We start from the raw sequence: 112,571 nt of genomic DNA, 5'->3' as shown, positions 1-112,571 counted from the left end.
TTCCCTTCTAACTGGGTATGGTGGCTTGTATCCTTTTCCAGATGGGAACTCCAGCCCTGGCAGTTCAGAGTCTAGGTGCGGGGCCCTCTGATTGCAAAGGTGCTGGTTGCCTCTTCTGCTAACCTTACAGTGAGAACCTCTACCACTGGCCTCGGCAAACTGTGGTTCCAGTTGCTATCTGGACTGGAATTGGTTGGGCCAGGAACCAGGCTGTCTTCCACTTTACCCACTGTACCATGGGATTCTGAGCTAATTCAGGATGTGAACACAATCTGCTCCTCCATCTGCCAGTTCTCTCTCCTAGCCCAACTTCCAAATTGCTCACCAGCATCTTGGGTAACTAGAGACAGTTGGGAAGGTTGGAGGACACAAACTGAAGCTAAAAGTTACCAGTGAGCCCAGCTTGGAGTGTGCAGAGGCAGGAGGATCAGGAGTCTAGCACCATCCTTGGCTACAGAGTTGGAGGCCATCTTGGGCTACATGAGACCCTGTCTAAAACAAAGCATGAGCTGCCATGTCTGTTGACCAAGTGTTACTAGAGTAGCGGCAAAATTGGGGTACTACATAGTGGCTTCCTTCTGGGGGTCCAGTTGTAACATCTTATTATATATATGGAAAAGGAGGCCCATGCTTGAACTCTGCTCTCTATGAAAGCAGCTTAGGAGGTGGGAAGCCAAAGTAAGGAATTCAGAATGATGAGGAGAGGTACCCAGCCTATCGAAGCAAGAGGTGCTTGGCCCAGATCAGTGTGCCATTATTGGGCTGCCATGGGGGTACAGAGAGCAGAGCCAGAAGTGGGGAACTCCAGTAGATATACTCCACAGTCCCTTGTAGCAACACCATTAACAGTGCCAAAGAGAGGCAAGAAGCTAGGTTGGAACAGGGTTTTTTTGGTGGAGGTAGGTCCATCCGAGAGAATGTGTGGCACGAGCACACCTGGCTGAAGGGAACCTGCTGGGTCGACGATGTCAGAGTCAGGAAGGATTCTCCTAGCAGTAAAGGAAAGATGAGTGCTCTGGAACTCCAGAAAGACCAGTCAAGTCAACAAATGCCCTGAGTGTGGCTACTGCTGCGGGTCACTGTGTTACCTGTTTCTGTTCAGACATCTGTGAATGGGCTAACTGTACCCTTTGTCACCTAGGGTGACCTGTGTAGTGACAGTACATCACATGTATGTCTGGGAATGATCACAGCTTAGTATAAGCTTAACTGGCTACTTGCATAAGTCTGCGAAGTTGGGTTCAATAATATGCAAATGGTTGGAATTGGAAGGGGGGGGGGATCTGTCTTGCTGAGGATCAAGAAGCCTTGTGCTTCCTGGGCCCTGGGTACTGCAGGTCAGCTGCCTCCTTAGGTCCCACCCAGCATAGTCCTGGTGGACTTCTCCAGACCCTCCTGGGCCAGATGCTGTCTACAGGGCACACACCAAGAATGCAGCAGCCCCAGTCGGCTTTGGCCAGATTGTTTCTTTACTGGATTATAGGACACTGGGGAACCAAACCTTCCCTTCTACCAGCAATGGTCTCAAAAGGAACCATTCTGTGTTCTTTCACCCTCACAATGGAAAAAGCTTCCTCACAGGAAAACTGTCCCCTGGCCTCTACAGCCCCCACCTCCCCACCCTGCCTCTTGCTGGCTACTTGCTGCTGCTTAGGCACTTAGGGAAGCTGTCCTGATTGGCTCAGGTGGGGTACTCACAGCCCTCTTGGGATGCAGGAATCAGCAGAGATTTTTCTTTAGTGACACTGCCACTGTGGCCCTGGCCTGACCTCCAAGGAGGATACTTGGCACACATTGTATTGCTCTACACCACTCTTTATTGCTGCTGGGCCAGCCACCAGGTGCAGCCTGGCCGGGCTCCGAGGCAAGGTCCTGCTGTGCTCCCCATACTGACCACGGAGCGAAATGGAGCCCAAGCCCCCTCTGTTCAGGGCTGGGCACAGTCCAGGGCGCAGAGCCCTTGGGGAGGGCGGTGTGCAGCTCTACTCTTTCGAGTCGCTGGCCGTGGGCTCCTGGCAGAACTCGTCCATGAACTCGAGGAAGCGGCCCAACTTGGGCTGGCCGGCGCTCAGCGCACGGCGGGTAGGCGGCCTTGGCGGCGGGCTGGCAGCGAACACAGTCCGCAGCGAGCTGCGTACCAGCTGCCGGTAGCGTGCGCGGAACTCCTTGAGCAGCCTCTTGGCCTCTCGGTATTGCTTCTGGTTCACTAGGCGCTGCTGTGCGCGCCGCTGCAACACAGTGCCTACAGGAATGAGAAAGGACAGCGCCAGGATCGCCCGGTTTCCCTGGCCCAGAGATGCAGAAAGTATTTCGGTGTGTAGAAGCAGTCCAGCCCCGACAGTAGGAAGTCATGTCTTACAAGATCCGAAGGTGCTGATGACGTGGAAACCTCTGCCTGCATGCTACAGCCCACTGCAGGTAGACGCTCAGAAATTCCCATTTCCCACAGCCCTCCCTGCTCACCATGCTCCCTTCTAGCTTTGCACCCGCCCTCCTTGCTAAACTTGCGCCGGATGGGACAGCTGGCACCATACCCAGTGGAGCCTCAGTAACATTCCGAGGGTCCCGCATGCGAATGAGGATATCATCCAGCAGCTGCGCTCGGGTCTTCCGTGGGGGTAGAATCGGTATCCTCCCGGCCTGGCACAAGGCAAGGAAGAGGTCTGTCACTTCATACAGTCATAGTGACAGGCAGGGGGCAGTAGGGAGCGCTGGGAAACTGGCCTCAGGGTCCCAAAGTAACCACTGGGTCTGTACTACCTGCGGAGTCCTCGGAGCTCAGGAACAGTCAGTGGTTGAAGTGCTTACCCTCTTCTCCTTGGGAACGTAGGGTTTCTGGAAAGTGTCCAGCCTGGGCTTGGAGGAGCGGCAGATGAGCGGCTGCTTCAGCATTCGATGCAGGGCCTGTGCGTTCTTCTGGATGCCTAGAGGATGCAGCAACAGGTGTCATCCCTGACCCAGATCAGCACTTGGACAAGGACTTTAACGCCCAAGAAAGCAGTTCCCAGGGCTCCCTCGTTTGCTCCCTTGCCTAGACCTCCACCATTCGTTGAGTGAAATGTCCCCATGAGCTCAGAGTCTAATGTGAAGAGACTTTTGGCCTCACAGTGATCCCTTAAAGGCAGTCACATGGAAAGGGGCTGACTCTCAGGAAAGCCGCTCCTTGGCAGGCTAATTTGGAGGCACAGATACTGGGGCACATCAGAGGAAATTGAATCAAAGCTGAGATGGCACTGTCTCTGCTGCCCCAAACCAGGTGGGATGGGTTTGCGATGGTCTACCGGTCCTTAACGGGCTGTGAGAGCTCAGGAGCCTGCTTGCTTTGCTTGGTTATTAGCCCTTTTCTGCAAGTAAATTTTACACCCAGGCTAATCCAGCTAGTCTTTGAAAAAGCCACGACCTCCAATGCCATGACAGTTCAGCAAAGGACATCGATGCTGCCATGCCCTAAGAATCCCCTGACAGAGAGCAGGGCCTGGTGGCACATGCCTTTAATGCCAGCATTTAATCCCATACCCTTTGGCTCCAAAAACGCAGGGTCAGGCTTGACTGTGAGCAGCTCTTCATAGCCGTCATACTTGTTGTGCAGAGAGGTAGCCGTCTGCTTCCTCCGAGTCCTCTTTGTCTCTCTGGGTGCTGTTGATGGTCTCCTTTGGTCATTCACTGCCTCCAAATTTTCCCTGTGGGCGGTGGAGGATGGCAGCTCATTCACCTGTGCCAGGAAGAAAATACACTCTTTTGTTCCCTGCCATATCCCAGCCAGCAGTGCTGAGCCCTGACACAGATAAAGCTGAGGCACGAAGGACGCAGACAGGAGACTAGATAATGAGTGGGAATAGGAAGGAGTGTGGCCAATCTGGGCACTCTCAGAGGAGGCCCAAAACCAGCCAGAAAACTCCATAGGAAGTGATGACTTAGTCTGGACCAAGTCCCAGGGACACAGGAGAGCTGTCCCCAAACAAGGCAGAGAGAGAGGGCTGGACTGCAAGCAATCAAGGAAGGATTACAACAGCAGGAGCCAGGGAGTGACATTAGGGCACACTTAAAGAGACAAGTGGGTGGCCAGAGGAAGGACCTTCCAGTGCCACACTGAGGGTATTTGCTTGGCATTCTTTACTCTTGCTCTGAGGTACACCAGAGACATTTTAGCCTGCCCAAATGGCTTTATTCATTATGGGAAACCCTGTTTCATGTAGGGACATTCTGGGGCCCTACCAACTCTTCCCAGCCTTACAGAGGTTAAGCAATCCCCATGTGAAAGACCTGGAGTTAGAGCTGTTTGCTTTTTAGAACATTTACCTGACAAGATGAGATACCTTGGCACTGGACCCAAGTCTATACATAAAATTTGCATATGCTTCATGTATATCGAATACACATACCCCTAAGGTAATTTCATACATCTTAAATGGTTTTAGGTATGAAACAAAGTTTCATCAAAATTTCCTCCTGTGGATATGTTAGCACATAAAAGTCAGCATTCGAGCACTAGGGATCTGAGCCGTTCAGGTCGGGCGGGGGTGTTCAGTCTTGATTTCCTCTCTCCACACTGCTGCACGGACAGTGAATACTCACGGTTCTAAACATCCCGCTTGAGTTTTTCCCTGGCCCGTATTCCTTGCTCTCTCTGCCCGTATTCCACCGTGTCCCTCTTCTAGCCTGAGAAGTGCAGCTCACTCCACCCTCCCATACCCTCCTGGAAGGCGGAGGCAGCCTTCCTCAGGTTCTTGTCCCTGGGTTCTCCCATTCTCAGCACTGATGGCAGGCTCTGCTCCTACCAGATTCCCCATCGGAGCATAAGCACCTCGAAGGCGGCACCTGCATCTGAGCCACCTGTGTTCCCAGGACCCAGGGAAGCATGACAAGTGGGGTACCTTTTAGCAGAGAGGGACAGGTAGTGACAAGCCTCTGCAGACTGGTCAGCACCAGGTCCCAGTGAGATCTGAGATGCTGCCTATGTATGCCACAGGACATTGTGTCCTGAGTAGCCTCTCAGGAGGCTGCCCGAGAGCTGCACTTCCTCTGGGCTTTCCTGCCTGCCCTGGGCAATCCACAGCAGTGCAGGTTGCTCAGGGGCTGCAGGAACCTGTGGGCACAGCAGCTGGGGGTGGAGGCAGCTGGGGGCTGTCACCTGGGTCAGGAAGATGGACTCCGTACTCTTGGCGTCATCATCTGATGGGTGCTCTGAGCTCACGAGGCCGGCTGTATGGCTCTGGTGGGACACTGCCTCGCTGTGAACGGTGGAGTCGGAACAGATGGGAGGCATCGGCACAAAGGCCCGGTGAGTTAGGGAAGGGCCTTCTGGGCCCTCATTGGCAAACAGTGCCTCGTGAGAAGTGTCTTCAGTGGAGTGCTCGGGCTCCGGCATAAGACTTGATGGAGGACTGTCTGTGATCATGTTGAGGTGATGGGGGACCAGAGAATGCTTCGGCACCTTGGGGATGTAGGTCTTCACCTGGATGAGAGAAAAGCTGTGTTGGATTTGCTCTCTAGCCCTACCAGCCTCAGATGGGTTGTATAGTGGGAGCAGTTTGGGGAGGCAGAGAGCAATCACACATGCTCACGGAGAACACAGCGTCGCTCCACACCACCACAGAGGTTCAGTGTGGAAGGGTTCTTGCTGCCACCTGACAAGCTGAGTTTGACCCCTGTGTTTCACACCTTGGAAGGAGAGAACTGGCTCCCACAGGTTATCTCCTGACCTCCACATGGGCTCTGTCATGCAGTGTAAATTTGGTAAATTACCAAAGGAACATGAACCCTGTCTCCCGGGCACTGACTCCCAGTCAGTGACATAGTCCGCCCCTTCTGCCTGGAGGCCTGGACTCTAGGCCTCACTCTGTTCTTGGCAGCATCTCTTCAGGGTTCACCAGGATGCCGCTTGCTTTCCTCAGGGAGCCCTAGAGTGGGTGGGAGTGGCCCTTCTTTTCCTGAGCCAAATTTCTCAGAAGCTGTGGAATTACTTCCTCAACTGGCAGGGCCTCTCACCATCCCTCCTGTGCTGACTCCCTGGGGGAGTGGGGGCTGTGTGTGTGTGTGTGCAAGCAGACTGACTAGCAGAATAGAAAGCCATGGGCACTGTACTTAGGAACATGCAGGCTGAGACCCAGTTGGATCCCTGGTAGCTGCTTACTCCTACCACCAGGGCAGGACCCCCCCCCCCCAAACACACACACCTACCCAGATCCAACACCCGAGGAACAAAATCAATCTCATTTTAAGAGAATGTTTTCCTTTTGATATGTGTAGAGTCCATGTTTTAGATGGAAGCCTGAAGGGTGTGGACGTTCATCAAAACCTGTCACAGGGGGAAGTCCTTGCCAGGAGGGAGATGGGGGGCTGCATCTTAATCCTACCTTACTTCCTTATTCCTTCTCACAGGGTGAATTGACACTCTCCATCCCTGGCTCACTGGTGGCCTGAGCCCCTGCCCTCAGGACTAGTCTGGTCCATCTGCCTCTTGTGTCCTCACAGGGAGAAGCCCACCAAGTGTGTTCTCCATTCTCTCTACCTGCCCATGACTGCGTACAAGGGCACGCATGGCCTGGAACCTTTGTCTCTTCTGCACTAAGGCTATCCCCAGCTAGTGTCAGGCCTAAGCCATGTTCTGGGGTCAAGTGGTGGGTCAACTGTAGATGTGCCCACTACTGTTTTGTTTCCTGCAAGCTGGTGCTTGTGTTTACTAATATTAATATCTCAGCTACTCAGGACCCTGAACAGGATGACAGGGTTAGGGTAGGGGCCACCCTAAGTCCAGCACACGTATCTAGTGAGCTGGTGCACTATTCTGAGCCTGTTTTCTCAGGAGGTAAGCAAGGGCAGAGGTGTGTGAGCTCCGCAGAGTGCTGGCCACAGAGTGCCTTAAGAGGCCTGTACTGAGCACCTAGCTCATGAGCATCGCCTCCCCAGATGGCAGACAGGCAGGGATGTGGCAGATCCTCAGAGCAGGCAAGGGAAACCCTAGGACTTTCTATTTCTGGCTTTAAACCCTTGCTGTGCTCCTCTGAGGGCTTAAGAGCCTGGTTGGACAGAGCTGCAGCAGAGCGGATGGAGCAAGGGACAGATGTGTCTACCTTTGGGGTCCATCAGTGTCTGAGCTAGAAGACAGGAGCTTCTCAAAGATTTTTTTAATTTCTTCAGATCAAGAGGATGGTAATTACTAATTGACGGCCTGCGAGGCCAGCCTAGGAGATGCAGGCGTGAGAGGAATCAGGCCGCCTGTGCTTCTGGTCCTGCTGTCTGAGCTGTAACTTGTGTCAGGAACTCGTGTGGCTAAGGACTTGGGCTCTGTAATCCAGCTTCATGTCTCCTTCCATCCATCCCTTTCAGGAGCTCTGGGAGGCTCCAGAGGAGCTAAAATAACAGCGGCTCAAAAATCTAAACTCTTGCCTAGTCCAGACAACTATGGACAGTGATGGGTCTTCCAACTTCAAGGTTGGTTCCTCCCTACTTCTCGAGCCCTTAGTTTCTCTGTGAGAATTAGGAGGTCACTGACTTAGTGACCGCCAAGGCTCTCTGTCTACCCTCCTCTTGCTGGGGCTCTTCGTCTTATCACCCCTGCTCCAATGTTTAACAAGAAAAGGAGAAGGCACTGGAGCCGATGGAGAGGGTCCAGGTTTGGCTGGGGAGCAGGGCTCTCATGCCCAGTTGAGTGCATGTTAAACCAGGCTCCCATTTCTCCGAGGCCAAGGTCCTGTTGGAAGGCTTACCTTCCGTGACTCCTTCCGAGGCATCAACATATGGTGTTTAGGTTTTACCAGTTTCTTTCGAACTAAGCGGATGCCCAGGCGATCCTGGAGGAAGCTTTTCAGCAGTGGTGGGATCCCTGGTATGAAGGAAAATAAGATGACAATTAACTAGTGTCTCCTGGGGCTTACTGTGTGTCTGGCATTGTTCAGATTGCTTTGCCTGTGTTAATGTAATTGTATTCTCCTTTCAACTCTAGGAAGTAGGTGCCATATCGTTCTCCTTCTATAAGCAAGGAAAGTTGATAGACAGGCTAAGGTAACAAAGTTAGCCAGACTTAGCACTTCCACTGTTGTCACAGCAAGCCCAGGACTCCAATGTACCTCCAGCTGTTAGGTCTTGGCCAGGAGACGGTGGGCACCACAACAAAACTGCATTCAGGCTGCTTGGCAGAGCTAGTCCAGCAGCTGGGCCAACCCCAGATGAGAAATGGAGATGAGACCACACAGACCTGCTCTACAACCAGGGTGCAGCCTAAAGAGCTGGAGTAAGGGCTCGAGGATTCAAAAGTCCCAGCTTTTTTCTGGAGTGACCATGAGCAGATCATGACTGCTGTGAGCTTTGGTTTCCACCAAGGTTCTTGAGGTTAATGCCTGCTCACCACAGTTGCTGTCAGGGCAAGCAGGTGCAGAGCAGGTGCCCAGCAATGCCAGCTGTGTCCTACATTCTCCAGGGTCGCTGAGCCTTCCTCTTCTTCCCACCCCACCTCTCACTCCCCACCAGCGTGTCCCCACTTTCACCTAAGAGTCGAGAATCAAAGTTCTAGGGCTAACACTGAACACTGGGTTGGGGGACAGACATGTGGCCACCATACCTCGTGTGTGTGCTACCAAAGGGTTGTTATGGAAGACAAGCTCACAGAGGGAGGGGAAGAGAGCTGCTGGCAGGACGGCATCCTCCTTTGCGATCTGGAAAAGCACAGGAGACATGTTACTGGATGCTCCCCACCCAGGTGGGAGAGGCTGGCTAGCAAGGATGGGCTGCAGAGCAGATGGGGAGGGAGTGATAGACAGTAGGCAACACCCGATCCCCACACCATTGCCTGCGCAGGCCCAGAACACTTTGCCCTCCTGTTCACAAATCCTGCCACAACTGCTTCACGCTTTAAAAATAATTGTTATTATTTTATGTGTATGGGTGTTTTGCCTGCACATGTCTGCACCACATGTGTACAGTGACCTCAGAGGCCAGAAGAGGGCAGTGGATCTCTCTGGAATTGGTGTTAGATTACACTTGGTTGTGAGTTACCACAAGGGTGCTAGGAACTGAACCTGGGTCCTCGGGAAGAGTAGCCAGTGCTCTTAACAGCTGAGCCACCTTTCCAGCCCCCATTGCTGCATTTTTAATAGTTAAAAATCACTTATCTACACTGGATATGAAAGCATCAAGGCCACTGATGACCAATTAATCAAAAGCATTTCTCTGAAAGAGCCTCAAGGGCTGGCACAGCACTGACTTTGTATGTAACTAGTCCTCCTTACAGCAAGCCTGCACACTCCAGCATTCCATCAGCAACACTTCTGGCCTCTCCTTCCCATCAGTCCCAGGCATCAATATACCCAATGAAGACGGTCAATGGGATAAAGTTGAGCACAAGGGACATGCCATGGATGGCGGGAAGGCAGGAGCTACTGTGCCCCTGTGTACTTAGCCTGTAGGTTGTCAGGCCAGACTCTACATGACAAAAATCACACACTCATTGTTGAGTAGAGTAACAAGAACATGGGGATAACAGTAGAGGGGAATCAGGGCTATTGGCATCAGAGGAGCCCAGAGTGGGATTGGATTCAGGCACAAGGGTGAGAGGGTGTGGTGGTCTAAACATGCTTGGCCAATGGGAAGTGGCACTATTAAGAGGTATGGCCTTGTTGGAGGAAGTGTGTCTCTGGGTAGGTGGGCTTTGTGTCTCTTAGTGCTCAGGCTCTGCCAAGTGTAAAAAAAGACCCTCCTCCTAGCTGCCTACAGAAGGGAATCTCCTTGTGGGTGCCTTCAGATCAAGATGTAGAACTCTCAGCTCCTTCTAGGAAACTCTCTAGAAGTGTGCCTGGGTGCTGCCATGCTTCCTGCCATGACAATAATAGACTAAATCTCTGAAACTGTAAGCCAGCCCCAATTATATGGTGTCTCTTCACAGTAATGGAAACCCAAAGACAGAAGGTAAGGACAGACACAAAAGTTTGGCTCCTGAAGCAAATGGCATCTCTCATGGGTCTCCCTCTGCCAGCCCAGCACTTGATCCTCTAGAGCTCCGAGTGTAGAGCATGGGCCACCAAGCCTTCCTGTCAAGAGCCTGGTGGTAAGGACTGGGACACAGAGTCTCTGCTCTTGACTCAGGCCTGCTCGTATAACCTCAAAGCAGCCCTGGGCGGTTCATAAGCAAAGAGCCCAAGTGTTTCTTTTCCATGAAAACTTTATTTATGTCTCTGAAATTTGATTCCTCATATTGTAAATATTTCATGAAATGCTATCCTTGTTGAATGCACATGAAAATGTAAAAGTCATTCAGTCCAGAGGCTGTGCCAAGACCAGAGGTGGCAAACTCAGTTCACCCACATTTCAATAGATCACCATCTTCCCCTTTGTGTTCATATTGCCTTTGCAGAGCTATGTAGACAATATAAGTGTGTATACATATATGGTCTGGCCCTTAAAACAAAATGACTGGGTTTGGGAATGTGACTTGGTGGATGTGAGAGGTTCAAGGTTTAATCGTCAACGCTGAAAACACATTACAAAAAGCTGTGGTTCAGAGGAGGCCTAATCTACCTATGGTGTGTGTGTCAGGGTGGCCCAGGGTGGCACAAAGCCTCTGTGGGCAAACCAGGCAGGGAGAGGTAAGTTCTACAAACGCAGGAGTAGAAATATAAATGAATTCAGTCAAGACCCTGTTTATAACTAAAATAAGGAGTGGCATCTTGAGTGACAGGCAGGGTGTGTCTTATGTTCTGTTCTGTGATACCAAGCCCTAGCTCAAAGGCATGATGCAGGGTTCTTTCTGATTTACTGGCAAGCAGAATCTGGCTCAGACTAGCCTGCTCCCTATGAGGTGAGTCAAATGATGTCAGGGACACGGTCCGGTTCTAGGGATAACCTTTGGTTTCTGCCCAACCTCACTGGGTTAAAGTGATTTCCACCCAGCCTCACTGGATTAAAGACACTATAACTGCCAAACCTATGAGCTAAATAAATAGTGGTTAAAAGTAAAATTTGAGTTTTGCACTTGACACAACATTTCTTAGTAAACATCTTAGGGGAGAAGTTCTGTTTGGAGGTAGAATTGGCTTTGAAAACTTGCACCTCTGATAAACCAAACCCTAATTTCAACGCACGCAGCAGTGTCTGTGATGGGACACAAACAGCACCCACAAACAGCACCCACCAACAGCACCCACAAACACTTGCTGTGTGCTTGCCATGCATCATGTTATTTTGAAAGCTAAGGATACAAGAGTGGGTAAAAGAAAGCCTAGCACTAAACAAAATGTGTCCTGGTGGTCTATAACAGATCACTGGTGCAGAGATAACCACGATGGTGGGAGTCAGCTGTCACACAGAAGATCAGCAGCCATGGCAAGGGCACAGAAGATGGAAGGAGTGTCACCACAACCCCAGAAAGGACATGTGGGCCTTCCACGGTCCCAGCTGTCCTGAAGCAGGCAGAGAACACTGGTCTCAGAGCAGTCCCAAGGAGCTCTCAGTAAAGTGGAGCATCTCCAGACAGTGGGACACTGTCTCAGCCGTGCTCCCTGCCAGGGCTGCACATGCTTTAAAGACCCACAAGCTAAGGGTTGTAAGGAATCACTGAAGTCCAAAGGGACAGAGCTGAAGGTAGAAAGGAACAAATCCACAGCCATGAGTGGATCTTTCTTTTTGTGTGTGGTGTGCACCTATGTGGGTGTGCTTGCCTGCACATGTGCGTGTCGAGGCCAGATGTCAGCTTCTGCATCTTCCTTTCTCATCTACTTTACTTTTGAGATAGGGTCTCTCCATGAGCCTGAATCTGTTCCAGCCGGCCTGGCTGACCAGCAAGGCCCTAGGACCCACTTGTAGTGGCTCTTCTCCAGCACCCCGGGGTTACAAGTGTCTGCTGCCTCAGCTGGCTTTTCTGTGGGTGCTGGGTATATGAACTCAGGTCCTCATGCTTGTGTGGCAAGCGACTTACTGAGTCATCTCCCCAGATCCATGAGGAGATATCTGAATACACTGCTGTCAGTAGCTGATAAGCAAGACTAGTAGTGACCCTGCCAATATTTTATCTTGCCTGACATTCATCACACTGTCTCCACAGCTGCAACTACATGTTGCTTTACGAGCTTATGGGACAATCATCAATTTTGCAGGGAACCTCAAAGCAAGTTTAAATAGATTTAAAAAGAAAGAAGTCTCACAAATCATGTTTACCTGGCAAGAGATATAATTAGGAATCAGCACATCTAAGATGCCTAGAAGAGCCCTATAAACTTGGAAATTAACCAACGGACTCCCAAGGATCCCTCAGGTCAAAGACAAAGCCACAGGAAAAATTAAAAATACTTAAGTTGAATGAAAAAACACAGGGGTTGGAGATGTAGCTCAGTAGGTGAACACATTCTTAGCATGCATAACAACTTGGGTTTGTTCTCTAGCAGCAAAAAAATAAACAAACAAATAACAGAGAGTCTATAGAAAGCCAAACAAGACATGGATACTAGCTAGAGGGAAACAGCTAAAGGGAGACACATGGACTTTTCAGTCTACTGTGTCTTCCAACCCTCCTTTGCTTGCCTAAAGTCAATGATTCAGATCTAATCTTAGACGCTACATCATTTCCTTGGCCAAACATGAGGTCAGAATGAGCATCACCCTCTACTTCACAATGCTGTGTATCTCTTTCATAACACCAAGCGTGCATATGGTGTGGTTGCCTATCCAGTGTCAGTCTCCATAGCTGACAATCTCTGAAAGACCAACTCTTTTCCTTTCTTTTACACAGTGCTTCCAGCCCAGGCTAACCTCAAATTCATCACTGATCTTCTTGCCACTGCCTCCCCAGGGATGGGATCATAGGGCCATGCCACCAACCCTGGGTTTCAGTAGCTAAGCAAGTATGATACAGCACCAGACTCGAGGTCTTTCTTTGTGTACCTGTGCACCCAGTGTCTAGCATGGAGACTAGTGTGTGACAAGTGACAACCTTGGCCACCTTGAGAACCAGGGCCACACACGTGCATTAGGGGGAAGAAAAGGCTGGGTTTCAGGTCAGAATGGTTCACAGCCCCTTCCTCCCATCTGTGCCCCACAGAAACAGCAAAGCAGTTACCTTGTTGTAGGCCAGGCTAAGATATCTCAGCTCTGGGAAAGGCGGGGCCAGTGTCTGGTTCCTTGCTTTCAGTGACTTCACAGGAAGAATCTCAAACATGGGAGGAAGTGAGCATACCTTGGCTGTCTTCAGAGGAAAAAAAGCCAGAGTCAGTGTCACAATGATTTAAAAAAAAAAAAAAAAAGTTAAGGCTGGCAGCAGCCAGCGCCCTTCCTATTGGGTATGGTGAAAGGCCTCTGTAGAGAATGTGGCCAAAGAGACCTCTAAGGTCATAAAGGCCATAATTCTGACTCCATGTTCTCTGAGGTCATGTGAGCTAATACTCCAGCATCCAAAGTTCCAATCTCAAGTTCTCTGGGGACACAGAATACTATAGGAGTGCTGCAGACAGAGGCTCTACCCTTCCTCCAGCTCCAGCCCTCCACACCTTAGCTCTGGCTGCCCCTTCTGTGCATCAGCTGAAATCTCCTCCAGGAGGTAGAGGAGGTCTTACACTGATGAAGACCAGAAGTGGGAGGGCAGGATCGGGCTGAGAGAGGAACCCAAGTTGTCATTCAGGGTGGAACAGCTAAGTCCTGACCGACCTGAGGCAGGCTCAGCCTGATAATTGGATGGTTCATCTGGATCCCCTGTAGTACCTGGCTCCCCTACAGCCTGGAGTGCCTCGGGCCAACATGAGATCAAGCAGGAAAAGGGAACTGACGGATTAACCATGCCAAACTCAGATCACTTGTGTTCCATGAATTACAAGGAGCCAAAGGACATGATGAGGGTAGATAATGGGCTAAGATGAACCAAATGTCCCTAGTGGCACTAACTGCTGTATGATCTTGACCCCATCGTTCTACTATCCCTTGTGTGACAGATGAGCATGTGATGAGCAACTACTTGGAGCCAAACATTTTATGTCTTCCTGAGTCAGCTTGTGAAGCCAGGACATGACATGAGACAGGTCAGTGTCAGGTAGGTGAGTGATACTGTATGGAAATGTAGATGGTCACCCACTGCCCCCTGACAAAGCTGGGTAGGTAGAATGACAGCACACAGCAGCCTCCCCCAATTTTCAACTCCCTGTGACAATGATCCCTGAGGGGGCCTATAGCTCTCTCCTGTGCAACCTTGAACTTAGGGTCATATCCCTACTCAACTCCACACACAAGAGAATCATCTAAAAGCCAGTCACAGAAGATTATCCCTAAACTCACCTCCCATCTCCCATCATCCTTCAGGGCAGAAGGCACAAAGATAAAAGTAACTAAGGTGTTTTTATGATTCTAGAGACATATCTGAGGGCAGATCACCCCCACTATGGGAACAGAGGTAGGAACAATTATTCCATAATTGTAGTGGAGGCCACCCAGGTGGGAGCAATCCTCTCATGACTGAAGCAAACGTCCTCATCAAGCAATACTTTCCTGAGAGTCCACAGAACCTCTACAACCAGATCTGAAACAATGAGCTGCAGAGATGGAGCAAGAGTAATCGACTATGTGTGTTTGTGGCCCTGCCACAATTTTAGTACTTCCCCTACATAGCCCTGGGCTCTTATCTGCAGCCCAAGGACAAAGCTAGCTTCCAGTCCCCCTGTTTCTTCTCAGTGTGATTTCGCTGCATAATTATGTTCTTCCTTAACTACCACTTATCTCCTGGGTTGATTGGAGGAAACGATTGGCAAGAGCCTGGCCTGTTTGAACCCTCCAGGGTGAGAACTGGAGCAAGACTAGGCAAACAGAAATGGGCAAGCCAGAGCAGAGCACAGACCAGGAAAATCAAGACAGTCTGGCTCAGAGTACACCAGCTGGGAGCATGACTGGTCCCCCAGCAGAAGGACATGCATCTGACTGTTACATTCACCTTCCAGATTCTCAGATACTGATCTATAAGCACCAACGTTCCTGTCAACTGCCATTGATTTCCAAGGTACAGCACTGGCCACAGGCCCCTCCACCCACTATGAATATCCTTTTGCAATGTGACACTGGCACTGGCCAACTCAAAGGAGCAGCTGCAATCTCTACACTTCTAAAACTAGACTGGCTGCCTTACAGTGAAGGCATATGGTACCTTATCTGCCCCAGATCTTCATGTTGAGCTTCTAAAGCCCTGGGATTAAGTGATGAGCTGTCTGTTAGCCAGGATTCCTTGGGCTGCCTGTTAGCCAGGGTTACTTAAACCACATTTCCATTCTGCTAACAGAATCGGGATGGGAGCTGTCAGACACAGTTTGAGGGTGGGGGCTCTGAGCTCAAACATGCATCTAAGAAGACTAACAAAAGTTGCTTTGAGGATCAGGCAAACTCCCTGGTTGGTGAGTTCTAATGTGTGAGGAAGGTGGATGCCAGGTTCCATGGGAGTACGAGGGGAGGGGGTATGGGGGTATGGGGGAATGGGGGTAGGGGGCATGGGGGAATGGGGGCAGGGTGCACACAAGCTTTGCCAGTGGGACCTAGCTGATCTCACCTTACAAGCCATCTCATTTTTCTGACCTCATTTTTTGGTCTGTTATAATGTGACTGTAGTTGTCTGAGCAGGGCCCTTTCTTGAGATCCCTTGAGTTCTAGTAAATTATCGAACAAGGTAGGGGGCTTGTGGGGACTCCCAAATTTATAGCTAGTTGGCCATAGTATGAATAGCTTACCGTTTTCTTCTCCTCCTTCATGACTAGCACCTATGGTGTGGCCAATTTTCTTAGGACACCATATGTGTGTGTGTATGTGTGTATGTATCTAATACATATATACACATATACATGTTTACATATACGTAAACTCAACCTCACACTGGGTGGTTAGTGTCAGCACAGTGCTGCAATCATCCTGCCCCTTCTGCTCCTTTGACAAGAGAATGTGGCCGAGGTACCACATCTGTATTTCTCTCTTCTGCTTCTTTATTGCTCTCTTGAGACCTGACTCTGTTCTGTTGTTAAGACCAGAATGAAGATGACAAGGGAGAGGCCAGGGTCTGCCATATCCTTTGAGGCTCAGCTCCCAGCTGGCTTGCCATGGTGGCAAACCTAGCAGACCTACCTTGCTAGCTCAAAGAATTCTGGAAAGTGACCAGCTGAACTCGAGTCAGAGTTTGTTGCTCTGCAGCAGAGGTTAACCGGCTCGGTTTCTCACACGGTTATATCTGTGAGGAGGCGGCTTACTGTGCTGTGCTATATGCCTCAAGGCTCCGGTTTGGCTAGCTGTAGAAATGCACATCTTGGTGCAAGTGGATGCGTCTATATTTAGTTTACATGTATCCGTCCCCATGAACTTGGCTAGTGAGCTCTGCCCTAGACAAAAACCAGTCTTCTATGCTGCCAAAATCAAACAGTACAGCTTTGACACTGAGGCTCTGATCTGTACGGCACTGCGCCCAGCAGGAACTTGTCTGCTTTTTGAGGCCTTTGTGAGAGAGCTCTGTGAGTCTGTCCCAGTGGCAGTCCCTGTTATATCACCTGAGGTAGCTGCAGCCATTACACTAAGCTGAGCAGTGTCTGGAGGCATGGGGGCAAGGCTGTGGGCTGATGAGGTCAGAAGCTGTTCAGTTCCCCCACCCCACCCACATCAGCATACGACTGACTCACAGTGGGTGCTCAGCAAAAACTTGTTCACTTAGAGTGACCTAAAAAAATGTCTCCTGTGGCTTATTCAGTTTTGTTTGTTACCATCTAGGGCTCTTGTCATTATTCTCTAACTAGCACAGTACAGTTCTTTACAAGAATTAACACTATATCCGGTATTATAAGTAATCCAGATGTGGCCGGGAATGTCGCTCAGGGGTTACAGCGCTTGTCCTAGTAGCATAACAGACAAACACAGATGTGAAGTAGCAGGTCCTCCTACCTCTGAGGTTGAAAATCCAGGGTAAGAGGAGAACACAACCTCTGAAACAGAAAAAGAGACGGAAGGAAGGTGGTGAGGACCTTGTGACCCCCACTGTGTCTTCTGGGTGCCTCCACAACAGGTCCAGTACTAACCCAGAAAAGGATTAGACTGGGAGGAAACCCAAGTCCTTAGCCAGGCTGCTGGGTGCCTGCATGGTTGGTCCCCTCCCTCCTCCTCCCCTCTTCTCCCACCTCAGCTCACTCTGCTCTTCTGCTCACTCAGTGTTTCTGTCACGTGGGCCTTCATCTTAACTTTGCAATGTGTGAGCTCTTTCTAGCCCCAGTGCTACTGGGGAGCCTGCATGGAGAAGAAAGCTAACCAGCTGTCTCATAAGAGAGCGATGAACAGGAAAGACACCCGTCTGAGGAGGAGGTGAAGACATGTTGAATGTCTGGAAACACAATGTGTTAGTTGGTGAAGTCGGTGAGAACAGTTGGGCTAGGGAGGAGGCTGCAGAAGAGCTCATCCTGAGGTGATGGGACTGAGATGAGCCAATTGACTGCTGCGTGTCACCTAAGGACCAAGGCAGGCCATCTGTGGGGATACACCCTGTGCAGGCAGCACTCTGCCTTACCTGACATTCCTGACAGGGTGAGAAAGGTCACATGACAATAAACAGTAGAGGACAGTAGGTGAGACAACACTTGCCCTGAACAGCTCTCCTAGCTGGCAATCTAGCAGGGACCAGGGAAGGGTCATGCAGCACACTACCAGTCTGCCAGGGAATGAGCCACCTTAGGCTCCGGCAAGGAGGTGCCTGGTGGGAGGAGGTCTTTGACAGCAGGGAGGGAGGGGCTCCCTTGCTCTGGTCTGTGTCCCAGAGCTTCTGCAGCTGCTGTGATTCCTAGGAATGGCAGAATGGAAGCTTCACCTTGCTTAGCATGTAAATTCAGTTGGCATTATTTTCCACATTCACAAAGCAGCCTAATTCTGACCCGCTTGGTGGGTCCTCCCTTCAAAGATCTGGGTCAGCTCCACAAGGCCAGCTGAGCACAGACAGCAGCAGCTCTTCCTCATGTCTAAGTCTCAGATCTAGAGTCCACGAGGCCCTTCCTGCAAGATTCTAATTTTCCTGGATTCCAACCTCTTGGTGTGTGTGTGTGTGTGTGTGTGTGTGTCCAGGCCCCAACGGCTTCACAACATTGTCTCACAACACTTAAAAACTGAAAACAGTATCCAGCTTTCCTAGGAAACAGAAGAGAGGTACACACTGCACACTCTGAACTCACTGTATGAGGCAAGCACAGCCTTTATCACCAGTCCTCACAGGAGCATCTTAACAGAGGACATTACACCAGTCACCTGCTGGACACTGCAAAAACCCTCCTCAGAATGTCAGTAAATTCAATTGCATGGCCAAGGGTCAGGGTCTTGTCCTGGTAATGCAAGCCTGACTCGGCACTGAGATGTCTATCCGAGGCTCTCTCATTTCACCAACCCCTTCAAATAAAGGATGTGTGGGTTGGTGGGGCATGGCTTTAATCCCAGTACTGGGGGGTCAGAGGCGGAGGCAGGCAGATCTCTAAGTTCCAGGCCACCCAGAGTTACATGGTAAGACCCTATCTCAAGAAAAAAAAATCACTTTCCCACCTCCAAAAAAAATCAATCTGTAACTATCAGCCCAATTTCAAAAGCATCCAATAAAAGGCAACACCAATTCCCAGAAGGAAAAACTCAGAAAACTAGGAATGCCTGTGAACTTCTTCACATTTAAGGCATCTACAAAAATATATACAGCTAATATACTTTTGGATATTGAACACTTCTTTCAAGGTTTCACAGGAAATTTCCCACCGTCACTGCTTTCAACACCATTCTGGCAGTGGTGGCACACGCCTTCAATCCCAGCACCTGGGAGGCAGAGACAGGTAGGTTTCTGAGTTGGAGGCCAGCTTGGCCTACAGAGTGAGTTTCAGAGAAAGCCTGTCTTGAAACAAACAAACCACCATACTGTTGTGGTCATACAATACAGCAATAAAAAGGTGCTAAGAGCTCTTACAGCTGGAAAAGAGGAGCTAAAACATCATCATATATAGATGCTGCCACCATGAACACAGATGAATTCAAAAGAGCCTGAAAGTGACCGGAGGCAAGAAATGAACTTGGGACTGCTATGGATATGAGTTCAACATGTCAGTGTACCAGCAACAAATGAACGGGACTGGAGTATCAAAATCGGCACCACTGATGACTGCTCGCATAAAGAGATCAAAGCCTGGGGACACATCTGATGACATGTGCATGCTCTCAGCCTTGGAAGCAACAGAGCCTCCTGCGAGGAGCTAAAGGACTTGACCATCAGGCTGGAGAGGTGGCTCAGTGGCTAAGAGGACCAGCTACTCTTCCAAAGGACCTGATTTCAATTTCCAGCACACACTTGGCAGCTCACAATCTTCTTTAACTCCACTCCCAGGAGAGCCTATCCCCTCTTCTGGCCTCTTCAAGCATGGCATACACTTGGTGCACAGACATACATATGGACAGAACACACACATAAAATGTTAAAAGACCTGAAAACTGATAGGGTGTGTTCTTTGACTATTCTGGAAAACATATCATAAGGACATTATTTCCACCTTGACCTAGATATTCAGTACACTTCCAATCAAATGCAGGCCTTTAGTGGTGCAGAAGTTGTCGGGCACTGCAGCTCTCTCTCCTGAAGAGGCTCACTAGCAAGCAGCAAGGCTAGGATAAGTGGCTAGGCCTAGTTACTGTGGCACTCACTCCTGCTGTCACTTCAGCTTGGGAGCACAGCAGGGTATGGGCTAGTATGCTAAAAAAATACATTTGCATGAAAACAGCCTTATGTAATGGTATAATTAAAAAAAGGAAAAGAGAATTTCTATAAAAGTCTTTATAGAGGACCATTGAAGTGGGCAGGCCAATGGCAGACCAAGCTCACATCTAGCCAGATACCCCTGCTACAGAAACAAGTCAGGGGAAAAACAAACTACACAGATTTTTTTGTAACATTTATAAAGGATTTGTGTCCAGGATTATTAAAAAACCAATAAATCAAGAAAAAAGTACACATTCCAATATGAGTATTTCCCAAAGGAACATCAAACTGACCAACACACATACAGAACTTGACATCACTGGCCACTTGAGAGTTGGAAGATGAAACCACGATGCCCTGCCCCTACATATCCAACTCAAGCAGCTGTGAGGCTATGGAGTCCCTGGGACTCACATGTCAGAGTAGGAGCCATGCTGGGAAACATTTGCAGTGTCACGGATGCGTAACAACATGTGTAACAAGCAAGTCTTCTCCTAGGCACACTCCCCAAGGAAACAAGGGCATGTTCCCGCTGAGTGGTAAGAGGATGCTCACAGCAGCTCACAGCCCCAAACGAGATATAACCAGGTCTCTCAGCAAAAAGGAAATAAATTGTGATTATATATATATATATATATATGGCATAAATAAGAGCAGGGGAAAAGCTCTATGGGGTAATATTGACATAACACTGGGTGAAAAAAACTGGGCACGAAGTCCATGCACAGTCCTGTGCACGTGGGTCAAGTTGGGCAAAGGTGGTTATTCTTAGAGGTATTTGCTGGGAGGGTCCCACTGGGAATGTTCTGGATTGTAATGTAAGGCGTGTATATAAAGAGTGTAGATAAAACCTCAAGCTCTGCACATGATGTCTGTACTTCACCTGCCATACGTCATTTTCCCCAATTTAAACTGTAGACAAATAGCTGGCAGATACACTAACATAACCACCTTAATGGGACCTGAACAGAATATGTCCAACCCAGAGATGTGATCCTCTGTTACCGGCTTGGGTTTAAGATGTGTTCATGTCTTTCCTTTCTGCCTCGGGGGTCTGCCATGTGGATGTGACTCTTGGAACTGTGGGGCCATCCTGAGAACCTGACAGGAAGCAGACTAATAGTGCCCAGGAAGATGGAAAGACCGGAAGCCCTTGAGGACATGGATACACCACAGACTCTCCTGACTTCTTTCTTAGTATATGGAATTAAAACAAGTTATTCACTTTTACTTGGAGTGTGCAAGCCTCTTACCTGACAGGCTGTTTCGGAAGAATCACTCTCATGATCAACCCCCAGCAGCTTACTCCACAGTGGAGCAAGGGCCATAGCTCACCTGTGCGGTCAACGTCCTTCTTCATGGGCAGTACGGTATAATTTGGTTGCTCATCAGGTGTCTCAAATATCCACATCTGGGGCTGCAGCTCTTTCTGGGGATTTGGTCCCTCTGTGACCCAGTCCCCCGACCCATCACGGAGCTGAATCTGTTGTAAGTACGGGATCCGGACAATCTTGTTTTGGTCCAGGCTCAACTTCTTCAGTCTTCAATTAAGGAAAGTAAATTTAGAATCACAGCAGTGGTGTTACCCTGGGCTATTGCTGAGCAAGCTGGGAGACACACATGGATTTGGGCTTGGCCATGGACACCTGTTGTGTGACCTTGAGTTGGGGGAACTTTCTTTCTCTGGGGGTCAATGCTCCTACCTCATAAAGGGGGTAATGATTATTAATTCTGGTGAAGACTCTGGTGAAGACGACATGAGACAATATAAACAGTAGGCACAAAGCAGTAGCCATTAAGTAGTAGCCAAATTCAAAGAAAATATTCTAGGGATTTTTGTCACATATGCACAACTTGAAAGCTAAAGTTATCTGTGAGGTTGTGGGGGCAGTTGTATGTGAGGGGGTTGTGTGGGGTGTATGTGGATTGTATGTGGTGGGGTTGTGTGAAGGGGTTGTGTGTGGGGTGGTTGTATTGTGTGGGGTATGTGTGGGTTATATGGTGGGGTTATGTGGGGGGTGTTGTGTATGGGCAGTTGTTTCTGTGTAGTTGTTGGGGGTTGTGTGTGTGTGGGTGTCTTGGTTTCAGAATCAGGAATCTATCCTGGACAAGAGCTAATCCTACTCCTGACAGATCTAGCCTTACTGATGTTGCCCAGAGAGAGAACTGACTTGCCCAAGGCTACAAAGCAGAGTTACATGGTGGAGCTGGGACTTCACCCCGTGCCATGTAGCCTGAATGCAGCCCTCGGGTGTGAGCCCCACTGGGGTTGGGGACAGTGATGAGGAAGGCTGTGACAATACCTCCTGAGCCCAGCCAGACTGGCAAAGCAGCTGGGATTGGACAGTTTGTTGTCATCCAGCATCAGGGTCTCCAGCGCTGGGAACCTCAGGATGTACTTCTTGCTTGTCAGTGATGTCATGGATGCCTCCCTGTGGGCACAGAGATCTTGGGTACTGAGCGGGGGGAAGAGAATGAGAGCCACTATCCCCAGGAAGAAGGGAAGATAGGAAGCTGACCAGGAGGATTAACTGGCTTCGAAACTTCCCTAGTGCCCACCAGAGGTCCACATAGAGATGAGGAGCAGGCATAATTCCTGCCCACTGACCCCTTCTCCAAGCCCTGCTTGTGCACACAGGCTGCCGCATGGAGAAAGCTTCACTGACACAGGGCAGGGATGGGATTGTAGGGCCATTGGCTGTGCTGATGGTCGCCTCCAGGGTGGATGAAGCAAGACCAAATTGTAGAATTGTGCAACAAAATGGTACACTGTACAACTCTGGCCAAAGGCAGATTGCTGGGTACCTGTTGTTACTTAGCCTGAGGATTGGTAACCATGGGAACGATATACTCTTGGCTTGGACCATGGCTGTGCTTTCGAGGTTTCCTTGGGGAATTGCAAAAACACCTGAGAGAGGGATTCAAGAGGCTGGGACATCAGGGAGTGGTAGCAGTTTAGGTGTGACAGTTAATCTGACCTCCTGTCTCCAGGGGGATGAGGCCTAGCTTGTCCTAAAGATCTGTGGGCAGATGGCTCAGATCACAGTCTCACCTCTCCCTGCATATCCCACTCCATCCACACAGAATAGAGACACCTGTGACACACACAAACATGGAGCCCATGAGTGAGCTACAAGCACACAGGCAAGAGGTAAGACAACCAACATTTCTCCTAAGCCTACATCATTCCTGCTGTGATAAGGGACTTCACACATGTCCTTGGAGGATGTCAGTGGGAGAGGTACTGTCTACCTGGTTTCCAATCAGGAAGCTCAGCAACTCGTTGAAAGTCTCATAGCTACCACGAGGCAGAGAATAAACTAGAGCTTAGCCTCTGTCCGATCCACAAGCCCAGACCCTTCCCACCACTGGCCTCCTCTTCCCACCACTGGCCTTCTCTTCCCATCACCGGCCTCCTCTTCTGGTCACATCTTTAAGTCCCTTGTGGATTACAGGGTGAGGAGATAGAGAAACCTGGTCTAGAGAGAGCTTGGCAAAGGTTCAAAAGCAAGTGCAAAATTGGGGTGGATCAGAAGGAGGAGGAAGAGGAAGAAGAGGAGAGGGAGGAGAAAGAGGAAGAGGAGGGAAAGGAGGAGAAAGAGGAGGAGGGAGTGAATACAGCCAAATGTCCTGTACAAAATTCTTAGAACTAATGAAAAATGAAGGCACTGGGATCCTTAAGTCATGACCATTTCACAGGTGGCTCTTGGGAGGGGTCCAGCCGTTCATTCCCTCCAGAATTTCCTTAGCAGGTGTTTATGTTGCCAGGTACTGGGAGAAAGGGGGGCACTGCCCTCCTCTCCAGGCATTTCCAGTCTCATGGAGGAGGCAAGAAATGCTGCCATGATAAGGCAACTGCTATACCTGAAGCAGGGGTGGGGGTGGGGCTCAGGAAAGGCAATGCTTCAGTGAATTAATAAAGAATGACGAGAGGGATTCTGCCATGCTCTTAACTCTGCAAAAAAGGAAAGCAGTAGAAGAAATAACTCCTGGCTCTGTAGCTCTGGGCAGCCATGCCTCCTATAGTGGGGGGCGCGCGCATGCGCATGTGCACACACACACACACACACACACACACACACACACACACACACACACACATGCATGTGGCCCAGCTGTGAAGATACTCCGGTAGAGTTACAGAGACAGGTGGGTATAAAGTTGAGAGAGAATTTTGGGCTGCTATCCAGTCCTTGGACCTACAGTCTTAACATAGATCCTGTTTAAGATACAGTTGTGAGATTCCTGGGGTTCTTATAATGAATTCTCCCCTTTTGGGCTTACTGTAAAACTGACAGCCTTCTATGGATATTACCATGTTCTGACTGAACAAGGGCAGGCAGGGCTTATGTGGTTTCATAAGGGGCACTGGCAGCAGAGGGGACAGGGGCCTTTAGTAACAGGGGCCTTTCCTTTCCCTAGAGAGACAACTTCTGCTCAATGAATTTTGAATCTCTACTTGACAGAATAAGTGGGAAGGCACACAGCAGCTCTTTGTTCTACTCCACGACAGGAGCCAAGCCTTCAGAGACCCCCATTAAGCATCACCATGGTGAAGGGGCTCCGTTTGTTTCTGTGACAGTAATCCTACCTCACATTCTTAAAGTCTGCCCTAGTGAAAACATAGCAAAAGGTTGTTTTTGTTTTTGTTTTGTTTTTTCCTGTCCATAAAATAGGTGTTGAAAGGGGGACAGGGACTAGCAAGATGGCTCAGCAGGCAAAGGCTCCTGTTGCCAATCCTGACAACCTGTTTTTCAATCCTGGAACCCACAAATATGAGGAGAGAACCAACTTGCACAAGTTGGACCGCCACACATGCCAGGGCGGGCACACTCCCATAATAAAGCAATCTAAAGAACCCATAGTTATAAAGAAAGCAGGGTACGTGAATGTGTGTGTGTGCATGTGTGTGTGCGTGTGTGGCATGGGACCTAGCAGAAGCCCACTGCAGCTATGTCTCTACTGTAGAGCTTTCTCCACAGTCTCAGCAGATGAACTCTTTAAAGTGGCAGTTTACCAGAGGCGGAGAAGCTGAGGTTTCCAGCTCTTCATGCGAGAAATGTCATGTGCATTGCCCCCTGCCTGGAAATGGATTACTATTTTTAAGAATAGGGTAGGTAAATGTCTTAGAAGCTGAGCACGCACACACACTAGTGGCTGGATTCAGCCACAGAAACGCATGCTTCTTCTTAGCAGAAGCCAGGGCTGAGCATAAGCAGCCTGGAGCTCTAGCTCATGAAGCCTGATGCCTGCGCCTGCTGGGCTTGGCCCTGACTTCTGGTGCGGAGCATCTCTGTCATACAGTAAAAGGCCATTTCTTATACTTTATGCCAAGAGCCTTGCAGTTCTCAGAGCACAATGATTTCAGCTGTCATCCTGGTGCAGACAGGAGCGAGTGGACTCTGCAGTTCTTATATACAGGGCAACAAGTTTCTACTTGGGCCTAAAATGCCCACCAAGGATCATGTGCTAAATGCTTGGTGCCAGCCGATGGCTTTATGGTGTAGTCACAGAAACTCCAGGACATGAAACCTTGTTGCAAAAACATTAGGTCACTGCTAAGAACAGGGTCTCCTTTGTCCCTAGTTCCCATTCCATGTTCTGTCTGTGTGTTCTAACCACTACATGTGCCCTAAGGCACCCTCCGTCAGATAGTCTGCCTGGCCACAGCCAGGAACTAGGGAGACAGTGACCATGGGTCAAGCCTTGAAAAGCGTGAGCCAAAATGAATTCTTCTTTCTCGTACTTGTCTCTTTGAGGTATTCTGTCCCAGAGACACAGAGCTGACTCACACAGAAGGAAGCAATGGCAGGGACTTGCTTTCCTCTAGGCAGCAAGGCTTCCCACTGAAAAGACCCAGACTGCTGAATAATGAGCAAAAAGAAAAAAAGATGCATCATTCAAAAACCAGCAAGAGATGTGAAGGCCATGAGGAAGCAGTATACAGACTGTAAATCCCGAAGAGGGGTCTGAATGGAGGGAGCTGGGCAGCCTCAAGGGCATTTGCTGATCCTGATGGAATTGAATTATGGCTGAACAGTCTGGAGAATCAAAGCATAGAGCACGCCATCGAGAAGCGGAGATGCTAAAGGGATGGCCACCCTCAGGAGAGTGTGAGCCAGACAGAGCCCCCTCTCATCTCACAACCAGGAAAGCTGTCTCGGAGTGAACAGGGATGGAGCATTCTCAAAGCTGTATCTCAAATCCATGTCATTAGAATAATCAGAAAATAGCCATAGGGAGTGCTCCTGGGAGCCACAGTGAGTGCTCCTGGGAGCCACAGTGAGTGCTCCTGGGCACCTGGCCAGATAATTGGAAGGGTTTATTGGGTTGAAGACAAGTAACATGGGCCAACTTCCTTTGGCATAGAAAAGAGAATCCATGCAATATACATACTTTAAAACAATCTACTTTAAGGTGCCTGAAATAAGCTGTGAAGAGTTACGGGGGCTGAGTTCAATGAGGAGACCCTAGAGCTGTCTGCCCACTGTAGAGGTGACAGGCAGGCTGAGAAACTGACCAGACAGTTTGTTAGTAGTGCCAGTGGAGGGTCCCAAACCCTAGGCCCACAGCATGCCACAGAATGGAAGCCCAATAAAATGCCCATGGTTCTAGGTTAGGACATTGAGGGACTAAACTGTAAAAGGCAGTGTGTACTAGAAATAATTTCTAATAATTTTAGTTACTATAATTGAATTAGGAAGGTTTAGAATTATTCATGTAGAGACTCTGGTTATCTACATGAATCTGACAAGAAAAAAGTAATTTAAGTTGTTCAAAGAGAGAATTGGAACATCTCATTTGGGTTCCATATTTGCATTTCAACTAGAATTGGGCTTCAATATAATAGAAAAGCACGTTCTTGCCTCATATTAGCTAATTTTGAGTACTTACTATGACTCTGTAGCTACCATGCTGAGCAACACCCATACAAAACATTTCCCACACTGTAGTAAGCAGCACCACACAGTGTTAAACCAGACTTATACAAACCATCAGACAATACCTGCAGACTCGTGTAAGTCTTTGAGCCTGTGGAAGGTATGGGGGCTACCATTCAGTGTGGGGGTCACGGAGGCCAGAGAAGACTAGAAATTCAGCCCACTTGTAGTTCCCCCCCCCCCCACAGTGTGAATGAGACACACTGACTGACTAACAGAACACCCACAATGTTTACTCAATAACAACCTGGTGGACTGTTACTATGGAAAAATGCCACCTTGAAGCTCTAAGAAATTTCCTTCCCTAACAGTAAACTGAAAATACCACTGGCATCTTGAGGTCACCACAGAGCGAGCACTGCCAGCTGGGAAGAGGAGGATCATGGAGCACATGGCCTGCCTGCAAAGTGTCCTTGTGCAGATGTCAGGTCTTGAAGAATGACTGTAGATTGTTCCATCTTTAACATCCCGATGACTCCACCTCCAGCTGCTGTTGCAGATGTGAAATCTTCCTGTGTTGAATCAGCAGAGCTCTAGGCACTGGGAATCTATCTGAGGCCCTGAAAAAGGTTCCTTCTCCTTATCAGCTAACAGGAACTTCCAGAAATGGTTTGTCTTAGTGTGATGGGGACAACAGTGTACCTGTGTCCTCTTCCTCCAGGGCCATATTAACGTCAAGCCCTGTCACCATTGATCCGTCAGGATGAATTGTTTTGATGTCCCACAGAAAACAACATGCTGACTGGAGTTGGTGACAAGAAAAGTTACCACTCCCACCCCTCCCCCACTCCCACCACTGCTATGGATTAGTAAGGTTCGAATGGGTCACAGGTAGGAGGTAAAACACAGAAGAATTCTGGGGACTGTCACCTTGTGTTCAGGTACCTGGAGCATTTGAGCTATATCTCTTGTACTTTGTACCACCTGTTGCTAAGAAAATTATAAGTTAAGCGTTCGTGCCGTTCAAACCATTGACTGACTATTCCCTGAGACCGCCAGTGGTCAAGACAAGGCTCTGCAGCAGGCTGAGAATGTAGTGAGAACTGCTCTTCTGTATGACCCACTCAGCAAGCACACTGGGTGCAAAAGGTCCATAGCATCAGACGTGTCACACGGACAGAGTTACCGCACTTCCTGTTTTTAAGGGAAGCCTGAGATTCTCCATTTTCTCAAACAATTGTTCTTTTGTTCTCTCTTAAATATGTTCTGTTTTGGATGATGTATGACTGACAAGGTTATGCTATAAATAGAGCCCTTTGTAGACAGAAATAGTGGAGATCATTAAGAACAAAGTAATGCCCTTATTCTGATCAGTATTCTCTTTTTGAAGTTCAGTTTTGGCTCACTACTGTGTGCTGGCAGAGACTGGCACACGGGACACAAAATGGCCATGTGATGTGAGTCACTTATGAACCAGATGTCTGACAGAATGGCCCCATCAAGTGGCAGGAATATGCTTTTGAAAATAATCTCTCTCTCTCTCTCTCTCTCTCTCTCTCTCTCTCTCTCTCTCTCTCTCTCTCTCTCTCTCTCTCTCTCCCTCTCTCCCTCTCTCCCTCTCTCCCTCTCTCTCCCCCTCCAGGGTTTCTCTGTGTAGCCTTAGCTATGCTGGAACTTGTAGACCAGGCTGGCCTCAAACTCATAGAGATCTGCCTGACTTTACCTCTGCCTCCTCCTCCTGAGTGCTGGGATTAAAGGGGTGCACTACCACACATTTAAAATGTATACATGATGGAGTGTGGTGTGATGCTTTGGTAAGATATACATTGCATCATATTCATACCTGCACCAGCACATCCATTTTCTCAAATATATACCATTTCATGATAAAATAGTCCAAATATTTCCTTCTAATTATTTTCTTCTTTTAAAAACATAGCATATACTTGTTATCTGTACAATATAACTTACCCTAGTGGACAGCAGAATTTGAGAACTCATTCTCTATATACTGGTAGCTTAGTGCTTATTGATTCCCCTCTCCTCATGCTCCATTCCCAACTTTCTCCAGCTTCATTTTATTCTACTCTCAGCATTTATGAGATAAACTTTAAAAAATTCTGCATATGGAGGTAGCTATGGTGTATGCGTGATCATGTCTGTGTGGGGGGGTGGCTATGGTGTATGTGTATGTGTGATCATACCTGTGTATGGGGGTGGCTATGGTATATGTGTATGTGTGGCCATGTCAGTGCAACTGTGTGCATCAGTGTATGGGGGAAGAGAGGTCAATGCCAGGGTCTTCCTCTATCATTCTCTACTATTTTTGTGAGATAGGGTCTCTCACTGAACCCAGAGGTTTGAGCAGGCAGGCTGGCCCTGGACTCTGTCTGACTCTATCCCTACCCTAGGATTTAAGAGTCACAGGTGGGTGGACAAGCACACCCCAGTGTTTACCCACGGAGCCACTCCCTGCCCTACTTTTGGAAATAGGATCCTATGTACCCCAGCTGGCCTCAGATGCACAACACATCTTTGAACACCCAATCCTCTTGCCTCCACTTCCTGGAGGCTAGGACTGCAGCTGTGTGCCACCACACCGAGTTTATGCTGGGTAGGGGTGGGTGGGTTGAGGCCAGGGCTCTGTGCACACTAGGCATGGACTTTACCAACTGAGCTAAATGCTCAGCTGAGTCATCTGTTCTAGATTTCATGTATAAGTGAGATCTTGCAGGATTTGTTCTGGGGAAAGCATCTTAAATTTAAGGTCAGTTCCCAGGAAGTCTGGAACGCATGGCTTAGATTCCTGTGGGGCCTATTCCAGCTGTGCCACTGTCTCTCCATCAGCCCACAGCTAAAGCCTCAGGACCAGGAGCCCAGGGACGCCTCTACTGTACTTGCAAATTATTTTGTATATGGTATGGCTCTACACAGCAGTAAAGCTTGGAACAACTCACTTGACTATCTGTTTGCTTGCTTGGAGAGTCAGAAGTACAGATCTTTCCTGACCAGTGGGTGAATAATAAAAGACTTGTAAGAAAGAAAGAGGAAAGGAGGGAGAGGGAGAGGGAGAGGGAGAGGGAGAGGGAGGAGGGGGAGGGAGAGGGAACTGCTAGCAGGGTGGTTTGGAGTGATCTTTGAATGAACTTCCAGAATAGGTGGGGTGTGAAGGCTCGTCCTGTCCTCTGTTGATATGTCCTCTGTGGATATATATATACACTGCAGCAATCTCAGTGACCAGATGGACAAGGAGACCTAATTCCATGAATGTCAGGTGGCCAACTGGTCTCACAGCAGGGAGGAAGACTCTGCACTTCCCCCTCATCAAAGCACAGCTGTGCATCATCTGCCAACAGCAGAGGTCACTGCTGTGCCTGCTGCAAAGGGCACTGTTTCCTGGAGCGAGGGACTGGCTGCGATGCATCTCTTCCTTTCAAAAGGAGCACTGTGTCTATTAAAGTGATCCTACACGGTTTGGGACACAGATTCACCTTCTCTGCCACAGTGTTCTACAGCTGGATCTGCAATAGTATTACAATGATACCGTGGCGACTGTGTATTGACCTAAATATACAAAGATTGTATCATCATTTTTTCTGCGCAGTCTAGTATAGTCTAGTACAGTCTGGGCACATACTGTATAGTCTTTGTTTCTAGGTTACCGTCTAGGGTTCTTTCATACCAGTCTCTGGCCACATCCTGCCCTAACACTTCCTACAGAGCACGTCTAGAGGTAATGAGTTCATTTTGCTTCTGCTTATCTTGGAATGGCTTAATTTCTCCCTTACCATAGAAAGACAGTTTTATTTTTAATAGTGTGAGTGAGCGTGTGTGTGTGTGTGTGTGTGTGTGTGTGTGTGTGTGTGTGTGTACATGTGAATGCAGGTACACTCCGGGTCCTTGGAGCTGGAATCACAGGCCATTGTAAGCTTCCAGACGTGCGTACTAGGAATCCAGGCTGGGTTCTCTGGAAGAATAATATGCACTCAGCAATGTCTCCAGGCCCTGAACCACAGCTCTGCTGGACACAGGACTCTTGGTTGACAGGTTTTTGTTTTTGTTTTTTTTCTTTAGCACTCTGAATATGTAGACTTCTGCCTTCTGGCTGCCATCTTACTGAAGGCTGATAATCTTACTGGGACTCCCTCTTGTACTGGTTTCAAATTCCTCTCTATCTTCGACACTGACTGTGGTGTGTCTGTGTCCACTGAGCTTTGTGGGTGTTTAGATTCACATAAACTTGGGAAGTTTGGAGTCACTATTTCTTCAAATAATCTCTCCCTCCCTCCTCCCTTCCCTCCCATCCCCTTGTCCCCTTTCCACCTCCTCTTGCCTCTCCCTTCCTTCCTCTCCTTCCCCCTCTCCAGCTTGCCTCTCTTCTTCCAGGGCGTCCGTAGTACGGAGACAGATGTGCTGGCAGTAGATCTTCAGATTCCTCATGCTTTATAGATGTCGATACTTTTATTTCTCAGACTTGGTAAATTTACTGTCTTACCTCTAAGACCACCAATCCTTTCTTCAGCCTGCTCTAACCTGTCTTTGAATTTCTCCAATGACCTCTTCACCTCAGTAACTTTTAGTTGTAGAATTTTTGTTTTCTTTTCAGTTTCCCTCTCTTTGCTATTAATATTGTGCGGGTGTGTCATTCTCTGGACTCGCCCCTTGTCTTCCGTTAGCTGTCTTGGCCTCTTCACCACTGCAGAGGTTTTTTTCCTCTCTAGAAGATCTTCCTTCAGATTGTTCTACAGCTTGGAATTTTTAGTGGAAAACTGAATGTTGGGATCTGTTAGGGTGGTAGGTCTTTATCACGTTAGCAGCCTCCTTTGTCATCAAGGTTTCCTGAGGTTGGGTTATTTTATAATTTTTATAGGCTATCTTCATGACAAGGATTGTTCTGAGGCATCATCATCAGGTCTTCTCAGATCATTTTGGACCATGTGCCTTTCTCTGGACATTCATGGTGAGTTCCTAATTTCTTCCACATACACTACTGCTCTTGAATGTCCTATACTTTGTCTGGCTCCTAAAGAGGGGGGAGAACTCTTGAGGGAGATGAAGAAACACTATCAGTCTTGAGGTTTCTCCAACAGAAGTGGGAGTGGCTTAAGCAGTGTGTGGGGCAACAATGGATGATTGACTACCTCTCTGAGCTTCATAATCAGAAGTTGCAGTCAGTAGTCACAGGACAGATCCTTGACACTTGGAGAACAGGGACATTTCTGCCCACTCTGGGGACTGCAAGCTGTTCATAGTTATATGTGTGATTATTACCATGAGACTGGGAATGGCAGGAGGGGTCTAGCTACTGAGAAAAGAGCTGAAATTATCAGCAGTTTGATGACTGAGCCATCTTCCTTTGGAAGATATGTCTTCAGCAGGTTCCAAAGTCCCCCTATGGTCTCCTAAGACAGATTCTGCCAATGCACTTGTTGCTAGGTGAGGACACAGATTTGAAGTGCTTCCTATCCTACCATCTGCCCAGAATCCTCTGATGAAATAGCTTTTATGACTCATACCAGATATGTAGAATTGGGGAAATGGGGACCCTGACTTACAGTGGGGATATCACATAAATCAGCAGTCAATATGAGGCTGGCTTTCTCATTAGCATTCTCATTAAGGACCTAGGGATTAGCAGAGGGAAGTGGAAGTGCCTTCTCACAGTGATGTCTGATAGTGGAATAATAATGACATTTCTGCTTCTCATTTCTGGGCCTGTGTGTGTGTGTGTGTGTGTGTGTGTGTGTGTGTGTGTGTGTGTGTGTGTACTTGTACTCCTGACCCACGTGGAGGGGCCAGATGTACCGGCCATCTACCCACCTTCTATAGAGATACACGTTTAGGTGGCCTAGGTCTCAACAAACCAGGGAAACATGCAGTTCACCTGACAGAGACAAGAGTTAGTGGACTAGGAGCTGGGCCTTGGAAATGATCAACCTGTGTGAGAAGCCACCATGATGACTGTAAGTTCTGCCTAGAGTCAAAAAACACTTGATCCAAATCTGGCTCTGTAAGAAGCCAGTTTTCTAAATTTGGGGAAGTTATTTAACTTGTCTCTACCTCAGTTCCCTCATCTGGAAAACAGAATGATAATCACCTAGCTCATAAAATTGTCAGGAGAATTAGAGTGTGAAGAACAGTACCTAGCACACAGTAAACACATGTGTGTTATTATTCAGAAAAGAAAGTCAGTACACTCTGGCAGAAGAAATGGCCTCAACAAAGATGCAGAGCAGAAATGTACAAAGGTTATTTAGAGACCAGCAAGTAAACTTAAGGAGCTGGCACAGAAGGAGCAGCTAGCAAAAGCAATACCCATTTCCTACAAAAGATCAGAGGCAGGGAAAATGGCTTTGCAAATGTGTGTGTGTATGTGTATATGCATGCACATGTATGTACATGTATATGTTTGTGTATGGGTACATGTGTCCATGTGTATGGGGGCATATGTTTTGAGACAGGTATTACTATGTAGCCTTGGCTAGCTAGAAGTTGCTAGGTAGACCAGACTGGCTACAACTCACAGAGACTGACCTGCTTCAGTCTCCTGAGGACTGGGATGAAAAGCCTGCCCCATCATGCCCAGCTCCAATCTCCCTTAAACCGAGATTTGGATCAAGTGTTTTTGACTCTAGAGGCAGGGCTTCTCACACAGGTCGCTCATTTTCCAAGGCCCAGCTCCTAGGCCACTTCCTCTCTTCTCTGACCATCAGGTGAACACACAGGAAAGCATCCATTGGAGAGATTTCCTGGGAGGATAAGTAGGCAACATTCTCGCACTGGGCAATCAAAGCCCGTCTTTCCAGAACTCCCCAGAAGAGCTGCTCTGAGCTATTCCTCTGATGTCAGGACCCAGACATGTCCTGGGGGGACACACGGGACAAACTCAAAGATGTAGAACTTACTGTTCTTTGACAGCCATGTTAGGTGGCAGAGAGGTGAGCCCATTGCCTGTGAGGAGCAGCACACGGAGATGTGGCAGAATCCCCAGATCACAGATGGCCTCCTCAGTCAGGCTGTTGAAGGAAAGGTCCAAGAACTACCATGCAAAACAAAAGATGGGATAACAGAAACAATGTATGACAATGATGCCCAAACTGGAGGGGGGAGTTGGCTCTGCCCCCTTCCCTCCTCACTTCCAGGTCCCCCTCACCCACAGGATAGCTTCTTGGGTTTGGCATTCACAGCCTGTTGGAGTCAGGCTCACTTCTCTTTGTCCTAGCTGCCACTGTGCATCTTTTCCCAGACTCCTCCCTCCTCCCTGCCTGTCCCGCCAGTCACTCTCTGCATGTTTCCACTAGAACAATGCCCCTCTCTGAGCACTGGAATCCCAGCCCCAAAAGGCCATCTCAAAGCTGCCTTAGAAAATATTCCCCAAATCTTGGCCAGGTGGACTATCCCCCTCCCCTGGCTTTATCTGCTTTATTTAAACTATCCTAGGATATTTGTCTAAGTCTGCAGGATCTTGAGATATCTGGAGATGTATAAGAAACAAGTGTGCCGTGTACTTTGTCTGGCACACAGTGGAGGGTTGGATTGTAAGCCCTTTGATGTCAGGAATCATATCACTGCAGCACAGCAGCTGTATAACTGAGCACAGGCCCTGGCACAAACAGACACGCATGAAAGTGAACTGAAATGAATTAGCTTAAGGAAACAGTGACTCCAAATGGTCACCCCACCATCATTTGCTGCTGCCCCCTTCTTCTGCTGCCCCCTTCTGCTGTGTAGTCATTGTCATCATCTCTCCTCCTCATCCTCTTCCTCGTCCTCTTCTTCCTCTTCCTCCTCCTTTTCCTCTTCCTCCTCCTCTTTCTTTCTTCACCACCACCACCACCATCATCATCACCACTACCATTTCTTCATCCATTGCCTCCATACTAAAGGCTTATTTTGTTCTTGCCCTCTGGGAAGTCCCAGTTTTCTTTGGCCACAAACTATGTCCGTCCGCTAAGAAGGGATGCTGCTGGACTCTCTGCCTTTATCAGAGAAGCACCTTTTAAAGTGGACAGAGGTTAATACTGAGACTCACAACTGATCCAAGTGCAGAGAATAAGTGACTGTGTAGTGCTCGGCCCTAAATGGGACAGCCACGTCCCCTCCTGCAAGGCTCAGGAGCCATCACAGAAGAGGGGTGGAAAGATTTTTAAGAAACAAAGGTTGTGGAGGAATGCAGGTGAAACTGTCTTCTGGAGAGCCATGGATGGTGCATTCCTGACATCACGGTAGTCATGGTTACTGGAACAGGACTGGGCTCATCAACATCTAATCAGAGAAGAAGGAAAGGCTCATGGGGCCCCCGCCTGTCTCTGAAAGACCACTGGTAGCTATAGTGGCAGGGGCAGGGTGTCACTTTCTTCAGTGGTGATACATTGTCCATGTTCTGGTGAATAACTTCCCACCTATGCTCATGCAGGCAACCCAGAGGGTCTCCCACACAAAGGTCAGAAAAGCAGGAGGGGGTCTTGGGAAGAAGGGTTTTGGCAGGAAAGGAAAGAGGTGGAAACAGGGTACTAGGAGTGGAGAGGATTAAAGTTCATTATATACATACATGAAACAGTCAAGAGATGAGTAAAATGTAAAAGACAGAAGTGATACTGCCTAGATAGATGTCTACACACACACAAGCCACAAATAACAATCAGGTCTGCCAGAGCGTCTCCGCAGGCTTCACAGAGAGGCAGCATGTGAGCCATCCCCAGACCAAACTGTTAAAGAGGCAGGAGTCAGGAGGTAGCTGGCTTGTTCTGAGGACAGCAAAGGGTCTGGGTATCAGGGACGCTTGTGACACAGGAGAGGTTTGATGAGACTGGCCAGGACGTGAAAGGTTCCAAGCACTGGGAGGAAAGACAGGGCTTGAGGTGCACAGAGCAGAGCCATCTCTCTCACTTGGCTGGAACAAGAAGAGGGGCAAGGCCTGGAAAAAACACAGGCAAACATGGGGAAATCCCTGTGTCTCATACTTGTATGTGGACGGCCAAGATCTATGATTTTACCTCCCCCCTTTGTGTCTGTCACATTCCTGCCAACCTATTCCTCAGACAGCAGCTGGACACATGGCCCTGACCACAGTATGCTCCAACTTAAAACTTGGTGGTTCCTATTCCATAAGATAGTTTTAGCTCCTTTGCAAGGTGTCCTAAGCCACCTCTTCAGGCTCACACAGCACTACCGAGTCTTAGCCCTCACTCTCCACCTATCCACACTGAGCTGATTCAATGGTATTCAAGCTCAAGAGTTGGTGAACCAAGGCCAGCAAGCAAATCTAGCCTGATGCTCCTTCGTGGCTAATGAGCTACCAATGATTCTTACACTTAAAAAATATGAGACCAGGATATTAGTGTGTGTGTTTAATCCCAGATCTCAGTGAGTTGAAGCCAGCCTAGTCTATGGAGTGAGTTTCAGGACAGCCAGGACTACACAGAGAAACCCTGTCTCAAAATAAATTAGTTAAAAAAGGAATAGTGTACCCCAATTGACAATGAGAAGTTCACATTTCAACATCTTGTTTGTTTGCTTCCTGTCTGAAGCCATCTAGGAGAGGCCAAGGCTAGTAGGTGACTTTCCTGGAAGTGGCCCACATTTTCTTTTTTCTTTTCTTTTCTCTTCTTTTCTTCCTCCTTTCCTCCTCCTCCCCTCCCCTGCCTTTCCTCCCCCTCCCCTCCCCCTTCCTCCCCCTCCCCTCCCTCTCCCCTCCTCCTTTCCTCTCCCTGCCCTCCCTCTCCCCTCCCCTCCCTCTCCCCTCTTCCTTTCCTCTCCCTTCCCCCTCTCTTCCCCCTCCCCTCCCCCTCCTTCTCCTTTTCCTTCTTCTTCTGGCATGTGATGGGCAAGGTCTGAGAGGCAAGGTCCCAAAAGACTTCATCTCAGGATTGCCTCTTGCAACCAATATGCCTTTCTTGCCACTATTATACAGCCTAAGGATTCCTGGGCATTGTCATACCCTATTGAGCAAATTTCCTGCAGATCTACATAAAGATGAACTTTCATGAATTAATGTTGTTTGGATGAATTAATGATTTTATAGAACTCCTCATTTGATTCAAGTAATTTTAGGAAGAAAGATTTTAAAGACAATTTTAGTTGTTTCACCAGAAAGATATAATAAAGTTAGACTCAAGAATAGAATGTGTACATTCCTCATAGAATAGTAAGGAAAGGCTGCATAATAAGAAATACAATGGGCATTCATAATTACATTACAAAGAGAAATACACTTGGAACAAATCTGTGATCAAGAAAAATTCTAGGGGCTGGTGAGATGGCTCAGCAGGTAAGAGCACCCGACTGCTTTTCTGAAGGTCCAGAGTTCAAATCCCAGCAACCACATGGTGGCTCACAACCATCGTAACGAGATCTGACTCCCTCTTCTGGAGTGTCTGAAGACAGCTACAGTGTACTTACATATAATAAATAATAAATCTTTTAAAAAAAAATTCTAGGTCAGATCCAAGGATGACACCACAGGTGTGAGCCATGATAAAGCAAGGCCATGTGAAACTGTTGCTTTGGACTTATAATGAGCTTAAAGAATGAAACACTATTTTGAATTTACTATGAACATCCTTCTGTAATTCCCCTTTTGTGCAACATTTATCTGTGAGGTACTTTTCTAAGAACTTCTGTCTATAAAAAGGTCAGAGAAAAGAAATAAAGTGTGGCTTGATGGGCCTCTGCCCCATCCATTCCACCAAATATATATGCCTATTTGTCTATACGTACATGTGTAGGTCTGTGTGTATGTATATAAGCATGAATAAGCACTGTACAGTTGATTGAGACAGGTGGTCAGGCCTGTCCAGTGTGTGTGTGTGTGTGTGTGTGTGTGTGTGTGTGTGTGCACGTGTGTGTGTGTGTGCATATGTGCATGTGTATGAGTTATTTGTGTATCTGTGCATATTTGCCAGTGTAAAGGATTATAATTCTTTTCTTTTCTTTTCTCTCTGGTTCATGAAGAGTTCTAAACCTCTCACCTGGCTATGGAGAGGTCCTTGAGCCAGAGAGGAAAGAAACCAGCACTTATCAGCACAAATAGTAAGAAAGTTACAGAGTAAGAGACATATTGTGTTATTAAAGCACAAATAATAAAATTATAATGCCAGAGGTTATCAGTCTTTAGCCTTCATCAGGTCCTGCTTAGTGCCATTTCCCTAAAGGCTGGGGCAGGCCTCAGCAGTCTCTGTACTTTTACTGTCTGCAGTTCTTTCCTCTCACAGAAGGACGACTACTTGTGACAGCCACAACTAATAATGAGCATATGGACCCAAAGTTTTACATACTTAGTTTCTTGTTTTTTACACACACACACACACACACAAATCTTATTCTGGCTGCTTTGACTATTTAATGTTGGATCCAAATTTGCTTTCCATGAGGAGTAGCTCAAAGAAATAAACAATTGTAGGATCGTAGGTTGCAGAATGTTAGAGCCAGCCCAGATTTTACAGTGGGAGAAACTTTATCCTCAGGGCAAGGTATTTGGATGAGGCCTAGAGCCAGCAGAAGGCAAGCAGAACACAGGCAAGAAAGCATGCCTTCTGGCTGCTGGGGCTGGGGTCCTGCTCAACGGTTTTCAGGTTTGTAAACACAAAATCAAATCACAGCAAAGCTAAGTTTTCCAAAACTGACTCTGGAAGAATTCCACTCTGGGCTGCTCCCCTTGGGGCAGGCTCTCTGACAGACAAGGACAGAAGATTCCTAGCCTGGCTGCTGTATCTGGTTGAGCCACATTGAGTTTTATTACACATCAAAGTATTCATTACTGTGAGATGCAAATTCAGGATATTTGACATGTTTATCTTTTCCCCTAAGGAGCCCTTGCAAATCACAGAGAGACGAGAACAAATGACTAGTCCAGAGATTTCCTCTTCTCATTTATATGCTGCATCCTAAAATGAGTCTGGTTTCTTTGTAGACAAATTCCTTTGGACAAGGCTGGGTTTGTAGGATAAATAATCTTCATCAGATGTAATCAGAGTATAAAGTGGGTCATGCACAAAATCAATCATGATTAACATTAGATGCCAAGCTAGTTACTCGTAGGGTCAAAGTGTGTGATCATATCCCTCTGGTTGGCCACTGGTACCTGTGTTGTGTTTTGGGTATTTGGAAGGAGGAAGACAAGGTTCAAGGCACAATTTGCAACTCTTGTGTGCTCAGACTGTTCTCTGAAAAAGTCAAAGAACAACGGAGTCCCTAGGTGGCACCTGGACCCAGAGGGTGGGGAAATGGCTCTCTGGATCTCTCATGTCTAGGATCTACTTCCCACTGTCAACACCAAAATACAAGATGGAAAGATGCTTTAACATAGCTCCAAGCTGCATCAGTCATTTCCACTGGGTTTTACTGGACTTTGAGAGTTTGTATACTGAATAATATGTCTGAGGACCAATTTATGACCCAAGTCAGAGCAAACTGTTGTCATCTTCAGTGTGACTTGAAAAGTCACATGGAGAGAAGTCAGTATTGCATTCAACACAGAATGCTTTCAGAGTGTGAAGACATACCTACCATCTTGAGCTGATGCCCATTTCAGTATGTTAAAAGTGTTTCCAAACTCTGGCATATAAAGGCCATCGACTCTTTGAAAAGGTCAGTCTCCCGAAACAAGTAAAGGGAGGCCCATAGAAGCATGGCTGACCTTTGATGCTTGCAGATTTAAGCTACTAAAGCTAAGCACACGTAGACATGTTGCTAAGGTGTGAATGAAAGTACTTTACTATAAGGCCAGCACACAGGGAAGGACACACTACTCAGGGAGAGAGTGAGCCTGGCCAGGGGCTGAGCCCCACTTCCAGCACTATTCCCCAATTCTTGTGTGCAGTGACTCTCAGGTAGTGACAAAGCCTTCATTCCCTTGTTAAAAAAAAAGTGGCCCTTGAGCCTTTATCAAAGTCAAAAGAGGTAAGAAAGTATGAGGCTATGCAAGGCAGACTTTCTGTATTTTCTATCCCAAGGTTCTGAGAACTAGAGATGTGCATGGGGTGTGCCCGCGCCTCTAGTGTGCTGTTGAATCCACGGGGGCCTTGTGTGCCCATCCTCATCTTCAGGTCAAGGGACTACCCCAGTCCGCTGGGACCAACCTCGCTTACTGAGGTCAGGGTATGCTTTGGTATTGGTCCACATAGTCTCTAGCTCACTGCACCCTGCTTTAAAGCTGGATTCAAGCTCTCTAAACACCTAAGGAGATATATCTCCCATGAAACTCTTCCTCCTATGATACTCCGTTTAAACTCACTTTTCTATAGATTCCTCTGAATATGAATGACCCTTGGCACTTACATTCCAGGGTCATACACCTTGGCCATAATTACCTGTCTGCCATCAGTACCACTAACACTATTACCTTCACCACCATCACCACCACCATCCTCCTCCTCATCATCATTATCATTGTCATCATCATCATCACCACCACCACCATCACCACCATCTTCTCCAGAGGCCAGAAGCAAGAAGCAAGAGCCTAGCAGTGAAGGCCCAGAGAACCTTTGTCCAAAGTCATAATCTGTCGAGATGCCTATACTCATTCTTACAGGGGAACAGGTAGGATCAAAAACTTCCTACCTCCAACTTACTTCCAATGTCTTGAAGTCTCCATATTTCACGTAGACCATCTTGATGCCATTGAACGCAAGCTCCAGTTCCTTTAGAACTGGAAATGTGTGAAAGACATCTACATGGAAACGGGGGGGGGGGGAGAGAAAGAGAATAAGAGAGGATCTTGAGCTTGGAAAGGCTTACAGAGGAAGATGCTAATGATCATTCACTGAGCTTCCAGCTGTGGGCGATGCTTTATGTTGCAGACCTCAGATCTCTAACCATAAGGTTGGAGAGATGGTTTGGAGGTTAAGAGAATTCCCTGCTCTTGCAGAGTATAGTTCAGTTCCCAGCGTCCACCCTGGGTGGCTTCCAACTGCCTGTTACTTCATCTCTAGGGGATTCCAAGAAAAATTTAAACCTCTAGCTACTTCACTAACAAGAATCCATTCATCCTATCACTGAGGAAATGACATCTCTGGAAGGCTAAGTGACTTATTTGAAATAAGGTGGCTGGTAACTGGGAAAACTAAGGCTCGAATGTTAAGTCTGTTCAAATGGAAGGCCTGTCCATTTAAAACTGATATATATTATTTTCTCTTCCCAATCCAGGGGCCAACCTAAGGGTCTTGTGCATGCTAGGCAAACTCTCTACCACTGAGCCACACTCCTAGATAACCTCTGATTAGAGATGCTAACATGCTTACCCCAAATAGTCAAACATCACGGGGAAAAATGTTCCTTTAATCCCAACATTTAGTGTCAACTGTTCAAAATTTTATGTATATACCTAATATTTTTCTCATGTATGTATTGAAATACAGTTTTCTTCTTATAAAAACAGAATACATGCTGTACAGTGGCTTTTCTCCTTTCACAGTTTGATGTGAAGATTATTCCAGGTTAAACTTGTCCAGCATCTTAGTTATCTTTCTAGTATAGACATGCACTCGCTTTTCCTGTTGGTAGTGTGTAACCTATGTGGGAGGGAGGTAATCAAGGACTCCTTCTTGCATGACAACTGGATCTTAGATTCACTTTCTAGGCCTGTTTCCCTGGTAACCTAAAGCACATGCTATGGTAACTGTGTTACTAGGCAACTATTGCTTGTGGTAAAAATGACTGCAGAGTGGAAAATTATGTCTGGACCAGGAGAAGGTATAAATTATAAATGCCCGAAGGGGGTGCTTCTCTTTAAGTGGTGACTCCTAGAATCAGACATGTCCTTCATGGGTATTCTGTAATATAGACCTATGGAATGGCACATTGGTTCCTGTGTTGATGAGATTTCCAAACAAGGGTGATCCCTGCATTTACCCAATGAGAGTTTCTGTCCAGCACCCAGGGTGACTCTTGGCTAGTGGACAACCCTGCAAGAGAGTCAACCATGGGAACTCCACTGTAGGACTCCTGAAATCCTACAGGAACACAATGTAGAATCACTTAGAAGCTTCTAAGTGAACCTGGTGTACTATGTAGCCTACAAGAGCTTGAGAGTCAGGAGGCTCAGTAAGGTCAAATAAGACACTGACTGGGGGAATTCCCTTGGGTAAGTCTCTTTCTGTGGAATATATTCCTAGAAACAGAACTACTAAAGGCAGTGACTATCTCAACTTTTAAAAGATTTATTTATTTACTTATTTATTATATGTATATGTTCCTGTGTGACACTGTGTGCAGTAAGTATGTGCAGAAGCCAATGAAAGTGAGAAGAGGTCACTGGATCCTCTGGAACTGGAGTTACAGGTGGCTGTGAGTGGCCCCCATGGGTGCTAGAAATTGAACCCAGGTCCTCTGCAAGAGCAGCAAATACTCTTAACAGCTGAGCCAGATCTCCAGCCTCATCTTAAATTTTAAGAGACATTGCCAAATTTCCTTTAAGGACTCACACAACTTTCTTATATTTGACTTTCACCGAGAGTCTCCCTTGACTACGCAGGGCTGGCTGTGGTTAGCATCTTTCATACTTGCCAATATTTGATGGACATAAAACTGTGTACTGGTGTTATAGGTGGCTGTGAGTGACCCCCATGTTTTTGTCCTTAATGAAGCTGGGCATTTATCAGGCCTTTTGGCCTGTTTATACCAAGGCATTCCTAGCAGAATACACTTTCTTCTAAGGCAAGGATCTTATTAGATGCTTTGATGGACGCTATCCTCCAACTCATTGAAACAAACTCATTGACACACCCCTTCTAGAACTGTCTCTGGGTATCCCCAGCCTCATCCCTGCCCCTGTGATTCCCATCTCTTCCCAGATCACTCTCTCAATCCCCTTCACTCCCCATCTCAAGCTTCATTCCCCTCCCATGGAAAACCCCTCCTCTCTGAGATTCCCTGGTTAAAAGCCTTCCACGCCTCTTCTGTCTAGAGGACTAAGCTCAACTCTCAAAGCCCTTGATAATCAAGCCCTTGCCAGTGCATCTAGCCTCAGTTTTTCTCCCCATGTATGCCTTGTATACAATCTTCCCAACAAGGCAGTATCATTCCACAGCTGCCCTTCAATCCAAAGCACCGATTCCTGAGTCAATTTCTTGTGTGTGTGTGTGTGTGTGTGTGCGCGCGCGCGCACGCGCACATGCAGGTGTCAGAGGACAGTTTTTCAGGAGATGGTTCCCTTCTTCTATCATGTGAGTCTCAGGGATCAAATTCAAGTCACCAAGCTTGGCAGCAGGTGCTTGCAGCCACTCGACCATCTTGCTGGCCCAGTGTATTTATCTTTTGATCCAGTCTCAGGCACTCTTTCCTAGGTTTCCTGACTCACTGGACTGGGTTAAAGTCCCTCTGGGATGCACACCTGGTGTCTCCTGATTTCCCTGTACCAGTACTTATATGTACCCTGCTTTTGATCTGAGTCTGAAACCATCTCTCCTACTAACCATAAGCTCTCCAAAGCAGCAACTGGGCGCCTTTCTCGATAAAGGCCACACAGTCCTGGCACCAGCAGGGGGCACTGTAGATCTGCTGAATTAAGGCTTTCTCTCTCACTGGAGTTTGCAAGGTGGCCTGCCAGGCTGCAGGAGAGGATTATCTGTGTTTGTGGAGAGGAGCTTCAGCTGACAGGGAAACCTTGGTGAGTGACACTTCAGCACCAGAGTCGAGATCTGTGCTCTCTCCAGAGCCATGAGAGTCCAACCTCAGATGGACAGACAGACAGACAGACAGACATATCCTTTGTGGGCCAGGAGGACAGTTTCTAAGAAGAGAAAGCTCACCTAGAGGTAGCAGGTTTTCAGAGGCATTGATATAAATCACAGACGTAAAATGTTTGAAGTCCTTTTCCTTTGCCTGTCAGAAAGCATGCCAGAGAAACACAGGATTAGTTCCCTGCCCGGGAGCCTGCAGAAAAACCAGAGCAGCTGCTAAGAGGACAGATGCCTAAAAGGGACTGAGAGACATTCTTAGTGCAAGAGCAGCCACGTGGGGAGGGCTATGGGGACTTCTCTGTTTTCTTCTACCCTGAAATACTTCAAACATATTGAAACACACGCTGAGTGATACTTTGAAGATGTAGCCACCGTGACCCAGTTTTAAAGACCTGAGTCTGAACTGTCTAAACTTGAAAGAAACTATTAGAAGACATATGGCCTCTATTACCACACCCTCCACAGGTCTCCTCAAACCCTACGCCTTATCCCTGCTCTTAGTTTTTGTGTATATAACATATACACCAATGTTTATGCCCACCAATTATACATAGGGTTATTTACATGCTTTAAGACTTTATATTCATACTATGGTACGAATGTGTCTTTATGCTTGAGAGTATGGCTTTGAGATTTGCATGAGATGTGTATAGCTCTTTGGAGATTAAACTGTGTTGATACACATAGGTCTAATTTGTCCATTTGAATTCCTTGCTTGAGTAAATGACAAGTTATCCTCTTCTGCTGTGTACACATTTAGACTGGCTCAAAACTTCCATCGTTGTAAACAAGGTGCTACACACCTTCGGGCACATCCTTCCTCCGCGTAAGAGTTTCTGTATCCCTACCGTACGGTGAGCTCATGTGATGGGAACTCCACACAAGGAGTTAGTCTCAACCCGTGCCCTCGTCTCAAGAACAGATTCTTCAGGTGAATTTTTCTCATTCACAGAATACCAAATTCATAGCAAGGTTTGTGTATGAATAGTTTCCGCCTGTGTCTGCCCATCTCTTCTCCCTCTTTCTATAAGACTAACTTCTAGTTCCCAGGAACTGTGGAGGTGCCATACACAAAGCAAATCGTCCAGGTCCCCTGACATCTGGCTCAGTCACGTCTTTGATGCTGGCCTCACCTTGGAGAACTTCATGCCGCTCACGTTGATAGTGCAAAGATCTGATGGCTTCCTGGCAGAGTGGTGCTTCAGCTGGAACACAGGACACAAGAGTTGGTCCCCGCGGTCCCAACAGAATGGAGTAAGTGGAGTTATTTCTGTTGAGTGTTTTCTCCCTGGGCACTCTCATGGACTTGCTGTTTGTTTGCGTGTGCATTCATTCAGCCATTCATTCATTCATTCATTCATTCACCAAATACTATCTGAGCACTACTTTGGGCACAGACTGTACTGACTATATTAACAAACTTTTCTTTAACCCAAATTGAACCCCCTTTAATGTAAATAGTGTTTTTTTAAATACTTATTAGTTGTGTTAAAGAGTTTAGCTCTTACTTCCAGTATTACTTTAGTTAAAGAGTTTAGTTCCCCCTTTTAATGAGGTTAAGAGATGAACGGTGCCTTGTCTGAGGCCCTGTAGCTAGAAAATGGTGGATCTATGATTCGGATTCAATCTGTACTTATTAAGCTATGCATCTTTTGCCTGCCCTGTGTCACTGTATACAATGGAAAAGTTAGGGTCAGATATCAGCCTCAGAATATCTCCTAGTTCAGTGCTGCAGAATTCCTTGTCCCAGCTATGATGGCCTGCCCCATATGGTGCCTACTATGAAAAAACTCTACACAGGCTCAGAGAAGACAGTGGGGAAGCAGCAGGTGCCTTCCATACTTTCTCAGAGTGACCATTTAGTGGAAAGGCAAATAGCAAATACTTAGGAATATAATGATTATTTTAAAGGAGAAATTCAAAATCCAGTGGGATGTGGAAACAGGAGGCCTCAACCTCAGTCTTAAAAGGAGGAAAGATTTCTTTGAGGGTGTGATTTTCTAGCTGAGAGCTAAGCTATAGATGATCCTATGCAGTGGGCAGGGAGTACGAAGGCCTCCCAGGCAGGAGAAGGCAAGATATTTTTAGAGAGGGAGCTCTGAGACCATGCGGATCCACACTGGCTCTGAACAAGGGAGTGGATTAAGTAGGGGCTGACAGCAGTTTCATAAAGATCAGCTTGTCTGACCTACTAAGAAACGATAAGAAGACAGAAGAGACCAATGTGCCAGATGTTGTTAACGACATTTCTAGCAAGATCTTTTACCCACTGAGCTATCTCGATGTCCCTAAAGAAAAGCATTCTAATTGGTCTGAACTCGTTAAGAGTTATGTGATTAGAAGGGGTGATAGTAGCTTGGTTCAGAATTGTAGCAGAGGACATGAAAGGAAGTAGGTGTGATGGCTGTTTAATACAAGTTCCAGGACTTGGTAATGTGGGAGTGTCTACAGAGGGCGAGAGGCAAGTGTAAACTATAACTCCTGGTTACTAGCTCAGTGACTGGCTAGTTAGTGCCAATGGAGAGGTAACATTACCCAAAATGATGCATTGGGGATGTGGGGTTAATGGCATAGGTGCAGTAGTACAATCTGAGGTGCCAGTGAACTGACAGGCAACATAGAGATCCCATTGCCCTGAAAAGCATTCTCATTGTTTCCTCTACCCAAAGCAGCAGTGCAGGTAACAAACCATGCCGGTTAATATGGGAACTCACACGGGGACGGTCATTCCCCTCCCCCCCACCCCACCCCCCACACACACATACACACTCAACTGCTGGAAATGCTAGGATGCAAACCCAGGGACATCCAAACACTTCATGATCATCTTAAAAATTAACTTTATTTTATTAACTTTATACCTGGGTGATTGCCTACATATATGTCTGTGCATCACATGTGTGCCTAATATCTGTTGTGATTTGAATATGCTTGGCCCATAGGGAGTGGCACTATTAGGTATAGCCTTGTTGGAGTTGGTGTGGCCTTGTTGGAGAAGGTATGTCATTATTGTGGTGGGCTTTTGAGACCTTCCTCCTAGCTGCCTAGAATAGTCAGTTTTCTGTTTGCCTTCAGAACAACATGTAGAACTCTCAGCTCCTCCAGCACCATGACTGCCTGGATGCTGCCATACTTCCCGCCATGATGATAATGGCCTGAACCTCAGAAGCAGTAAGCCAGCCCCAATTAAATGTTGTCATTTATAAGAGTTGACGTTCCCATGGTGTCTCTTTATGGCAATGGAAACTAAGACACCTGCAGATGTTAGCAGAGGGTTTCAGATTCCCCTGGAGCTGGAGTTACAGATGTTCTAAACTTTCATGTGGGTGCTGGGAGTTGAACCTGAGCACTCTGGAAGAACAGCTATTGTTCTCAACCCCTGAGACATCTCTCCAGCCCTCAAGTCCCTCGTTTAAAATGGTGCAGTGTTTTGTTTGTTTTTAAAAATCCCATGTATACCCTCCTTTATACTTCCAATTATCTCTGAGTTATTGATAATACCAAATACATGTAATATGTATATAGTGGAATAATATGTAAACAGTTGTTATGCCATATGGTTTAGGGACTAGGAATATAGTGGATATGCAGGGTCAGTTGTATTTGAGAATGAGGGGAGAAAGAGTACCATGGAGTGACATGGTCTGCCCTACCTCAGTACTGCTGTTTCCAACCTCTGTACTCCCAGTGAGTGAGGAGCCATCCTAACAGATAAACAAACCCCACAGGCTCCAAAGCTTGTGCTGCTCAGGGAGGTGAGGTGGACCAGGCACTTTCTCTTTCGATCTCTGACACATGAGTCTTAGGACTTACCAGCAGAGTGTGGGAACAAGCAAAGCTGCCAGACTTTATCTCAGGGAGCAATAAGAGCCCATGCTGCCCACTAGTATATATTCACAAAACCCATCTTTCTCTGCAAAGCTACTGAAGCACTGCATAGAACAGATGTGAATCTGCCTGGCTGGTCTCTAACCTACCATCCCAGGTCTCTTCAGAGAGCCTGTCTCAAGCTTGGGGTCCTCCTGCTTCCAGACAAATGCTAAAACCAAAGGACAAAGGCTGTGGAAAAGCGGGACCTCCCTGGTCTCACTGGCTCCTGGAGAAGTCACCACAGAGCAGAGCACAGCACAGCATGGTGCACAGGGCATCTCTCGTTCCTCCACAGTGCTGGCATAGAATCCTCAGTTTACCTTTTATTTCTGAAACACTCTTGCCTTTCCAACTGACATAAGACTTTTCACTTTGTTTGTTTTGTTTTTGTTTTTGTTTTTTCGAGACAGGGTTTCTCTGTGTCGCCCTGGCTGGACTTTTCACTTTGTAAAGTGTCTTTTTTCTCTCTCTCTCTTAGAGCCAGGATCTCACTAAGTAGGTTCACAGAGATTTACTGCCTCTGCCTCCCAGAGTACAGAAATTAAGGGCATGTGCCATCCTGTGTAGCCATTTTACATAATATAAAGGTACAGGTTTTTGAGTCAGTAGATCAGGGTTTTTTATCCCAGTCTGGCCACTCACTCACTGGCTGTATGTGGGGCCTCTTTCCCTGTCTACCAGTGGCAGCAATACAGTAAGGACGGCAATCCTGGGCCTGCCTTGGGCGCAGGATGTATGTAAAGGTTTCACGTGTTAAATGACATCTCCAGGGTGAGTTCATCATGCTGCCATCACTCTCATAGCTTGAAGTCAGGTGAGAGCAGTGGTACCTGGGCAAGACCAGTCCTTGCCCCTGGTCAGACAAAGTAGAGGAGTCCTCATCCCTCTCCCCTCCATCCCCCTCCCCCTTCCCCTTTCCCCCTCCCCCTTCCCCTTTCCCCCTCCCCCTTCCCCCTTCCCCCTCCCCCTCCCCCTCCCCTCCCCTCCCCTTAGATAATGCTGTCAGCTACTTAGGAGTGCCTTTTCTCTCACCAGAAAAGACCGGTCCAAAATGTGTCCAAGAACGTCTGCCTGGCTATCCCTCCGAGATATTTTCTTCAACCCAGTATCGAAAGAAACCTTCTTCTGGCTTTCCTGACCTTCGGTGGATGCCTTAGCTGCACCTTTCTTCATGCTGCCTTTCCGGACCACTATCCAGTGTCCCCGGCCTGTGGGGAAGATTGGAACAGTGAGTAAGGCCAAACGCCTCTGAAAACAAGGATATGAATACAGAATATTTGTCTCTAATGCGTAATTTATCTCTAATTTATCTCCTGAGTACTACACTACCAAGCACTCACTACTGCTGAAGTGTCTGTGCACATGTCTCATTCGAGAGCCTCTAAACTCAGTGAGGCGTATACTATGGATGAACTGGCTTATGATAAAAGAGGGGGATGGCTGCACAATTCCTTCCTCATCTCCCAAGGCTACTGTTCGGTTAAGAGACAGGATCAGATTCTTCCTGTTATGTGATGTCTTCCCTGATCCCTGTCAGCACGAAGGATTAATCTCTCAATGCTAGGCTCGGTGACCTCAATTTTATACATCAGCAAAAAGACTAATATGACTCCTAGGGATGTAACTCTGTTGGCCAAGCGTTTGCCTAGCATACACGGAAACCTCAGTTTCCCCCGCCCCCTCACTACATAAAACTTGTTATAGTGGAGCACACCTGTAATCTCAGTATTCAGAAAGTGGAACTAGGAGGACCCAAGGTCACCCTTGGCTACACAGCAAGTTTAAGGCCAGCCTGGGTTACATGGAACCCTATCTTAAAAATTGAAAAAAACAAAACAAAAAAACAAAATAAGAATATGACGTTCATAGTAAGCCCATTTAAATATCATGATGATGTTCTATAATCTGTTATCTTCCACATTAGCAATTAATCTAACCTTGGAATTAACTATAATCTTTATATTATTTATTTACTCATTTGTTGTCCACATTCCCCTCCCTCCAGAATAGACACTCTTTAACAGCAGGGGCCTTGTCTGACTAACTCATCTTTGAGTCCACACAGCCTGCACAGAGCTCACCACTGTGACCGCTGCTAAACGAATGATGTAGTGAAGCCACATCATCGCCTGCCTAGATGTTTGAGGACATCTACTTTGTGCTGAGAGCTGGGGTCATAGCAATGAACATGACAGAAGCCCTGACCCCTAACAGTTCAATAATATCTGAGGTAGTGTGGAAGCCCAGAGAACCTACCAGCATGAGATAGCTCTACTAGGCTGAAGGAATTCCAGCTTAGTAGATGGATGAGGATTGAAACTAAGGCAGTGTAGGCATAGGGAAGAACAACAAATACCCAGACGTATGAAGGCCAGGATGACACACAACAGAATAGCTGTGGGACCTAGGATGGGGCCACGGGCTCTGGTAGGCAGCAGCTCCTAGCCCTGCCTCCAGGCCTTGGCTCCACATTCAACCACTGTTGCCAGTCCTCCTGCTCTGGTCTCGTGAGGCATCTCCCCTCCTGCTCTGGGCTAGGCAGTCTGCTACCCCGCCAGCAAAGGCTGCCCCACCTGGGCATGGATGTTGGTACTCCCTGACACTCAGCATATCCCTGACTCCTAAGGTAAGTCTGAGTTGGTGTGAAAATGCAAAGCGGCCAAGAGGAAAGGCCCAGATGTGCCAGGAGATCAGTGAGAAGAAGCTAGAAAGGTCAGGAGAGGCAGCCATAGGAAGTGCTGGAGCCTGACGAAGCACGCGAATGGTATAGCTTTTAGCAGAAAGGAGGATTGAGGAAGGATTCTTTTGTTTTGTTTTACTTTATAATTTTTCATTTTGAGATAACTTTACACTTTCAGAAAAGTTGCAAAAACAGTCAGATTGCCACATAGCCTTCACCTGGGTCCCCTGATGAAGTTCTTGCCTTTATAACAGCCACGAAGTTACTGGACTGGAGCAATTCGCACTGATGCAACATCAGCGACTGATGTCAGTCCTTCTTAGAAATCTGCCAGTTTCCTGACTAACGTCCTCCCTTTGCCCTGCTTCAAGACTACAGTGGGGGAGGGGATGCATGGGATGTACATATTTAATCCCAGCACTCTATATAGTCAGTGAATACCTGTGAGTTCAAGGTCAGCTTGTCTACATAAGTTCTAGAATAGTCAGGGATACCTAGAGATACTCAATTAAAAAACAAAACAAAACAAAACAAAACAAAAAAACCACATTGGGCAGCTTGTAGCTCAGTGGTAGAACTTACCCAAATTATGAAAAGCATGGGGTTTCATCATTCTTACCATCAGGAAACAAAATACACAAACAAATATCTACCTCATATTAGCTCTCCACAGGGGTCTCCTAAGCCTCTACAATCACATAAGTCAATTCCTGTTCTATCTACCCACTTGTTCTATCTATCTATCTATCTATCTATCTATCTATCTATCTATCATCTAACTATCCATTCATCCATCTACCCATCTTCTACTAGCTTTACTGCTTTAAAGAATCCTGACTGACATATTACCCAAAAGTGAGTTTTACCTGTAAAAAATATTACTGTGATATTTGAATAGTGATTTTATATTTCCCTCATGTCTTCTGTATTCATTAATGAGAGTTTTACCACAAGAAAAAGATGTTTCTTCTCTCCCACTTATTTATTGACTTAAATGTTTATTTATATCATTATGGGCTCATGAATATTTATCCTACCATTATTCATTTCCCTATCTAGGCTATTTATTTCCCAGATTTGGCTCTGTTGTCTGACTCCTGTGTCCTTTCAACCTGCCCTCAATGCTTTTGTGAGCACTTCTTTACTTTCTGGTACCACAAGATGTTTAAAGCCCAACCTGAATTCTTTTCTCCTTGCCTCAGACCTGTGAAGATCTATTTTTCTTGGGAGCTCTTATTCCTTTCATTGGAGAATTGTATTTAGAAACCAAGATCCAGGCAGCGAGTATATTCTTCACTATGTCCACACCTCCTTGCTCTCAGTCAGTATGTATAGCAACACATGCAGATAAACACCTCGCTCCCCTCTCTGTCTCTCTGTCTGTCTCTGTCTCTTTCTTCTGTGTGTAGAGAGAGTTTGAGGGAGGGAGGGAGAGGAAAAAAAAAACATGAGTCCACATTGATTGTTTCCTCACAGAATTCAAACAAGCAGGTGGCCAGGAGTGATGCCTAAGTGGAGAAGCAAGGAGAACAGGGCTGGGATGTAGCTCAGTAGTAGAACCCTGGCCTGCCACATGTGAGGCCCTGTGGTTGATCCCTAGTTACTAAACCCCTCAACAAATTGGAGAATAGGCTAGAGAAGAGTCAATCCATATCCTACATATTCTAAGGTCCCCCTTTCCAAGGTTTTTCTCTGTTTTCAGTTGCTAGTACTCAACTATGGCCTATAATTATTAAGTGGGAAATCCCAGAAAGAAAGAAGAATTTAAAACAACTTTGTAGAGATAATCTCTTTTGCACTGTGTAAAAGCATTCACTGTCAATAAAGGGCTGATTGGCCAATGAGCTGAGGCAGGATTAGAAGGTGGGACATCCAGCAAAAACAAAGAAAATCTGGGATTGAATGAGGTGCAGAAAGAGTGGAACAGAGCCTGATTGCTCATCTAATAAGAGAAATGGGAAGAAAGGTGCACAGCAGACTCAGAGGTCATAAAATGGTCTTTGAAAACCGTAGGGGAAGGGAAGGACTTCAGAAGACTCCGGCTAACTAGAACACTCAGGACAAAGCCAAAAGCTATGTGAGAAGAGCATCCTGGGAAGGAGGCGTAAATAAAGGAGAGGGTCATGGCAGAGAGTAAGGGTGGGTTAGGCTGCCATTGACATGGAGGGCCTCTACAGTGTCAGCAATGAGAGGCCGCTGAGCAGAAGGCACTGTGGTTAAACACACACCATAGAAGGCCGACTGAGGGTGCTACAAAAAGAGGGATGGGAGGGGTGGCCTGAGTGGCAAGGAGAAATTAAGCAAAAATGGCACCAGGCAGGAAGCTGGGCGTAGAGAAGAGGCAGCAACGGAGAAGTCACCTCACCTTCTTCCGGCAACCGAAGGAGACTTTTGGCTGGAAAGCAGTTGTTGAGGCAAGGCTTGCCATTGTCCATTTTGTACATTCCAGAAGACACCATCTCCCTGAAGGACACAGGCAGGGCAGCGGGGAGTCAGAAGAGTCAAAAGGGCAGGGGACCCCTTCACCCAGTGCCTAACACTCACGAGCCTAACAAGACCACTGTGTCCTGAGCATCCTACATCTAAGGACCAAGAGGCTTTGCTTCAGAAATGGGGCTGCTGAGAACAGATCAGGGAGGTGGGACCTGGGTTTTCCAATTCAAACCAGTCTTCATTCAGCAGAATACTAGATTAGGCTTGGACGGACCTGGCTTGAATCCTTGCCTTGCTGTGTGATAAGCAAGTTCCTCTCTTCCACTGAGAAACTCAAAGTAAAGTGGGGAGTGACAATCCTACCTTCTCAGAGGAGTGGGCAGATCTCATGTGAAGGGCCGAGTTGTCGTTGTTTTAACCCAGTTCAGAGAAATGGGGCTCACTTTTTAGGAAAAGTGATGCACAAACCAAGTTTAGACTGGATAAATCCGGCTTGAGGGGTAAACTCAATTTACTGACGGAGAGAAGAATAAATGGTCCAAAAAGGAAGAAGCGTAGAACTGAGGGCATTGCGGTGCTCAAGAAGAAGCTGTCAGTCTCAGGAAGGGGGGTGTGTCAAGGACTCTTCCAGAGAGGCAGAACAGGAAAGATAGTGCCTGCCCCTGAAGGGCACTTGCTATGAGGAGTGGGGTTCGGGGAATTGGCTGTGCTTTCAAACTGTAGGTGACTGGAAGATATAGTCAACTTCTGAGTTTTGCACAAGAGCTATGCTTGAGAAAGGAGGCCTGACAAAATTGGTGCCAATGAATGAGGCTGGCAATGGGTACTGCAAGTAGGGAGTGTGCTGTACCAGGCCAGTGCGAGGTTCCCACGTAACACAGGAACTAAACCAGGAGAAAGAGAAAGCACCCCGAGAGAAGGGGCTGGGAAGCCAGGTAAGGTTAACCCCTAACACAGGCCATGAGGAATAACAGTAGGCTTCCAGGGAAAGGGACAACTAAATACCAAGGAGTTGGGAGAGGGAGGAAGGCAGAGTAATTCGAGCAAGGTAACCACAAGCAAAGTTTCCAAAGACCTGTGCTGGGAAAGGGAAGGCTGAGATAAGCAGGAAGGCATGGTGAAGAGGAAGCAGGTGACAGGGTAGGATTTGGGGATGTGGGGTGTGGGGAATATCTGGGGATACGCTCCTGGCTCACAAAGGGAGCAAAAGCAGCCAATGCTTTCACGCTGGTCCCAGCCTTGGAGGGCAGGCACTACATGCAGAGCATAGGCCAAATACTGGCAAGATACTTACTGGGTGGCCTTGGACACTTAAATTACTTAACATTGCACCACACTGCCTCAGTTTCTCCCTTTATGAAATGCAGAGAGTAAGTGGACGTCTTCCATGGAACTGTTGTGATGATATAACGAGAGAGGCTTGGGAGTGGGTTTGGGAGAGCAAACAGCACCTGACTAGCACACAATGAGAGTCTTCTGGGATGACCATTGTTAACGGGATGAGAAAGGCTCGCCTATATATCTGTCACCAAGAGGAGGGAGCAGATCTGAGGAGGAGAGAATGAGAAAGATGGGCGGCCTTAACCCCATCTGGAGGAAGGGTAGTTGGAACCTAGGGGAGGGGCTCCTCCACTGAGGAGAAGGAGGGACAGCTACAATAGGGAAGACATTTTGTACATCCTGACTGGCCCATTTCTCTACCACCTAAGAAATAAAAATAATACAAAGGAAATAACCTTTCACTTCCTGCTGGTTGTACATGTATGTACATACATGTATGCAGAAAGAAATGTGTGTACGTGCATGTATACAGACAGAAATTGGGAAGAGGTTCTGCCTCCAGGGTTTGAGTTGGGCTTTTATTTTTAAAGCTCATGTTGTTACTGTCCTCAGAATAATTCCTCAGAAGAGTTGCTCCCCCTAATCACAGTGGAATGTAGCACTTGTCACTCAGGAAACAGGAAGTTAAAGAGCTTGCCGAGTTTAGGAATAATGACTAAGAGCTGAGGGCAGTAGGGGCCTTGCCTGGCGTGTGCAAGAGCTTGAGCTTAATCCCACCACCACCACCACAACAACAACAATAGAACAACAACAACAACAACAACAACCAACAACAACAAAACCCAAACCAACCAAACACAAAAACCCCCTGGGATTTATCTAATCATCTGTATGTATTTATTGGTCCTTGTTTGTCTGGTGTCAGACCTTGTAAAAACTTACGTAAGTAGCTAACTGTGGCAAATACAGGCTTTTGTAGGAGTTGGGTAAGCTGTGGGAGAGAGAAAAGAAATCTGGGTGCCAGCAACAGGAGGGAAGCAGAGGGTGTGTGTGTGTGTGTGTGTGTGTGTGTGTGTGTGTGTGTGTGTATGTGTGTGCATGTGTGTGTATGTGTGTGTGTGTATGTGTGTGCATGTGTGCGTGTGCACGCGCGCACGTGTGTGTGTGTGTGTGTGTGTGTGTGTGTGTGTACATGCCTGCAGGAGCAGCTCCTATTCAGTCCTTCCCAGTTGCTGCCAAGCAGAAATCTGAGTCAACATTGCCACATTCCCCCACCCCCCCAGCCCCTCCTTTTTTCCCCAAGAGAAGTCTGGTTGTCTTTTTTTGGAGGGGGAGGGTATGGAACCCGATTATTTAAGCATGAGCAACTCATCTATCGTTTTTGAAACAATGTGCAGGCCAAACCAAACATATCTGGGAAGATAGTCAACTCTAAGGCTCCTGTTGGTTTTCTATGATGAAAATCCTTTGACTTTCACGGGTTAAAGTAAGAAATTCTATTCAAAAACAAACAAGCAAACAAACAAACAAACAAAACCCACCAGAATACTATTATTACTTAGCTTTACAAATCTAACAACAAGCATTTGCTGTTGCCTGGCAATGCACAGCAGGGGACTGCCCAATGTGGCCTGACCCTGTTCTGGGGCTGGAGCCTTTCTTTTTATCCTCTGCTTCTATTGGTCATTTGCTGTGGCAAAATTTCCATTCACAATGGTCTAGCAGACTACCCTTCTCCACCGCCTTCGTTCATCCTCAGATTGTACCCCACCTAGACTGCCACCATACTCTTCTGACTGGATTCTCACGGGAAAGCCATAGGCCCTAGTCATTTTTGTTTGTTAAGCTAAACAAACATTTTGCTTTTGCTTTGCTGGAGATGGAACCCAGGGCCTCAGACACAATGGGCAAGTGCTCTGCTACTGAACCCAAGGCCCCCCATCTTGTTCTTGAAACCTGTTCTCCAAGGTCCTTGGCATCTCTACCCTACCTTGCCAGCCTAGCCACTCCTGTCCATTTAGCCTGGAGGGTATGTGGTGAACAGTGTTCCCAGCTTTGTCCGTGTGCTTAGTGCTTAGTGTTGTTTCCGCAAAGCATATCCCTTCTCACTCTGTCCACCTTGGTTGATCTCACCCCTTAAAATTCAGTTGCGGGGCCTGTCTCTCAGAGATCTGAGTCTCTTAAATTGTGAAACTTAGAGATTTTTCCTTGACAGACTTTAGTTATCAAAAAACCTGCTTTGGGGCAGCTTCAGATAATGTGAGACCATCTGAGGCCCCCTGGCTGAAGGAAGGGAGTTAAGTGAAGGCTGTGAGACTTCAGTCTTAGAGTATATAGGAAGAATCCATAAATGACAGGGGCAGTGAGGAAGCAGGGAGCGAGGTGTCCTGGGAAAAGGTTTCCTTGGAGTGACAAACCTGAGGTGAGGCAGAAGGAAGTGGGCAGTTCCTGAACAAGGAACTCAAGTGCGGCTCTAGTTTCTGCTACAAAGCCGTGGTGAGGATGACCTGAAGCCATGGATAAGGTCCGTGGAGGAAAGCCATCTTTCCCCACCCCAGCACATGCCACCCCTCTGAGAGCCTTTACTGATCTCTCTAGGGGGGTGGGGGGAACGATCGTCCTTTTGCTAGACTCTGAGCTAATTCATTCACTTTGTAATTTTCTCCTTTATGACTCAAGCACTTCCGACCTCACAAGATAACCAGCAACCCTGCAAAGCTCCCCCCAGGGGACTGGGAACCTCTGGGTTTGAACATGTCAGTCTATTGCCTCTGATCTCCCCGTGGGATCTAGCGCATCAGAAGTACCTAAGAGACATGAGAGTCTGATGAAGGATGTGGTGGTACTCCTGGGACCAAAAGGATGCAGGTAAATCTCATCTCTCTAATTTCCCTCGAGGGAAAGAGCAGTGTTACATAGTTAATTGTTTGTTTATCCTAACACAAATCCAGCACATAACAGATTCCTTTGGAACCTGTTGTTGGATGAGGAAGTAAAGGCTGGGCTCTCTGGTTTAGTGAGGAGCCTGTGTGCATTCTGATCCCCTCCGATTACCTCATCTATATCAACTCACGTCCTGATTTGTTTGTTTTTGTCAACAGACCCTAACTAGAATTAGTGCCATCTCGGAAGTATGAACATAAACTGAGAAAATGCCTCTATGAGGCTGGCCTATGGACAAGCCTGTGCCACATGGTTTTTGATTAATGACTGATGTGGGGAGGGCCCAGGTCTCAGTTGGAAAGCATCCTGGGTTGTGGGAGAAAGCAAGCTAAGTAAGTAGGCGTTCCTCTGTGGTCTCTGCTTCAGTTCCTGCCCTGTTTAGTTCCTGCCGTGGCTTCCCTGGTTGACAACTGTGATCAGGATCTGTAAAACACGTAAACCCCTCTTCTCCCTAAGTTGCTTTTTTTTTTTTTTTTTTTTTTTTTTGCCAGTGTTTTTATCACAGCAACAGAGAGCCAGACTAGAACACCCTAACACCTGACACAGAGCCTAGAATTCTCTTTTTTAAAAAAAAAAAAAAAAGAGCAGGTGACCAGGTACAAACCAGTTGATTTGTTTTTCAGGATACCTCTCTGGAGATCAACCAATCTATCAGCTAGCCAGGAGACAGACAGCTAGCCAGGGAGCGCCTGCGTAAATCACTGTCAGGAAAATGCTAGAGATGGCAGCCACTAGGAAGGCTCCCACAATTCACCAGGATACTAGGGCGTAGGTACAAGCCTATTTGGTACTTACTTGATCTTTGACCTCGGGAATGATTCTTTGCCTTCCTTTTGCTTTTGTTTCTTTACCTGTCTCTTTACCTGTAAAAGAGATCATGTAATTCCTTTTAGCCCATTGTTAAGCACTCTTGAACCTTAGCAATTGTATCCGACATTTTGGATCATTGGAGCCTTATGCTCCAAACTGTGTATGAAGAAGGGTCAGGGCATGTGTAGTGGGGATAAGAGAATGAAAGCAATTCCATGAAAAAGATGGGGTAGCTATGAAGAGACAGGGAGCAGGGAATGCAGTCAGTCTGTTCAAGGCCCTGGTCTTGATCCTGAATATCACACCTGTGCACACCCAAAAGATACAGAGACAGACATGGGCATAACTTTACAAGAGCTACACTGTTGCACAGTAGAGTGCAGCTGCATTGTTTAAGCGGGCTACAGAAAGGGCCAATGGTAAAGGAAGGGGCCATCTAGAATGTCATTTCAGTGAAATACATCTCTGCAGAGCCCAAGCAGAAAAGTCAAAGCTGAAAGGGAAGACCCAGTCTGGGAAAAAATAAACTCTATACATTTAACACAAAGGATAAATCCATCTCAGGCATGACCCAGGACGTAAATAATTACAGGAATCCCAACTCAGCATGAGGAATAATAACAGATGGGAAGGTATGGGTACGCAACTAAAGGGCCCAGAAGGGGACATAGCTCCTAGTTACATTTTTCTAGAATGTCGCCCAGCAGGAGAATGAACTTATCTTCAGGGTAGAAAATGAAAGTTCAAGGTCCAGATTTAAGGGTTAACTTCAGCTACCGCTGGACCCTTTCTCAAACTTGAAAGCTAACGTCAAGCTGACTTTGGTACCTCCTAGCTCCAACACACAGCATCTTTGGTCTATTTGTCTCTTTCCTACAACTGTGTGCCTGCATCACCCCCACATGGGACCCCCACACAGGCACTGATGCTCCTGATTGGCAGCCATCAGCACACTCCCTTCCTGTGCCTTTATCGTGATTCAGGCAGTTTCTTTTCCTGTACCTCCCTGTTCCCAGATTGACCCTCTGCTACCGTCTCAGGCCCACTTCATTTCTTGATAGCTTCTTCATTTTTTTAAAAAATTTATTTAATGTGTTTTGCCTACATGTGTGCATGTGCACCCAATGCCCACAGGCGATAACAGAGGGCACTGGATCACTTGGAACTGGAATTATAGATGGTTGTGAGCCTTCAAATGCATGCTAGGAACTGAACTGGAATCCTGTGCAGAAATACCAAGTGCTCCTTCTTAACTGCTGAGCCATCTCTCTAGCCTTCAGGCCTATTTCTTAATGGAGGTACTCGATTACAATGTATCAGAGTGATCTGCTTTTCTGACGGTTCCCCACTACACCCACCCCGGGCTGAGGCCTTCCAAGGGCAAGCCTAGGTTCCAGTAACCTCTTCATCTCCAGCATCTCAAACAGGACATGGCCTACAGAAGGATGACACTTGATAAATGCTACCTCAACTAAACAGATGCATAAGCAAAATGCTGCAGGCGTACTTTGCTTTGTCTGCAAGGAAGGCAGAAGCAAGGACCAAGGGAGGTTCACAGAGCGGGTACCAGTAGACCTGGGTGCTAAAAAAACAGAGAAGTGACAAGAGGGATGAGTGGTAACAACCAAAAGTTATGAGACACACAACTGTGAAAGGACAATAGAAACCCCATGTGTCCCCATTTAAGGACTTCCCACCCATTTGTCTCCATTTTGAGGACCAGGCTTGATTTCCAAAAAGCCATAAGACACCAGCTTCAGGAATAGACCATAAGTCCCAGAAAGTAGGTCATAAGGCACCAGCTCTAGGAACAGACCATAAAATCCAGAACAAGATCAGAAAACCCTCTCCCAAAGAACAGCCTGGAGATAACCACAAAAATAGGAAAATATCTGATCTCAGAATGGGCCATTTGCACTGGTCAGCCCTATTTCATCACACGATTGAATGCTCATGACATGGGAATGTAGACTTCTGATCACCTATGACCCCCCCCACCCCCACCCCCAGCACCTACCAATGAAATTTTAGATCACCTAATCCTTCTAGAGAGTTCCCTCAGTTCTCTATAAGAAGGCCTGCATGCGTTTATCTGGGGTCACCATTTCAAAGAATGGTTGGCCCCTGCATGCTGGTGTTTCTGCAGAATAAATGCTCTTTGTTTTTGTATACTCTCTGAGCCTGGGGTCTTCTTTCAGTGATTTTTGGACCCTTACAACTGGAGTGGCCAGGAATTGCTTAATCGAGGATGAAATCTAATCTGCTATTCTTTAGTGATCATGTGAACATAGCCTTGCCAAGAACATTTTGTCTCTTTCATTCAGAGGTATATTCTAAGTGTGTAGAACAGGACTGAGTACATGCTAAGCGATTCAGAGGCTGGGCATGGTATTATACACCTTTGGTTCCAGCACTAAGGAGTCAGAGGTAGGTGGATCTCTGGGAGTTTGAAGCCAATTTGTCTACACAGTGAGTTTCAGGACAGCTAGACCTAATGGTGAGACCCTGTCTCAGAAAAACAAAACAAAATGTCTAGCGAATTCAGTATCTGGCGGATCATCTGTACACATATGGAAAATATGTAGGTATAAAAACTAAATAATGCAATGTAATATGGCATAAAGTGATATTACTATGAGATATCCCAGGTCTATTTTCCTTATATGCCTTAGTTTCAGTGTCAAGTTTTTTTGGTGCTCAATATTTTTTTCTCTCAATATTTATAAAAATCACATTGTCAAACTGGAAACATGCTTTTAAGTTTAAAAAACTAAAAAGTTGGTTTTAAGTGTGTTCTGACTTATGCTCTCTGGCTTCTGAAAAATTCCTTTTCTTGTCTATACAGCATTATCCTGAGACAGACACAGAATGGGTGGATGTAAGTGCATGTAGGGCACTGCCTAGCACACAGTAGGCACTCAATAAATGATAGTTCTACAGGAAACATTACTAACAGCTGAGATTATGGTTACTTCGGAGAGAATAATCGAGCTGATATTCTACCTTCAGGGACAGAAAGGGGTGAAGAGCAGGCTCTACCTCCCTTCTTAGGACACAACATCTGGGGCTGGAAAGACTCATAATTCAAGCAAAATTAAGTTTCCAGCCACACCTGCCTTCGGCGTCGTTTCCGCCTCCGAAGAGCCCGCGGAGGCGATGTCCCTGTCAGGCGGAGTGCACGCCTGCAAGCCTCACGGGAATCTCGGAGTCGCTCCACGGTGGCGCTTGCCACAGCCTTCCCCACCCACTCCTTAGTAACCGCGAGGATGTGGCTAGCAACGGAGGCGGCAACCGGCGACGGCAGATTCTAACTACAAGTCCCGTCAAGCCCCGCGGCCTCTTTCAGCCCTCATCAGCACACCAGACTACGGATCCCGATGGGCTCTGCGCTGCCTATCACATGAGCAGCTTCAGCCAATCGGCTTCGGACAAGTCGTATGGGAGGGAGACACGGAGGGAGACAAGATGGCAGCGTCGGCGTCGCAGGGTGGGAGAAGCGGCGGTGGCGGAGGCAGTAGTGGGGCTGGCGGCGGCCCCAGCTGCGGGACAAGCAGCAGCCGCAGTGGTTTGTTGGATAAGGTGAGGAGCTTAGTCCTGGGGACAATCTAGAGCCCGGGGAATGCCCAGGAGCTGGTGAGCCCAGCTTCCCATCCCCACCCCCTTATTTTCTGTGGCTCCTTGAGCGCTCCTCCGTAGCACACGAACGCACACTTGTAACTTGCCCTCTCTACACGTTGGAAAACAATCCTTCCCTTTAGTCGTCTCTTTAAGCAAGTGCTGCTGGTCCCTAACCGCCACCGCAGCTTCTCGTAATTATGGCAATATTTCACCATAATGATCACGTTTCTATTGTGCTAGGAGGGCCACTCTTGAAAATGCCCATAACATCAACGTGGAAAATGGAACTTCTAAAGAAATTGAAAGAATCTCCTCGAAGTCAGTATTCCCCAAACCCTTCCACCATCATCCTCGCGTGTTGCTACAGAGCCCAAAGAGTTCCTTGGCCTTTAAAGTTTTTAAGGGTTTTTTTTTTTTTTTTGGTTTCTTTTAATTTTTTCATGATATGTCAAATAATGAAATATTCGTATGTTGACTTCCCTTGCTGGTCTGATAGGAAGCCTTAAGATTCTTTGTCCCTCTTGGGTTCCCTGCCTTTCTCTTCCCCTGCGTGGCCTTTTCTGTCTGTACCAGCTGACTGCTTTCCACTCTGCCTACACAATTTCTAAAGAATTTCACGTCCTTGTCCATAAGGGCTTAAAGGAAAGAGTCAGGGGAGGAACGCTGCTCCTGGATTGACCATCTTGCCCCTTGCACAGCAACTTGCAAGAGACAGTTGCCTGAAAAACGGGCCTGGCATTAGTTTTGCCTCTAGCTCTGTGTCCTAAAATGTGCCTGTTCTCCTTATTGCCTTCCTTATTCTGTAGAATGAGGGGTTTAGTCCAGCATACCTTCTGGCCCCCTTCCAGGGTTGTCCTTCCCAGCTGATGTGATGAGGGTGAAGCATGGTGCTTTCATATAGTAAACCACTTTTCTTGAAACATTTTAATCGAAATGCTCTATTACTCCTCTGTGTGGAACAGATGGCTAGGGCTTAAGAGATGGATGCCTGATCATCCCGCATTTGTGTAGCTTCCTACATGGTAGGCAGCACTCCACCACTGACCCACGTCCCCAGTTCCCCTTGTCTTTTGGAGGGTCCTTAGAGTCAAGTTTGAGACAGGGTCTTGCTGTGTAGCTAAGCTGGCCTGGACTGGAACTGGCTTTGTGCAGGATCCAGGGACCAAACTCGGCTTGTAAGCCTTGAGCCATCTGTCTGGTCCTCAAGTCTTTCTTGAGGAAAGAATATGATAGTGCTTAAGATTTCTTAGTAGGCTTACTAGAAGGGTTTAAGTAAACTTAGTGAAAGGTAGGGTTAGACTGGAGAAAGTTACTTAGGAGTGGAATGTAAAGAGACTATATAAAGTGACTTGAGGAAGGTTATTTACATAGCTCAATGAACTAGACCCAATAATAGTGTATAGTATATACTATACACTAATATATAGGATTTCTTAGAAGGGTAAGTTTGAATTCTAGTGTAGCATAAAAAGCCCTGGATGACTGCTCATTACTGAACTTGTATTTCTTTACCACAATAAGCATTGTAGGTATTCTCATTATAGGCTCATTATAAAGATCAAATTATATAATACTGGTAATGTTAAGATCTGTATAAAAACAGAATGACAAGATTCTCCAACTGGGATATCAGAAAGGTAGAGTGTTCTCACAGAGGGACATTTGGAAGAGTCTTCATTTTGTTTTGTTGATACAGGGCCTTACTGTGTAATCCAGGTTGGTCTTTCTGCCTCTGCCTGCCTAATGTGCAATCATAGGCATTTCCACCATACCTCCCCACCTCATATTCAACCATGAAATGAAAGACAGAAGAGTGAAAATGGTCCAGAGCTGTTTAAGGTCCTTTTTCCTGGAAAAACCTCCTTTCTGCTAACTTTGAATTGTTCCCTCTCTGAGTTCCTCCCGCGTCTGGTGCACCTGTTGGTCTCTGTGTCCTGCCCATTTGGGTGTTTCCGGTTTCCTGTGAGGGTTTCTCTATACTGATCTGTGTAGTCGTAGAGTGAGTGCTTATAGCCCTGAATTTCGCTGAGACAAATGCCAGCCCAGTCTTAGGAAGAGCTGTAGAGGATGCTGCTTTGAAGTGTCTCGCACTGACTGACTGCTGAGGTGGAGAGCTTGGGGACTGGTCCTGAGTGACAGCGCGTCCGGAATCACATGAGGATGCCGCCTTTACAGCCTTGTGACTTTTATTTCTCTCTTTTTACTTCCAGCCTTTGGGCCTGGAGGAGGGTGTCAGTTCTGCGCCTGTAGTTTCCCTTGCTGTGAGGATGTGCAGTCTGGGTGTGCGAATGTGCTCGCTGCTCTACACTGGTGTGAGTGTCTGCTCCTCTGAAACCAACCTTCAAAACCAAGCAGCACATACTTCCTGTCTTTTAAAAATAAGTTTGCAGATCTAATCTTCCATCTTGAAGTGACTTCGTTCACTGCACTAAGTTATTTTTGCCCCAAATCTTTCAGAGCATTTTGTTCTGTGTGGCAGCTATAAAGAGTAGCTGTTTCTCAGTTTGTTCGGGCTATTGAAATTTGGTATGGTACGGCATGGTAGGTATGTATGTATTTATTTATTTATGGTAAATTATTATCCAATCCTTTTTAACCTCATTACCTGGATTCTGTCTCTTGGTTGGATTCTCAACCTTACTTTAGAACAAATTCTGTAGCTTAGTTGAGAATATAGATCTGGGGCCAGCCTTGTTTTGAATTCTGGCTCTCTCCACGCCAGCTGTATATTCTTGGACCAGTTACCACATGTCTTTGTAACTCAGTTTCTGCCCTTGTAAAGTGGGGCTGATAGCTGTGTGTGCTCCTCTTATCCTCCTCCTTTCTGGATTTTGACTGCCTTAAATAAATATTTTTAGTACATGTGTGAAAACTGTCCATATCAGATTCCCTCTGTTTTTAGTTAAAAACGATAAATTTCCATATCTCCCAGATCAGAATAAGATTTTGTAGTATTGAGGCCTGGCTGTCCATATGTTTCATATATTTTTTGTTACCCATTCATTTTAATAGTGTATTTTTAAAAATTGAAAATAATTTTCAAGTTTTACTGTCCAATGGTTTTTTTTTATCATTGGTGTACGATTTCAGGAAGGTTTTATAAATCCCTCCAACCCAATACCCATTAGCAGTCTACCCTGGGCTTTATTCTTAGCTCCAGGCCACCATAAAGCTTTTTTTCAGTGAGGAGGCTCAAATGGAGACTCTCATGCTTGTAAGCTAGCAAGAAGTCTAGCTTCCGTCTGAGTGTGTCTGTTGTGGACATTTTATATAAATGAAATGTAAATGAACTATTGTTACTAGCTTCTTTCATGTAACATGTTTTCAAAGTTCACATGTGTTCTTGTGGTTTGGTGTAGTTGTTTTGAGACAGGGTTTCTCTGTGTAGCCCTGGCATTCCTGGAACTTACTCTGTAGATCAGGCTGGCCTCAAATTCGGAGATCCTCCTGCCTCTGCCTCCTAAGTGTTAGGATTAAAGGTGTGCATCACCATAGCCTAACTAGTTCACATGTTTTATAGCATGTATCAAACTTTATTTTATATACCGTATACTGGAGTTTTATGTCAACTTGACACAGCTGGAGTTATCACAGAGAAAGGAGCTTCAGTTGGGGAAATGCCTCCATGAGATCCAGCTGTAAGGCGTTTTCTAAATTAGTGATCAAGAGGGAAGGGCCCATTGTGGGTGGTGCCATCTCTGGGCTGGTAGTCTTGGGTTCTATAAGAGAGCAGGCTGAGGAAGCCAGGGGAAGCAAGCCAGTAATGAACATCCCTCCATGGCCTCTGCATCAGCTCCTGCTTCCTGACCTGCTTGAGTTCCAGTCCTGACTTCCTTGGTGATGAACAGCAGTATGGAAGTGTAACCTGAATAAACCCTTTCCTCCCCAGCTTGCTTCTTGGTCATGATGTTTGTGCAGGAATAGAAACCCTGACTAAGACATACTGATAACCCATTTTAAAGTTTCTGTATGTCTGAGTGTGATGTGAGTGCCGTGGCACTTGGTGGATATAGAGGACACACTCCGATGTCCTCACTCTTTGCCTGGGAGAGATCATCCTGTTTCCACCCCGTCCTCACAGGAGCATGGGCGTTGCAGATGTTACACAGATGTTCACAACTAAGTCCAGTTGTACATGTGGCTTCTGGGACTCCAAACTCAGGGCTTCACACTCCTGTGACCAGTGCTTTACCTACTGAAGCCCTCCCTCTGCTGGATGCTGCTGATACATCACATTTTATTTTTTCATTTATCGGTTAATATTTGTATCATGCACCTTTTGGCTGTGTGACACCTACTCTAAACACAGTTGTTCACTGGGTGGACATCTTCAGTTCTTTGGGCTATGTACCTAGGAGTGGAATTGCTGGGTCATGTGGTAACTTGATATTTTAATTGATTAATTTTTGAAATGTGGTCTCTGTAGCCCAGGCTGACCTGGACCTGGTGTGGTCTTGCCTCACTCTTCTGAGTGCTAGGATTACAGGCTCCCTTGGTGTGTACTGCTGTAGTTGGCAGTGTGAACCTGGGCGAGTCTGATGCAGTGGTCAACTTTATTCAGCGATCAGACAAGACAGTTTATTCTCTGAGGGTTCAGAAGAGTCACCTGAGTGCGTGTACAATCTCAAGAGCAAGCCTCGTGCGGTTAAAAACAGCGGACGTGAACTCATCCCTTCCCACTATACCTTCGAGGACCACAAAATTCATTCCAGGAACGAGTCTGTGTTCTGAAGAAACTCATGTCACAAGGCTCATGTCTTGTCTTATAAGCCCTCAGAAATCTCACACTGGACTGTGTTCTGACACCTTGGTCCTGTGCTCGCTTTCTGAGGAGCTGTCAAAACTGCTTTGCACATCAGGGGTGCCACTTGACATTGCCACAGAGAACCCAGAAAGCCACTTACAGTGTAGTTGCAGTTTCTAAGCTGGTTGCTGTAGTGTTTAAGTGCATGATCTGCCATATCCATCGACTACGGGCTCATCTCACGTCTTGTTTTTCAGGGCTTTTGTTATTTGTGTTTTTTGAGAGTCTTGGCCTGGAATTCTAGAACTCACTGTGTGACCAGCCTGGCCTTGAACTCAAGTTGATTTGTGTGCCTGTGCCTTCCAGAGTGCTAAGACTAAAGACGAGTACCTGACTTTGTTGTTCTTAGGCGGGGTCTCCTGTGTTGTAGGTTGGCCTCTAGCCTCCCAAGTGCTGGGATTAGCATTGATTTATGTGATGCTGGGGGTTGAACCTAGGGCTTCCTGCGCGCCAGGCAAGCCCTCTACTGGCTGAACTATGTCCTGCCTCCTCATCGTTTCCAGCCTTATCGCTCAGATGGACTGGCATCATTTGAGGGATATTTAAGCTGTAGTGTCCATGAACTGAGGCTGTCCCCACAGAACTGCAGCAGTGTAGGCTTCCTGAGTCAAGGGGCCAGACTGGGACCACAGAGAAAGCAGTGGGGGGAATTTTTTCCCTCAGTTTCTCTGGAGTTGCCACTAATGTGCATGTTCATAATTTAATTGACACATGGTAATTTCTAACCTCCAAGTAACTCATAAATGCAACCACTAATAAGCACTCGTATACCAGCAATTTCCATTACAGTATTTCTTGGCCCTTAAAAAAAACCCTTGAAATTGAAGGTTCAAAGTGCTAACAGCTGGAATCTCGGCTTGGTGATATCATGGGATTTCAAAGTGTATCTAAATTAAGCAACTGTATTTTCAAGATACACATCATTTTCTTCCCAAATTAACATTTCCCCCTTTATTTTTGCGCTTGTTACTCTTGATCTTGCTAAATGTGTGTTTATGGAAGGTGGGGGTAGATGTATTAAGATGTACTTAAACCCAAGCAGTCTCACAGCCTCTGAGTGAGTATTAGTTTCTTTATCTGCTTATTACTGGTTAGAAAATTCTGGAGTCAAAGGTAAAATACAGTTACAGAGCTTGAACACCTCAAACCTAGTGTACACAGGAGGCTTCATCCTTTTCCTCCTGTGCCCCTTCTCTTGGAAATGGCATGATGGTGCAGATCAGTCATCTAAGAGCTCTAGTTGTGGTAGATGGAACCCTATCACATCTCTTTGAGTTTCTCTGTGTATCCTTGGCTGTCCTGGAACTCATTCTGTAGACCAGGCTGGCTTCGAACTCAGAAATCCTCCTGCCTCTGCCTCCTGAGTGCTGGGATTAAAGGCGTGCGCCACTGTGCCCGGGCCCATCACATCTCTTTGTCCTGTCATGTTACTTCTCTAGTTTGTTACTAAGTCCATCCAGTTCCACACCATCTGTGCTCACTTCCCATTCCCATCAAAATGCGATTTTGAACATTCATGTTCTGCACTGTAAGGCCCTGTCTCACTTATTTGTTATTAGTAGTACTGTATAATTATATATTATACATGTCCTGGTATTACCTTTGAGATCATCTGCAGATTTGACTGAGGTGTTCAAAACAAAACCAGCAGACTCCCTTCCAACACATAAAGGTGGTTGACTTAACCCACTTAAAATCTTACCTATTTCCTGCTCAGAACCAAGTTTACCTTTAGCCTTGTAAGCAGCCCTAGGTTGTGGTTCCTTAGCCATGCGCCTTGTTCCTACTACGAACTATCCTGCTTTGGCAGCGTTTATCCATCTCAGAGTCATGGTCTGATCGAATTAAGCTATCAAATAATATCAAGTCCCTACTGTGACTGTGTTTTAAAAAATGGCAGAAGGAGCAGGAAAAGTAAATGTGTGTGTCAGCAGAGTTCCCAAGATTGGTGACCTGCTAGATAAACCGTGAGACCCAGCATCTGATGCTGCTTTCGAGATGGAGTGCAGAAGAAACCACGAGGTCGGCTAGAGTTGCTCTGCCACTAGAGCCCCACAAGACATGCCCTGAGTAGGAAGAGTTGGACAGCACATAGACAGTGGTGTGGTCTGCCAGGGAGCCTCATTAGACACACAGTGGTTTTCCCTAGGGCTGCTTAAATGGGCACCTTACGCCTGGTCTGTGTCAGACTCCTAGAAGGAAAGGTGTTTGGCATGGGTCACAGCTTAGACACAGGGAACTACTTTTAGCATGTAGGGGATTTTTATATCAATGTAGAAAACTGTGTAAGAACCACGTTGCCAGATAGCAGGCAAAGACCAACCTGGAAAGTGTGCCCTCCTAATTAAGGGTGGCAATCCTTAGGAAGTCCTACTTTAATTCCTCTCCACATGTTACCCTTCATTATAATTTATCCTGTGAGGTCCCATGTGAAACAAACTTGCTTTTGTGTTTCCTCCTTACCCCCAACTGTGTTGTGTGTGTGTGTGTGTGTGTGTGTGTGTGTGTGTGTGTGTGTGTAGGCCATAAGCTGATGTTGGGAATCTTTTCAGTTGATCTCCACCTTGCTTGTTGTTGAGGCAGTCTTTGTAACCTTGGCTGGCCTGGAACTATGGAAACCAGACTGGCTTCCTCAGACTTAGAGAGAGCTATCTACCTCTGCTCCTGAGCACTGATTAAAGGCATGGCTGCCATCCTTAGCTCTGCCTTACATCTGAGAGAGGATCTCTTACTGAGTTCCGAGCTCACTGATCTCAGCCTCTGCTTTGTCTTTTTATTCCTCATTATTGCCCTTTGTTGTTTAGTTTGGGAAGACCAGGAGGAGAGGGAAAAAGATGCCTGCATAACAGCAGAGGGGATGTGATTTACATACGTTTTAGATGAGCAGTTTTTGAGAATGATGATCACAAAAAATAAATACCTAATGTCAGTCCCTACTTGTCCAGATATTTCTCTGCTGTGCAGAGAGGGCTCAGGCTATTCATGCATACAAAGTAGGATGATGTTCCTTCTCTTCAGAAACCAAATTCAAACCTTCCTTACGGTTTTTGTCATTCACTGGAAGCGTTCCGTTCTCTCTGCTGAAGACTCTGGGCACTGGGCCGTAGAGTTAGAGCTGAAGCTTGCTCAGCATGCTCAATGCTGCAGTTTATCCCTGAAAATACCTAGGAGGTTGCAGAGACAAGTTTCATTTCTGGACTGTGCTGTGCTCAGTGATGTGTATCTGGGGTAGGGGGTCTATGAGAATATGTTTTTTTCTTCTTCCTCTTTTGGAATGACAAAGTTTTCAAAATGACTTAATCTTTCACAGATAATCCAGACCTTGTTGTAGAGTTCGCTCTACAAATTATTTAAGGTTATTTAAGTAGAATATATTTGCCTGAATGCGTATGAGCCAGGTGTTTGGATTAAAAAAAAAAGGCTGTCCTTTTCTTCTTAGTTCAGTACATAATTTTCTAAATTAGGTGTCATGTTTGATTAGTAGGTTGGCAGGTTGAGAGAATCAGTATTACAAAATGCTTCCATGAATAATTAAAATTTTTGTTTTTCTAAGATACTGATGGGAAAATATTTGATTTATAATGGTTTTAAATATAACTAATTTAGGGGCTGGAGAGATGGCTGAGTGGTTAGGAATATTTGCTGTTCTGACAGAAGATCCAAGTTGTGTTCCAGCACTGTATCAACTGACTCCCAACTACCTGTGACTCCAGTTCTAGGGGACCTGGGGGGGATATGTGTGCAAATACACACACACACACACACACACACACACACACACACACACACACACATGCTCGGTTACATGCATGCAAGCACATAAATACACACAATTTTTACACATACATACCTAGCATTTCATTAATACTATTTTCCTCTGATCACACTTCATGTTTTCTTATTTGTATATTAGTGTAAAGAATCACAGCTTTTTAAAAAGGTTTATAAGATAGAAATATTTTTCTGTCTTTTTTTTAATTCTTGTTGTCTTTTTTTTTTTAAAGATTCATTTATTATTATATGTAAGTACACTGTGGCTGTCTTTAGACACACTAGAAGAGGCTGTCAGATCACATTAGGGATGGTTGTGAACTACCATGTGGTTGCTGGGATTTGAACTCAGGACCTTTGAAAGAGCAGTGCTCTTACCCACTGAGCCATCTCACCAGTTTTCTGTCTTTTAATAGAAGAATCCATTCTTCAAGCCAAATGAATTTGAATTGAATTACCTGTTAGTGATCTAACCCAGGGCCTCATGCATACCAGGCAAGTACTGCCTCTGAGCTACATGCTACCCTTGGTTTCCAACCAGAGTTGTTGGATATTATATTCTGTCACAGCAACAGAAGGCAAATTGGGATAGTTGTTTTATAATAGAAAAATTGATATTTTTAACAGGTTGTACCGAGTTTGCTGCCTTAAAGTTATAATATGCTAATAAAGTATACAAATTGTTCACAGACAATGTTTTAAAGAAGACCTTTCCTCTTTGTTAGCGTCCATAAATTCCTTTATAGTTTATGAAATTTGTGCTTGTAAAATGTTAGGATGAACAAAGGCAGTTGGTTTTTTTTTGTTTTTTGTTTTGTTTTTTTTTTCTGTATTCATCTGTGGGTAAAGGGGGGGCAGAATATATGAGCTCACATAGCACACGCATGTCTGCTGTAGGATTTGAGTTTTCTGCATGGAGACTTGCACTGTCCATGTGAGAGTCCATACACGCGTCTGAGTGTAGTGCTTAACCTTCCTATCAGAGGACAAAGGGTGAGTGGTCATGTACTTAGCAGCCTGAAGAAATAGCTCGTTCTGCCTTGTTAGGTGCCATGGTTTTTGTTGTACAACTTTTCTGTTTGTTTTGCAGTGGAAGATTGATGATAAGCCTGTAAAAATTGATAAGTGGGATGGATCAGCTGTGAAGAACTCTCTGGATGACTCTGCCAAAAAGGTACTTCTTGTGAGAACACGAGAGCACGCTTTCAGCCTGTGGATAGGTCTCCCCTTTCTTCTCTTACTTGGAATGACCATAGTTTTCAAAGTTAGGAAATGAGCCAACAGGGGCTTCTAAAATTACCACAGAATAAGTAGGAGGAAATGGGTTTTAACACGAATGTTGGGATATCAAGAAAATTGGTAACTCATTGTTCTGAGATTAATTAGCTTAGAGCACAGAACCTTGGGAAGACAGTTCATCTATGGTGAGCCCATTTGCAAAGAGAAAAACTGTCAGCTGTGTCCTATGGGAAAAGTTGAGAAATTTAAAACTAAGGACTTGATAAGTGTTCCCCCCACCCAGAGGAGTATTCTTTAAAGAGGGTTTGAGTCTTGTGTAGAGTGGTAAGATGCTAGTTGAAGAGAACTGTGTTCATCCCTGCATTTCATGACATGACTTTAGATGGGAACCAGTAAACGTAAGCCATAGTTAGAAAGCATCCATCTGACCTTATATCCTGCTTCTCACTAGGTACTTCTGGAAAAGTACAAGTATGTGGAGAACTTTGGTCTCATTGACGGTCGCCTCACCATCTGTACCATCTCCTGCTTTTTTGCCATCGTGGCTTTGATTTGGGATTACATGCACCCCTTTCCTGAGTCCAAGCCAGTTTTGGCTTTGTGCGTCATATCATATCCTTTTCAATGCTATGGTTTGCTTTTTAGTGACAATTCAGAAATATCTGCCATTAAGTTATCTTTGCTTTCGAAATATAAAAGCTTTGATTTTAGAGCTTGCTAATGTTAGAATTAACATAAAATTATGCCTATAGACTCATGTTATATCATTGATAGTCTGTATTTAATAAGGTTACTTTATCTGTATGCACTTAGTTATTAACCAATAGGAACACGAAAACTCCCGTCACACAGTGGTAGTGAGATCCCTGCTCTTTTAACCCCTTAGACTTTAGTTTTAGACTGGGTTGCTTTAATCCATTTATTCTAGACTGCTAGTAGAGAAGCTTTGGATTATAGAAATTGGAATCTGCTTCCTCTTTTTCTTTGAAGCCGAAGAGCTGGCCAGGGAGGCCCCGAGTATGAGCCTAGGGTTTGGCCCTGTGTTTCAGTGAAATTGAGACTCCTTCTGGGGCTATACAGCATGACTTTGAAATCCAAGGTGTTTCGTGATCTTGTGCTAGAGGGAAAAATGTAAGTAATACCCGTTCAGAATCGCAAAAGTGAATGGGACTCTGGGCTCGGTTGCATACACTTGTGATTCCAGCTCTCAGAAGGCTGAGTCAGCATGATCAATGAGTTTCAGGCCAGCTAGGGCTACCTGGCAAAACCTTGTGTCATTTAAAAACTGGAAAGAAAAAAGGAGGACAGGGAGATGATCCAGTTTTTAAGATGTTTGCTACACAGCACAGAGACCTGGGTTTAGAACCCTAGCACCCACATAAAAAGTTGGACATAGTAGCACAGGTTTGTAGTCTCGATGCTGAGGAGATGAAGGCAAGGATCCCAGGGCCGTCCATCCAGCCAGGCTTCCTGAATCAGTGAGCTCCAGGGTGGTTCAGTGAGTGGTATAGAAAGACAGTGTCAACTCCTGGCTTCCATACACACATACATGTCTCTGTGTACCCGTACATACATGTACATACAGGTGAACATATATACATGCATATACCCCACACAATTGTAAAAGAAAAAAAATTAGGTAGGAGATTATAGTATATTTGATATATAATATAGACAGTCCCCAAATTCAAGAGTTTGGCTTAAGATTTCTCTGCTTTATAGTGGTATGAAAGAATATTCATACAACCATTGTGGTTTTCAATATAAAACTCAATAAATTGCATCAGATAGCATGCTATTATGTATTAGGCTTTTATTAGATGGATTTGCCCAATTGCTAGCTGATGCAAATGTTCTGAGCACATTCAAGGTAAGCTAGGCTAATTGATCTATAATGTTTGGAAGTTTAATGTATTACATGCATTTTTAATTCATAGTTACAAAATCCTACTGTAAGTTGAATTTTGCCTCTCCTTTTTATGATAAACATATTATTTCTTAACATACAATGTAAAGAACTTTTATTATAATCTTATTTATAAAATTTGTATGCATTTGTAATAATGATTTTCTTGTAGTCCCCCAATCCTATTTCCTGTCTCTTAGTTTATCTCTTTATAACTGTTTTATACTATAACTTAAAAAGTATAATGCATTTTTGGGGATCCGTCAAGATGGCTCTGAAGGTGACGGCATTTGCTGGTACCCAGGGTGAGGGGGGAGAACCGACTCCTGCGCACACCTTGATGTACTTTCCTGCATGTGTTGCACCAAATAAATAAATGCAAAACCCAAAAAAGTGCAGCTATAAGTTCACACTGCTCTGTAGAAGTCTACCACGTTATATATAAAGGCGTTCCCTTCCTGAGGTCGGAAAGAGTGCAGGAGTTAAGGATTCTTGGTGTACTTGCAGTGGACTGGAGTTTTATTCCAGAACCCATCAGGTGGCGTCCGGCCATCTGTAATACAGCTCCCAGGGACCTGACACACACTTTGGGCTTCCACAGTACTCACACTAAGGTACACATACCTTGCATGGACACACACACACACACACACTCTCAGAGCCATCTTAAAGCAGCTGATTAAAAACACTTTTATACAGCTAGATGCTTCCTGGCTCGTCAGCACGTACTCTGTGACTCTTCAGTCAGATTACTTAGTCTCAAGTTGTCACTGTTGAAGCAATCTAAGAGAAGAGACCATAAGTTCTAGAGAACTCATTCTCCAAACAGTGACAGCAACCTTAGACACACAGTCTCCAAAAGAACTACTTTGATAGTATTTCAGTTATATTTGTATAAAGTTCTAAGTTCATGTTCTATATTTAGTGCTAGTGACTACTGTTATAAATAGCTACTGTGCGCTACATGGTTATATATAGAAACCCCATGGCAATTCTTGTTTGTTTGAGGCAGAATCTCAGTACACTAGTCTTAAACTTGCAGTAGTCCTGACTTAGCCTCCCAAGTGTTGACATTATAGGTGTGTACCACTGTACCTGGCTTCATGACAATTCTAAAAGTTCAGTATTCTCCTCGCTGTAAACGTGAGGATAGCTGGGGAAGAAATTTATTAAATGCTAAAATGCAAATCTAAGACTGTCTTAACTCCAAGGTCCATGTCCTTTGCACTGTACTTCTGCCTCTTTAGCTGATAAAATTTGAATTAACACTCCACACAACATGATAGCAGTTGAACTTAGAGTTAACAACCAGTGTAACGTGTCTGTGTGCACATACGTTGTACGTCAGGCATAATTGCTCTCACGAAGACTAATCTGAAGTCGCTCTGACAGTGGCTCAATACAGTCAAATCCACTGTGGTAGATATTTTGGGGATGGGGTTGTTTGTTTTGTTTTGTTGTTTTTTGTTTGTTTTGTTTTTTGAGACAGGGTTTCTCTGTATAGCTCTGACTATCCTGGATCTTATTTTGTAGACCAGGCTGGCCTCAAAATTAGAGATCCACCTGCCTCTGCCTTTGAAGTGCTGGGATTAAAGTTACGTGACACCATGCCCAGCTTTTCTTTCTTTCCTTTTTTTAAAATATATTTTTAATATTTTAAAACAATTTTTAGGTGTATGAGTATTTTGCCTGCATGTATTCCTGTGTGCCACATTCAAGTCTGGTGCCCAAGGAAATCAGAAGAGGGTATAAGACCTCTTGGAACTGTAGCTGTAGATTGTACTTAGCTGCTGTATGGGTGGTGGGACTCAAAACCAGACTCCTGCAAGAGCAGGCTATCACTCCAGCCTCTGGTCCTTTGGGGTTTTTTTTGTCTCAAAAAACTAGACAACGGACTATTCTTAGACCTGTTGTCCGTTAGTATGAAAGATGAGAAAGCCCGTTTGTCCTGTACCGTTTTGTCTCCTTTTTGAGGTGTCTAGAGAGCTAACCAGAGAGAGCCTTGCTTTTTTTAGGTATAAATACAAGGGTAAAAGGGTAAAGAGTAAATAACTAAGTTCTCAGTGCTTTAGTGGTAAGATAAAATTATTTTTGTGGCTCTTGTGTGTCATTTGTTGTTACTTGTGTTGTGTTTGCATATTTGTGTATTTTTCCTTAACGTTATTCGAACCTATTTTGTGATGATGGGGATTCTGACCATTTATACCTCATATAAAGAGAAGAGCATCTTCCTTGTGGCCCACAGAAAAGACCCCACAGGAATGGATCCTGATGATATTTGGCAGCTGTCCTCCAGCCTCAAAAGGTAACTTAACGCCCATCCTTAGTTCTTAGAGATGCTTAAGGACTGGTGTGGTGCTTGCTCTGGCATTGTCATGATTCCTGGGTACTGTGTCTGCTCTCTGCAGAGCATAATGCTAGTCACATACCATGAAAGGAGACGAATGAGCTAGGAGGTTTTCCTAGCATAGCAGTTCTGAATTTCTTTTTTTTTTTTTTAAAGATTTATTTATTTATTATTATATGTAAGTACACTCTAGCTGTCTTCAGACACACCAGAAGAGGGAGTCAGATCTTGTTACGGATGGTTGTGAGCCACCATGTGGTTGCTGGGATTTGAACTCTGGACCTTCGGAAGAGCAGTCGGGTGCTCTTACCCACTGAGCCATCTCACCAGCCCCTGGATTTCTTTATAGTTTATACTGTGCAAGACTGAGGAATGATGGTCTTCTTCCTTGTGGCCAGTTAGCAAAGGCCAAAGGTCGGGGTGGAAGGATGACTTCGAGGTTAAGAGTGCTTCCATTCTTATAGAGGACCTGGGTTTGGGTTCTAGCATCCACAGTAGCTCACAACTATCTGTAACTTGAGTTCCAGGGGCTCCAACATCCTCTTCTGTTTTTTTTTCTTTTTGGTTTTTGGTTTTTTTGGGGTGTGTGTGTGAAGGGGCGGTGTTTTGTCTTTTACATGTATGTTATGCACAAGCTCATGCAGGTAAAAACAGACACACAAAATAAATCTTTTTAAAGTAGATCTGAGTTGTGAGGTTAGTTATCTTTAAGGATCTGTATTTAGCATCTGTGTCTTCTGACTTCATTCTGAATGTGTTCAAGCATCTCTGGAGTGCTGCTCTGTACAACTCAACCACAATCTAGTCTTTCTGAACTTTGGTAGTACACACATGTGTTCATTGGTACCCAGACCTGAGTCCATGTTCCAGTGTGTTTGTTTCTAATTCATGGCTTCTGGTAAAGTATGTAAAGTGAAGCTTATTGAGTTCAAAAAACAAAAAACAAAACAAAAAAATCCTCCATAGAATTTTAGGAGCCGGGCATGGTGGCGCACGCCTTTGATCCCAGCACTCGGGAGTCAGAGGCAGGCGGATTTCTGAGTTCTAAGCCAGCCTGGTCTACAGAGTGAGTTCCAGGACAGCCAGGACTACACAGAGAAACCCTGTCTCGAAAAACCAAAAAAAAAAAAAAAAAAAAGAATTGTTAGGAACGTCAAATGTCAATTACTATAGCAAACACAGATGCAGCGTTTCTTGTATCTTAGGCATTCGTCTCTTTCTACTGCTTTGATAAAACACCAAGACCAAGGCAACTTAAACTTACAGAAGGAAGGGTTTATTTGGGCTTAAGTTTCCATTGCCATCAGAGGAGGGAGGCGTGGCAGAAGGCATAATGGTGGCTGGAGGAGCAAGCTGAGAGTTCACTGAGCTACAAACACAAAACAGAAAAACTGAAAACAGTGCAAGTTCTAAACTCTAAGACCCCATCCTTAGTGACGTGTTTTATCCAACAAGACCATGTCTCCTAAACCACCTCAAATAGCGTCACGAGCTGGAGCCGTGAGTGTTGAGATGCACGTGCTGTGAAGCACGTCCTTACTCAGACCACCACAGGCAGTGTGCTGAGCTCATCGCCTCATGCAGCCGTAGAACACATTTACACATCGGGACATGCTCCTAAAGGGTGGATGACTGAGCTCAGGGCTAGTAGAGTAAGAATTCTAGGCTAAATTGTGCTCAGATTTCAGGCTTCTAGTCATTAACTAAAAACACGTGATACAGGTTCTGGCATATGCAGGCCATCACATTCTCGTTACTCTCATTGACGGTAAGTAGCATCAATACCTGCCCCTTTCTGGCAGTTGGTGGGGTAGGAAGAAGAAGAGACTTTGACAGCTGAGCTCTGCTCTCTCCTGTCAGACCCTTACTGTTCTTCGGCCTCAACCGTTATAGAAGTCTACCTCTTACCAGGCCATTAAAACAGAGTTGCATAATTCTAGAATCCAACAACATTGACTTCATTATTTTCATCCAGCTTGTTTTATTATTATTGTGTATGTTAATGAGTCTGTGTGTGTGCGTGTGAGAGAGAGAGAGAGGGAGGGAGGGAGAGGGGCAGGCTGTATGCATATGTGTCACAGTCTATACAAGTGTGGAGGTCAGAGGCTGCTTTTGGGAGTCAGTCTCTTCTCCTGCGGATCCAAGCATTGACTGGCAGCACTGTCGTCTCCTCTGCCTTGTGTTTAAAGCTTTGTTGGGAAAAGCTCCCCTACCATCCCATTCACCTGTGTAAAGTTGAACTGACTCCTAATGTATTTACAGTTGTGCCTATGACCACAGTCATAAAACATTTTCTTCACCCCAAAATGAAACCCGAATCCCCAGTGCTTATCTCCTGTTTGCTCATTTATTGTGACCCAACTAATCACCCTTCTGCTCTCCATGGAAAATGTCTTTTATGGACACTCATGTGAATAGGAGATAGTGGCTTCTTTTACTTTGCATAATGTTTTTCTGTTTCTACTTTTAAATCCTTTAACCGTTTATCTGGGGTTTGAGACTCTCATGTAAGTGTATATAATATTTGTTGCTGCTCTCCACCCCTGCTCCTTCCCCAGCATCTCCCAGACACCTCTGCATAGTCCCCTCTCAACTTCATATTCTCTGCATAGCCCACTGAGTCCAGCCAGTGCTGCCTGCTGCCTGGGCTACCCACTAGAGCTTGGGCAGCCAAGGAGGCCACAGCCCTGAACACAGCAAACTCTGCACCAGCAGCCATCACTCTCAGCTAGCAGTGGGCTTCATGAGTGCTCCATGTGCTGCCATATTGACTGGCTTGATCATGCACGGGCTGTGTAGAGGCAGCTGCAGATGCTGTAAGTCCGTGAGTCCAGAAGATACTATTTCCCAACAAAGTCTATAAGGTTTTCAGCGTTCACTCTGTTGTAGCATATGTCAGTACTTTGATGCTTACTGTGACTGAGAGATATAGTCCATTGCACAGATCTACTGTATTCTCTTAACCTCTTTTCAGTTGGCGGACCTTTGGATTATTTCTACTTTTTGGATTTTATGAATAATAGGGCCTACATATTCATATGGATCTGTTTTCATTTCTCTTGGTAAGGTACCTAGAAGACGAATTCCTGGGTCCTGTGGTTACTTTAATTGGTTGAATTGACAGTCTGTTTTCCATTCCACTGGAAGTGTGTGAAAGTCTGCTTTTCCACACTCCTTGCCAGTGTTTACCAGCTGCCATACTGTTGGTGGAGAGGCATGAGTTGCTTGCTCTCTCCCCTCTCCGTGGTGTCCCACAGTTGCCAGGCCATGTGCTGTGAAGTGGCAGTGGACATTTCCGACTGTCGGCTGCCACGCTCAGACTGTGCCCAGGCTCTCACTCAGGCGAGGAGCCTGAGTTGCTCTTCTGCAGTCTAAACCTGCCCAGCTGAGTGTGTCAGAAAGCTTTTGTATTGGAGCTGAAGAGGTGGCTCATGGTTAAGAGAACTGGCTCTTCTTCCAGAGGACCTACCTGTGTTTGGTTCTCAGCATTCACACGGCGGCTCACAGTCCAGCCCCAGGGATGCTAGTGCCATCATTGGCTCCACAGGCAGCTGGCACACAAACAGTACATAACATACATGCGGATGGAACAACCACACATGAGAGATTAAAAATAAATGAAAAAAGTTGTGTGAATGATTGAAATGAACCAAGCCTTAGCTATAGCTGTGGCCTCCAAGGTATTTTTGGCCACCTACATAATCTCCCCTAGCCTACTCTTTATCTGAACACTTCTGGTTTTTCTTTCATTGTGAGAGAATTCTTTCATTCTGCCTATAACCAGAAGACACAGTTCCTATAGAAAGATCTCCATATCTACATTTTTATCCTAGACCTTTTCTCGGGACTGTTGCTATCCTGCTTCCTGTCTGACTGGACCTAATGGGCATCTCAGGGTTAACATGTCCAAAGGTCACCTCTGTTCCCCATTGTTCTGCCTGCTCTTCCCCTAGTTTTCCTCTCTGGGTAAGTGGCAGTTTCATTCCTAACAACTCCAGCGTTCTTCTAATCTGCCAGCTCTAATGGCACTAACACTCACTTGTGTGGACCCTGGGAGTTTCTCTCCCTGCTTGAAGTCATGGCCAGCAGAGCGGGAGAAGCAAATGATCTGTAAACTGTTCAGAAGAAAGGCTAAGTTCTGAGGACAGATTAGCAGTCCTCATGTGTGTGACATGTACTCTACATGCGTGTGCAGATACACCCTCCTCTGCTGGTCTCACCTCAGGGCCTCTGTACTTTCTGGTCCCTCCACATGTAGTACTTTTCTTGGATAGCCTGGTGTTCTCATCTTCATTAGGGTTCAGCAGTTAAACCAGGGAAGGTAAATCAGTATTTGTAAGGAGATATCAGAATTCGTGTCTTCAGGGCAGTTAGGAGACCTGTGAGTGGGGTCAGTTGGTCAGTCTATCTGTGTCTCTGTGTCTTTCTGTCTCTGTCTCTCTCATTCTCGGTGAGAGTGTGTGGTGGGGTAGCCCCTATGTCAGCATTGCCTAGCTTATCTCTACCTTTCAGAAACACTTGGGGAGGAATTGTTACTGCTTGAGTCCGTTTGTTAAAGTTAGTACTCAAAATGGTGCATGTATTGGGCATTTCATATGTGTGCTCTCATTGGCCCTTCACCCTCAGCTCCCTGCGTCCCTGCTGCTGCTTCCCTCCCTCTCCTCAGTACCCCTGTCCTACTATCATGTGTTCCATTATTGTCTCCAACCCTAAGAGCGCCTCAGTTTCCCAGTCGGTTTGGTTTTTGATTTGTTCTCTTTGTCCTGATGCTTAGGTTTGATGACAAATACACCCTGAAGTTGACCTTCATCAGTGGGAGGACAAAGCAGCAGCGGGAAGCCGAGTTCACCAAGTCCATTGCTAAGTTCTTTGACCACAGCGGGACATTGGTCATGGATGCATATGAACCTGAAATATCCAGGCTCCATGACAGTCTCGCCACAGAAAGAAAAATAAAATAGCCACTTGTAAAAGCTCTCCTTCTGCTGGATCATACGACTCACTGGTGGGTAGGGGAGGAGACAGAAAGCTTAAGCTTGGTCAAGTAAGAAATGTTAAAGATGCCCCTGTCTAATCCACCCTGGATGAATAGAGTTTTCTAGTTCAGATATGCAGTTGTCCCTTTGATGGCTGTAGCCTCCCTGGTCTGCTGAGTGGTTTTCTGTTGCTTTCCTTAAGCGTTTTTGTAAGAGCTAAGCATATTTTTCCTTTGTGCTTAATAGTACTTTATGCAGTCTAGCTTTGTGCCATGCAGCGTTTGAATGCTCAGTTCTTAAGAACTACTAACCTTGCTGGGGCACAGTAGTGTTCACCCAGAATCCCAGCACTTCCCAGGCTGAGGAAGGGGGAATGATGTGAGGCCATCCTGGGCTGTAGAGCCAGGCCCTGGCTTGGGGAGTGGGCATTGTTAACTTGTTGCTGACTTTGTGTTGACCCCTGCATCAGCAACTATTTCCTTAAATCCAGGATACAACTTGTTAAGTGTGACAGCTTTCCTTTACACACCATTTTTGTGGGTGTATATATATATTTGACTTGGGGAGAATTATTTTTTACAAAAATACAAAATAGCTTTTTAATTTGTTTAAAATAGACCTGCCTGTTACTTTTTGTGCTCTTAACCAATTAAAGAAGCCGGTGGCATTTTTTAGTTTTATATTCTCTGTTTTCCACTCGTATGTTCCTGTTGATTTGTGCCCTTTATTAACTGCCATTTTCTAAAATTTTTTTCAATAAATGAAAGAAGATGTGAAAATGTGGAGTCTTGAAAGAAGGAACAGCACACACAGCACGTGCTCTACTTGGGTGGAGTCCCCTCTAGGCTGGCTCACTGTTTGTGGGCCCTTGAGAATTCGGAGCCAGGGGCTTAGTTCTAGTGATAGCAGTGACACTGGGCACATCACATGCATTGGCTCGCTGAAGCTCACCCACAACAGTCCTAAGGCAGGCACTGTTGTCCTCACACAGGAGGAAGCTTAGGCATGAAAGTTGACAGGCCACCAGATGTTATGTTCCTTCAGAGACAAATTTCTCAACTTGGTCAGAGAACTGGGCAGTTTGAGGAGTCTAATTCTAAGTCTAGTACCCCAAATTATATTCCCTATATGAAAGCATCCAGAGAGCATCCAGAATGTTGTCCTGTCTAGCACTACACAGTGAGACCACACTGCCAGATGTTGAAGGCTTGGATTCTGTAAGCCTATAAGCCTGCCTATAATCCTTCGCTAAGTCAGTTCCTTGAGCTTCTAATGCTGCCCCCACCCTTTCTTGTAAAAGCAACAGTGCAGCGCTGAGAAGGTGGCTCACTTAATACAGTGCTGGTGTGCAAGCATGGGATCCCTAGTTTGGCCTTGAGAATGCATGTGAAGCGAAGCCAGCTGCTAGAGTTGTAATCCCTCTGCTGGTGACATGGGTACAGGGTGCTCTCTAGCATCCTAGCCAGCCAGCCTCAAAGCCAGAGCTGGGGAGATGACTGGGAGGGTGAAATGCTTGCTGTGTAAGCAGCGGCGTCTGAGTTTGGATCCCCAGAACCCACATAGAAGCCATGCATGGTGAAGCACATCTAACCCTTGTGCTAGGGAACAAATCAAGGCAGAGGCTAGGGTCTTGCTGGCAGCCAGTCTGGCTGAATTAGCAAGCTCTGGTGCAGTAAAAGCCCTGGTCTCAGAAGTCAGGCTGCATAGAAATGGAAGACCTGTACTGTCAGCCGCTGGCCTCCACAGGTGCATAGACTGATAATCTAGGTCAGCCTCTGACCTCTGTGCGTGGGCACACAGGCACGTACACACAGGGTAAAGGTTCAAGTTCAGTGACCCACTTAAAGGTTTTGAAAGTGTTTGATTAGATAATGACACTGGCACAGGGACAGTCACTATTGTTAGGGAGGTTCCAGTGCTAGGAGAGGAGGCCGTGGTTACCGCACAGCTGCTCTACCCTTTGCTTCCCTTTGCTTTATGTCTATACAAATATATCCTTGGCTTTGGGTTTGTACTTGTTAGGCAAATGTTCTAACACTGACCTACTCCTCCAGCTCTCCAAACACAGATTTATATATGCGCCCCCTTAAATAAACACTCCAACTATGCTGGCACATTCTTTTCCTTTCAGTATGTTGCCAAGACTGGTCTTAAACTCATGCACACAAGTGATTCTCCTGCCTCTTGGCATTGTAGCAGCTAGTACCATATGCACATGCCATTGTGGCTTTTAAATTTGTTTTTATAGTGTAGTATTTTATAGCTACTCCCCATAGGCAAAGTTTTAATAACTATAATATCACTTAATGGTTTTAATTTAACTTTCCTTATCAATAGATAATAGAATAATAGGTGATGTTTTTCTCTCTAGTTTTTCAGTATCTCAGAAGGAGAAAAAAATAGATTCTTTGGTTGTTAGAGTCAAGAGACTTGATTTTCCATAGCTTTATTTTAATATGGAAGCTTGAGCAAACTGCATTCCTTCTCTAGGTTAAGTCACTTCATTAAGAGGGTTAGAAAATATCCCCCTTGAAATTAAACATAAAACATCTCTCGTTATAAAGTGTGTGCATACTTTAGTAACCTTTAAAAACGTAGGTCCCAGTAAATCCACTTAAGGACTTGGACTGCAGCCAGTTTAAGCAGTTTAGATGTGTTGAAGAATCAGTTAACACCCCCCACCCCCACCCCCCCAGACCAGTCGTAGACACACAGATCAGGAACACTCCTCAGGCTCTGGTTCAGGCTCCACCTCCACTGGCACTCACTGTGAGGCTACAGAGCCCCTCCCAAGGACTGGCTGTTGACCCACTCATGTGGGATGCTTGTTCACTGCATCTGTTGTGGATGCTGCGTAGCTGCTTCTGAAAGGTGCAGTGCCCTTTCAACAGAGTTTGTAAACCTGATAAAAAAAGCTGCATGTGGCAGTGTACATTTGAAATCCCAGCACCAGGGAGACAGGAAGATGCCTATGGCTGCGGCCAGCCCCGTCTATGTGGCATGTTATAGGTCAGCCAGGGCTACGTGCTGAGACTCTGTCTCAAAACTCCTGGACCTGGCATTCTGGTGGTGCCTGCGACCACCTTATCCGAATGTTTTGAATTCTTGTGTAATTGCCTGGTAGGAAGGGAGGGTCTGAGTTGTGAGAAGTAAGTTCAAGGTGAGGTCTTGGAGAAAACAAGAACAACCTAAGCCCTAAATCAGTAGTTGGAAAGAAATAAGAACAGGCTAGGGGAAAAAATTACATAGAAATGTAAAAAAGGAAAAAAATCAGTGAAAAGGTAGACAGCACCATAGTCAGCAATGAAATTGAGAAAATCCATAGCATATGCCTTAAAAGCTTATGTGACCTATGTAGACATAGGTGACCTATCAAAATTAAGCCAAGATGAGATGAACATTTAAAGAGATCTATAACAAGCAATGAGATTGAAACAATAACAATATCTCCCAGCTAAAACAGTCCAGTCTCGCAATGCATTCACTACCGAAAGCTTCCCGATACTTAAAAACAAAAAACAAAAACAAAAAAAACCTAACACCAGCACTTCCCAGACTGGTCCATAAATAGGAAAGGAAGGGAAAGCATGTACCAAACTCCTCACATGAAACCAGTATTGTTCCGGTGACCCAGGTACAGTCACAACAAAAATTGAAAACCAATCTCACTGATGGGCATATATGCAAAAGTTATTAAAATACTTGCAAACCAAATTCAAGAACACATCAAAAGGCCATTTACCATCTGAAGTCACCTTCAATCCAAAGATGCAGTAATGATTCAACATGCAAACCAGTATAAGGATCCAAAGACGGCAATCACAGTGTCATCTAAGTAGATGATCAAAAGGCTTTTGAGAAAATCCAGCGTTCTCTCATGGTAAAAATTCCCAAAGAGCCGAGGAGTAGAGGGAACATATGTAAATATATTGTCTGCATGTGACAAAGCTGTATGCACTATTACACTAAGTGGGAAACACTGCATTTCTACTAAAAATCAGCAATAGACACGTATGGTCTCTTTCCCTACACGTATGGAGTAGAGACTGCTTGAAATCTTAGCTGGAGCAACATGACAAAACAAAAGGGGTATAAATAGGAAAAGGGAAAAGTAGATTAAGATTTCATATACAGAAGAACCAGAAGAAAATTTAGCTCTCCTATAAACACTTCCTGAAAAGTGGCATACAAAATTACCATATGAAAAATTAAAAGCATTATGTGCCTATCAACAAGCACGATAAGAGAGGAAACAGGAAACGACCTCATTCACACTTGTTCTTTCTGCCTCTGCCCACACACCTGGGAAAGCCCTGGGATAAACCTAACCAAAAAAGTGAAAGACCTTTACGTTGAAAACACCAAAACATCGAAGAAAGAAATTGAAGACTTAGATGGCCTAGTGGGCCATCACTGGAAAGAGAGGCCCATTGGACACACAAACTTTGTATGCCCCAGTACAGGGGAACGCCAGGGCCAAAAAGGGGGAGTGGGTGGGTAGGGGAGTGGGGGTGGGTGGGTATGGGGGACTTTTGGTATAGCATTGGAAATGTAAATGAGCTAAATACCTAATAAAAAATGGAAAAAAAAAAAGAAATTGAAGACTTATGCTTACAGATTATAACAGTGAATATTGTGAAATCATTATATTAACAAGAAATTCAAAGATTGGATGCAGTCCCCATCAAAATTTCATGTCATTTTCACAGAAAAAAATATCTTAAAATGTATTCAGAAACATGGGACACTTTGGATAATCAAAGCAGTGCTGAGCAAAAAAGAAAAAGAAAAAAACAAAACAAAACGCCAATGTCAAGTTATACCATAGAGCCATAGTAACAAAGAACATATCCCTGGCACAGAACCAACCACACAGACAAATGGAACATTACGAGCCACGTGTTAACTTGTGCTACTACAGCTACCTTATTTATAAGAAAAATGCCCCCCAAAAAACAAACAAACAAAAAAAAAACAAACCATGTTGGAGGAACGTGCATTTTCAACAAAAGGTGCTGCCAATACTGCATGCCCACATGTAAAAATGAAACCAGACCCCATCTCTAGCCCTGTATAAGACTGACTCCAGGTAGACCAAAGACCTTAATGTAAGATCTAGAACTGAAACAGAGAGAGAAGGGTAGAGACACCAGTCAAGATGCAGGCACAGGAAAGGCTGTTCTGAATAGAACCCAGTCAGGAAGTACTACCAACTATTGGCAAATGAGAGAGAGCGCATCAAACTGTCATCTCAAAGCTGCATAAGAAGATCAGAATGTGAAGAGAGCGCCCAAGAGTGGAACAGGATCTCTGCTAGCTATATTCCTAACAAAATTCATATCTAGGAAGAAATTTTAAAAATGGGGAGATGTTCTGGTTTCCTTACTGTTGCTGTGGAAAAACAAAGATTACAGGGAAGTCTGGGCAGGGGCTTGAAGCAGAAATCATGAAGGAGTGCGGCTGGCTGGCTGGCTGGCTGGCTGGCTGGCTGGCTGGCTGGCTTATGCTTAGCTAGCTTTCTTGGACAGCCCAGGATCACCTGTCTAGTGATGTTATTGCCCTGCCCCCAGTGGGCAGGGGCTGCCTACATCAATTAACAATCAAAACAGTCCTCCACAGACAAGCCCACAGTCTAATTTGACCTATGCGGTTCTTCCAGTGAGACTTTCTTGAGATGACTGTAGGCTATGTTGTATTGAGAAAGCTAACCAGGGCAAGAAACCAACCAGCCAGTCAATACAGGAATTATGACTCATTCTCAGAAGATGAAACACAAAATGACCAATAGACACAAAAACATGTTCACTCTCGGTAGATATCAGAGAAACTGAAATTGAAAATATCTTGCAATTCCATCTTCTGGTGTCTGTGGGCATGGTCACACAGGGCATACATATACACACATATACAAGTATAATGTGTGGAATTCTATACCTATACACACATCATATAATGGTTGCAAAAGAAACCCTTATCTACTTATTGTTAGTGAGAAACTAATCCAACCATTACGTAAGCCATTGCAGAGGTTACTTAAAACTCGGAGAGCTATATGACATAGTTGTGCCTGCTCTAGATATTTATCAAAGGGACTCCTATTTAACATGTCACAGTCATACAATGTTTATATTAGCTTAGTGACAAAGCCAACCCAAATGTCCAACAGCAGAGGAATAGGTAAGAGAATGTGGTCTATATACCTAATGGGCTTCCACCCCCCACCCCAGCTATATAGAAGAATGAAATTACACCATTTGCAGAAAGGTGATGCAGGTGATGATAATCACGTTTACTCAGCCTTAGACAAATGTGAGAGAAACTATTGTATGTATTTATGACATGAAGGTAGAAGTGAAACTGTCTTGAGGAACAAAGAGGACTAAAGGCGGGAAATTAGAAGTGGGGGAGAGCATGTTCTTGAGTGGCATGTATTTGCATGAAAATGTCCTTATGTAACACCACAGCATGCATAACGAATACACTAGATGAAGAAATGCTTAATACACAGGGAACTGGCTGGTTTTGTGTGTCAACTTGACACAAGCTGGAGTTATCACAGAGAAAGGAGCCTCCTTTGAGGAAAAGCCTCCATGAGATCCAGCTGTAAGGCATTTTCTCAATTAGTGATCAAGGGGGGAGGGCCCATTGTGGGTGATGCCATCACTGAGCTGGTAGTCTTGGGTTCTATAAGAAAGCAAGCTGAGCATGGCAGAGGAAGCAAGCCAGTAAGGAACATCCCTCCATGGCCTCTGCATCAGCTCCTGCTTCCTAATCTGCTTGAGTTCCAGTCCTGACTTCCTTTAGTGATAAACAGCAATGTGGATATGTAAGCTGAATAAACCCTTTCCTTCCCAACTTGCTTCTTGGTCATGTTGTTTGTGCAGAAATAGAAACCCTAAGACACATAGAAAAAAAAAATGGAATCAGCCCATGAACAACTCAGTCAACCATTCTAGGATTTTAGGTTAGGTGCTGCCCAAGAAGCAGGCTGTGGGCCAGAGTCTGGCAAGGTGCTTCTTATTCACTGCCCCTGGCATAATCACCTTAGAGGACCAGGGAATCCAATCTAAAGATACAGAGGGAGATGAGATGTGGTGCAAGCTTATATTAAGCTTGGGTAACCTCTCCTGACTGATGACTTCTAGAAATAAGTCTATGTTGACTCGGAATGGCCAGAACGTTATGCCCTCTTATCAGTTACTTATTTGATGTTGAATGTGGGTCAACCTGGGTAAAGGACTCAACTTGAAGGGAAGGGCCTTCTCCTGCTGAGGAAAACCCAGAATCACCTGATGTAACGACAGATGACTGATAGCTGGTCCTGCAGCTGTGGCTGTGGGCCTTCCTGGAAAGAGGACCTGCAAAGTGTGTCCCAGCGTCTATGACAGGAGAAAACCAGTTGATTCACCCTTCTGCAGAGTTCTCAACTGATAACCAAAAGCCTTGGAAATGGCTCTGAATTGTTTTCGTATTTTAGAAATAAACTTATATTTTCTATAACATCTTCTTGCGACAAATGGAGCCCCTTTGCCAACCTTTAAAGGGAAGACAGTGGTATTTTTCATTTCTTCCTTCAGTGTTTATTAGCTGGAGTTCTACTGTCAGGAAGAGCTCCCCTTCCCCTTGGTTAGTACAACTATTCACATCGGTATGGGCTTGGTTTTACTTTATTCTATGGGTTATATTCTCGCTACCAATATCTTCTAGCCCTAGGGATTTCATCTTTGGCCATTAAGGAGCTCCTGGGAAGGAACTCCTGGTCACTTTGTGACGTTTTGTACTTTATGTGCCACAAGGTGTTGCACACTCAGCTTGCTTTTTTCCCAGCTCCACCTCTGGAATCAGCTATTAGAAACCAAGATCTGGGGCCTTGGTGCTGACTGCTGGGAAGACTGAAAAAAACAGCTACAATGCTGTTAGTAAACAAAACCAAACTGTCACCTAATGTCTGCTCACTGGTAAAATCACCTCCATGTGTTTTCAGAATTCATTTATTCAATCTGGGACCCAAACAAGGTCTAGAAATTCAGTTTTGTTTGGTTTTGTAGTAGATTGAAAAGTTTTAATGTTTTGTCTGTCCCCTCCTCTCCCCTAGCCCTTTGACATTTGTGAATTTGGCCAGTTGTATCTTAATGATGCCATTTAACAGATTTTTCTACTCCCATCTTGTGTGTGCATGTGGTGGTGGTGGGGGTGACTGGGGACTGAACCAGAGCTAGGCAAGCACTCTACCACTGAACTACACCTTCAACTGTCAGATTGGTTGTTTAGCAGTAAGACGTTATACAGGAGCCCTCATAATAAACTGCTTGTGTCTATTTGTCATGCTATGCATAGTGTGCTCAAATGATTTTGGCTTGATTCATGCAGTACAGTGGGTCTCAGCCTTCCTAGTGCTCAGACCCTTTAATACAGTTCCTCATGCTATAGTGACTCCCACCCATAAAATTATTTCACTGCTACTTCATAACTAATTTTGCCACTGGCATGAATCATAATGTAAATATCTGATAGGCAGGATATCTGTCTGATATGCGACCTCTAAAGGTGTTGAAAGGCATATGTTGAGAACCACTGATCCAACACAAAGACTTACACTGGGCCATTATATGGTTCTAGCAGCCACCAAGCTATTGCAAACTAAGAACATTATATCAATTGTTTATTATTATTATTTAGTAGTAGTATTAGTAGTATTTAGGAGAACAGTGAGTCACCTTGGAATACAGCTTGTATAACAAAGCTTTATTCTACCTTCTACTTTTACTCTAGCTTTATTTTTCCATAGCACTCTCTTGAAATGACTGAGAGACTTTTTTCCATATGTCTATATGATGTTATGATATTTTAATTTTTTTCTATTATTTTATGTGTATAAGTGTTTTGCCGGCATGTATGTATGTGCTCTGTGGTGGTTTAAATATGCTTGGCCCAGAGATTGGCACTATTAGGAGGTGTGACCTCGTTGGAGGAAGTGTCTCACTGTGGCAGATAGGCTTTGAATCTCTCTTCCTAGCTGTCTGGGAGACAGTCTTCTGGATGCAGTCAGAAGAAGATGTAGAACTCTCAGCTCCTCTAGCACCATGCCTGCCTGAATGCTGCCATGCTTCCCACCTTGATAATGGACTGAACCTCTGAACCTGTAAGCCAGACCCAATTAAATATTGTCTTTGTAAGAGTTGCCTTGGTCATGGTGTCTCCTCACAGCAATGGAAACTCTAAGACATCACCATGTGCATGCCTGGTGTTCTCAAAAGTTAGAAGAGGTCCTGTGGAAGTGGAGTTAAGGATGTTGGTGAATCATCATGTGGGTGCGGGCACTGGGCCCTCTCAACTACTGGGGCACCTCTCTCCGGCACCATGTTCTCATAACATTAAACATTTAATCTAGTCCTTTGTAAGTTGTTATTCCCCTGCCCCCTTTTTACACGGGTTCTCAGTATGTAGCCCCAAGTCCTCTGGAACTTACTATTAAAACCCCTGCTGATTTAGAGCATGTGGTTCTCTTGCCTCTGCTTCTTCAATTCTAGGATAGGTGTGCAGCACTGCACCTAGCTGTTATTTTGCCACACATATTTGGTAGTAGGATCCTTGTTAGGTCAGCTCTTTGAGCATGGCCTTTGTTGCTTTCTTCTAGCTACCTTGTTTTCAAGTAAGACCAGATACTCAAAGCCTATGCTATACCTCTTTCCCCTGCTCTGAAATCAGCTGTTTTTCTTTGAAGTCCTAGTTACTTTTAGCAGGAAACTACTTTATTTTATTTCAGTGTTGTCAGGCTAATCTCTCATTATTTAAAAAGGAATGAAGGAAAATCCCATCCTGTTATGATCTTGTGTCTTAGGAAAGCCCATCCCTTAGAGCGTTCACTGCCGTACCCATGGTATTTGCTCAGGCTCAGGGATTCAAACTCAGTAGGAGTCAATGTTTTTCCATCCTTTAAGTTAATATTCCATCTTTCCCTTCATCTTTTGACAAATTCCTTTATGTTTTACTTGGTTCCAACAAAAAAAATGAGTTTCAATTGTTTCTCTCCATGTGAGTTCTACTTCTGAGTATCAAGTTCACTTCAAAGAAAGAAGACCCCATATTCTTACACTGGAACTAGAGGAGGCAGCCATTTGGGAGAGAAACTCCTAACATGACTGGGATGAAATAAAAGGAAGTCACTTTGCTCCTTGGTGGACAGGGCCCTGCCCCCTGGCATCCTCACAGGCAGAGGAGGAATGGGGTCCGGCCGAATCGGCCCTGCTGTGCTGCTTTCTATCTTACTGTGGTTAGACCCACACTTGGGGGTGTGATTTCTTATATTATAAGGTGAAGGGTGCTATCATACATCTTACTATTATAAGTCAAATACAAGTCACTCCCCACAGGGTAATGCCACTATGCTAAATGTCCTAGTTCATTATGTTAACCTGGTACATAAGGAACCACTGTGAATTTTGATACCAATGTACTCCACATCTTGGTTTTTATGTTTGTTTGTTTGGGTTTTTGTTTTGGTCGTGACTTTTTCATTTTCTTTTTAGTCTCCTCTGGTAGCCTTGTTGACCTGATGGGTTTTGTTTGTTTGTTTGTTTCGGTTTGTTTTTTTGTTTGTTTGTTTGTTTGTGTTGTTGTTGTTTTTTTTTAACAGTCATTTTTAGCTTTCTTTGTCCCCACCCCTGGCTGATCTCTTAGATGCTGCAGTGTGTCAAGAGGGGCCTTTTCCTCTTTTGATTTTGGTAGGTGGGGAAGAATGGGATGGTCCTTGCGTGTGATTGTGAAACAAGAGAATGGATTCAGTACTTGGTGACAGATACATGTATGTAAATGTGTGTAGACAATATACAATAAGTTATCGAAGGTACAGGAGAGTGAACCTAGGACGTTGCACCTGCTAGGCGAGTGCTCTGCCACCTAACTGGTTTCTCGGCTCTGTTTATACTTTTTTTTAAAAATCTTGCGAGAAGGGCAATTGTTCAGGGTGGCCTTAAACTCATTTTGTAGTCCAGACAGATGAAATTTAACAGTCTCTACCACACTAGCAAAGTCCACAGCCCCGCACCACCAGGCCCTGATAAATATATACATTTTGGAACCTTTTGCAAGGAGAATGTCCAGTGCTTTGTGTGAAAACACCCCCTTCCACCTTTTATCTTTTTAGGAGTCCCCTCTGAGCCTCGGAACCTTTGTTCGACAATTAGACTGTCTAGGGAAGTTTTAGGCGGTGATACCTTCCACAGACCAATCGTTAAGGGCGTGGAGAAGCAAGCAGGGCGGGCACTGCGCGGTGAAGGGGCGTGGCCTGGCCGGGGAGGTTGACACCCAGACGCTGCTCTCAGTCCTCTGGCGCCTGCTCCCCAGCGCATTCCTTCTGCTCCTGGGATATTTGTCTCATTACTGCCAGTTCTTGCGCAGCGGTCACTGGGTTCGTTTCAGCGTCTGTGGTTTCTGTCGCTGTTATCCAGTCTCCATCGCCCCAGCTCAGCTTCAGGCCTTCTTCCGAGACTCCACGGGAGAGCCCAGAGAGCCTCCGGAGCCGGTGAGCTGGGGTGAGAGTCACCCGGAATTCGGCCGGGGACTGTGGGGACCTGCATCAGGAAGGAAGACTGAGTCAGCCAGAATCAGCTAGGACCATTCTACTTTTGCTTTCTTCCATCTAAAGCCAAACTTCAGCTGTAGTTTAGAACTGTGGGAACAAACCGAGACTGTGAAGTCTTCTTACTATAGAGGAGTTGTGGGCGACCAAAAAGGTTCCAAGGTGGAATGTTTTTGATACTAGATTTGCAACTGAGTGGTCTCCCCTAAGTTTTCCTCTTCAAACAAGGCTGACTTCAGAAGTCGTGCTAAACTGTACTCTCCCCAAGAAAGAGAATAGAGAGGACTTGGTTGGAAGGTGAGAGAGTATGGAACAGTAATTAATAATCAGAATTATCTGCTAAAGCAAACAACTCCAAAGCAGACCTGTACTAGATTCTTCTCAGCCCCTAGTTCTGAGCACATAGTTTGGGTGAATCCTTTAGGTGTGACCAGGCCACTGTGTTACCACTGTCATCATTATTATTAGAATAATCATAGTGAAAATTAATGACAATTTAATTGTTGAGGTGATGGCAGAACCAAAACTGAATTGTAAAAAGGTCAGCATTCACAATAATTAAAGACATCAATTTGTATAGTGCCTTAACGTTTATAAAGCATTTTTGAATGGTCCTGATAAGTACACATTACTAACCTTTAACAAATGAGAGCCAGTCATGGGGCCTGGCTCCTGTTAATCCAAGCACTCAGGAGGCTGGGGCATGAGAATCACAAGTTCAAGACCAGCCCAGGTGCTAAGAGGAGGTTGTAATTGATAGAATAATGCAGTGCTTAATGATGGGGCTTGGTACTGAGAACACAACAATGATGTGGTTTCATTGTGAGAACTTCATCAGTGTGTATGCACATCGTATGGCTCAGCTAGGCTGTATGGAGAATATATATATATATATATATATATATATATATATATATATATATATTCCATATATATGCCTATTGCGGCTGGAGCCATGATGAGTGAAACATGAAATGAAGTCAAACACAAGAAAAAATGGTGTCAAGAGATTCTGAAAGCATGGATTGTGTGAGGCTGCTGCCAGCTAAGGTAATATGCTGTTTCACTGTAAATGTTTGTAAGTTTGTATTCCAAGATAATAACAAAGTGTAGTCTAATGAATGATTGCAAGCCAGTAAAGTAGCTTTTTGTCATTTCAAGTTGTATGAGCTGTACATAGATATTTGTATATGACTGACATCACAAACGTGTTATATGTCTGGGCTGTGATACTGGTGTCTAAGATGTCTGTGGGTGATGGGAACTTTAACACAATTAGAATCTGTGGGACCACCACACACACACACACACACACACACACACACACACACATATTCAGTCTAGTATTACATTGTATATAGTACATGACTACTGTTCTACATCAGTTTCAGGAGTCAGAAATAATGTGCCCTGTTTGGCATGGTGGCACAAACTAACTAACACTCAGGAGCCTAAGGTTCTAGGATAACAAGTCAAGGTCAGTCTGGGATACAAAGTAAGACATTGTTTAGGGGGGAAAATTAATGATTTATTTATTATTTCAATTTATAACTGAAAAATAGTGATATAGTGACTGCCATGTCTTGTGCAATAGGCTTTGTAACAGCTACTTCAGGCTTATTTGTTCTTTTTATGTAGAACTGAATTCATTTTATAGATGAGGATCTGCAAGCAGTAAAAGCTGTTAAGTACTCTAAGCTATGCCTTTCATTATGCACTGCCCGAAGTGGGACTCAGAGACAGGCATCCTTAGAATAGAGCCAGCCCAGTGGTGCATGGAAGGAGAGAGCTGGACTGTGGCGCACAGGCATGCTCTAACATGCCGACAAGACAGTCCACCCAGTCGTTTGATTAAGTGGTACAAGTCCCAGCCTGGAAGGAAGGGCAGCTTTTCTTGACTCAGAGGCCACTTCTCTCACTCTTCTCACAGTAGTGAACCACCATTGTCTCAATGTAATGATCCATTGAGTCATTCGTACGTTCCAGTTTCTCTTGCTTGACTCAGGCTGCAGACCGACGCAGTGCAACATTCCCCCGTATCTCATTACCCAGAAAGCTGCCTGAGAGACTGGTCTAAACTGACCGATTTTCCTGTCAGAAACTCTACGGTGGCTCCCTGTCTGTAGGATGGATACCACAATAAGGTGACGGGTTTGTCGGGATCTAGCTCTGCTGGTCAACTTAGTCCCGTCTTTGCTCACAGGTCTTTCACGCCCCTCACCACAGTCACACTAGCCGACTGAAAGCGCCCACAGCTCACTGTTGTCTGTTACCCAAACCCGCAAGCTCGCTGCTTCTTGCCCCATCGCTTGGCTGACCCATATAGAGAGATCTTCACTCTCTATATTCCAGTTCATCTATCCCTGCACTCACTCAGCCAGCAAATCCGAGCCAGAGCCTATCACGGACCACGCCTGGTTCTAGGTGAGGAGATAATTCCCATGTGTAATTGAGGGGTGCAGTGAGGAAGCCACACAGGTGGCAACCTCTTCAGAGATTTGGGGGGGCTGTAGGAGAAGATAAAGTAGTGGCCTTTACTGACAGATGGAAGCCCACTCTAGAAGGTGACTGAGGAATGCTGAGGGTCCCCTGGGTTAGCAGAGAAAAGGCAGAGAGAGAGAGGAGCAGACCGGTGATAGCCAGAACTACGGGAGCAGGAAAGATAGCAGATATGGTGGGAGAGTCCCGCCTGACGGAAGGAGGGCAGGTTAGCTGGAATAGCCTGGGAACTATTGTGGGGCCTCTGATCTGCTGGAAGCCTGTTTGGTTTAGTAGAAACTAGAGGCCCTCTCCAGAGATTACGGGCCTGTAGGAGAAGATAAGAGCGTAATGGCTTTTCCTGGCAAACAGAAACACACTTTACAAGGTTTCTGAGGAGCACTGAGTGTTCACTGGGTTAGAGTCCAGCCTGGGATGAGCACAGACTGCCATCTTGGGGTGTTGGGACCTGATACCGTGGATCTTTTATTTTGTAGCATGCATTGAGTATGTACGCTATGGGAGACCTCCGAGAGTGAGAAGTCCTGTGGGGAAACAAGCAGGGAACAAGGCACAGAGGCGGCAAGCCGTTGTCAGATAACAGCCCAGCGACTGGATGATATCTGCGCACAGCTTCGGGAGGGGAGGTAGTAGATGAGGTTTGACCAGAACTTAGGGAAGTGAGGTAGGGAATTGTGTGACTATCTGAAAAAGAATGTCCCAGGCAGAGTAGGTAGCTAGCTTGGCCCAGTGTTACCCTCTCAGAAGGTCTTTTGCTGGGGCTTTGAGCTGCACAGCTGTGTCTTTGCTATTTGCGCTTGTTGTTTATCTCTAAGACAATGCTCACTGCTTCATATCTATCTTTGTGTGTATCTCCCCCCTCATTCGTTCTAACCTTGAGAACAGGTGTCTCCTCAACACCAGTGTAAGGGCCTAATATATGTAGGCCCAGAAATGTTTATTGAATAAATACTGAGGGAGGATTTATTGGCCTAGCTCTTATGGATTCCTTCCTTCCTTCCTTCCTTCCTTCCTTCCTTCCTTCCTTCCTTCCTTCCTTTCTTCATTCTTTCTTCCCTTCTTCCCTTTCTCCCTCCTCCCTTTCTTTCTTTCTTTCTTTCTTTCTTTCTTTCTTTCTTTCTTTCTTTCTTTCTTTCTTTCTTTCTCTCTTTCTTCCTTCCTTCCTTTCTTCCTTTTCTTTATTTTCTTTTCCTTTCTTTTCTTTCTCTCTCCCTCTCTCTCTCCCTTCCTTCCTTCCTCCCTTCCTCCCTTCCTTCCTTCCTTCCTTCCTTCCTTTCTTGTATAAATTGTTTGAATATGGGCATTGGATAACAGATAATTTGAAAGAAGCTTAAATCTTAAAGTTTATTTTTTTCTGTTTGGCCTGAGTCCCTTTTGTGGCCTCTGGGGAGTGGGGCTTTTGGGCTATTTCAGTTTCTGGAGGCTTCTACTATTAGTGTCACAGACCTGCTAGCCTAGCAAATGGCAGCTAGACTTTCACAAAGACCCATGTAGCTGAATTTGCGGAAAAAAAAAATAATCTCCAAGGGGCTGAGAGTAAGAGCAAACCCAGAGCCAGAGTAGCAATCCCTTGAGCTACACACAGCGGGTCACATGCAAGAGTGTGGCTTTTAACACACTTGTCACCCCAGCCAAAGCTACAGGTCTACATGCATTAGACCACCCAGAACTGAGATCACAGCACCAAGATGCGTCCCTTGAGAATCTCCACCCTCTGTTGTGTGCACCCCTCACACAGTGACTAGAGGACAAAGCCCTCTTACTGGCACAGATGAGAAAGCAGGCTGTCTTTTTTCTGAGGCTTCAGGATGGGGAGAAAGCTTTCCTGGTGCTTTGTTAATCTCGAATGTTACTCAAATTAATTTGAGTAACCTGGGAACCCAATGGACGTATCTAGAGAACAGAGTTGTTGCATGAGGGTGCATGATATCTGCTTTGGGCAGTTGATGCTATGATGTTCTCTTTATCTGAAGAAGTAGACATTCAAGTACCCGCTGTGTGCCCTCGGCAATGAAATGAGCAGGAACCTGTATGCAGACCCACACTGAACTGTTTCCTGTCCTTACAGAAGCCATGGAGGAAGTCCCACCCTACTCCCTCAGCAGCACCCTGTTCCAGCAGGAAGAACAGAGTGGGGTGACCTACCGGATCCCAGCCCTGCTGTACCTTCCTCCCACCCACACCTTCCTGGCCTTTGCAGAGAAGCGGACCTCAGTCAGAGATGAGGATGCTGCCTGCCTGGTGCTCAGACGAGGGCTGATGAAGGGGCGCTCTGTACAGGTGACTCATCCCAGATACGGGCATGGGGTTCTGATGGGAACTGGTTCTAATGCTCTGCCTTAGTTTAGCTCACTGGGAACCAGAGCGGTTTAACTAATTCACTGCTACAGGCCTCATCTTCTCTCAGAGCTGAATGCACTTCCGGGTCTCTTCTTTTCTCCCCACCTTTGCCAGTAAAACTTGGTGTGGGTAGCTAAGAAAGGGAAGGCTTTTACTGGGATACATAGCATCTCCACAGCCTTTCTGTATCCTAGGCTTTGATGTCAGTCGTGTCTGGCATGTGGGGGAATGAGGCTCGAAGGCCTTGTCACTTATTCTAAGTCATGTATCCATAATCCAGCAGAGAAACATACTTCAGACTCAGGCCCAAGACCTCTGGTTCATTCAGACCTGGCGTGGCCTGCCTTTTGTTCCTATGCCCTGGTAAAACCACCCAAGGAAGGAAGCACCGTTTCCTCAGCTTTGCCGAGTACTCCATCCCTGAATCTGCCTGCTTTTCTACCTCTTACAGTCTGAGCATCATATCCAAAGTGGGTGCTTTGCCATGTCACACTGACACAGTGACGATGGGACTCTGCTGAGCCTCTGTCCTTGCTTTAAATGGCAGTGGTTCCCAATTCCTTCTGAGGATTTTGTAGTTTGGGGACTTGCCAGTTCTTTACTGTATATCAGTAGCTTGGCAGATCAGACCCCACAGAGGCCCCGCCCTGTGGCCTGTCAGAGCCTGAGGCCTAGCTGTTTCATTTTCTCTAGGACAGACACCACCTGTGTCGCTTCTCTTGCTGGTGCGGCCAGTGAGCTGCTAAACAAGGGCATTGCTTGTTTTGTTTTCCTGGTTGCTCTTGCAGAATGTGTTGCAGAACCTCATTGTCCAGCAGTCCCATGGTTCCCGTGTTTTCTCGTCACTGCACCGACTTTTGAAATTAGGAAAAACATTTCTCGATATAGAAATCTGATTTCATGAGCAGCTTCTAGCTTAGTGGTTAGGGGCATAGCTTGAGTCAGTGTCCTTGTTAGGATTGCTGACTCTTGCTATGATGAAACACCATGACCAAAGCAACCTGGGGGAGAATCGGGTTTATTTCATCCTATATTTCCAGGTAACAGTCCAGCACTGAGAAAAGTCAGGGTAGGAACTCAAACAGGGTGGGAACCTGTAAGCAGGAGCCAATGCAGAGGCCATGGAGGGGTGGTGCTGACTGGCTCACCCAGCCTGCTTTCTCATGGGCTGGGCTGTCACCTCTCAATCAGTAATTAAGAAAATGCCTTACAGCTGGATCTTGTGGAAGCATTTTATCAGTTGAGATCCCCTCCTTTCAGATACAAGCTGGAGCTTGTATCAAGTTGACTTAAAACTAGCCGGGCCAGTCAGTGTACCCTGTTGGATTTCTGAACTTGGGTCCTTGAGTGTTCTCTGCTTTATCACTTACAGCATGTAGTTGATAATGTGAACTGCCTCGTAAGAACTCAACACTAGACATCTTTCACAGTGGTCTGTGTAAGACCCCCTTTCGGGGACCCCCACTCTAGTCTTGGGAGTGTGAGAGCACCCAAAGAAACACGAGGACCCATCTTGTTGTAATTACATGAGGACGTTTAATTATGGAGCTCCAGACCGACATGTATCCCACACAGGAGATAACGGATGCCAGCCACGAGGCTCGAAAGCTAGGGGGTTTTATGGGGTAAGGGGCTTAGGGGTGTGGAATTCAGCATAGCGACACACTATTGGCTTATTCAAACATTAACAGAAAAATTACATGTACGAGCAGGGTGTCAGAGTTCTGTGAGTTGTTGACTCAGTTCAGATAGCCCTGCTATGTCTTCACAGTCCCCTTTATCTTATGGTCAAGATGTTCCCAGGAATGTTTTAACTACGAGGCATACCCAGGTTTGTTTTTCTCTTTTCTCAGCCCCAGGCAGCCTCTAGGCTCACAAACAACCAGCAATTTCTGAGTACTTTATATGACTTACAGGTCTTGAAATTTCATCTTTCTTTCATTCCCCTCTTCTTCTACTAAGTAATTCTAATCTTAGAATTTCAGAAGTCTATATCTCTATGTGGAGAATACTGCATTTACTCTATCTTTAACATGGGAACAAAAACAGAATAAGACGGATTAGTAAACAGAACTAGGCAGGGACCCATCTAGTGAGGCTTGAGGGTCTCAGCATGACGCAGGTGTACGTAGATCAGATCTCTGGCTGGAACTGGTGAGATGTCTTTGGGGTACCCGGCTCGTTCACTGTAGCCAGTTGTGACCAGACTTTTTTCTGCACCACCTGCAAGCCTTTTAACTTAGCATACAGATCATTATTATAACAACATAGGTTTAAACACATCATTTAAGACAGTGATGGGCATAGGAGCCCCATAAAGGATCTCAAAAAGAGTAAAACTGAATCAAGAGGGAGTATTCTCAGTTCTAAACAGGGCAAGGGGAAGGAGCACCAAGTAAGTCTGTGTCAGTCTCTAGGATTAATTTTGTCAAGGTCTGTTTAGAGTTTTATTCATTATTTCTATCTGTCCTGAGTTCTGAGGTCTGTACACATAATACAATTTTCATTTGACCTCTAAATACTTGGCCACACCCTGACTTACCTGGGCAACAAAGGCAGGGCCATTATCTGACACTATTGCTTTTGGCACTCGGAACCTTGGAAAAATGTTTTTAATAGTCTTCTTGATGACTATCTGAGCAGTCTCAGATTTACAAGGAAAAGCTTTTATCTATCTTGAGAACGTTCACAAAAACCAGAAGGTATTCATACACATATTTTTCTCAGTAAAGTCTATTTTTCAGTAGATGTCAGGTCTGTCTTCTCATGAGAGGACTAGTTTTCTTTCTTCAGTTTCTACTATTTCATACAGGGTTTCTTTTACCAGTCTTAATTTGTCTATAACTTGATAGTCTTCAGACTGTCAGGATCATTGCTCTTTAGGATGCCTGTTTGACGGTTAGATTTGTCATCTGATTTCTTTTAGCCACAGCATCTTAGGTCTTTCTCTGCAGATGTCAACAGCTCTCTTTGTCTGTATATTGCTCTGTACAGTGGCAAAAGCATACCTGCTGTCAGTGTAGACTTTTCTTTTACCATTTATAGAGCTTGTATCAAAGCCACAAGTTTAGCTTTCTGGGCTGAAGTCCCTTTAGGGAGGCTGCTGGCCTAGATCACTTGCTTTCTGTCCACCACTGCACTGTTGTCCCCGCCTTCCGCTTACCTTCAACCTCGAGGCTACTGCCATCCCTGTACCAGCTCAAACTCTCAGGCCAAGGCTGATCTGATCCTTCAGATCATTTCGAGTATGAGTTTATTCTGCCAGAATGTCAGCACAGTGATGAGTAGGTGAAGTCTCGGCAGGTAAGCAGGGGGAGTGAAGGTCACTCGTTCAGTCAACAAAAAGCTCTGATAATGTGTCCATCAGTCAGGGGGGCTGAACCACACTTTTTAGGGCATGTGCCAAGTTTTGTCTCAGAGTCAATTTATCTGCATCCTTGACCAGAAGCCACAATATGCAGACAAGCAGGCCATCTTACAGTCACCAGGTCTAATTTCTTACAAGTATACCACAGGTCTTTTCCAGGGTCTCAATCTCTGAGTAAGAACCTCTTTGGCAAAAACGTTGTTTTCAGTCACATCTAGGAGTCCCAAAGCTGGGACGACATTAGGGCAGTCTTAATAGCATCCAAGGCCATCCAAGATTGTTTTTTATTTTTTATATACGAAGGGTTGTTTATCTTTTTAATTTAGCAAAACCTGGAATCCACAATTTGCAAAAGCCCGCAGTGCCCAGGAACTTTTTTAACTTGCTTTGCACTGGTTGGTGGAGGAATATGAAACACAGTCTCTTTTCTAGCTGCTTCAACAGGTAGGCCACCGGTCTCTTCTAAAGACTCAGCTTCTGTGTTAGCACCCCTTTTGCTATCTTTTTACTTTTAGTCACGAACAGGTGAAGGGTTTGGTCATGAGGGGGGCTCCTTTTCTTTTTGTTAGGGCAGTCTCTCACCCAGTGCTCTTTTTCTTAACAGTAAACACATTGATCTTTAGCCAAAAGCTTTCTTTTGTTTTCTAATTTTCCTGACTTTTGTGACCAGCATTTCATTTCTCTTATCTTTTTTTTTAATTTTCTGGCTTCTTATTTCTTACAGATCATTTCTAAGTGCTAGCATGTGCCACTTTGCTAGGTTTTAGTCTTTGTCATTTACCTCTCTTTACTCCTGTTTCCTAACTGTAATGGAGATCTCATAATAATCTTCTCTCTCTCTCTACATATATATATCTTTTTGTCTCACAGCACATCTCTGATTCTGACTCTGGTCTCTGTCTTTGTCAGCCTCATGTTTCCTTAACTCTTCTTCTTGTCTGACTCTTATTTACTGGTTCTTCCTCTAAATATTTCTCATTTAGAGTATCTCTCTCATCTCAGACCTCTCTAATCTCCTTCATCTCTATTTCTACCTCTCCTCACTGTTAACCTATCTCTTCTGAGTCTGCTGAATCTTTGCTCTATCTTTCTTTTGTTTCTCTTTCTCTGCACTTTCTTATCGACTTACCCAGTCCTTTACTTTTGTAACTTCCTGTTACCTTGGTCAGATTGTTGGGGCACTTTCTAGTCCCACAGAGACAAGACCCCCATCAGAGCCTGGCAGTTAGATTCGCAGGTGCTCCTTACCTTGGACAGAAGCCCCAAGTGGGCGGTTGCCTCCCTCACTGGAACTTGAAACAGACTCACTCTAAGCAGCTCAGGGCAGGGCCTTATGAGAAGAGGGAACTTCAGAGCAGAGAAGGGAGTGCAGCTCTCACAGCTGGCTGCAACCGGCACTTTATCTTAAAGTGAAAGCAGTTTTTCTGTTAACAAGAGACGGGATGCAAGGGACAGGGGAATGAGAAGCAATCAGGGAAACCTGCAGCGCTCTTGGCCAGCTACTCCCACAGCCGCCTCCTCTTTTTCTCTTTAGCAGCCACCTCCTCTTTTTCTCTTTAGACATCCAGGGCCACTGACTTTTCAGGGACCACCCCTCTCTTGCTCCGGTTTTCCGAGCTCATTTCTCCCTAGGCTCCAGGTCCATGGGCAGGACCACTGTGACCCGCTGGCTGCTCCCTGGAGTTGGAGTGGGAGGCAGGGCAGCTGGGGACCTGAAAGGAAGTGGTCAGCATAGGGATCTGACAGGATTCTTAGGCTTATTCCAGAAGGCATAACTTAAAAACAGTCGTCAGTCGTTAGTCCAAGTCCGAACACAAAGAGACACACACAGAAACCGTTTTCAGGCAACCACTATAGAATCACAGTACCACAGAAATGACAAACACAAGCAAGACCAATACAGGGCATCTTACACGCGATTTCCAGAGAAGCTTACTGTCACTATGACCAACCCTAATGGACCTCTCTCCACGGGAAGGCCCCAGAACCTGAGACCGGCCTAAAACCAAACCAAGATAATCAGTCAACTCCTTGGGACCACAACCAGACCTGAAACCAGACAAACCAAAAACAAAACAGAATCAGAAGGCGGTCCAATGGAGGACACACAAGTGAACAAGACACACAGACACACAGACATACAGACAGGGAGGGATCCCACTTTACCTCCAACGTACAGTGTCTGTGTCTCATGACAAAAACCACAAACAAAAACAAGATAGCAACAGAGAAAAAGAAGACACCAGTATCTCTAAGCATACTTGTCCATTCCTGGACTTGTACAACCAGCCAAACGCTATTTCCTGACAAGGTCGGATTCCACATCGACTCCCTTCCTGATGGGGTGGGATTCCACGTCCACTCCCGCTCTGGCAGAGAGAACACTCTCTTTCCTTCACTCTGCCAGGCAACAGCCAGGTCCTCCTGACTGTTCCATACCCTGGTACTCTCTCCAGAGTCTCCCTTGGAAAGTCTTCCAGGGGTGCAGCCTGTGGGACCATAGACCGTCGTCCTCCCACAGCCACTAGGGTTCTTATGGCCCACAGTGGCAGCTGCCAGAATACAGAATACCAGAACTGGTAACACAGGTGGGACTCAAACCCAGAATCTCAGAACTGAAAAACCAAGACACAAATTCAGCAGTGCCACACTTAGACACTTAGATAACAGACAACATACAAGACTCACAAAAACAAACGTACCTCCAAGGGGTATTTTCAGGTTTCTGGGCGCTCCCAAATCCAGGACGAGCCCCCAAAATGTAAGACTCCCTTTCGGGGACCCCCACTCTAGTCTCGGGAGTGTGAGAGCACCCAAAGAAACACGAGGACCCATCTTGTTGTAATTACATGAGGACGTTTGATTACAGAGCTCCAGACCGACATGTATCCCACACAGGAGATAACGGATGCCAACCACGAGGCTCGAAAGCTAGGGGGTTTTTATGGGGTAAGGGGCTTAGGGGTGTGGAATTCAGCATAGCAACACACTATTGGCTTATTCAAACATTAACTGAAAGATTACATGTACGTGCAGGGTGTCAGAGTTCTGTGAGTTGTTGACTCAGTTCAGATAGCCCTGCTATGTCTTCACAGTCCCCTTTATCTTATGGTCAAGATGTTCCCAGGAATGTTTTAACTACGGGGCATACCCAGGTTTGTTTTTCTCTTTTCTCAGCCCCAGGCAGCCTCTAGGCTCACAATTTCTGAGTACTTTATATGACTTACAGGTCTTGAAATTTCATCTTTCTTTCATCTGTTTTCATAATACTTCATATTAAGATGTTAACCATTGACAGAAAATGGCATGTTTTAAACGAGATTGTCTCTACTTCTAACTATGCATTGATCTTGTCCCTGCCTTCTATGCATAACATAAGGTCCCTTTTGCAGAGAGTCACTCCTTGCTGTATCTCATGACTTCTTTTCTCTGGGCTGAAAAGCTCTCTTCTTTTAGTGACAGGCTTGATTTGACATCTGGTCTCTTGAAAACTGCAACTTGAAGACCTGTCTGGACTGGCAGGGTTCTCCTGAGAGTACCAGGCTTCTCCTGCTTGGGCTTGGCTCCTAGAGTAGAATTCCCTGGGAGGCATAGGCAGGCTTGGCACCTGGAGCAGGGTTGCTGGGTAGTGTAGATTAACACTGGATAGAACCCATCCCACATCACTATATGTGGAAAGCCGGTACGTGCTGCGAGCAATCGCATGTGTGCCGCCGGTAATCTCTGAGGAGAGCCATGTGTGCTGCGAGCAATCGCCATTATAAGATGGCGCGGGCCTCCGCTGTGCCTAACTAGTAAACAAGCCTTGTACGCAGGTGCGAGAGTGAATTCACTCCTAGTCACTCCCATTCTCGGGGTGTAATAGTGGGGTGATGGGCAAGCAACGAATCGGGAGCTGTCACGCCATATCAGGTGCTGAAACGTCACCCTGCGGGTTATAAAAGCAGCGCCATTTTCCCGGTTCGGAATCTTCCTGAGAAGCAAGCAATAAAGCTCTTGTCGCGGAAGATTCTGGTTTGTTGCGTCTTTCTTGCCGGTCGAGCGGGACGCAATAACTATATATGAACAAAGGGTCATTTTCCCCCATTAAACACAACCTCATGTGTTGGGATACTTACAATTACAAGCGAAGCGATCATGAAATACCACTTTTAAAATGTTTATGAAGAAAAGAGGTTTATTTATCTTGCTAGTGAATCGCCTTGTGCTTTTTCTCTCAGTGTGTGGTGCTAGGATCCACCCCTGGGATCTACATGGCTAGGCGTGTGCTCTACCCCATTCTACATCTCCAGACTTTTATTTAATGAACACATAGATCTTGGGATAATTTTCCAGAATTGAGCATCCTGTGAAAGGATAAATGTATCTGCACAGAAGAGCTCAACTCTTATACTCCAACCCATACATAAAGGGGCATATTTATCCACATTTTTTTTTACCAACAATTACCAAACTGTATAATGTAAAAAAAATGTTAATTGAAAATTCTATTAGTTTAATTCCTATTAATATTTTATGTGTAAGGTTGAACACCTTTTTCCCCCTCCTTCTGTGACATGTCTGATTTTGCTCTTTGCCCTTTTCTATTGGCATTCTAGAAATTTACCAAATGCTGCGTGAGAAGCTCGAGCCTCGCCTGTGGTGTGTGGCCAGGCAGTGTCTCCTTTACTGCCTTCGTAGCTCCTCTCATGCTCTCCATTTGGCCAATGAGGAATGCCAATCACGTTTGCCCAGTGTCTCACGATTGTGATAAGGGCAGGCTTGGGGCAGGGCTGTCAGACTCTGCTTGAGTCTTTATGCCTTGCTTTCCCACCATAGTGCAGGAAGAGAAAAACCCTTCCGTCCTGAGCTTCCAGCTTTGATCCATTTTGTTTAGGTTTCATCGTCTGCTTTTGTATTACAATTTATTCTCTTCCTCCCCTCCCTGCTCTGTCTCTGTGTCTGTCTGTCTGTCTCTCTGCGTACATGTGCCACCATGCATGTCTGGTGATCAAAGGACAACTTGAAAGTCCTTGGTTCTCTCTTTCTACCACTGGGTCCCAGAGATCGGAATCAGGTCACCAGGCTTGGTGGCAAGCATCTTTGCTCTGAGCCATCTCACTGGCCGCCGCCTTTCTTGTTGGCTTTTGTAAACTTCTATTGACTGCTCTCACATGCCAGGTATTGGAGATACAAATGTACATAATCTGGGTATTGTTCAGAAATCTCATAGTCTAAAAGGGGAGACAGTTACCAAAAACATAGATAGTGTCACATAGCTGGTCTAAGCTGTTAGAAGAGTGAGTTTCCAGGCTGGCTTCCGAGCAGAGGTGGCACTGAAGCTGTGTATTGGAGGATGATTTGGAAGTCCAGATGAAGCAGAGAACATTCTTGAGAGAGCACAGCTTTTACAGTGTCTAGTATTTTCATTTTTCAAATTTAAAGCCACCTTGCAATAGCTGCAAAGTTAGTGATTATTTGGGCCTTCAAGATTCTGTCCATTTCAATGTCCTATATTGTTTGAAAAAAGAACTGATGCTTTTAATGAACCTCTTGTCTTCATATTAGTAACTCACTTCCACCGTCTCCTTCTCTTTCCCTTGACTAGTGGGGCCCCCAACGGCTACTGATGGAGGCCACATTACCTGGGCATCGCACCATGAACCCCTGCCCTGTGTGGGAGAAAAATACTGGCCGTGTGTACCTGTTTTTCATCTGTGTGCGGGGCCATGTTACTGAGAGGTGCCAGATTGTGTGGGGCAAAAATGCCGCCCGTCTCTGCTTCCTTTGCAGTGAAGATGCCGGCTGCTCTTGGGGTGAAGTGAAAGACTTGACCGAGGAGGTCATTGGCTCAGAGGTGAAGCGCTGGGCCACATTTGCTGTGGGCCCAGGTCATGGCATCCAGCTACACTCGGGAAGGCTGATCATCCCCGCCTATGCCTACTATGTCTCACGTTGGTTTCTCTGCTTTGCGTGTTCAGTCAAGCCCCATTCCCTGATGATCTACAGTGATGACTTTGGAGTCACATGGCACCATGGCAAGTTCATTGAGCCCCAGGTGACAGGGGAGTGCCAAGTGGCCGAAGTGGCTGGGACGGCTGGTAACCCTGTGCTCTACTGCAGTGCCCGAACACCAAGCCGATTTCGAGCAGAGGCTTTTAGTACTGATAGTGGTGGCTGCTTTCAGAAGCCAACCCTGAACCCACAACTCCATGAGCCTCGAACCGGCTGCCAAGGTAGTGTAGTGAGCTTCCGGCCTTTGAAGATGCCAAATACCTATCAAGACTCAATTGGCAAAGGTGCTCCCGCTACTCAGAAGTGCCCTCTGCTGGACAGTCCTCTGGAGGTGGAGAAAGGAGCTGAAACACCATCAGCAACATGGCTCTTGTACTCACATCCAACTAGCAAGAGGAAGAGGATTAACCTAGGCATCTACTACAACCGGAACCCCTTGGAGGTGAACTGCTGGTCCCGCCCGTGGATCTTGAACCGTGGGCCCAGTGGCTACTCTGATCTGGCTGTTGTGGAAGAACAGGACTTGGTGGCGTGTTTGTTTGAGTGTGGGGAGAAGAATGAGTATGAGCGGATTGACTTCTGTCTGTTTTCAGACCATGAGGTCCTGAGCTGTGAAGACTGTACCAGCCCTAGTAGCGACTAAAGCCAAATCAAGACGGATGAGTGAGGCCCAGCTTCCCACAGAAAGGAATGGCAGCTACAGCCAGGGTAACAGAGGTCTCTGATGTCTAGAGAAAACTCTAAAAACTAATAATCTGCTCCTTGAATTTTTTCACTTTTCCCTTCAATGAGCATGGTGAAAATTGTGCCATATCTTACATAACGAGGCTCTTGAACTGGGAGTTTGAATCTCTTCTCTTCCCATTAAAAGGAGAGGCCATGTGCTCGCTTCGCGTTCGACAAAGCCTGGATTCTGATCTTGAGTGGAAGCCACAGGCTTGTCTTTTCCAATGGTTCACTGCTCACCTGAGTATTAGGTGATGTGTAGGTGCCTTGGCCAGAAGAAAGATCTGTGTTGTTGTATTTTTTTAAATTTATTTATTTACTATATGTAAGTACACTGCAGCTGTCTTCAGACACACCAGAAGAGGGCGTCAGATCTCATTAGAGATGGTTGTGAGCCACCATGTGGTTGCTGGGATTTGAACTCAGGACCTTCAGAAGAGCAGTCAGTGCTCTTAACTACTGAGCCATCTCTCAAGCCCCGCATTGCTGTATTTTTAATAAGAAAAATGCCCTTATCCTTCCAATAATGCCTGGAGCTGTACAAATTCTCTGTCTTAGAAGACTTGAGAAAGCAGAACTGTAAGGTCAGATGCTTTCTCCAGCCTTGATGCTGTGTTCCACCTTCCCTTCCTCATCCAGAAAACAGTTACTAGGGAGAAAATGAGAAACCCATGCCAGCTGCCCTTGATGATGGTTGATAACGGTGCTTATTGCTTTTGATGTCATTACCTCTGTTAGAGATGAATCAGAGTCAGAGGTCCTTAGCTGCATCCACCCATTTCCAGGGGGACATTCTAACACTGCTGAACAGTCAGCTAAAATGAGAGCTGTGTGTCCTAGCCTGATTCCAGGTTAGTCATGATGCTTCCTGGAGCTGGGCTTTTATCTAATCCCAGGAGCCATCTAGGGGAGGCTCAGAGCTAGCAGGTGATCTTCCTGAGATGGTTTCACCGTGACAGGTGAACCATGAGCCCTTCCAAGCAAGGCCAAAGGACAACATTATAGGAAAGATTTCTAGTATTAATATGCCTTTTCTCTGTGTGTGTACTGTCTTGTAGTGATGCTATATAGACAAATAGATGATTTCTTATTTTTTGTTTGTTTGTTTGTTTTTTTGTTTTTCTGTAGCCCTAGCTGTCCTGGAACTCACTTTGTAAACCAGGCTGGCCTCGATCTCAGAAATCCGCCTGCCTCTGCCTCCCGAGTGCTGGGATTAAAGGTGTGCACCACCACACCTTAATGATGATCCTATAAGTATTCCTAAAATTATACTAGTAATTATTAACTCCTTTATAATAGGACTGCTATTAAAGCCCTCGCTGATATGAAAACTACAGTGAGAACTCTGCCAGTCTTCACATGTCATAATTACTTCTGAGATAGAAAGCAGGCATTTACAACTTAGAACACATTTCTTAGAGCTGTAAAACAATTAACTAGAGGTCATAAAAGGGAATGAAAGATTTATTGTAGGTGCTAGGACAGAACATAAAATATTGACTGGGCTTATCTATATGAAACTTCATTGTTAACTTTTACACAAGAATTATGGTTTTTAACTTTCAGTGAACCTGCGGAGCTAGTGACAGAAGAGAAATGTCTAGTTAGATAACTACTCTTAATGGAAATTCACATAAACATCTGTTGCCATCTTCTTTTTGAATTTATGTTTAAACTTGTGAATGTTTGAATTAGACACTACGCGAGCACATAGAAAATAAAGAACTAAGCGTGAACAGCTTGGAGTGAGTTAGATAGTTTCAATAGTTTTCCCTCCATTTTTCTTTTCTCTTGGAAATAAGGATTAGAACCCCTTTTTAAAGTGTCTCCTTTCTTTTTCTTCCAAAAAGTGACTTTCCCTAGCTGACAAGGAGTTAAACCCTCAGCTTTAGGTGCTCAGCCTGTGGAGAAAAGAACAAGGACCTCTTTTAAGTGACAGGTGTCAACTTGCCAAGAGACCTGCAACTTTTAGCCTCAAGAGTAACTTAAAGTCAAAATTGGTAAATGTTATTATAGAAAGCACACAATCTCTCACAAGACCAATTCTTGTCCCCCACCCCGACACCCCACCCTTCCATCCCCAACCCCACCCCATCACACCACCACACCCCATCACCACACCGATGCTCTTTGCTCTCTATCCTCAGCTACCTCCCAAAGAGAACCAGAGCTCAGAGCTGATCTCCATCCACCTAGGTTGGGCCTGGTCTTACAGTGTAAGATGTCCCAAGCCTAAAGCCAAGCTGTGACATGTGGGGTTCTCATTTTACCAGTATTTCCCTTTTGTCCCTGGTTGGATTCTCCATGACTGCTACTCCTCCATGACTCCAAGGGAGATGCTGAGCTCATAATGTTCTGAGTGTGTCTTACCTGACTCTGTGATGCCAGACACATCACTGTATTCATAAACACTGCCATCACTTAGAGCAATAGTTCTCAACGTGTGGGTTATGACTGCTTTCACAGAGGTCACCTAAGACCATCAGAAAATAAAATTCATAACAGTAGCAAAATTACAGTTATGTAGTAGCAACAAAATTATTTTATGGCTGGGGGGTCACCACAACGTGAGGAACTATATTAAGGGGTTGTAGCATTAGGATGGTTGAGAATTGCTGACTTAGAAAAATTAAATATGCTTAAAGGTCTTCATTCCATTGATTAATGATTTTTTTTTCCCCCCGAGGCAGGTTTTCTCTGTATAGCTCTGGCTGTCCTGGAACAAACTTTGTTGACCAGGCTGGCTTCGAAGTCAGAAATCCGCCTGCCTCTGCCTCCCAAGTGCTGGGATTAAAGGCGTGTGCCACCACCGCCCAGCTCGATTAACGATTTTTTTTTGAAACAGGGTTTCTTTGTGTAGGCCTGGCTGTCCTGGAACTTGCTCTGTAAGCCAAGCTGGCCTCGAACCCACAGAGATCCACCTGGCTCTGTCTGGATGCTAGGATTAAAGGCAGGCACCACCACCACCCAGTAATTCTTGATCTTGACTGCTAAGGAAACTGAAATGGTCATTTTCTTAATATCTATTAATAGTTCATAGTCAACATTTTTCAAAAAGTAAATTTGAGCCAACTTATTCTTTTCAGAGAACTCTTTAGAAAACGTTAATACTCTTTTGTAGTTTCATACAAGGTTGTTTAATCAGCGAGAGGGAAACAGAGCCAGGACTACTGTGGCTGGTTTGTGAGCAAGAGATACCCATGAGCATGTATGTGAAGAGCCTGGCCATGCAGTGACCACTGACTGCAGCTCCAGGTCTGGCCACTGCATATCTTACTGTGTTTTCAAAAGACTGAATTACTGTCAAACTGGCTGAAGAGTCCCGGTGTTCCAGTAAGAAGGTGATGCCTTTAAGTTCACTGCTGATGTTAAAGCATGCATGCCAGTGAGCTGTTTAGCTGCTGCTGGGCTTCACCAACTAATTCAGTAGGACTCCTTAAATTCTCTCAGCGAGTCTGTGTGCTCTCTGAAATTCACTTTAGGAAAGGCTTCGAGTAAGCTTAGCAATTTTCATAATACTGAGATGTTCCCAAGGACAAAAGTAACGTCCAGAGAATACTAGTTTACCTTTTCAGTAGTTTTATAATAATTGTTTACATAATCATTTAAAGCAAGAAATCTGATGTCTTCTATTTTTGCATTTTTATTACATTGGTCCGTGTTGGACCTGTTGTCTTGAGAGGAATACTCAAAACTCTACAAGCCTTGGCGGTCCCATTTGTTTACCTCATCTGAGATTTTTATCAGGACTTAGTAAACATTTAACTAATAGCAAAGTTTTGTAAGCTACCTTAGACATAAATACCCAACTTTACCCATCAGTAAAGTTGATCCTTGGAATGTTCCAAGCATTGTAAATAGTTTATTCAACATGGTTACTCCAATTATAAGCCACTGTTATAACAAAATGGGGCACAAACCCCCCACAGCCTGAGCATATGCTTAACCCACCTCCTCAAGGCAGCGAGAGGGAGGGGTGGGGGGGTAGATCGGATTGACCAGGGAGTCCTCAGAAGAGCTTAGCAGTGTGGAGAGCAGGGCAGGAGTCACCGTTATCCTACCACTGTCTTCACTGTCCTCAGCATGGGCAACATTTGATGGCGGAGTGTGGACAATGAGGTAATGAAGGGACAAGGCAGGGCCCCTGACAGGGCACTCCCAGGTGTCTGTGGCAGTGTGTGTCACATGACACTTCCTCTCAGAATCGCAGGCTAGTGGAGTTGCTTTCCAACCTCTAAGAGCCTACTTAAAAAACAAAACAAAACCCAAAACAATTATTTATTTTATTTACTTTTATTTTGTGCTTCTCCCTTAAGGGATTCCATGATCTCACTTCTGATTCTCTTTCCAGTTGTTAACAAAACCTATCTTTAGGGTGACTCTGGGTCTTGGATTGTAGGTTGAGGATGGAGAGATGGCTCTCCAGTTTATTCAATATGTAGTGTGTGGAAGTCTGTGTGAGGGTATCTGATTAGAGACAGTTGTGAGATGCCATGTGGGTACTTGGAATTGAACCTGGGTCTTCTTGAAGATCAGCCAGGGCTCTTAACCTTAGAGTCAACTCTCCAGCTCCAGAACCTGCCATCCAAGACCCACAGTCATCCTAAAGATAGGTGTTATTGTCAACTGGAAAGAGAATAAGAACTGAGGACATGGACCCCTTTAGGGAGAAACATAGACGTGGGTAGCAGGAGAGGCAGTGCCGTGCCAGCCAAGCAGCCTGCAGGCACCAGGCAGCTCTAGGAGCCACAGAGTGGACGGAAATCTTGTTTTATGCAACACTGCCTCTGCCATTCTTCATTGCTGGCTCAGTCTCTGGAGCTGTATGTAGGAGCCATACAGAGGAAACAACACTGAGAGAGAATTCAGCTGTGTGAGAATACAGAAAACAAGCCTCACCAGGCCTCATGAAACCTTCACCAGATATCCAAGCTACTGGCACTTTAATCTTGAACTTCCCCATCTCAAGAACAGAACAGTGACCCAGGAATTATTGTTGCATATGAACTTTTCAGTCCAAGGCACTGTAATAAAATCACAGCAGGCTGAACTAAGAGGTAAATTAACTGATTATTATGTTTTGTATAAGTTAGTGCTGGAGATTAATACAGCATCAGTAGTTAGTCCTTAGCCAGCTGTTTCCCAAATAATCACACAAAGACCTTTTAATATTTCAAAGCTTAGGCCTAGCTGGGCAGACTCTTAACTAGCTCATATAAGTTAACCCAACCACTTAGTCCCATCCAGGCCCATAGTCACATCTGTCCCCTCCTATGTCTCCTAGTGAAAAGGCTGTCCTCCTCCTTCCCAGAGTTCCTTTCTCCCTCTCAGGAAGTCCCACCTTCCACTTCCTGCCCAGCTAATTGACCATCAGATTTTTGTTAAAGTCAGAGTATACCTAAGGTGAGGAAAGACAGAGATACAATTTCACACAGTGTACCCCAACATACCCCCTTTTTAGTCCAATAAAGGCTTTTTTGTTTGTTTGTTTTTCAAGACAGTGTTTCTCTGTGTAGCCCTGGCTGTCCTGGAACTCACTCTGTAGACCAGTCTGGACTCAAACTCAGAAATCCGCCTGCCTCTGCCTCCCAAGTGCTGGGATTAAAGGCGTGCGCCACCACCACCCGGCCAATAAAGGCTTTTTATCTCATAAAAAACAATATGCAATAAAAATGACAAGAACTATCAGGTAATGAAGAATAAAGTTACTGAACTCTTCCTCACCTCAGAGCTCGACCCCTTCCCATCTAGAAACTGTTCCCGGAACACTACTGAACTCTTCACCCCAGAATGCATTCCTGAACTTCTCACCCTAGAGTTCGAACCCTCCCAACTAAAAACTGTTCCAAGAACATTTTTGAGATAAGGGCCTCCTGGAACAACCTCAAAATGAACTGGGTACATTGCCAAATGATAGGACATGACCCCTTAGTTACGTAGATTCCCTTGGCAAAACCCCTTGCCCCTTGGCAGAACCCCTTAGTGATGTAAACTTGTACTTTCCCTGCCCAGCTCTCCCCCCTTGAGTTTTCCTATATAAGCCTGTGAAAAATTCTGGCTGGTCGTCGATTCTCCTCTACACCATACTAGGTGCATGAGTTTCGACCCCAGAGCTCTGGTTTAT

The 112,571-nt window shown here is 45.7% G+C and overlaps 3 protein-coding genes and 1 long non-coding RNA gene across 9 annotated transcripts; 3 read left to right on the top strand and 1 right to left on the bottom strand.

Annotated features, from left to right (window-relative positions):
- Positions 1-1,797: 1,797 nt before the first annotated feature.
- Positions 1,798-60,404, bottom strand: Xrra1 (X-ray radiation resistance associated 1). Of its 4 annotated transcripts, NM_001164258.1 has the most exons (19): positions 60,392-60,404; positions 57,265-57,332; positions 52,178-52,275; positions 48,165-48,340; positions 44,396-44,467; positions 43,332-43,404; positions 40,155-40,252; positions 33,486-33,619; positions 22,003-22,131; positions 21,035-21,240; positions 16,876-16,916; positions 13,046-13,171; positions 8,561-8,654; positions 7,710-7,825; positions 5,132-5,455; positions 3,517-3,712; positions 2,809-2,924; positions 2,535-2,640; positions 1,798-2,242 (listed from the first exon to the last, which is right to left on the bottom strand). In NM_001164258.1, exons 3-19 carry the CDS (start codon positions 52,269-52,271, stop codon positions 1,983-1,985), a joined length of 2,361 nt encoding a protein of 786 aa, NP_001157730.1. In that variant the 5' UTR covers positions 52,272-52,275; positions 57,265-57,332; positions 60,392-60,404; the 3' UTR covers positions 1,798-1,982. The 4 variants fall into 4 exon arrangements, with proteins under 4 accessions (NP_001157730.1, XP_006508070.1, XP_017177834.1 ...); XM_006508007.3 differs by lacking the exons at positions 57,265-57,332; positions 60,392-60,404 and adding an exon at positions 55,944-56,158; XM_017322345.2 differs by lacking the exons at positions 52,178-52,275; positions 57,265-57,332; positions 60,392-60,404 and adding an exon at positions 55,944-56,154.
- Positions 13,248-46,362, top strand: Gm38405. The gene is made up of 6 exons (XR_003946657.1): positions 13,248-13,522; positions 13,911-13,997; positions 14,907-15,353; positions 31,451-31,540; positions 44,023-44,516; positions 46,338-46,362. It is a non-coding gene; the product is annotated as a predicted gene, 38405 (long non-coding RNA).
- On the top strand, positions 49,282-82,053 carry Spcs2 (signal peptidase complex subunit 2 homolog (S. cerevisiae)). Of its 2 annotated transcripts, XM_006508117.3 has the most exons (6): positions 49,282-49,362; positions 56,206-56,394; positions 70,563-70,646; positions 71,163-71,323; positions 74,788-74,922; positions 79,739-80,719. In XM_006508117.3, exons 2-6 carry the CDS (start codon positions 56,389-56,391, stop codon positions 79,923-79,925), a joined length of 573 nt encoding a protein of 190 aa, XP_006508180.1. In that variant the 5' UTR covers positions 49,282-49,362; positions 56,206-56,388; the 3' UTR covers positions 79,926-80,719. The 2 variants fall into 2 exon arrangements, with proteins under 2 accessions (XP_006508180.1, NP_079944.1); NM_025668.3 differs by lacking the exons at positions 49,282-49,362; positions 56,206-56,394 and adding an exon at positions 60,739-60,858 and having other exon boundaries at positions 79,739-82,053.
- Positions 82,054-91,164: 9,111 nt separating this feature from the next.
- On the top strand, positions 91,165-108,188 carry Neu3 (neuraminidase 3). 2 transcript variants are annotated; one of them, XM_030242761.1, is made up of 3 exons: positions 91,165-91,474; positions 96,089-96,300; positions 105,315-108,188. In XM_030242761.1, the coding sequence occupies exons 2-3, from the start codon at positions 96,094-96,096 to the stop codon at positions 106,362-106,364; spliced, it is 1,257 nt and encodes a 418-aa protein (XP_030098621.1). In that variant the 5' UTR covers positions 91,165-91,474; positions 96,089-96,093; the 3' UTR covers positions 106,365-108,188. The 2 variants fall into 2 exon arrangements, with proteins under 2 accessions (XP_030098621.1, NP_057929.1); NM_016720.2 differs by having other exon boundaries at positions 91,205-91,464; positions 105,315-108,183.
- Positions 108,189-112,571: the final 4,383 nt, after the last annotated feature.

Source organism: Mus musculus, chromosome 7 (assembly GCF_000001635.26).
Source record: "Mus musculus strain C57BL/6J chromosome 7, GRCm38.p6 C57BL/6J".
NCBI classification, from domain to species: Eukaryota; Metazoa; Chordata; class Mammalia; order Rodentia; family Muridae; genus Mus; species Mus musculus.
The sequence above is the reverse complement of the archived record's forward strand: the minus strand, read 5'-3'. Positions and strand labels throughout refer to the sequence as shown.

Excerpts from the sequence above, each read along its gene's own strand:
- Xrra1 (XM_017322345.2), bottom strand. The coding sequence starts at position 56,043 with ATGGCTTCAGGTCATCCTCACCACGGCTTTGTAGCAGAAACTAGAGCC. Across the intron at positions 44,468-48,164 it reads TTTTGGACCGGTCTTTTCTG|CTGAAGCACCACTCTGCCAG; the intron begins GTGAGAGAAAAG and ends CCTGTGTTCCAG. Across the intron at positions 3,713-5,131 it reads AGTCCATCTTCCTGACCCAG|GTGAATGAGCTGCCATCCTC; the intron begins GTGACAGCCCCC and ends TTCCTGGCACAG.
- Spcs2 (NM_025668.3), top strand. The coding sequence starts at position 60,745 with ATGGCAGCGTCGGCGTCGCAGGGTGGGAGAAGCGGCGGTGGCGGAGGC. Across the intron at positions 70,647-71,162 it reads TGGATGACTCTGCCAAAAAG|GTACTTCTGGAAAAGTACAA; the intron begins GTACTTCTTGTG and ends GCTTCTCACTAG. Across the intron at positions 71,324-74,787 it reads TTGGCTTTGTGCGTCATATC|CTATTTTGTGATGATGGGGA; the intron begins ATATCCTTTTCA and ends CGTTATTCGAAC.
- Neu3 (XM_030242761.1), top strand. The coding sequence starts at position 96,094 with ATGGAGGAAGTCCCACCCTACTCCCTCAGCAGCACCCTGTTCCAGCAG. Across the intron at positions 96,301-105,314 it reads TGAAGGGGCGCTCTGTACAG|TGGGGCCCCCAACGGCTACT; the intron begins GTGACTCATCCC and ends TCCCTTGACTAG.